At 34.1% G+C, this 142,891-nt stretch overlaps 9 protein-coding genes, 2 long non-coding RNA genes and 1 pseudogene across 21 annotated transcripts; 5 read left to right on the forward strand and 7 right to left on the reverse strand.

Moving 5' to 3' along the window:
* The first annotated feature begins 950 nt into the window (after positions 1-950).
* Positions 951-4,479, forward strand: LOC105171174 (citrate-binding protein). The gene is made up of 2 exons (XM_011092201.3): positions 951-1,386; positions 3,830-4,479. Exons 1-2 carry the CDS (start codon positions 1,117-1,119, stop codon positions 4,223-4,225), a joined length of 666 nt encoding a protein of 221 aa, XP_011090503.1. The 5' UTR covers positions 951-1,116; the 3' UTR covers positions 4,226-4,479.
* A 6,649-nt stretch (positions 4,480-11,128) lies between these two features.
* LOC105171175 (citrate-binding protein-like) lies at positions 11,129-12,850 on the forward strand. The gene is made up of 2 exons (XM_011092202.3): positions 11,129-11,577; positions 12,283-12,850. Exons 1-2 carry the CDS (start codon positions 11,308-11,310, stop codon positions 12,676-12,678), a joined length of 666 nt encoding a protein of 221 aa, XP_011090504.1. The 5' UTR covers positions 11,129-11,307; the 3' UTR covers positions 12,679-12,850.
* Positions 12,851-16,952: 4,102 nt separating this feature from the next.
* LOC148786855 (uncharacterized) lies at positions 16,953-20,104 on the reverse strand. Its single transcript, XM_088884668.1, has 2 exons — positions 19,387-20,104; positions 16,953-17,506 (listed from the first exon to the last, which is right to left on the reverse strand). The coding sequence occupies exons 1-2, from the start codon at positions 20,102-20,104 to the stop codon at positions 16,953-16,955; spliced, it is 1,272 nt and encodes a 423-aa protein (XP_088740794.1).
* A 2,964-nt stretch (positions 20,105-23,068) lies between these two features.
* LOC148786856 (eIF-2-alpha kinase GCN2-like) lies at positions 23,069-28,416 on the reverse strand. The gene is made up of 4 exons (XM_088884669.1): positions 28,396-28,416; positions 28,195-28,259; positions 27,998-28,100; positions 23,069-23,942 (listed from the first exon to the last, which is right to left on the reverse strand). The coding sequence occupies exons 1-4, from the start codon at positions 28,414-28,416 to the stop codon at positions 23,925-23,927; spliced, it is 207 nt and encodes a 68-aa protein (XP_088740795.1). The 3' UTR covers positions 23,069-23,924.
* Positions 27,998-44,740, reverse strand: LOC105171117 (eIF-2-alpha kinase GCN2-like). 10 transcript variants are annotated; one of them, XM_088884878.1, is made up of 11 exons: positions 44,092-44,740; positions 43,540-43,632; positions 41,954-42,333; positions 40,589-40,661; positions 39,846-39,979; positions 38,602-38,673; positions 38,408-38,473; positions 38,206-38,328; positions 32,047-32,442; positions 30,680-30,805; positions 29,776-30,606 (listed from the first exon to the last, which is right to left on the reverse strand). In XM_088884878.1, exons 5-11 carry the CDS (start codon positions 39,885-39,887, stop codon positions 30,490-30,492), a joined length of 942 nt encoding a protein of 313 aa, XP_088741004.1. In that variant the 5' UTR covers positions 39,888-39,979; positions 40,589-40,661; positions 41,954-42,333; positions 43,540-43,632; positions 44,092-44,740; the 3' UTR covers positions 29,776-30,489. The 10 variants fall into 10 exon arrangements, 9 of the variants coding, with proteins under 9 accessions (XP_088741004.1, XP_088741007.1, XP_088741002.1 ...); XR_016067342.1 differs by adding an exon at positions 27,998-28,064 and having other exon boundaries at positions 29,948-30,081; positions 39,846-42,333; positions 44,092-44,735; XM_088884881.1 differs by lacking the exon at positions 40,589-40,661.
* A 429-nt stretch (positions 44,741-45,169) lies between these two features.
* LOC105171118 (uncharacterized) lies at positions 45,170-49,898 on the reverse strand. Of its 2 annotated transcripts, XM_088884884.1 has the most exons (9): positions 49,740-49,898; positions 49,237-49,446; positions 48,824-49,055; positions 48,642-48,734; positions 48,011-48,155; positions 47,666-47,776; positions 47,498-47,580; positions 47,357-47,414; positions 45,170-45,501 (listed from the first exon to the last, which is right to left on the reverse strand). In XM_088884884.1, the coding sequence occupies exons 3-9, from the start codon at positions 49,007-49,009 to the stop codon at positions 45,422-45,424; spliced, it is 756 nt and encodes a 251-aa protein (XP_088741010.1). In that variant the 5' UTR covers positions 49,010-49,055; positions 49,237-49,446; positions 49,740-49,898; the 3' UTR covers positions 45,170-45,421. The 2 variants fall into 2 exon arrangements, with proteins under 2 accessions (XP_088741010.1, XP_011090443.2); XM_011092141.3 differs by lacking the exon at positions 49,237-49,446 and having other exon boundaries at positions 49,740-49,896.
* A 3,666-nt stretch (positions 49,899-53,564) lies between these two features.
* LOC148786857 (uncharacterized) lies at positions 53,565-58,513 on the forward strand (annotated as a pseudogene).
* Positions 58,514-66,435: 7,922 nt separating this feature from the next.
* LOC148786858 (uncharacterized) lies at positions 66,436-68,216 on the reverse strand. The gene is made up of 2 exons (XR_016067462.1): positions 68,047-68,216; positions 66,436-66,605 (listed from the first exon to the last, which is right to left on the reverse strand). It is a non-coding gene; the product is annotated as an uncharacterized LOC148786858 (long non-coding RNA).
* A 3,148-nt stretch (positions 68,217-71,364) lies between these two features.
* LOC105171176 (egg cell-secreted protein 1.4) lies at positions 71,365-71,757 on the reverse strand. The gene has a single exon (XM_011092203.1). It carries the CDS (start codon positions 71,755-71,757, stop codon positions 71,365-71,367), a length of 393 nt encoding a protein of 130 aa, XP_011090505.1.
* Positions 71,758-83,538: 11,781 nt separating this feature from the next.
* On the forward strand, positions 83,539-84,396 carry LOC148786859 (uncharacterized). Its single transcript, XR_016067502.1, has 2 exons — positions 83,539-83,761; positions 83,976-84,396. It is a non-coding gene; the product is annotated as an uncharacterized LOC148786859 (long non-coding RNA).
* Positions 84,397-89,747: 5,351 nt separating this feature from the next.
* LOC105171119 (cellulose synthase A catalytic subunit 2 [UDP-forming]) lies at positions 89,748-98,337 on the forward strand. The gene is made up of 14 exons (XM_011092143.3): positions 89,748-90,511; positions 91,372-91,567; positions 91,697-91,908; positions 92,007-92,106; positions 92,199-92,382; positions 93,130-93,396; positions 93,692-94,037; positions 94,213-94,350; positions 94,974-95,099; positions 95,228-95,440; positions 95,524-95,794; positions 96,162-96,358; positions 96,434-96,784; positions 97,386-98,337. The coding sequence occupies exons 1-14, from the start codon at positions 90,425-90,427 to the stop codon at positions 97,968-97,970; spliced, it is 3,273 nt and encodes a 1,090-aa protein (XP_011090445.1). The 5' UTR covers positions 89,748-90,424; the 3' UTR covers positions 97,971-98,337.
* Positions 98,338-131,765: 33,428 nt separating this feature from the next.
* On the reverse strand, positions 131,766-139,439 carry LOC105171120 (protein LIKE COV 2). The gene is made up of 7 exons (XM_011092144.3): positions 139,078-139,439; positions 136,775-136,827; positions 136,567-136,676; positions 135,810-135,977; positions 134,729-134,826; positions 132,848-132,974; positions 131,766-132,184 (listed from the first exon to the last, which is right to left on the reverse strand). The coding sequence occupies exons 1-7, from the start codon at positions 139,201-139,203 to the stop codon at positions 132,075-132,077; spliced, it is 792 nt and encodes a 263-aa protein (XP_011090446.1). The 5' UTR covers positions 139,204-139,439; the 3' UTR covers positions 131,766-132,074.
* Between the last annotated feature and the right edge of the window lie 3,452 nt (positions 139,440-142,891).

The following is a 142,891-nucleotide window of genomic DNA, read 5'->3' on the forward strand; positions in this document are numbered from 1 at the left end:
TTTATTCGTAAAACTTCACTTTTAACCTTAACCACTAGACTAAAACATCGTTGATATAACCTTCGTTTCATTGGAGACAACATATTTAGACTTTTTTACAGTGTAAATTTCCTTTTTATTTTCAAAGAAAAATCGGAAGAGATTAAGATGATGTAAATAATATGGTCTGTCCTCTTACATACCTAATGCCCAACTTGCCAATGTTAATAATTAACTAAATCAGACATGAAACACAGGACAAAGGACTCTCAAACATAAAATACCAAACATTTTTGTTAGCTGGGCATCACTTTTATCTTACAAGCATAAGAACACAATGTAAAAAATGTCGGGCCCACCAAATTTTATATTGATCCCATCTTCAAACATAAATGATAAATGATCTTTTATCATCCATTCGTGTTACATACTGATGTCATACACACCTAAGTATTTTACATGGGCCGCCTCATTTTTACATTATAATCTAATTTAATGATGTCTTTTAATTATTAAAAAAATAAGCGCATGTAAATCACTCATTGATGTGACACCAATATATCATATAAAAGTGTGATAAAAGATCTGCACTAAATATAAATATAGCTCAGTAAAGTTCCATATCAACGTCATAATCAGAACCCAACCACCCAAAACTAAAAGAATATATGAACGGCGTAGTAGGTAGCAATCAAGAAATCACACACTTCCCCTCAATCCGGTCGAGAAAAGTTGTGCAGAACTATAATATAAACGTATATATTAAATGAAATAGAAGATGTACCTCAATTACATCGAGCCTCACTTGGCTCAAAACCAACTGTCTCAATCAGACAACGCACACCAAGAAAATTCCATGGAACACATTGTTCAACTTCACATGCTGGCACCTTTTGGCTTCAAAGGAATAACCACATCTATAAAAGAAAAAAGATGAGCGAAAATTGGACCCTACCACAATTATTGCCAAAGCTGCAGAATACCATTTCCTATCACCATCTACCTCAGCAGTTCGCCAATGACGGTAAACGGGTTGATCTCTATAAATCAATGCATGGACATACAACCTCAATCCCAACATTATTACATGCCAACAACATTCGATAGGAAGCAGCTTCATCTGTTGTAATCAAGAAAATGTCTTCTCCCAGCATTTGGAGCTCCATTTTTGTTCTTCTAATTACAGTAGTGTACAAGGTTGTGGGGAGGGGACCTATTGATCCCACCAAAGGGTTCATCTCTCAGCATCTGAACCGTTCAAATCTCGTGATCCAACGGCCATACGACGTGCCCGAAGATGAGAGGTACAGCTTCAAGAGAGGGGTTCACAAACTGTGGATTTTCAAGACAGATAAACCTCACACTCCCACCTCTAAAACCAATCCTCGTACTGAGATTCGTGTTCGGGTAATAACCTTCATTTCCCCAAACACTTCTTTTTTGTGTTTTTTTGGTCCAGTCGTGTTATTGACTTCTTTAGATTTTAAACTATATGTTTATGTGTTGTCGCACGGCAATTGAACCACAGGGGGATGTTAATTTTATTTTGAAAATTTATACAGATCAATAAAGCATGAAAAAGTACTCCATAAAAGTATAAATTTTCTACTTTCGGACACGTGAATTTTTTTTTTATAAGCGGCTGGCAATAAAATTCGAATTGAGGTCCTACTTATTTGGGGGAATTTATTTAAAAAATGCAGGAAAAAAAAAATTAGAAAAGTAACATGCTTTGAAAAGATTTAGAAAAATAAGTGGCACCGCGGTGCCACAATTTTTATTTAAAAAGAAAAAATTTCTCTATGTCACCACGATGGTTAACCGTAGTGACATTGTTTTTTTTAAAAAAAAAATTTAATTTAAAAAAAATTATTTTATTTCACGACGAATTGCTGCCAACTTCTCGTTAAAATTTTGGCACCATCACGGCGAGTTGTCAACCATCAAATATACCGTTCGACTCCCCTTTATGAGATAAACATTTCCCCATAAACAATTTCAAGTTTTATTAATCGTAAATAATGAATTTTTAGCACGACCGCCGTACCTTTCGGCCGTCGATTCGCCGCCACCGGAGCGACCCACGATCACGGACCACCACCACTGGATTCGTCTCGATCTAACGGTTCTAACGAGACCAATCTAGTTCAATTTTATTAAATATTTGTTGAGATATGAAAATTTGAAGATTTTTCCGTCGAAAATTTGCGCTGAAGCTGTTTGCTGCCATTTCTCCACCGTCAGGACGAATCACAGATTAAGACCATAGCCGTTCGAATCCTGTTGTCCAGACGATTCCAACAAGACTAGTCTTGCTCAATTTCATCAAGTATTTATTTGTTCAATTAAAATACATATGTTTTAAAATAGTTATAATTTTATTAAATTCTATTTATTAATTAATAATACTATTTATAATTAATTAATAATTAATAATTAATAATACTATTTAGACGAGTCTTCCTCAATTTTATCAAGTATTTATTGAGAATTGAAAATTTGGAGATTTTTCCAGCAAAAATTAACTGAAACTGTTTGCCAAATTCATTTTTTTTTTGTTCAATTAAAATACATATATTTTAAAATATTTATAATTTTATTAAATTCTATTTAATTAATTATAAATATTATTATTAATGAATTATAAATAATATTATTAATTAATTGTAAATAGTATTATTAATTAATTGAATAGAATTTAATAAAATTATAACTATTTTAAAACATATGTATTTTAATTGAACAAACAAATACTTGATGAAATTGAGCAAGACTGTCTTGTTGGAATCGTCTGGACGACATGATTCGAACGGCTATAGTCTCAATGTGTGATTCGTCCTGACGGTGGATAAATGGCAGCAAACAGCTTTAGCGCGAATTTTCGGTGGAAAAATCTTCAAATTTTCATATCTCAACAAATATTTAATAAAATTGAACTAGGTTGGTCTCGTTAGAACCGTTAGGTTGAGGCGAGTCCAGTGGTGATGGTTCGTGATCGTGGGTCGCTCCAGTGGCAGCGAATCGACGGCCGAAAGGTGCGGTGGTCGTGCTAAAAAGTCATTATTTACGATTGATAAAACTTGAAATTGTTTGTGGGGAAATATTCTTCTCATCAAGGAGAGTCGAACAGTATATTTGATGGTTGCCAACTCGCCATGATGGTGTCAAAATTTTAACGAGAAGTTGACAGCAATTCATCGTAGAATAAAATAATTTTTTTTTGAAAAAAAAATTGTCGCCGCGGTTTTGAACCGCGGTGACACATTAAATGTTTTTTTTAAATAAAAATTATGGCACCGCGGTGAGTAACCACGGTGCCACTTACTTTTCTAAATCTTTCCAAAATATGTTACTTTTCTAATTTTTTTTTCCTTGTATTTTTTAAATAAATTCTCCCTTATTTGGTCTATCTTGAATATCATGCTAAACGACCACCTCATTAAAATTTAAACTATTAAAAAGATAAATTATTTAATATTCAATAGGGGGAGCTTGCGTACCTTATTTATGAATTTTTTTATATCACATTTTTCAACTACTCTAATAATTTTAATAGTTTTGATAGTGACAATAATTATATAAAAATTGTTGCTAGCAATACCTAATGACTGAAAAATTTGGGCAGGTGAGTTTGTCAGGTGTGTGCGTGTAAATATATATATATATGTATGTATAGGTCTATATTAGCACTATAGATGTCACTAATTATTAACAATGACAATTGAAACAGAACTTTTGTTTATATTGTCATTATACCACGTTTTTCTATTTCCGGCCAAATATTTTATCCCATCAAAACTGCGATATAAGATCTGGATCATTAATTAACGTCCGAACGTCGTTTCTACAGGGAAACGACTACTCCTCTGGAGTGTGGCAATTCGAAGCATACATGTATGTGCCATATGGCACTTCCGGTGTATGCATTATGCAGGTTTTCGGGTCCAGCCCACACGCCACGACCCTAATGCTCAGAGTGTACAACGGGACACTGTCGTACTATCGAGCGCCTGTCATCGTACCAAACATATATGGGAGATGGTTGAAGTTGAATGTGGTTCATGATGTTGAGGGAAGGAGAGTGGAAGTGTACATTGATGGAGTGCTGAAATATGAAGCAACTGGTAGAGGTGGACCTGAGGGAACCTCTCATTACTTCAAGTGTGGGGTTTATGCTCAGAATGATGCTTCTTACTATATGGAATCACGTTGGAAGAAGATTAGGGTTCTTAAGAAATGTCAATAATGATATATAAGTAACATTTCTTTCTTGTATGAATGCTTAGGGTTATTGTAGTTGAATGATCATTGCAGCAACAATATTTCTTGCATATGTGGAATCTTGAGTGATGCTCTCTTGTTCCTCACCTTTTGTTGATTATGCATGCATGGTCCCAGGGGGTGAGATGTTTGTGTTACAAATTGGTGTTATCGTTAGCAAAGCTCTAGGTTTATATGTAGCAAGCATTAATTTATGCAGCTTGATGCATGTCATGACTATCCCCATGCTTCACGTTGTTGATTCTTAGCCATTTCTAACAGTGCAATAAATAACTGACCAAGCAGCTGAAGTTGTTGAGGATGCTCCAAGAAATCTGGGATAGACATATCATTGAATATTAGTTAAGTATAACTATTCATTCAGGTCAATGGAGTATAGTGAGTGAAATACACAGGTTTCTATCAGTGGAGCTAGAGGTTTGCAAACTTTGTTAACACTTATTTCATTAAAGTAAAATGACCCAAATGCAAAAACATGAGAAATAAAATTTGTGTCATTCAAAGTTAAAATGCATGAATAGTGATATTAAGTTGTGATAGGAGGCCTTATACTTTTTAAATAATGATTCACTTTTATTACAGAATCTACCAATCAACAACCCATAGTTCCAGTTTCTTTAAGAATATTTGGGAAAAATATTTTTTTAGTCCGTTAAGTATGTCCAATTTTAGTTTTAGTCTTTTAAGTATGCCCATTTTTTATTAACTCCAGTAACTTGCAAAATTGATTAGTTTTAGTCCTCCGATCGATTGGATTTATAATTTGCATCGAAAAAGTGACATGGCATGCCACCTATATGCGTTTTTATTGATTTATAATCCTATGTGGCTAAAATTATGATGTGGAAGACAAGTTGGTCATCTTTTGGAGGGAAGAAAGGTGACTTTTCTTCTCTCCAAACTTGCACAAAAGATGGCCAACTTGTCTTCCACATCATAATTTTAGCCACATAGGATTATAAATCAACAAAACGCATCTAGGTGTCATGCCATGTCACTTTTCCGGCGCAAATTATAAATCCAATCGACCGGAGGACTAAAACTAATCAATTTTGCAAGTTACTGGAGTTAATAAAAAATGGTCATACTTATAGGACTAAAATTAAAATTGGGCATACTTAATGAACTAAAAAAATATTTTTCCCAGAATATCTTAATATATATCTCCATTGGGAATTCGGCTACCTTTAAACAGTGATCTTATTAGACTAGGTTTTTGATAACACACTAATATTGTGGTACCATTTTAGTGAAAATTGAGATGTCAATCTCTTACCCGAGTATCTTAGTTAGCCTAAACCAATCAACTACAAGGGATGACCAGCAAGAAAATAACTTGCCATATTGAGTGAATTTGGAGTATGAAGCCTGCTTGGACAAATCTAAGCCACTTTTTCTGAGACAGTAATTTCATTTTTTAATAGCTCCAATGATCTCACGGATATGTTCCCAAGTGAAGTGTGCAAGAATTGATGGAATTTAAAGCGTGCAAACTCTATAGTCTCATTCAATACCTACAACTGCTCAACATTGACTAACTCTGAAGTTTAGTGTGTTGGATATCAGAGATGGAAATTTCCGTCTCTGAAACTAGGATTTCCGTCTCTACAATAAATTAGCGATGGAAAACGCCGCAATCCGTGGCTGAAAGATCTGTGGCTAAATATTAGCGACGGAAATAATATTCCGTCTCTAATTCCGAGATCGAACATTTTCGTCGCTGAGTCTGTCGACAAACAAGAAGAAAGTTTAAGCGTAATCCGTCTCTGTTTTCCGTAGGCAATCCGTCTCTGAATCCGTCGATAAAAAAAGAACTTTACGTCTCTGAATCCGTCTCTAAAGGTAAAGTATTTGTTTGTTAATGCCGTCTCTAATTTCATCTCTGAAACGTAGAAAATGTTCCGTCTCTAATCCGTCTCTAAAGCCTTACAAATTTCTGTCTCTAATTCGTCTCTGATTCAGACTCTAAACTTTCAAAATTTTCTGTCTTTAATTATTTTTGGTTTTTTTTATACCATCAAATACATTCCATCAATACCAAAATCTGAATTTGCCAAATAAGAACAATAAATATTAACAAAAAAGATACTCATAATACAACAACACTAATGAAATTGATGTCATTGTATCATCCAAATACTACCAAATAATATCAATGGTTGCGCTCCCAAGTCAACAAACATAAGTCAAAGTACAACCCAAATCAACATAAACTAAGTCATAAACAACCAACAGAAAAAATAAACTAATTATCTTTCCTGGAATGTTGTTGCTCCTGTTGTCCAGACCCACCAGCAAATTGATGGTTTGTGTATCCCACATCTTGAAGTAATTTTCGAACTAATTCTCGTAGGTCTGCCTCCCTCTTCCGAGCCTTACCTCCCTCTTTCGAGCTTCTTCAAGAGCAATTTCAAACAATTTTCTATTTTCTTCTTCTCGTCTTGAAAATTCTTCTTCCATCTTTGTAGCATTAGAGCTCATATCCTCCACAGCTTTTGTTAACTCATTAATCTTCTCATCAGATGCTTTAAGAGTAGAACTGACTGAACTTGAACTTGTAGATGAGGAGCTACATCCAAATCCATATAAGCGTCCTTCAGAAGGACCTCCAGTGATATCATACCAAGTTGAGATATCGAATGAAGACTGTGAACAAACATCAGTACAACCCGTTTTTGCAAGGTATTCTTCTTGTGCAAGTACATTAGATACAAAGGAATATTTATGTAATAAAAGTCTAACAAAATCTCTCAACATATATACTAACCAATATTTAAATCCAATGACAAATTATACTTACACTAATTCTTTTGGATTTGTTGTCGATGAACTCCCCAATTCCTTTGTTCTTTCTATGGCATCTTTGAAATAGCTCAAGATCAGTCACTTCTCTACCAAGTTCTTTTTTCTATAGTTTACAAAACAATATTAATTCACATGTCGATAAATTGCATAAAAGATATCTAAAAACTTTATACTTAAAATTTACCATTTTTTGCCTATGTGCCACTACAGGAATAGAACCACTAGTGTGTTTTGTTATCGAACCATCTTTTTCAGTCAAACGATTTTTTCTGGCAGTTCGACATTTTCCTAAATAATCTTTTGAGGCCCAATACTTCTAACCTAGATCATTCCATAATTGATTATTCAACCAATAAGGACCTCTATCAATCATATCACTCATCTCTGGTTCTCTACCTAACTGTTTGTGAGCATAATTCAGTGCCTTTTGCTTAGCTTTGTATGCCATGTCATGTGCTCATAGGTTTAGTTAGATGCATATAGTCTTTTGAGCCTAGGTATCAAAGGCAAATAACGCAACACCTTGAAAAGTACTTTTTTTCCGTGATCCTGCCTTGAATGCTTATATCGAGGATGATAACATTTGAAGGCCCTTGTTCTCTTTGTAATACAATACACAATTGTTTACACAAGAATCAATTTTTTCATAACCTAGACCAAGTTTACCTAGGTGTTTTTTGGTCGTGTAGAAGTTATCTGGCAACTTTTCATTTTCAGGCAACATGCTTTTGATTGTTGACACAAGTCGATCATAGCAAGCTTCAGGTAAATTGTACTCTGATTTGATACTTAATAGTTGGGCCACAACAGAGAGTTTTGTGTGATTTTTGCAGCCATCCCATAATGGTTTGTGAGCATCTTTTTAATAAGTTAAAAAACTTTTGTGCTTCTGGATTAGGCAGTTGTTCATCACACGTGAAGTTTGAGCTCAACTCACGGCCTATTATATCTATCACCATTGTTTTATAACGAGACATTTCTACCCGAGGAGCGGTTAAAGAACCCCCCACATCATCTCTTATGTTTAAGGATTCACCATGTGCGTATCAAATGTTATAACCTCAAGTAAATTCATTTTTTACTATGTGTAAATGCGCATCACTCTGATTCAAGAATCTTGTGCTGCCGCATTTAGAGCATGGACATTTGATTTGTCCATAATTAAAAAATCGTGGGGTATCAAAGGCAAAGTTCAAGAACTCCTGATCAACCCTTGTTATGAATTCATCTAAAAGAAACCCATTATCATCCAAGCGCCTCCACATCCAACTACGGTCAATATTCATTATTCTGCAATTTTTAACGATTTTAGATATACTTGATAGAGAAAGGAGGCTAGATGAATTAACCATTATTTTGAAAACCAAGGTTTTTTATCTACTGATATAAAAAAAGAGAAATTAACATTTAATCAAATTTGATGTAATGATAACTCAAGTTACTTAAGAAAATTCAAAACAAATTTCAAAACTTCTTGTTCTGAGCTATCATATCAAATAACATAATTGCAGTATCATCCTGATGTTAACAAGAAAGGAGGAGCAATATGTTGATCTGCAGAGGGGTATCAGTTGAAAACAACCTAAGAAACACTAATAAAGAACGAAAATAAGCATTGCATTTCTTGAATATATCAATGCAACTAGCATGGAAAACCAAATATTCCTCATCACCACAACACATGCAGGACTAAGCGCATAGCTAAGGTATAGCACCCCCTACTCGCTACATCTAATTATCACTGTTTCATATTTTCTTTAATTAGAACTCGTTCTATAAGTAATTTCCTTTCATCCCGTAAAATAAACTCAAATTTATCAATATAATGTATATCACAAAAGATAATATATACAACCAAAAGTTTATATTATCCTTACTAGATGTTCTCATGTATATAACCTCAAAGAAAATAGTATCACAATTTTAACCACAACCCGATAAATTTTATTTTAATTTTCAATGAAAAATCGGAAGAGATTAAAATGATGTAAATAATATGGGGGAATTTATTTAAAAAATACAAAAAAAAATTAAAAAATTAATGTGTTTTAAAAAAAATTAGAAAAGTAAGTGGCACCACGGTTACTTACCGTGGTGCCACAATTTTTTATTTAAAAAAAAAAAAATTCTATGTCACCGCAGTAGTCAACCGCGGTGACATTGTTTTAAAAAAAAAAAAAAAATTTTTTTAATGTGTCACTGCGGTGCAAAACCGCGGTGACAATTTTTTTTTTAAAAAAAAAAAATTATTTTATTTTACGACGAATTGCTGCCAACTTCTTGTTAAAATTTCGGCACCATTATGACGAGTTGTCAACCATCAAATATACCGTTCGACTCTCCTTAATGAGACGAACATTTCCCCACAAATAATTTCAAGTTTTATCAATCGTAAATAATGAATTTTTAGCACGAACACCGCACCTTTCGGCCGTCGATTCGCCGCCACCGGAGTGACCCACGATCACGAACCACCACCACTGGACTCGCCTCGACCTAACGGTTCTAACGAGACCAACCTAGTTCAATTTTATTAAATATTTGTTAAAATATGAAAATTTGAAGATTTTTCCGCCGAAAATTCGCGCTGAAGCTGTTTGCTGCCATTTCTCCACCGTCAGGACGAATTATAGATTACGACCATAGCCGTTCGAGTCCTGCCGTCTAGACGATTCCAACAAGACCAATCTTGCTCAATTTCATCAAGTATTTGTTTGTTCAATTAAAATTTATATGTTTTAAATAGTTATAATATTATTAAATTCTATTTAATTAATTAATAATATTATTTATAATTAATTAATAATTAATAATACTATTTAGTATTAATAATATTATTAATTATTAATTAATTATAAATAATATTATTAATTAATTAAATAAAATTTAATAAAATTATAACTATTTTAAAATATATAAATTTTAATTGAACAAACAAATACTTGATGAAATTGAGCAAGATTGGTCTTGTTGGAATTGTCTGGATGACAGGATTCGAACGGCTATGGTCTTAATCTGTGATTCGTCCTGACGATGGAGAAATGACAGCAAACAATTTCAGCGCGAATTATCGACGGAAAAATCTTCAAATTTTCATATCTTAACAAATATTTAATAAAATTGAACTAGGTTGGTTTCGTTAGAACCGTTAGGTCGAGGTGAGTCCAGTGGTGGTGGTTCGTGATCGTGGATCGCTCCGGTGGCGACGAATCGACGGCCGAAAGGTGCGGTGTTCGTGCTAAAGATTCATTATTTGCGATTGATAAAATTTGAAATTGTTTGTGAGGAAATGTTCGTCTCATCAAGGGGAGTCGAACGGTATATTTGATGGTTGACAACTCGCCACGATGGTGCCGAAATTTTAACGAGAAGTTGGCAGCAATTCATCGTAAAATAAAATATATTGTTTTTTTAAAAAAAAATATTTGTCACCGCATGACACATTAAAATTTTTTTTTTCTAAAAACAATGTCACCGCGGTGACATAAATTTTTTTTTTTTTAAATAAAAAATTGTGACACCACAGTGTGTAACCGCAATGCCACTTTTCTAAATTTTTCCAAAACACATCACTTTTCTTATTTTTCTTTTTTCCTGCATTTTTTAAATAAATTCCCCAATAATATGGTCTGTCCTTCTCTTACATACCTAATGCCCAACTTGCCAATGTTAATAATTAACTAAATCAGACATGAATCATAGGACAAAGGACTCTCAAACATAAATTACCAAACATTTTTGTTTGCTGGGCATCACTTCTATCTTACAAGCGTAAGAACACCATGTCAAAAATGTCGGGCCCACCAAATTTTATATTGATCCCAACTTCAAACATAAATGATAAATGATCTTTTATCATCCTTTCGTTTTACACACTGATGTTATATACATGTGTGCATTTTAGATTGGCCGCCCCACTTTTACATTATAATCTAATTTAATGATGTATTTTAATTATTAAAAAAGATAAGCGCATGTAAAATCAGTCATTGATGTGACACCAATTTGTCATATAAAAATGTGATAAAAGATCAGCACCAAATATAAATATAGCACATTAAAGTTCTATATCAACGTCAATAAAAAATACTGGAATTCAGAACCCAACCACCCAAAACTAAAAGAATATATGAACGACGTAGTAGCTAGCAATCAAGCAATCACACACTTCCCCTCAATCCCAACATTATTACATGCCAACAAATTCGATAGGAAGCAGCTTCATCTGTTGTAATCAAGAAAATGTCTTCTCCCAGCATTTGGAGCTCCATTTTTGTTCTTCTAATTACAGTAGTGTACAAGGTTGTGGGGTGGGGACCTATTGATCCCACCAAAGGGTTCATCTCTCAGCATCTGAACCGTTCAAATCTCGTGATCCAATGGCCATACGACGTGCCCGAAGATGAGAGGTACAGCTTCAAGAGAGGGGTTCACAAATTGTGGGTTTTCAAGACAGATAAACCTCACACTCCCACCTCTAAAACCAAGCCTCGTACTGAGATTCGTGTTCAGGTAATTAACTTCATTTCCCCAAACACGTTTTTTGTGTTTTTTTGGTCGAGTCGTGTTACTTTACGACTTTAGATTGTAAAGTATATGTTTATGTGTTGTCGCACGGCAATTGAACCACAGGGGGAGAGAATGTTAATTTTATTTTTGAAAATTTATACAGATCAATAAAGCATGAAAAAGTACTCCATAAAAGTATAAATTTTCTACTTTCAGACGCGTGAAATTTTTTTTTATAAGCGACTGACAATAAAATTTGAATTCAGATTCTACTTATTTGGTCTATCTTGAATATCATGCCAAACGACCACCTCATTAAAATTTAAACTATTAAAAAAATAAATTATTTAATATTCAATAGGGGGAGCTCACGTACCTTATTTATAAAATTTTTATAACACATTTTTCAACTACTCTAATAATTTTAATAGTTTTCACAGTGACAATAGTTATATAAAAATTGTTGCTAGCAATACCTAATGACTGAAAAATTTGGGCAGGTGAGTTTGTCAGGTGTGTGCATGTAAATATATATATATATATGTATGTATAGGTCTATATTAGCACTATAGATGTCACTAATTATTAACAATGACAATTCAAACAAAACTTTTGTTTATATTGTCATTATACGACGTTTTTCTATTTCCGGCCAAATATTTTATCCCATCAAGATCGTTAATTAATGTCCGAACGTTGTTTCTACAGGGAAACGACTACTCCTCTGGAGTATGGCAATTCGAAGGGTACGTGTATGTGCCATATGGCACTTCCGGTGTATGCATCATGCAGGTTTTCGGGTCCATCCCACCTCAGGCCTCGACCCTAATGCTAAGAGTGTACAACGGGACGCTCTCGTACTATCGAACGCCAGTCGTGCCAAACATATATGGGAGATGGTTGAAGTTGAATGTTGTTCATGATGTTGAGGGAAGGAGAGTGGAAGTGTACATTGATGGAGTGCTGAAATATGAAGCAACTGGTAGAGGTGGACCTGAGGGAACCTCTCATTACTTCAAGTGTGGGGTTTATGCTCAGAATGATGCTTCTTACTATATGGAGTCACGTTGGAAGAAGATTAGGGTTCTTAAGAAATGTCAATAATGATATATATGATGGATTTGCTCTTTTTAATTTGAATAAATTGGCATAATTAATGTTTAATTTTATGTATTCTCAATTTTGGTACTTCATCAGTGTGAAGTGTAAGTTTAATTCGTCCAATTGAGACACAAAATGGAGCATATTTTATGATATAAAAAATTAATTTAATATATGTCGTTGTCCTCTGGATAAGCAAACCTATAAACAGAAAAATGTCAAGTGATTGTTTGATGTACAACATCTTGAAGAAGTGAACAGATAATCGAAATCTAGTTAGAGACCTTTATCGGAAAATTGTGAAATTCCTCTGTTGCATACACCATTGTTTCATTTAATTTCATGTTTTATGTTCTGGTGGTTAGTTTTAGCTGATTTAGCAAATTTTCGAATTTAAAAAAAAAAAAGAAGAAGAATGACATGGCATATTTTAATCCACGTCACACAGTGACATGGAAAAAGAGGGGAAAACACTCAGCAGCAGCAACATATCGTACGCTTTTTATAAGAGAATGCAGAAGCCCCATTTCCCAAATGAAGAACCCTAATCGATTTCACTCTTCTCGCCACTTCTCTCGCTAAAATTCCTTCAATGTCCGCTGTTATAAGTTCGAACGAGTGTCATTGTGGAAGGCCCACGGTGGTGCGTACGGCGTGGACGAACGAGAACCCGGGAAGAAGGTTTCACTCCTGTTGGCAGTACAAGGTAAGAAAACCCACCTTGGTTTGGAATTTCTCTAAAAATATTTTTTTTTGCTGTGTTGAAAGGCTGATTTTTGTGGTTTTTGGCAGAGAGGAGGGTGTAGATTTTTTACATGGGAGGATCCCGCAATGTGCCAAAGGACTAGGGCCATTATTCCAGGTTTGCTAAGGAGAATAAATGGCTTGGAAGCAGAGGTTGAAGTGTTGAGAAAGAGAAACAAGAAAAATAAATTTTTTTTAGTTGGCTTAGCTTTGCTTTGGATGATTTTGTGTTGGTTGTTGAAATAGGTAGGTAAATTTTGTAAAGTTTGTGTTGTTGCTGTTGTAGTAGAAGGAAAATATTCCTTTGCAATTATCAAATGTACAAGTGTATTTGATTTTGATTCAAAATGATATTTGATAATATACAAGTGTAATTGGTTTTATCTTTATTTGTTGTTTATGGGATCATTAGATTTTTGGTTTATGGAACTAAATATGAGCATCTACAAAACAGAAATAAACAGGCTGGAATTGAGCCACGGCAAAAACTTGAGACTAATAGCCTGGAATTGAGCATCTGCAAAAACTGAAATGTAGAATCTGGAAAAACTAAAAAATTGGAATTAAACATCTAAAAAAATGAAAAATTGGAATTAAACATCTGCAACACTGGAATTGAACATCTGTAAAAGAGCAACTTTTTATTGACTTCACAATGACACAAGGTTCACAATGATGAGAATTGAGTAACTTTTCATTGTTTCTACAAACATATGTGCAGAAATTAGAGCAAAAACAAAATGAGCTGTGAACTTGAGTTTGCATCCAACTTTACATAAAAAACAGCAAAAACAACAAAATACAATTCTCAACCTAATGAACTAAGAATCTGATGAACTAATCTGACTTAAATCTAAAAACTTTTGTCCTCCATCTCTTATTATTGCAGCACGATTTCCTTGTGGTGCTCTTGATGTGTTGGAAAAAACTGGTAATCCTTGGCTGCCAATCATAGGTGGAGGTGCTCGAATTTGGACTCTAGGTTGTAAGGTTAAGTGCTGGTTTGATTGTTACAATTGTTGATACATTGATGGACCTTTCTTGTATACTAGAGCTGCTGCAACTTGAGACTCCTGTTGTGTGATACATTGATCAACACTTGGTTCATCCATGGGATCTTCTTCAGGGGGCAAAGGTGGAACAATGGTAGAACCTTGTGTTTCCTGTGAAAAAGCTTATCCATCTGTTTGCCAACTTGAGTTTGGAAAAACTTCAAAAAATTGTAGAAATTTAAACTTACAGTTGAGTTTGCCGTCTGTTTGCCAACTTGAGTTTCCTGTGGTGCTTTCTTCTTTCTCTTGGCAGCCTATTCCATCAATTCAAAAGGTATTAAAATAGACATTCAATGTTGTTATAAGTATATTTTCAAATATTGTTTCTTACTCTAACATTGGTGCCTTCTGTATTAACTGCTGCTTCAGGAGCTTTCTTCTTTCTCTTGGAACCCTATTAAAATAGAAAAGCAATCCAAAATGCAGGAGTTATTAAATGGAAAAGCAACCCAAAATGCATGCATTCTAATCATGTTTTCTTACTCTAGTATTAGCATTTGTGCTTTCTGTATTAGTACTTGGGCCTTCTGTGTTGATTCTTGCTTCAGGCATCTGCAAAAGTGAAGGTTAAAACTGAATTAGAAGATAAATATTATATTTGCAAAACAGGGAAAAAAAAACTGCAAGTTTTTTTAACCTCTTGTGTCGGAAATGGTACTCTTTCTGGACACTCGGCTGTATTATGCCCAGGTTCCCCACATGTTCTGTAGTGAACTGTGGTCTGATGCCTTCTGAGCTTCTGCACTTATTTTTTCTTACTTTTCTTTTTGTTCTTCAATGTAGGTTCATCACTTTCTCTTTTTCTTGCCTTTGGAGGCCTCCCTGCACCCCTTCCAAAGTTGGGTGGTAGAGGAGGAATTATGCAAGACTCGAACCACAAGGCCACATGACTTATTAGTTGTATGGCAGAGTTATACACTCTCCTATAAGTCTCAACTGTGTAACCATCTGCCACATAATCTGAAGGGTCCTTTTTTTGGTGATAAATGGCAACAAGCATCCTTACAGGCTATGCCTGACAGTTGCCACTTCATACAGCTACAACTCCTTAACCCAAGATCCACACAATGTTGACTACCATCAAACAAGATACTTGGTAATGGAGATCATCAACTTTGATGGGCATACAATCAGACATCTTATTTGCATGTTTCTGTAAGGTTTGTTCAATTTTAGGACACAATCTGTTCTTCCACTTTGTTGCGCTCCTATCTCTATTTTCTTGCATCCTTCTCATAAGATATTCTCTAATCCATTCAAACATGGTAAGAATTGGTTTGTCTCTTGCATCCAAAATGCAAGCATTGAATGTGTCACACATTATTCAATAGCATATCACATGTAGATGACTCACTGAAATGAGACCTAGTCCACTGAACTGCAGGTTTATCATTAAACCAGTCAAAAGCTTGTTGTAACTGATTTTTCATTTTTTGCATCCTCATTTTCCACTCACCCACAATACATGCTTTGGCAGCATTCCACAGTGCATTCTTGAATGCTAAACCCCTAAATACAGCTTGTTCAAAGTTATTGTGTAAGTGCCTCACACAAATTCTGTGATCACACCCCGAGAAAACTTCTTCAAATGCTTGCATTAAGCCTTTTTGTTTATCAGACATGAATGAATATTCATATTCCCTAGTTATATTAAGATCATGCTTCGACACAATTAGAAACTACTCCTAAGTCTCTCTGCATTCTTTATTCAGTACAACATATGCAATAGGGAATAAACAATTGTTTGGATCTACACCTATTGCGGTGAGAAGAATAACACCATTAGGCCCCTTCAAGTGACACCCATCAACCCCAATTATAGGCCTACATCTAGCTTTAAACCCAGTCTTCAATGCCCCAAAACACACATAAAATCTACTGAATCTTTCCTCCCCATCTATCTATTCAGTTTCCACAATCACAATAGACATAGGATTAGTCTTTCTTATCTCCTTTGAATAGTTCGAAAGTTTGTTGTACTGCCATTGAGGACTGCCTTCAAGTTCCTTTAATGCTGCTTTTTGGGCTCTATAAGCCTGATGCATAGACACATTCACCCTCAACTCATTTATTATGTCCACTCTAAATCCCTTCACACATCTCTTCGAATCAAACTTAAACTTTTGTAAGTACTTATCTTTTATCCAATTTGTCTTCACATTTTTTACTTCAAAAATTTGAGAACATGAATGCTGGTCCCTAAAGAGGTTTATTTGGAAAGTTTCTTCACCTTTTACCTTAATTGCATGCATTGTCCATTCATAGTCAGGATTTCCACATTTTGCATATAGCCTCACTTTGTCATTTTTGATGAATTTTAGTGTTCTCTTGGTCTTAATTGCATAAGACTGCAGTGCCTTCTTAAATTCAGCTTTATTGCTGAACGTCATCCCCAATTCAAAGGTGTGGTCATAAGTTTCTTCAAGGTTAAATACATGGTAAGAAGGTCCAATTCCCTCCCATCTGAGTCCCTATGTTCATCTATGTCCCTATCATTGTCAACAATATCTTTTTCTTCATTTTCAGATTCACCAGATTCACTACATTCTCCCCCTCCAGATTCACTACATCACTATCAGCTAAGTCGTCATCCCCCTCACCCTCACCAAAATCAGCCCCCTCACCACCCTCACCATCACCAACCTCAACACCCTCAAGCCCCTCACCCCCTTCACCACACTGAATGCCCTCACCCAAAAACTGGTAACCCTCACCCAATTCAGAAACATCACCACCCTCACCATCAGCAACTTCAGCACCGTCAGTCCCCTCACCCACTTCATCCCCCTCACCCACATCCACACATACTGACATCTCTCTATCTTTTTTGAACCTCTTATATTGCCTTTTGAAATCATTGTTATCAAGCAACAATTTAAACCCTTTGTTAACAAGTACATAAAATCTTCTACACCTCATTATCCCAACACTATCACATATAATATTCAATGTCTCCATACAATACTCTTTAGGAAAAATATAGTCAAATTTACAAACACTAACCTCCATGTACACGCCTTCGAGAACATGCATGGCTACACCATCATATTGCACAGAAAGTGTAATAGAATCACTTTTAGGGTCTGTACAATTTTTAAAAAAAATAAATAAAATATGTCATTGAACAGTAACAGTACGTACAAACAGAGTATTAAAAAAATATATAAATCATAAAAGATATGGGACTACAAGCAATAAACAATATCTGAAAAGTGACAACACATACCAACCATACACTAAACAAAAAACATTCTAGGACCACACGCAATAAACAACACAAGCAATAAACAACAAAAAGGAAAAGGCAAAACAACAAATAACTCACAAAAAAACAAAAAAGAAAAAAAAACTTTAAAACATAAAATACTTACGGTACATAGGCAAAGATAAGCCCAAGTGGCGCTCAGGCCGTTTCATCACCATCGTGCACCAGGTGAAAGTGAAAACCTATCATTTTCGTCTAATTTTTGGGGATTGTGAAGGCAATTTGGGGGAGAAAGAATCGGGTTTCTTTTAGGGCTGCTGAGTTCGTCTTTTAGGGATTTAGGAATCTGGGGACTTCTGTCTAATGAATCACGTGCGTGCGTGCAGCTGCGGAGTGTTTTCCCTCTTTTTCCATGTCACTGTGTGATGTGGATTAATATGCCATGTCATTTTTTTTAAATTCAAAAATTTGCCAAGTCAGCTAAAACTAACCAATTATGTCTCAACCCTAATTTAAAGGTCCACATGGGCTCCACGTGGAAATTTTCGGCGGGCTGGGTAATTTTCCTGTGAAAAAAAGTCCCAAAATTGAGCAATTAAAATACATAGAGGACCAGATCCAAACCCTAACAAGTTAAAGGACTAAAACGGGATTTGGTTATAGTTAGAGGACCAAAATTGCATTTAATCCTGTGTGGAATCTCTAGCGATGCTCTCTTGTTCCTTACCTTTTGTTGATTATGCATGGTCCCAGGGGGTGAGATGTTTGTGTGCAAATTGGTGTTATCGCTAGCAAAGCTCTAGGTTTATATGTAGCAAATTTATGCAGCTTGATGCATGTTGTGACTATCCCCATGCTTCACGTTGTTGATTCTTAGCCATTTCTAACAGTGCAATAAATAGCATCCAAAAATATATGAGCTGCAAAGGTGCCTGTTAGTCAAGCTTTGGAGCTGACCAACTAGCTGAAGTTGTTGAGGATGCTCCAAAAAATCTGATACAGTTGCTACTTTTTGTTCAGTAGAACAAGCCGGGAAGACATATAATTGAATATTGGTGAAGTATAACTATTCATTCAGGTCAATGGACTATAGTGAGTAGGGGTGGGTGTTGGATCGTGTTTTTTGGATTCGGGTTATTCGGGTCGGGTACCCGACATGCCCGACTGAATCGGTTACCCGACTAATCGGGTACCCGACAGTCGGGTTTGAGTTTTGACTGCTTGCAAAAATGTAGATAGATCATTTTTTCATAATGAAAGTAATTCACTAAAATATATCCATGTAACTCTAAAATATAATTTATGGACACAAATACTTAAAGCTTTACATAAATATAAAAAAAAAAAGGAGTTCAAACACATCCATAAATTATCAGAAGGCCTCCGAAATCCTAATGCCTACAGACTGAAAAAGCTCATATCACATTTTCATCCTCGAGTCCTCGACCTGTCAAACATTAAACATACAAAGTGGAAGAACTATTAGAGAAAGTCAACCAAATAAAAAATGTAACGTTATACAAATGAGGTTTTACCGTTCTAGTACCTTGTCAAAAATTTACAAGTAGCAGTTAGCACAATTAAATGTCAATAATTATTGAATCAACCCCCAACTTAGTCAACTCTACAATAAAATAGAAAATAGTTAGACAAGTAGAATACATAGAATTGAACAATAAGAGAAATACAAGAAAAAAAATAAATAAGTACCTTTCTCAACTACTTCAAGTTCACTCAGATCCTCCTCAATGCTAATTGGTTTGGAGTCTTTTTGTATCCAATTTTGAGTACAAATAAGTGCTTGTACAATTTTAGGAGACAAAGAGCTCCTAAAAGTGTCAAGAACACGACCACCGGTACTAAATGCGGATTCTGATTCAACAGTTGAGACCGGTACTGCCAATACATCCCGAGCCATTTTGGAAAGAATGGGAAACCTTTGGATGTTTACTTTCCACCAATTTAGTATGTCAAATTTATCTTTGTGAATTTCAACATCCTCACCAAGATATTTCTCTAATTCTGATTTCACTCGATCTCCTCTCCCACCTGATTTGTACATACTGAACTCTTGTTCTATGGTAAATGTACGAGTCGCCTCATAGTCAGTATATTGCATAGATGTCCCTACTGAAGAGGAAGATGATGAAGAAACACGACTAAATGATGATCCCGGGCATCCTGGCGTTCCTTGAATAGTATGGCCGTATCTCAACTTATAATCATTAAATAATTCGTAAAGTCCACCTCTCACTTGTTTTTTAATCACATCACTTTTTTCGATACCACCATACAATTTATCAAAACTGAATTCAATGAACTCCAATTTATGACGTAGATCAAGGATCACGGCATAATATAAAATCATATTCATCTTTTCAATTGATCCCCAATATTTGTCATACTTTTCCTTCATCTTTCTTGCCATCTCATTTAATTCAAAATCATTACTACTTAACCAATGTCTGAGAAGCAAGTTAACTTCACATATTTCACGAAATACAAGATTAGATCTGACGTACAAGGCACCAAAAATGCGCAAAGTGAGACCAATACCTTTGCCCTCTCTCAATCATAGTCAGTCGGTATCCCATCAAATGGTTGTCTTGAAAGATCAGTTTTATAGGCAATATCCACATCTTCATAAGCATCAAATGCGATCTTAAGGCTTATAGCCGTCTCCAACATCAAGTAGGTGGAGTTCCATCTAGTAGGTACATCAAGAGATAACAATTTTTTCGTTTCCAATTTTTCAAATTCAACACACTCTTGAAATTTCTTGTACCTAGCTGGAGAATTCCTAATATACCTGATGGCTCCTCTAATACGGGAGATAGTTTCATGCTCACCCTTTAAACCATCCTGCATAACAAGATTAACTATATGTGTCATACACCTCTTGTGCACATATCTCCCACCTAAGATGTTTTGCCCCCAATTTTCAAACTTCTTTTTCAAGTAAACGATAGCCCCACCATTTGAAGACGCATTATCAACAGTGATAGAGAAAACCCTGTCAATACCCCAATCAAGCAAGCATTTTTCAACATCTTTACCTATTTCTTCACTTTTATGCCCGATAATTGGACAAAAGTTCAAAATTCTTTTGTGCAAGTTCCAATCATCATCAATAAAGTGAGCAGTCAGACACATATAAATGACTTTTTGAATAGATGTCCAAGTGTCTATAGTGATGCAAACCTGTTGAGCATGATGTTTAATAAACGACTTCAATCTTACTCTTTCACGTACATATATATTGAAAATATCTTTTGTTATTGTTCTTCTTGATGGAATGGCAAACATCGGGCATGTAACAGACAAAAAATGCCTAAATCCAGGATGTTCGACTAACTTAAATGGAAGTTCATCCACAACCAGCATGTAACACAAATCTTCTCTAGTTTTGTCTTGCTCAAATCTCCAATTAACAAGAGGGGCGTCACTATCACCAATGCGAGTTGGTTGGAAAGACAATCTATTTTAATTTCTGGTGATTTCTTGGGATTTTTTCTTGCAAGATTCATAATGATTTTTCAAAGGTCTAGTTCCATGTGCTTTTGGATCGGCTTTGATCTCTCTACTACAATATTTGCACCTAGCCTTTTGGACATTATCCTTTTTACAATGAAATTTAACGAAATGATCCCAATACGGTGATCTAGAAGCCACTACCCTCTTTTTCCTTTTTTTAAAATCACCTAAAACATCTTCCTCCTCATCCTCTCCCTCCAACTCCTTATCAATATTATCATCAAAATAATGCTCAACATTCTCAAGATGATCACCACTAACCTGATTTTCCAATCCATCTATATTTATGGTTTGGGCATTCGGTGACGAGTTAGACTGAGACTGAGAGTGACTTCCAATTCCATTCATATTTATGAAAGATATATTGAGAAGCCAATGTTTCCAATCTGCAAAGTACAAGAACAAAAAAAATATATTAAGAGTTGCTTCTCTCATAACTTTGCATTGAATAAATATACAAATATTAGCATGTAAAATTAGAGTTTTGACTTTTGACTTGATACTATAGTAGCTACCATCAAAATGGTCTTGTGCTTATAACAACCTAGCCTCCTACATGTTTCCTTACATAACAGTTTTTATTCTTCTATATGCAGATGCCTCAGTGCTTATTATATGGTTATATATACTATTAAAGTGATAAATTACAGCGAAATTTCATACTTACTGCTCTTAATTTAAATAGACCATAGCTCTGATAAAAAAAATGACAATTCATGTTACTATCATATACAATAAATAGTCGCATCAAAGCTTTGAAACATGGTAATGGTGTTTGCTTGTTCAATTAATATTACACACGACTACATATTGCATCTAGTTAGATTTGAAAGAGAAAATAACAGACCGGGATTAGAGTGAAGAAAGCTATATATAGTATATACTGGCAGTTGAATTGACCAATTTGTTCATCATCCTAAAACTTCCCATAGGAATCTTTCCCTTTTGTTTGTTTAAAGGACAAATAGAAGCAGTTATAAGTATGATTGAATAAGGACACAATCTGATTGACCAAATAGAATCACGACACTTTTTCTAAGACAGTAATTTCATTTTTTAATAGCTCCAATGATCTCACTGATACGTTCCCGAGTGAAGTGTGCAAGAATTGATGGAATTTACAGCGTGCAAACTCTATACTCTATTTCAATACCTACAACTGCTCAACATTGTACTGCTGCTTATGTAAGCTGGGATGCCCATATCCAACATCAATTGACCTTTCATATCCATAAAGAGTACATAGATTACCTATTTTCTATGGGATTTAGACAACGTTGTGATGTCTTGAGCCAAATGTTTTCTGTTAATCTTGGTTTCTCCACATACATGAGTAGCAATAGAATTTAAGAGTATGCTTCAAACATGGAGAACCTCAGTTGTCTGAATTAATACGATCCCCCATACAGTGGCATGTGAATTTCACCTCAACATATCTGGAATGCGTTCCACTTTCCAGAATAATGGGAATATATGTCGTCTCATGCTTTTACATCCCTTGTTTTCTGTTTTGGTTATTGAATAGTTGTGACACTTATACAGTGCTTGCTTGTACACAAGATCACAGTCTTCACTTTCTTGCGATGGCTCACACAGGCATACCAACAAGGAGGCTTTGTCCATGTGCATAAAAGGTTAATGCTCAGTTTATTCTCTTTTGAAGTTTGAAAAAAATAAAAAAAAAAAGGAAGTATTGGATTATAATTTGAAAAATACCGCAAAATGAGAGAAAATAGCAATTTTTTTTCACTTTAAATAAAATTTCCATTAAGTTTATCAGAAAAGTTAAGGAAAGGACCGAAAATGCCAAAAAAATTAAAGTTTGAGGATCAATTGCAACCTTAAATTGTTTGAGGACCAAAATCACATTAATGACTATGTTCGAGAACCAAAAATACATTTATCCCGGCAACTTGCTGTTACCCAGCAGAGAGATTTCTTATGCTTAATTTGCAGATTCTTCAGTTGAGGAAATTCCTTCTTCAATGGTGTTCCATTTGCAATGTTCAGAAGAGCAGCTTGTGAGTTTCATAACTTCAATATTTTGCAATGAACCAATGGTCAGCCATATCTTGCCAGCAAACAAAGCAACCACTCAAGGTTAACTTTTCCGACATACCAGGAAATGCAAGCTTTGACATCAGAGGTCAGATTTTCAATTTTTTAAGTTGATGCAGGTGGACAAGATTATCAAGGTGATTTAATTGCCAGGGTACTCCATCTCCTCCGTAAAGGACTCCCTACTATTTATATGTTTGGAATACAATTAGCATAATTATAAGACTTGGAAAAATAAGTATTGAAACTTTGGAGAAATTCTATTAGAACAATTTTGGTAAGCAAAATTCTAACAAATATATCGTCTAACGTGCTTCATTCCTCAACCTTTCTAATTCTTTTCCTCTTCTCACCATAATCAGGCCCAAACACAGCACAACAGAATACTAGAAGGAAGCAATCATGTTCTCATCTGCCAGTTGAAAGTGGTAGATGATTCAATCAAATTGAAGTATGTAAACGGCATCCATAGATTGCCAGATTGAAGACAAGTGTGATGGATATGTGTGCAGTGGTAACATCCATGCAAACTAGCCAGAACTTATACTAACATGCTCGTAGAAACTGGCCTGAACTTATTTTCCAGTAAAGCCGACTCCCGATGTTCCATTTGTGTGCCACAGCATTCACAATGTCTACCAAACAAGTAGCAGCAGTCAACTCATATTCAGACACTGCAAATACATGAAACATATGCATCAGTGCTTAATAATTTTGTTACCTCATATAATGATGATTAAGTGGAGACTTTTTCTTAGTGGTTTGAAGATATGATAGTTAGGAATCTGCTTTGTGAGTCAGCAAGCATGTGTTGTTCTAATATGCATATCAATGAATGAAAGCTGGGTATGTGCACTGAAAAAACCAATTCCATTCCTTCCTTTGCTATGTTTCTGATACTCAAAATTTCACATGCCAAAACAAAGTATTTACATGGTATCAAAGCGTTAATGATCTTAAAGGGCCTGTGGTAGAAACATAAAGATGACGAATGAATACCAGCAAAGCTTTCTCTCTGACGATCCACAAAACTCAAACTTTAAATCCTCATACTTCTAAAAATATGTTAACTCTTTCACCGCCAGTTTTCAATGGTTAAAATAATCAAGTATGTGAAGTCGAGATGAAAGCTCATCTGAGAGGTCTTGGTTTATGAGAATGGGTTGAAGATGAAAGGGAAATAACACCTTTGGGAAATAATCGAGCCCTGGACAAATCAGAGACCATAAAGAAGACGAAGCTAAAGCTCGTCAGCTTTATCATTCATTCATGCTGCTGTCTCAAAATCGATTTTCACAAGAATTATGGCTTGAGAAACATCAAAATAGCCTTGGGACAAACTCAAGGAAATGCATTTGGAAAGTGAAGAACTAGGCAAATGCAGAGTCTGAATTCAAAGAGGAAATTTGAAGTTTTGACAATTAAAGATAATGAGTCCATCAAAGAATACGAGGACAGGATCATGGCGGTCATTGATAAAAAACCGGCATCCTGCTGAGGATTTAACAGACCGAAGGGTTATTGATAGAGTTCCAGTAATTTGAGTCTAACATTTCTTCTCTCGAGAACTCAGAGGATTTAATCAAAATTTCCTTGGTGAGCTTGTTCATGCTTGTCAAGCTGAAGAAAAAAGAGATCAATGACACAAAAATACAAATGAAGAGTCTATCCTTAAAAAGCAAAAGCTCTTCAAGGGGGAGAGAATAATCAAGCTAATGAGAAGAAAGATAAGGAAAACTATGATGGCCATGGAAGTTAAAAAATGGAGGCAAAAGGAGATATCTTCTGTGTCCTCGTTGCAAAAGGAAGAGCCCTTCAGCAAAATTTTGCTAGTTTAGGCCAGATGTAAAAATGCAGATCATGCAAGCAAATTGGACATGAGGAAAAGGTATGCAAATATAAACATGATCTGCAATGACAACAAGGGCAAATGGTTGAGAATCAGCAACAACACGACTTCAGCTATTTGTTGCCACAAATCATGTGACAAGCAGTTGTAGGAAAACTTGGCTTACAGACGGTGACAGTACAAACCAAACGAAACCTGAACTGAGTGATTTCAGGGAGTTGGATTGGTCATGTAAGTCAGAAGTAAAGATTGGGAACTGAGACTTGATTGATGTCAAAGGCAAAGGAGATAATGCTGTTGAAACTCCAACATTATCAACTTCAGATGTGTTATTTGTGCCTGAAATTAGTAAAGTTTTATTAAGTATGGGAGAAATGCTAGAGAAGGATTACTCTTTGTATTCTCAAAATAATTGGGGTAAAATGCATAAAACTCCCCTATGATTTTGCGAAGTTGCAGAAACCTCTCGTTAACAAAATAGCCTGAAGGCCCCCCTTGTGTTGTATTTAAATCAGCACGGCTCCCCTATTGACATCTAACGTAATGCCATTAATAGTTTCGTTAAGTGTTCGTTATACCCTTACTTGTTATTTGTTTCCTCTGATTGTTATGACCGTTAGATATTTGTTAATTCAAAATGAGAGCCGTTGGGATGTGAGCAACTATTGACAACCATTGTATCTCAAACACTTTAGTGATTGATCATTTGGATAGGTTATAGCTTTACCTCCAAAGGCTATAGAGTTGTAAATTTGAAAACCAAAAAACAATGACTAATAGTTAGAAGTGACATGGCATCAAATTTGATGAACCAACATTGTGGAATTGGGAGAAACATGAAACAGAAGCTGTAGATGTTGATCAAACTTGGGTAACCATACCAATTCCTAACATAACTTTCTCACGGACAATATAAACTTACTCAAAATCGTCAAATCAAACATTTAACTGACCACTTTTGTACCCAACTCCAGAAAGGGACCAAAAAAAAAATAAAGGAATTGCATTAACCACTCAAAATCTAGAGGTATATGAATGGTAAGAAAGTCATTGAACAGGACTTAGTAACATTTATGCCTTGGTTTCCCATAATTACCAATGATGGTATTGAAACTTATCAGTAGCCTGATGAAAACCTTAGTCAGGATAATAAATTTATTGGACTTCCTTTATAAGCACTATAGGAAGATGAGTTACTCAGTTGAATTGAGTAATTTAGTTATTTTTTATAATTCAACATATAATGTCCACATTTTCCCTATGTCATAGTAAAATTGATGCTTAGTGTATCATCCAATCCATATCAACCAATTTTCATATAAACATACTGAGCTATTGCATGCTAATTATTTGAGTGACTCTAGTGTGCTTACAGTTAAAACCAAATCAAAGTGGAGGATGCGAGTGCAACTATACCCAAGACTTCATCGATCCTTAATGGTCTGATATCTCTCATACTTTGAGATGTACACAACCTTCCCTTTCGTAACTTCTACAACCCATATCTTACCATCAGGCGTTAGCGTTAGAGATGCATGTCATGCAAAAGGTTGCCCTAGAGCAACCACAAAACTAGCGATCGTGAAGGTAAGTTTGATAGACGAACAAACCAACCAACTAATACTTGAGATAGGTTGATGCTAAAAGCTCTATAAAGCTCGCCATGAGTCAAGTTTGAACATGTATTTTTGTTCTTCAAGATTTGAATCTCAGCTTGAGCTTGACTCCGTTAGTAAAAAGCTAATCAAGTATAAAAGTTCAAACTACTACTACTACTCAAATTGAATAAGTATATCTCAGCTCGACTGAATTAATAATAAATTAGTTCAAACATCATTGTTGAAGCTCGATAAAAATTCATATAAGCTTGGATAGTGTGTGTTCAACGTCACTTAATATATCTGTACTTGGAGGATCATTCAGAGAAGTAGTAGACATGCATATCATGCAAGATATTGTGGTGACAGATTTAGACACCTAGCAGCCTATGGCATGCCATTTGACAAGTCAAAGACCAGCATTTTCACGCAAAATATTTCTATGGCAGGTCTCTTGAAAAGAGGTAGCCACGTTTCATTGACTTAATAGGGCTGATAACACCTGCAGCAGTACTAATTAAGGTAAAAAGAACGTAACAGATAGAACAGATGTTTCGCTAAATTGTGAAGACATTTCCAGCAAGGTAACAAGACTTCCTAATCATAGGAAACGATTAGCCCAAGAGGTATTCGATCACATCTCCTATACTTGACGCTTCAAGAGTGTAGGATATGTCTTAACTTACCACTTTTCACGCCTTGATAATCATCTCTTATTTGTTCGTTTTGAATGCAGCTTCAGGTTTCCCTTAAACTATGTTACAGAATACTATGCGTAGCTACCATATCATATAGAAGCTTGTGTGTTTTATGACACTAAGGCGGAAGAAGCAGATACCTTTTGGAAGACAGTGGAGTGTCAAAAGCCAAAAAGAAGGTGCTTTTGCCAGAAAATTTCAGACAGCCATAATTTCTTAATGCAGGAGTTATCAGATGATATGAAAATGCATAGAAAAGTCTTCTCAAGGTCTATATTAGTGTTTTCTTTAGCATAGGCCCAGAAGAGGTCCACTTAAGAGCCAAATTTCATTAGTTTCAGCCACTGTCCAGTCAGTGTTCTATCTTCAGTTATATTGTATAACCTTTACTCCAAATAAATCTGAGTTCTCATGTAAGATTCCAAATAAATCCGACTGCACATGTATGAATGCTTCAAGCAATAGTTTTATCTCTCAATGGCCAGTTTTCCAAATGAGATTCTGCCTGTATGCATTGCTTCCAGTAAGTCTGGAATGAGCTACAGATATCACATAACAGTCTTGAAGCAGATCAAGTTACTGACCTTAATATTCTCCTCCCACGGTTCAGCCACTAGTTCCATGCGCTCGACTAATAAGCCACCCCCTCCTCTTGAACAGACAAGCACATTAATGCCAATGTCATTTCTATTGATGTTACACATAATTACATGAATTTAGCAGATGCAGCGCATGAAAACATCCTGGCAAATCATGTCAGACTTTAATAGGCAAGAACTGCCTGTAAGATTTACTATCAACAGAAGAATGTAACAAAATAGTCTCCAGAGCAATACTAGTCCCAACCTAACATTGTCACTGATAAACATTCTCTTCTAAGTGAAAGAAACTTACAAGAGAGTCACCACATACTCCAGCTGCAAATCCTGTTCTATGTACAGGCCTATTTATTATATTCTTTATCTTTTTCTTATTATGAAACTCTCCCAAAGTTGTCAGTCATTTAGGAAACTTTTAGTGAAAATTGATTTCTAATTCACCAAGTATGTATATAATATCTCACCAAATAATAAATATATGCAGAATGGTTGACTATCCCAAGGACAAATGAAGGAAAGGTACGAACAACTTATATACCATATAAGTATTGACATTGATGCAAAAAGTTGCTCCTTGCAGCCGGATATGGATTAGTCAAGCAATCATGGATTAGGTCTATGAAATGTATACCTGACCTCTTCAGAAAATGATACATATAGGAACCTATTTCCTCTAATGACTTAAAAAGTTTCCGAAGATGAAGTAGCAGAACATCCCCACATATTACGAAGGGAAATATTATAGGGTTGAAAGAGCTCGCCTACGAGGAAAGATATCCCAGATGTTGATTTGCACCAAAATGAAATTAACCTTATTATTCATTTGCAATAAAGGATTTTCTTGCTAGAGACTAAAATGGAAAGTAATACTGTTGACAGAGAAAAGGGTTAGATACAAGCAATCAACATATATTCTTATTCGTTAGCTTTGAAGGCATTTTGGCACTTCACCACTATTTTATATGATGATGAATCTGAGACACTTTCAAACACTTAAGAAGGAATTCTTATAAATATGGGTTTCTTATACGTATATTTAACACACCAGACCATTTCTGAACTTGATACTTGCAGACTTTCCATGCTTTTAATTGGAACTGTTGCATATTTTATTTCAGTCAACAACGACAGTGCTATCTAATAGTGGACTGTGAATATGAAACAGACCTAGAAACTGGTAATCTTAGTCAAAGATTAGCTAAGGAAGGATATCCTTGGTGTTCATCCCATTCGCAAAGTGGAGAAATATCAGGGTGTCAAAGATTTCAGCCATACTTGGAAAGAAATAAAGTAGGAAAATATCTACAGAGCAGCTAACATCTAGGAAAAGGAAATGGAGACATAGAATGAAACTAGATTAGCGAAGCTATAACCTGTTGGAGTAATCTTGAATCATTCTGCATGCATGAGAATGGTACACTGAATCCTTTTGATATACTTGATATTTGTCTGAATCTGATTGTCTATATGCACAGAAGCACATGATCGGCTTCTGAAATGGTTGTCTTACTAAAGCAAGGTCATGCAACCCATTCTTTGGATATTGAGGGTAGCTTGTTTCCGGTTGAGAGAGGTAGACATGGATTCATTATATAATATTAAGATTAAAATTTTGTTTTGAAACCTTGAGATCCTGTTAGCGATCATAATTTCAGAGCATTATGCAAACTCTGGTTTGATGTGAAGCATTAGGGATGCACATTGTTATGGTGGAGGAAGCATAAGTTGCTTCCAATAGAGGGCATCTGAGGCTTAAGATCCTGTACAAAGAACTAAAAGATATCTGGATTATTGACAGAAAATAATCCACACATTTTAGCTGCAATACGAATGACAGATAATCGTAATATTTCCTGTCATCTGCACAGGTGTTTGAGTTCATTAACAAGTCCACATCTGAAGGAATATGTTAGCATGAGAACTTGGTTCTGATACCTGGAAATACAAGTTCCTGTGATAAAATTCAGTTGGTGGCATAAGTGCATCAAGAAAGACATGTCTATCAATCTTCCAAACTCTTAAGTTGAAAAGCTCCGCCAACTCATCAAGTGCCTTGCGTGTGGATTTATCTGCAATAGGAGATTATGAACAATGCAAAGAAATGTTTTCAGTTTCGTTACAGGTTTGCAGTTGGTAACATCCTTCAACAACTATAGGAGAACAAGGGAGTAGTCTCATGCACATCTCTGTAGGAAAAGGTATTTTTCAGATCTATTAAATAATAAATTCATAACTAAAGAACACCAGTCTGGCAAAGGAACATATAGTTGAATCCTAGTTGTATTACATTATTAATTAAATGGACATCCACATTTGAGACAAAAAAATGCACAGTTGACTAACAATATGTTTCCTGAAATGTCTTGTCAAAGGATGATGATGGTTTCATAGCCATATCCCGCACACCTTCGGAAAGAATCTGAGGAGTAAATTTAGAGCCAGGTACATAACACATATCCCCAAAGAAAATAAAGACTTTAACTAAATAAAACATGACAAATAGATATCCCCAGATTGAGGAGCTCTGATGTTATTTGGGGCAAAGCATCACCAAGCGGTCCTTTAGCAGCACAAGTAAGACGAAGCAAGTGGGCCTAAGGGAAGAGAATTTCTTAGTCTAAATATGAAGAATTAAAAGTAAGAAGCACAACGAGATGGAAAATTCACCAGGAGTAAATCTCTCTTCACAGTCTGTGGTTGATCGTAAGTAGCAGAGTCAGAGGATGAGGACTCTGAATCACTATCCAAATCACCAAAATCAGTTTCTGTTAAATTTCCTTCCACAAAAATATCCTGTAAAAAGGATGAAAATCTCACGTACCCCGGAGAAGAAAAGCATTACAATTATCAAAACTCAGAAGCAACATAGACCAACTTAAAGCTAAAAGGAGAGGGAGGTGAAAAGATAGAGTAGTATGTCTCTTTGGATATGGGATCTTTTATGCAAGGGATATCAGTTACGAAGATTCTAGCACATATAAACAAAGTTTAATAACATAAGCTGGAGAAACATCTTGGCATAGCACGAAATACGGTTTTGCATTTCAAGAGTTTCCAGTAAATAAATGTATGCATCCATGGGAAGAGAAACAGCTGTCAAACATGGTGAAGTTCCAACCGTACCGTTTGTGTGACCTCATGTATTGACTATGTGTTCAAAATTATAATAAGCCTAATAGGCCTTAAACGTAAGTACTAGTTTACAGTTTCAGCTCATGTACTAGTTTACATGCACCGTCTATGAAGACACAAGTACAAATATGCATGAAGAAGTGACATGGTTTACCAGTTCAATGACATAGGCCTTAGACTTATTTTAGGCCTAATATCACCAATTCATCATGGCAAGAGATGACAACGCTAGCACCTTGCATCATGACCAACCTTCAATTATATCCAGCTTGGTGACACACCACAGCCACAGAGACAACATATTTTTAACCAGAGAACCTAACAAGGTTCCAGTTATAAGAGTTTGTCTAATCAATTTGGAATTCTCAAGGTCATACCTCTATTTTCAGAATTTCCTCTAAGAAAGTTGGATATCATGCATGTCTTTTTCCATGAACATTGACTTCACCACAGAGCACAAAATCAGCATTATACAAATCAGGTTCAATCTAATTCCTGCTCGAGCTATTTGATGGCTTTCAACCATATCCAGCTTATATTCTATAAGCAACAACATTCTTACAATCTCTTTCACTGGATTAGCTTGTTATGATTTAGTTCTATATGCGATGCAAGGTACGGTTTGCATTTTACTTTTTCTGTAGACATTATACCTTACAATCTGGGTGTTAATACTCTCGTAACTTCAGGTGATACAGTACACCAAATTTAATGGCAGTATGGTCTTTACTAATACCAACGCCACATCCCCAGGAAAACAGATAAAAGAAATGATAGAAAAGAAAGGAGAAAAAACAAGCCTTTGACCTGGGTCGAACATTAACTAACTCACTCATCCCTTAACAGGCAAGTTCTACTGAAGATTGCATATTACTTCAGGAAAAAGGCAAAACCAACATTACCTTTGCATAGCCAACAGTACCATTTCCAACTGATTCACCATTCCTTGAGTCACTTTTTGTTTCATCTTCACTCTCTTCTTCAAGCGGTCCTAATCTTAATGAAGGGCCATATGCATGCCCTGCCTTATCACTTTCCACCACTGACGGTTTCATATGCTTGTCCATTTGATATTGCAAAGTGACATTTTCAGTTTTCAAACTGTCAAATATCTGAGAAGGAACAATCTTGCTGTTCTCTTCCATTCCCAGGATCCACTGCCCCAACTCCCCAGAACCACTGAAAAGATCTAAATGACCATAGACAAAATGTCCTCCAGAGAAACAGATCTTGCCACTTGAGGTAGTAGCATCCTTCTGAGCGAGCTGGTTACTCTTATCAGTATCATGGCATACAACCTAAACAGGAAACCATTTAGAGATATGAGTAATCTTTTGATTCTAGTTTGATGAAGTAGTTCTTGATCTATTAATGTGAAATTTGGCAAGCAGTATGTCTGTGCTACCACTAAGCTATTCAACAGTGAGTTTTCCAATCATTGATCCAGTCAAGAGTCATATTAGGGTTAAACTTACGTCAAAGGTTACCTAACACTGGAAGTAAAATAAACTCGAACAGTAGTTTTAATACTAGTGGAACTCAAGAGTGTAGTCCTTGACTACAGCATTAATGGTAATTTTTGTTAATTTAGTATCAATTTACATGTAAGCTGTGGAATTCTTATCCTTGAACCCCCCCCCCCCCCCGGGGTTGTTTCACAGAAATAAGCAAGTTTGGACTTTCATCTTTACACTGCTAGTGGAGAAGTTATATACCATATATCTCCATTTTCTATGTAATGCTGCAGCTTCTCCACTAACTTTCAAAAACGAAGCTCCTTCTTATTACTTCTGCCAAATGACCTTTGCTGCTGTGAAGGATAAGATTATCATTTTCATCCACAATGGACTTAGAGTCTTCACAGCCTCCAACTTTAATCAGTTCACTCTTGTATGCTTAAAACATTGAAACCGAAAGCTATTTTGCAGAACACGTATGAGAACATAATAAAGTTATCCTATCATGTCAAGAATTCACAAGAATAGCATCATGCCATTAGCGAAAGATAGACGTGAATTCATAGTCGCCTTGCCAAGAGCATGAGTTCAGGTCTTTCAGGAATTTACATTGTTTGTTTTCTGGAAAAGTTCCTCAAGTACCATGACAGATAGTTCATAGGAAAATATAGTTGATAATAGTTGATGATCATGTATAATTGTTTTTATCTGATGAAGAAACTGAACGCAGACCCATTTGAGGGGAAAAAGTATCAGGAAACCTCGTCAGAGTTATAAGATGCTATTCAGCTTGGCTTGCAACTGAGCAATCATTTTAGTCAACCCCCAAATTAAGTTTCACAGAATCACATCTCAACAAATTTTGGATCTAAACCAACAAGAGTGGACGGTGCTGCAACTCATATAATTAAAATAAAGACACTAGACTTAGAACTCCTTTCAGATTCCCCTTCCTATTAAATCAACCCACAAGCTTACTGCATTTAGCCACCAGACACAATCATCCGCAGATATGATATATGCAATTGTCATTCAAGGGAAACCATTGATTTTACAACTAAGGAAACTCAGGTGTTATCTTTCCTTAAAAAACCTGATAAAAAGACAAACCATATTCAGATAGCATCGTCTCACAGTCCATACTTCTCAACATGTACCCATCCAGAACTAACTTCAGCTGTCCATTGAAGAATGTGCCGATGTCTGTTATACAATTAAACCTTAATCTGAATAATGTTATAACAAGGTAGCGCCTATTTCTCTAAGAATATTCAGATTGGAAAGTCACATGAAGAAAACTATAGAATTCTGTTATACATTATAGATATTAAAATGATTGTCCTTTATAATTGTTCAAGATTTTAGATGGCATGGGTCAAGCCAGGCAAAACTAGAGGTCCTGTGTTTGAATCTCACCCCCACGCATTCTTTCAAATAGCTTAAGTTTTTAGATCAGTTGAACCATGCAAAATGTAAAGAAGGCCCGAACTTGATATGCCAAATGTTCATAAGCATAATTATAAGACTTGGAAAAATAAGTATTGAAACTTTGGAGAAATTCTATTAGAACAATTTTGGTAAGCAAAATTCTAACAGATATACCATCTAACGTGCTTCATTTCTCAACCTTTCTTATTCTTTTCCCCTTCTCACCATACTCAGGCCCAAACACAGCTCAACAGAATACTAGAAGGAAGCAACCATGCTCTCATCAGCCAGTTGAAAATGTACCTATGCCATGCAATATCACAAATTCCTCATCCATGGGAACAACATAGAAAGTGGCAGATGATTCAATCTATGTAAACGGCATCCATAGACTGCCAGATTGAGGACAAGTGTGATGGATATGTGTGCAGTGGTAACATCCATGCAAACTAGCCAGAACTTATACTAACATGCTCGTAGAAACTGGCCTGAACTTATTTTCCAGTAAAGCCGACTACCGGATGTTCCATTTGTGTGCCACAGCATTCACAATGTCTACCAAACAAGTAGCAGCAGTCAACTCATATTCAGAGACTGCAAATACATGAAACATATGCATCAGTGCTTAATAATTTTGTTACCTCATATAATGATGATTAAGTGGATACTTTTTCTTAGTGGTTTGAAGATATGATAGTTAGGAATCTGCTTTGTGAGTCAGCAAGCATGTGTTGTTCTATTCCAGCAAAGCATATCAATGAATGAAAGCTGGGTATGTGCACTGAAAAAACCAATTCCATTCCTTCCTTTGCTATGTTTCTGATACTCAAAATTTCACATGCCAAAACAAAATATTTTTACATGGTATCAGAGCGTTAATGATCTTAAAGGGCCTGTGGTAGAAACATAAAGATGACGAATGAATACCAGCAAAGCTTTCTCTCTGACGATCCACAAAACTCAAACTTTAAATCCTCATACTTCTAAAAATATGTTAACTCTTTCACCTCCAGTTTTCAATGGTTAAAATTATCAAGTATGTGAAGTCGAGATGAAAGCTCATCTGAGAGGTCTTGGTTTATGAGAATGGGTTGAAGATGAAAGGGAAATAACACCTTTGGGAAATAATCGAACCCTGGACAAATCAGAGCCCATAAAGAAGACGAAGCTAAAGCTCGTCAGCTTTATCATTCATTCATGCTGCTGTCTCAAAATCGATTTTCACAAGAATTATGGCTTGAGAAACATCAAAATAGCCTTGGGACAAACTCAAGGAAATGCATTTGGAAAGTGAAGAAGTAGGCAAATGCAGAGTCTGAATTCAAAGAGGAAATTTGAAGTTTTCACAATTAAAGATAAGTATGAGGACAGGCTCATGGCACTCATTGATAAAAAACCGGCTTCCTGCTGAGGATTTAACAGACCGAAGGTTATTGATAGAGTTCCAGTAATTTGAGTCTAACATTTCTTCTCTCGAAAACTCAGAGGATTTAATCAAAATTTCCTTGGTGAGCTTGTTCATGCTTGTCAAACTGAAGAAAAAAGAGATCAATGAGACAAAAAATACAAATGAAGAGTCTATCCTTAAAAAGCAAAAGCTCTTCAAGGGGGAGAGAATAATCAAGCTAATGAGAAGAAAGATAAGAAAAACTATGATGGCCATGGAAGTTAAAATGGAGGCTAAAGGAGATATCTTCTTGTCCTCGTTGCAAAAGGAAGAGATAGCTAGTTTAGGCCAGATGTGAAAATGCAGATCATGCAAGCAAATTGGACATGAGGAAAAGGTATGCAAATATAAACATGATCTGCAATGACAACAAGGGCAAATGGTTGAGAATCAGCAACAACACGACTTCAGCTATTTGTTGCCACAAATCATGTGACAAGCAGTTGTAGGAAAACTTGGCTTACAGACGGTGACAGTACAAACCAAATGAAACCTGAACTGAGTGATTTCAGGGAGTTGGATTGATCATGTAAGTCAGAAGTAAAGATTGGGAACTAAGACTTGATTGATGTCAAAGGCAAAGGAGATAATGCTGTTGAAACTCCAACATTATCAACTTCAGATGTGTTATTTGTGCCTGAAATTAGTAAAGTTTTATTAAGTATGGGAGAAATGCTAGAGAAGGATTACTCTTTGTATTCTCAAAATAATTAGGGTAAAATGCATAAAACTCCCCTATGATTTTGCGAAGTTGCAGAAACCTCTCGTTAACAAAATAGCCTAAAGGGCCCCCTTGTGTTGTATTTAAATCAGCACGGCTCCCCTATTGACATCTAACGTAATGCCATTAATAGTTTTGTTAAATGTTCGTTATACCCTTATTTGTTATTTGTTTGCTCTGATTGTTATGACTGTTGGATATTTCTTAATTCAAAATGAGAGCCGTTGGGATGTGAGCAACTATTGACAACCATTGTATCTCAAACACTTTAGTGATTGATCATTTGGATAGGTTTTAGCTTTACCTCCAAAGGCTATAGAGTTGTAAATTTGAAAACCAAAAAACAATGACTAATAGTTAGAAGTGACATGGCATCAAATTTGATGAACCAACATTGTGGAATTGGGAGAAATATGAAACAGAAGCTGTAGATGTTGATCAAACTTGGGTAACCATACCAATTCCTAACATAACTTCCTCACGGACAACATAAACTTACTCAAAATCGTCAAACCAAACATTTAACTGACCACTTTTGTACCCAACTTCAGAAAGGGACAAAAAAAAAAGGGAATTGCATTAACCACTCAAAATCTAGAGGTATATGAATGGTTAAGAAAGTCATTTAAGAATTTTAAATGCACTAGAATTGAACAGGACTTAATAACATTTATACCCTGGTTTCCCATAATTACCAATGATGGTATTGAAACTTATCAGTAGCCTGATGAAAACCTTAGTCAGGATAATAAATTTATTGGACTTCCTTTATAAGCACTATAGGAAGATGAGTTACTCAGTTGAATTGAGTAATTTAGTTACTTTTTATAATTCAACATATAATGTCCACATTTTCCCTATGTCATAGTAAAATTGATGCTGAGTGTATCATCCAATCCATATCAACCAATTTTCATATAAACATACTGAGCTATTGCATGCTAATTATTTGAGTGACTCTAGTGTGCTTACAGTTAAAACCAAATCAAAGTGGAGGATGCGAGTGCAACTATACCCAAGACTTCATCGATCCTTAATGGTCTGATATCTCTCATACTTTGAGATGTACACAACCTTCCCTTTCGTAACTTCTACAACCCATATCTTACCATCAGGCGTTAGAGATGCATATCATGCAAAAGGTTGCCCTAGAGCAACCACAAAACTAGTAGATCGTGAAGGTAAGTTTGATAGACGAACAAACCAACCAACCAATACTTGAGATAGGTTGATGCTAAAAGCTCTTTAAAGCTCGCCATGAGTCAAGTTTGAACATGTATTTTTGTTCTTCAAGATTTGAATCTCAGCTTGAGCTTGACTCCGTTAGAAAAAAGCTAATGAAGTATAAAAGTTCAAACTACTACTACTACTACTCAAATTGAATAAATATGTCTCAACTCGATTGAATTAATAATAAATTAGCTCAAACATAATTGTTGAAGCTCGATAAAAATACATATAAGCTTGGATGGTGTGTGTTCAACGTCACTTAATTCATCTGTACTTGGAGGATCATTCAGAGTAGTAGACATGCATATCATGCAAGATATTGTGGTGACAGATTTAGACACCTAGCAGCCTATGGCATGCCATTTGACAAGTCAAAGACCATCATTTTCACGCAAAATATTTCTATGGCAGGTCTCTTGAAAAGAGGTAGCCAAGTTTCATTGACTTAATAGGGCTGATAACACCTGCAGCAGTAGTAATTAAGGTAAAAAGAACGTAACAGATAGGACAGATGTTTCGCTAAATTGTGAAGACATTTCCAGCAAGGTAATAAGACTTCCTAATCATAGGAAACGAATAGCCCAAGAGGTATACGATCACATCTCCTATACTTGACGCTTCAAGAGTGTAGGATATGTCTTAACTTACCACTTTTCACGCCTTGATAATCATCTCTTATTTGTTCGTTTTGAATGCAGCTTCAGGTTTCCCTTAAACTTGTTACAGAATACTATGCCTAGCTTTAAACTTGTAGAACCAATCAGAAGAGAAGTCCAACCTTTACTGAACTTTTCTGTGAAACACCAGAGTCAGTGATGACAATAAGACATTTGATATCATGCTCGCTTGCACATTCATATTGTTCAGTGAGGCTTGGATCATGCAAGGGGACAAATTCTGCCTGCATGTATTGCTTCCAGTAAGTCTGGATTGAGCTACAGATATCACATAACAGTCTTGAAGCAGATCAAGTTACTGACCTTAATATTCTCCTCCCACGGTTCAGCCACTAGTTCCATGCGCTCGACTAATAAGCCACCACCTCCCTTGAACAGACAAGCACATTAATGCCAATGTCATTTCTGTTGATGTTACAACATAATTACATGAATTTAGCAGATGCAGCGCATGAACACATCCTGGCAAATAATGTCTCCAGATCAACAGGATTTACCATCAACAGAAGAATGTAACAAAATAGTCTCAGAGCAATACTAGTCCCAACTGCACCAGGAGGACTTGATTTCTGCAAAGAGAAATATAATCACAAGCACATTAGCTACTACTATAAACGTGTAATGACTTATGTTAGATGAGAAGAAAAAAGATTAGAGATTCTTCTGATACAGACAACCTATGTGTTAACCTTGTTTTACCACCAGAAATCCAGCAAAACTTACATAAATAGGCCATCAATGTGCCGAAGCCATCATCACTCAATGGTTTATGCTGTCATAACCTTACATCTTCCCTCGAAACAAATAAAGTATCTTCTTAGCTATTGCAAGGCACATACCATACCATTTCTGAACTTGATACTTGCAGACTTTCCATACTTCCCTATACTTTTAATTGGAACTGTTGCATATTTTATTTCAGTCAACAACGACAGTGCTATCTAATGGTGGACTGTGAATATGAAACAGACCTAGAAACTGGTAATCTTAGTCGAAGATTAGCTAAGGAAGGATATCCTTGGTGTTCATCCCATTCGCAAAGTGGAGAAATATCGGGGTGTCAAAGATTTCAGCCATACTTGGAAAGAAATAAAGTAGGAAAATATCTACAGAGCAGCTAACAATCTAGGGAAAAGGAAATGGAGACATAGGATGAAACTAGATTAGCGAAGCTATAACCTGTTGGAGTAATCTTGAATCATTCTGCATGCATGAGAATGGTACACTGAATCCTTTAGATATACTTGATATTTGTCTGAATCTGATTGTCTATATGCACAGAAGCACATGATCGGCTTCTGATATGGTTGTCTTACTAAAGCAAGGTCATGCAACCCATTCTTTGGATATTGAGGGTAGCTTGTTTCCGGTTGAGAGAGGTAGACATGGATTCATTATATAGTATTAAGATTAAAATTTTGTTTTGAAACCTTGAGATCCTGTTAGCAATCATAATTTCAGAGCATTATGCTAACTCTGGTTTGTTGTGAAGCATTAGGGATGCATATTGTTATGGTGGAGGAAGCATAAGTTGCTTCCAATAGAGGGCATCTGAGGCTTAAGATCCTGTACAAAGAACTAAAAGAGATCTGGATTATTGACAGAAAATAATCCACACATTTTAGCTGCAATACGAATGACAGATAATCGTAATATTTCCTGTCATCTGCACAGGTGTTTGAGTTCATTAACAAGTCCACATCTGAAGGAATATGTTAGCATGAGAACTTGGTTCTGATACCTGGAAATACAAGTTCCTGTGATAAAATTCAGTTGGTGGCATAAGTGCATCAAGAAAGACATGTCTATCAATCTTCCAAACTCTTAAGTTGAAAAGCTCCGCCAACTCATCAAGTGCCTTGCGTGTGGATTTATCTGCAATAGGAGATTATGAACAATGCAAAGAAATGTTTTCAGTTTCGTTACAGGTTTGCAGTTGGTAACATCCTTCAACAACTATAGGAGAACAAGGGAGTAGTCTCATGCACATCTCTGTAGGAAAAGGTATTTTTCAGATCTATTAAATAATAAATTCATAACTAAAGAACACCAGTCTGGCAAAGGAACATATAGTTGAATCCTAGTTGTATTACATTATTAATTAAATGGACATCCACATTTGAGACAAAGAAATGCACAGTTGACTAACAATATGTTTCCTGAATACACGACGAAATGTCTTGTCAAAGGATGATGATGGTTTCATAGCCATATCCCGCACACCTTCGGAAAGAATCTGAGGAGTAAATTTAGAGCCAGGTACATAACACATATCCCCAAAGAAAATAAAGACTTTAACTAAATAAACCATGACAAATAGATATCCCCAGATTGAGGAGCTCTGATGTTATTTGGGGCAAAGCATCACCAAGCGGTCCTTTAGCAGCACAAGTAAGACGAAGTAAGTGGGCCTAAGGGAAGAGAATTTCTTAGTCTAAATATGAAGAGTTAAAAGTAAGAAGCGCAACGAGATGGAAAATTCACCAGGAGTAAATCTCTCTTCACAGTCTGTGGTTGACCGTAAGCAGCAGAGTCAGAGGATGAGGACTCTAAATCACTATCCAAATCACCAAAATCAGTTTCTGTTAAATTTCCTTCCACAAAAATATCCTGTAAAAGGATGAAAATCGTACGTACCCCGGAGAAGAAAAGCATTACAATTATCAAAACTCAGAAGCAACATAGACCAACTTAAAGCTAAAAGGAGAGGGAGGTGAAAAGATAGAATAGTATGTCTCTTTGGATATGGGATCTTTTATGCAAGGGATATCAGTTACGAAGATTCTAGCACATATAAACAAAGGTTAATAACATAAGCTGGAGAAACATCTTGGCATACCACAAAATACGGTTTTGCATTTCAAGAGTTTCCAGTAAATAAATTTATGCATCCATGGGAAGAGAAACAGCTGTCAAACATGGTGAAGTTCCAACCGTACCGTTTGTGTGACCTCATGTATTGACTATGTGTTCAAAATCATAATAAGCCTAATAGGCCTTAAACGTAAGTACTAGTTTACAGTTTCAGCTCATGTACTAGTTTACATGCACCGGCTATGAAGACACAAGTACAAATATGCATGAAGAAGTGACATGGTTTACCAATTCAATGACATAGGCCTTAGACTTATTTTAGGCCTAATATCACCAATTCATCATGGCAAGAGATGACAATGCTAGCACCTTGCATCATGACCAACCCTCAATTATATCCAGCTTGGTGACACACCACAGCCACAGAGACAACATATTTTTAACCGGAGAACCTAACAAGGTTCCAGTTATAAGAGTTTGTCTAATCAATTTGGAATTCTCAAGGTCATACCTCTATTTTCAGAATTTCCTCTAAGAAAGTTGGATATCATGCATGTCTTTTTCCATGAACATTGACTTCATCACAGAGCACAAAATCAGCATTATACAAATCAGGTTCAATCTAATTCCTGCTCGAGCTATTTGATGGCTTTCAACCATATCCAGCTTATATTCTATAAGCAACAACATTCTTACAATCTCCTTCACTGGATTAGCTTGTAATGATTTAGTTCTATATGCGATGCGAGGTACGGTTTGCATTTTACTTTTTCTGTAGACATTATACCTTACAATCTGGGTGTTAGTACTCTCGTAACTTCAGGTGATACAGTACACCAAATTTAATGGCAGTATGGTCTTTACTAATACCAACGCCACATCCCCAGGAAAACAGATAAAAGAAATGATAGAAAGGAAAGGAGAAAAAACAAGCCTTTGAGCTGGGTTGAACATTAACTAACTCACTCATCCCTTAACAGGCAAGTTCTACTGAAGATGCATATTACTTCAGGAAAAAGGCAAAACCAACATTACCTTTGCATAGCCAACAGTACCATTTCCAACTGACTCACCATTCCTTGAGTCACTTTTTGTTTCATCTTCACTCTCTTCTTCAAGCGGTCCTAATCTTAATGAAGGGCCAAATCACTTTCCACCACTGACGGTTTCATATGCTTGTCCATTTGATATTGCAAAGTGACATTTTCAGTTTTCAAACTGTCAAATATCTGAGAAGGAACAATCTTTCTGTTCTCTTCCATTCCCAGGATCCACTGCCCCAACTCCCCAGAACCACTGAAAAGATCTAAATGACCATAGACAAAATGTCCTCCAGAGAAACAGATCTTGCCACTTGAGGTAGTAGCATCCTTCTGAGCGAGCTGGTTACTCTTATTAGTATCATGGCATACAACCTAAACAGGAAACCATTTAGATATATGAGTAATCTTTTGATTCTAGTTTGATGAAGTAGTTCTTGTTCTATTAATGTGAAATTTGGCAAGCAGTATGCCTGTGCTACCACTAAGCTATTCAAAGTGAGTTTTCTGATCATTGATCCAGTCAAGAGTCATATTAGGGTTAAACTTACGTCAAAGATTACCTGACAGTGGAAGTAAAATAAACTTGAACAGAAGTTTTAATACTAGTGGAACTCAAGAGTGTAGTCCTTGACTGCAGCATTAATGGTAATTTTTGTTAATTTAGTATCAATTTACATGTAAGCTGTGGAATTCTTATCCTTGAACGCCCCCCCCCCTGGGTTGTTTCACAGAAATAAGCAAGTTTGAACTTTCATCTTTGCACTGCTAGTGGAGAAGTTATATACCATATATCTCCATTTTCTATGTAACGCTGCAGCTTCTCCACTAACTTTCAAAAACGAAGCTCCTTCTTATTACTTCTGCCAAATGACCTTTGCTGCTGTGAAGGATAAGATTATCATTTTCATCCACAATGGACTTAGAGTCTTCACAGGCTCCAACTTTAATCAGTTCACTCTTGTATGCTTAAAACATTGAAACTGAAAGCTATTTTACAGAACACATATGAGAACATAATAAAGTTATCCTATCATGTCAAGAATTCATAAGAATAGCATCATGCCATTAGCGAAAGATAGACGTGAATTCATAGTCGCCTTGCCAAGAGCATGAGTTCAGGTCTTTCAGGAATTTACATTGTTTGTTTTCCGGAAAAGTCCCTCAAGTACCATGAGAGATAGTTCATAGGAAGATATAGTTGATAATAGTTGATGATCATGTATTATTGAAGAAACTGAACACAGACCCATTTGAGGGGAAAAAGTATCAGGAAACCTCGTCACAGTTATAAGATGCTATTCAGCTTGGCTTGCAACTGAGCAATCATTTTAGTCAACCCCCAAATTAAGTTTCACAGAATCACATCTCAACAAATTTTGGATCTAAACCAACATGCTTACTGCATTTGGCCGGGTCCAAATTATAATTCAGGGAAACACCACCACTAAACTTTAGCCACCAGACACAATCATCCGCAGATATGATATATGCAATTGTCATTCAAGGGAAACCATTGATTTTACAACTAACGAAACTCAGGTGTTATATTTCCTTAAAAAACCTGATAAAAAGACGAACCATATTCAGATAGCATCGTCTCACAGTCCATACTTCTCAACATGTACCCATCCAGAACTAGCTTCAGCTGTCCATTGAAGAATGTGCCGATGTCTGTTATACAATTAAACCTTAATCTGAATAATGTTATAACAAGGTAGCGCCTATTTCTCTATGAATATTCAGATTGGAAAGTCACATGAAGAAAACTATAGAATTTTGTTATACATTATAGATATTAAAATGATTCTGTTATACACAAGAGAATTAATTTAGATGAATTAATTGAAACATCATTAATGACACTAATTCACCATCTTTCATCAAAACAGTACACAACATCTTCAGTTTGGGCATCTCAATCAGTAGCTTGAAAGCAGACACTAGTGTCCCAATCTGGATCCTATTTGAGAACAAAAATTGCTAATAATATCTCTTAAACTGTATCTTCAAACATATTGCACCCCAAAGTTCACGAACTAAAACTTGAGAGATGAACAAGTTTATTCTCATCATCTTAATATGTTGATAATCGAAGTTAATTCTTTGGAAACTGCAAAACTAAAATAATACCTGTCCAATTGACTGTAGTGATATTTTTATTTGATCCTGAAATGATTTCCTCCACTTGCTATTTCTTCATATGTGTAATTCACCTACACAATGAAGTGCTTATTACAATCACGAATTAAGAGAAAATGGAAGTTTTCTAATCCTTTGGTCCGTGGCTCCTTGATGCTGCCCAAATGGCCTAATTTTTTGTTTCTTCTTCTCCCTTCACCAGTATCAATATATTTAAAATTCAACATAGTGCCAACACAGGTTTAACACTGCTTCATCTTTGCTTCTCCTTTTTCATGGGACAATGTTCATACAGTGCAAATTATTCTTGATTACTCTCTAATAATAGTATTCCTGCCTAACTCGATATTATAGTGCCCAATGTGTCACTCTGACGTTCCTCGCATCATGGATCTTCAACCACACAATTAGAGTGTATTAAAGATTTTCTTGCAGTCCCTAATTTTGTTTCAAGTTGAAATAGCCTTTTCATGTTCAAATCGAGGGAGTGTTGAGAATCAAACTTTGTTCATAATTGCAAATTAAAATACATATTTTACTGATTGTTGTGATATATTTTTAAGTTGGTTTTGGTTTCCTCCACTTGCTACTTATGCATAGAAGTAATTTACCTACATAAAGAGGTATTTATTGTAATTTCAAATTAGGATAGAAAGAATGCTTTCTATCCCTTGTTTGTTCATCTCATTCTTCAATAGCGGATCACTTATTGCTTTCACAAATTATACCATGTTGTGGTGCCAAAATAAAGAATATAATGCCATGGTCAATCTATCTTGATGCTGGAACATAAATATTGTTTCCTTGCAATGTTTCATTTGTTTTTCTTTGCTTTAGAGCGGTTATCCCATGTACATGTCCTGTGGAGTTCAAATAACTTAAATGAGAGAAAAATGTTGACAAGCTACCCAAAAGACCATTACTGATTCTCGAGGATATCTTGGATAGTCAGCTTTAAATTGGGAAGTATGTTGTAGATTTCTAGTGAAGAGGGTACGTAAGCCAACTACCGAGAGTACAGGGACCTGACGGAGAAAAGCATGCTAATTGATCAATATGCTCATCAGAATGTTTCAACTGCTCAACTATTGATAAAAATAAGACAATAGTACCCCCACATATTACCTTCAACTCTCAAGTCTGTCTATGCTCCGCCTATTTTATATAGGAATAACTAAAAGCATAATGCTTAACCTCATATTCTTCTGTAGTGACTGTGAAGTCTGTTGTTGGCATATTGTTATAACAGAGTACGGACCATTAATTTACTCAAATGCATAAACCAATAACTATTAACTAAATGATAAGTTTGCAAGCAACATCAGAAGCACTTCCATCTTTCTTCACATGCACCACATATCAGATCGATGGAAGCTGTGGCGTCAACTGGCAAATCTGTAACTGCAGTGAGGAATACAAGATACAGTGAGTAGGGATGATTGCGACCACAATAAGCTACTAAATGATCATAAGAATATATCCAAATAGCGGTAGCCTACTAGCTAAAATCTTTGCAGTAGCCAACAGTTAAATAGGTAAAAAACATTTGCATCATCGAGAACAGATGTCTGCTTGGAAGAAACCAACCTTATTTTAGTTGTTTTACTTAATTTTAGCTCTGATATGTTCATCCAATTGCCTTCATTATAGATTTATGAGTTCAAGGGGTGAGAAAACTCAACATTAAGTATGTCAAAGGAAAAGATAATAAGCTCATTTCTTACACTAACAGTGATTGGTGTCACCTCATGAACACACAAGTACACCTAACTATGTATTTTTCTCAGGTACAAAAGTAAGTTCACGGGCATAGAAAAGAAAAAGAGCATACCACTATTATTAGAAAAAACAAAATATATTTCTGCCACTAAAGCCACTCGAGGAGTTGTTTTGCTGAGAAAAATATCCATAGAAGTTAAAAGGCAGTACACTCCTGGCTCCCACAATGATTTTCTCCGACAATAGGCCAACTATAAAAACCTAGTTTACCCCACTAAAAAATAAAAACCACCTACTTTACCATGCCAGGTCAACAGCATATTGAACTTTGGCATCATTTCAAAGAAGTCTTGCTAATGATCATGAAATCTAACTGGAGAGCTTGAAAGCAAAAAAACATTTAGCACTATAACTTAACTAAAGTAGTCATGGTCCAAAAAACATTTAGCAATTCCACAGTGACACTTGAGCTACAAATGAAGAGAGAATGCTAGAGGTAATTTGTAATTCAAAATTTTACAGCATAATACATGACGCAAGCAAAATTATCCAATTAAAATGAATCACTTGAACGTGATGAGAATGTTGTTGTCATGTGTGGAAGTGTTGAGAAATGAGCTTGTTAAATATTCTTTGCCAATCAAATTCCCAGACACTCCACCTATAAGGCACAATTTCATGCCTCCAAGCCAATTGAAGATGCGCATCTTGCCAAGATTTCCATAATGCATTAGCTTTAACCAAGAGGGATACACATAGAAATAGTTACTTGCACACTAGGATATGTTTCTATATAATGGTTTTAAATCATTCAGTAGTATCAACCACACCGAGAAGAAACAATGCTCAGTGAAAGAAATATTTCGTTTAGCATCTCAGAGAAATTTTTCAAAGTTGCACTGAAACCTCTATTAAAAAATATGTCATATGATTTTGATTAACATGTTCTACCCTCCTATTTATCCAATCTCCCTTTCAACTATATTACTATATATTTGAACCCAAAAGCCCCAACCATTTTGAATTACTCATTACTACATCTATGTCGCTATTTAATCATATCAATCAGTTTGAGATGCCATTCATCATGTTTCATACAAGCAACTAACAGAGCCTAACCTTTGATCGCAAATCAGATCTCCACCTTCTATGACACAGACAATTAGGGTTTTTAGTTCTGCTTTGACTTAACTTCTTGCTGGCTTAGTTTTTGGATCTTTTGTTACTATAAGTTTGTTAGGTATTAAATCTGCTTATATTAATTTGTTTTGAAAAATTATGATGCAATACGTACAAGGTTGACAGGTGAATGCAGTGATAGAATAAGAGTATGGTATTTAATTAATAATCATGATTGCAAGAATACCAAAGTAGATCTATATTTCATTTCAAATGTTTACATGAAGGGATTCTATGTCAACTCCCTCAAAAATGAGGCAGGAGATAAATGACTAAAATTGATGGCCAAAGCATTATCTAGTTAGTAGATGCATGCATTCAATCTGAGCACAAGCACACTGAGCTAATTAAAGTGTACCTGATATAGTATCATCTAATTGCTGCTGGTTAATTTCCTTGCTTGTTGAAATTCCAACCTAAATATAAAAGTAGCAATGTTTTGTTATATACAAAGCGGGAATTGCTTTCCCGATGTTGTAGGTGGTTGAAAACAACATACCACAAAAACAAGGTGCACGTCCTCTCTTGCAGCATTAACATAGTCCAACATATCTACTAACTTGCGAGAATTCCTTGAAATGCCTAGAATCATGATTGCAGGAACTTTAATCATATGCTGGTACTTGCATGCAATGGAATGAATAATTCAATTACTTCAAAAGCACACCTATTATACGAGAATTGGCAGGTAAATGTCGAGTGACGGGTTCCTGAATAACACTCATCAAAGTTTCATTCGTGTCATTTGTACGTATGCGAGACTTCTGGAGTAACTCCACTACATCAATTCCATAAACCAAGCTCATGTGAAGGACTATTTAACCAATAAAGGAGAAAACAAAGAGGAAATGAACTAACATTTTCATGATTTTTAATAAATAGTGAAGAAAAATCAACAATTAGAGAGAGAGAAAAAATAAATAAATAGATAAGATACATAGTATGATAAGATTATGTCACTATGTTGGCTCACACATTAGTATGATAAGATTATGTCACTATGTTGACTCACACATGAGGCCACTAAAGCGAGGCAACGTTCTTGGAATTCGAACGTGTGGTTTAACTTCAAATAGCGCTCCATCTGCAATTTTCACATAAATAGCCCCTATCAAGCCATACTTGTTAAGTGGGCTATCTAGAATTGCTTTTAGAGCCTGCATATCAGATTTGGAATGAATTAATCTTATAATAATTATAGGAGGAAAAAGATAAAAAAATATAATATATATATAACACTATTGCCATGATCTTGAATAATTCGACAGTTGCTCTATTTTTCTACTATATAGCATTAGTTTAATTGACACAACTTCAGCACTCCCCACTCCCCAGTACTGCAAAAATAACTTTTCTGGTAGTATCTCTAAAGTGCACTATTTAACCCTTTTTCAAATTGTTTAAAGAGAATCACTGTTGTATCTGCAGGTCTCCAGTCAAGCTTGTTATAATATTGATTGATAAGCCAACTAGATCTTTCCCACATCTCCATACTCAAAATATAACACCAAGCTACCAACGAGAAAGTAACCCTGCCAAAATATGAATGGCAGATAAAGATAACAGGTTTAGAAAAGTTCTAATAGAAAACAAAAACTTGGTCATTGTGCATCTCATTAAATAGAAAAGAGAGAAAGACAAACCACGTGTGCAATCTGAGACATGTAATCATTGGGATTTTTATTCTGTCGTAGAAGAGCTTCTTCATCGTCAATCCCATTCGCAACTACCCACCTCTTCAATAATATAGAAATTCAGGGCAATTTCATATTTAAGAAGCTGATATATTAAACAATCAAATATTTTAGTAAAATAACAAAAATACCTTTTTAATGAAAGCTTTTCTGATGGCAGCATTGTCAAGGATGAAGGAAATCCTGGGTTTCTGATTATGGGACTCAACAAGGGCTTGACGTGTGAGGTGCTCTCTCACTTCTTCATGTGAAGTTTCTTCTATTTTTCTCTTCTTCCCTACACACAGGCGAGATGAACCAGCCCTTAAACCCTCCATCTTTCTCAACTCTCTGCTGCCGCCAAGATGTGGACTTCTTCTCAACCTGAAAGCATTTAATGATTGGAAGTGAGATGAAAAAACAGAAGCTGGAAACTATTTTGCAGTTAAAAAGTGAAAAGAGAGTTTCAGGGTAGCAATTCAGAGGAGAAATTATTTAAAAAATGTTAAAAAAAAAAATTGCAGAATTGGGGTGAATTTCAATTTGTTATAGATATGGGCAGCACCGTGTTCTCAAAACACGGTGCTAGGGGTGGCAATGAGTCGAGCTCGACCATTTTTGTCGAGCTCGAACTGTCAATGTGCCCCTGAATCCGATTCACTTGATCAATGTGCCCCTGAATCCGATTCACTTGATCAATGTGCCCCTGAATCCGATTATCCAGGATAAGGGAGACTAATAACTCCTCAACGTCCTTCTCTGGCACATTAAGCTCCTGCAAGTTGCAAATGCCATTAGTATGATAATAGATCTTTACTCTTACATATAAACTGCTACAACAGTCATGAACTGAGGCACAAAGGGTTACTACGTTAACTCTCGATTTTCTCTTTTTGGGGGGTTACTTTAGGTAACACATCTTCGGGCCCTCAAATGAAACTCAGAAGTCAGAAGGGTACAATCTTTACCAGACCACCACAACTTTCATCCTTTCTTCAACTAGTTTTGGTTATAGAAAACAGAAGATACTAAAAACACACCCAAACCCAAGAAAAAGAAGAAGAATACCTGGAAGCCGTACTCGTTGCCGTACTCGTCGTCGTCCTCGTTGCCGTCCTTGTTGCCGTGAATTTGGGGCTAGGGTTCTAAGAGTTGGGTTTGGGGAAGAAACGAGAGAGGAGAATGGAGATAGAAAGAGAAAGAAAAAGGAAGAAGAAACGAAAAAGAGATCGGTTTTTTATTTTAGTTGTATTATTATTATTATTATTATTATTATTATTATTATTATTATTATTATTATTACTATTATTTTAAATCATAGGATGGAATCATCAAATTTTTGCATATATATGGTTGAAATTAATATATATTCACAATTTACAAAATTTATATATTTATAAATGTTAGTATAACATTGATGTAGCTATCATCTTATATTGTTGAACAACATGGATTAGTCGAGTCATCAAAATTCAGATCAAATCATTAGATATGATCAAACTTACAGAAAAATGCATTTGGTAAGTTTTAGACTTATTAGATATACGGATGTCGAGATATCGTACTCGAAACATAAGATAATCATTCAATACGATGTATTGTTGAATCAAGCCATATGATTTTAAATGATATCGTCTTATATGATCTAATGTACACAATCGTGTATATACTTAAAATTTCATAAGAATCGGATGCTCGAATTTTAAGATATTGTAATTATTGATTAAACTTTTTAATTTTATTATATATATATATATAATAAAATAATAATTAGAATTCTTCAATCATCATCATCATCATCATAATCATCATCATTATTATTATTATTGTTATTATTATTATTATTATTAGATTAATTTATAGAAATTACTAAATTTTAACATAAATTTATAAATAATAAAAAATCATAAATGAATTACTTGTCAATTTCATCATCATCATCATCATAATCATCATCATTATTTATTATTATTGTTATTATTATTATTATTATTATTATTATTATTATTAGATTAATTTATAGGAATTACTAAATTTTAACATAAATATATAAATAATAAAAAATCATAAATGAATTACTTGTCAATTTAAAAAAAGTATAATGTAATACAAAAATATATTAAAATATAACATAAAATTTATATATATCATATTAAGTAATAATTTTAATTACATAAAATATTATAACTTACTAAGTTGTTGATTAAATTTATTTTTATATAAAGATTAAATGTATATATATAAAAGTACCATAAAATATTATCCAAAATAAAATTGATTAATAATTATAATATATGGTCAATTTTGATTGTAAAATTGATCAAATATTAAATATAAAATAAATATATAAAAAATTTAAAAATAAAAAAGGCTCCCGAGCCAAAAACAATTGAGCTCGAGCTCGAGCTGGCTCGACTCGTGCTCGAATTTTTCGAGCTCGAGTCGAGCTCAAAATCGAGCCAACTCGACTCATTTGCCACCCTACATGGTGCTGACCATCTTTTAAAAAAATAATTTAAATTTCATGTCACCGTGATCATAGATTGTGGTGACACTTTTGTAATTTAAAAAAACAAATAAGCTAAGAACCGCGATTTGAAATCACAGTTCTTAACAGAAATAAAAATAAAATGTGGTCAAAGCAGGAAAAAATCAAAAATTTAGATCTCGGTTAATCGTTGATGAAAATGAGGCAAATTTGGTCTTGTTGGAATCGTCTGAATGAGAGGATTCGACGCCGGTGGTCCCAAGCGATTCATCCTAACCTGCGAACAAATGACGGCAAACAACTACAGCGCGAATGTTCACGACGGAAAAGCTCCAAATTTTTCGATCTCAACAAATACTTGATGAAATTGAGCAAGGCTAGTCTCGTTGGAATTGTCTGGACGAAGGGATTCGAACGATGGTACTCCCAGGCCATGATTCATCCTAAAGGTGGGGAAACGACGGCAAATAGCTTCAAAGCGAATGTTTTCGGTGGAAAAATCTTCAAATTTTCAGATCTCAACAAATACTTGATAAAAATTGTGCAAGGCTGGTCTTGTTAGAACCCTTAGGCCGAGGCAAGTCCAGTAGTGGTGGTCCGCAATCGTGGGTCGCTCCAGTGGCGGCGAATCGACGACGGAAAGGTGCGGTGGTCGTGTTAAAAGCCCATTGTCTACAGTTGATAAAATTTGAAATTGTTTGAGGAAAAATATTTGTCTCATCAAGGAGAGTCGAACGGTATGTTTGGCGGCCGACAACTCGCCGTGATGGCGCCGGAATTTTAAAGAGAAGGTGGCGGCGATTTTGAGGGCTACACAACAGTTGTTTTTTTTTTTAAATTACAAAAGTGTGATTTCAGTTATCTATAATAAATTAAAATTCACCCTAATTTTGAAAAAAAGATTCACATTTTTTAAATAATTTCTCCCAATTCGGACTATGTATTGCTAGAGAAGTAATTAAACAGAGAGAGTTCCAACAAGTATTCCTTTGGTAGAAATCAAAGGTTCGAATTCTTTTTTAGGAATTCAAAGATGGATTTTAGATCAAAAGGTAATAAAAACAAAAAAGCAGCATTTGCGGAACCTAAGAATAAAGAGTCCAACATCGAAAAATGTTAGAAAAAGAGAGAAGATAACAAAAATACAAAGTGCTTAGAGAAGAGGTTTAAGAAACTCACTCATACTTGAGAGGTAGCCATCTAGAGTGGGGTCGAGCTAGCTGGTGTCGGAACCCTCTACAATGCCCTTCAGCTTTTAGACTTGTGAGGTACAATGATCAAAGCCTTGCAACAGGTAGTCGATAGATTTGATCTCGACAGCGACCTAAAATGCAGAGGACTTCGAGAAGTCTCTGGCACCCTGTATTCGAGTATCCGATAGAAGTTTCTTGTGATCGTTGGATGCCAGATATCTATCGTGACCCTGGTTGCGAGCAACTTCCAGTTGGTGCTTGTGATCTTCTGAAGTGAGGTACTCCTCGCGACCTTCAGCTCGGCTTTCCTTCAACCCCTCTTCTCGGCCAGGCATGTGACCTGCAGAGAAGCCTTCAACCTTAGTCGATTCTTCAGCAACAGTGATTGCAAATTGGAATTTTAGTGCTTGTGCTCGTAGTTGTGCCTCGAGTTCAGCCATCTCTTTTTCATAGGTCGCTAACTCGGCTCTCTCCTCTTCAAGTAGCTTCTTAGTGGCAAGCTTCTTGTGTCGCCAGTATGTACACTTCAATGACAATTGATGGCTGAAAGCAGAAGCCTACATGCATCCGGTAGGAAAATTTAGTTTGTCGATCAATAAAGGACAGTACACGACCTATGTTTATAAAAAAGGTTACTTGAGATATGGAATGAGCCAGGTTTTGCTCGACTCATATATGCGACAGAGGTGTCAGGAGAGCCTAGTCTCGAGGCTGAAGTGTGGACTTATATAATTCCCACGAATCGTGGCCTGTGTGGGTCTTCAACATGGAGCTCTAAGTATTAGATAGCCCATTCGGTTATCATTTTCTCACCCTCCATCTCAGCAGATCTATAGGAGGGAGATCGAAATTCTACATGGGTTTCCTTTTACCATGCAACGAACTCGTTGACTACCTTCAAATTACAGTATCGAACTTGAGCTCGACCAGATTACAGAATTGAGCTCGAGCTCGACTCCTTGCCACCCCTAGCATCGTGTTTTGACAACACATTACTGCCCATATCTATAACAAATTGAAAATCACCCCAATTTTGAATTTTTTTTTTATATTTTTGAAATAATTTCTCCTCCGAATTGCTACTCTGAAACTCTCTTTTTCACTTTTTAACTGCAAAATAAATTCCAGGTTTTGTTTTTTCATCTCACTTCCAATCATTATTTTAGGTTGAGAAGAAGTCCACATTTTAGCCGCAATAGAGAGTTGAGAAGGATGAAGAGTTTAAGAGCTTGTTCATCTCGCCTGTGTGTAGCAAAGAAGATAAAAATAGAAGAAACTTCACATGAAGAAGTGAGGGAGCACCTCACACGTCAAACCCTTGTTGAGTTCCATAATCAGAAACCCAGGATTTCCTTCATCCTTGACAATGCTGCCATCATAAAAGCTTTTATTAAAAAGGTATTTTTGTTATTTTACTAAAATATTTGATTGTTTAATATATCAACTTCTTAAATATGAAATTGCCCTGAATTTCTATATTATTGAAGAGGTGGGTAGTTGCAAATGGGATTGATGATGAAGAAGCTCTTCTACGAAAGAATAAAAATCCCAATGGTTACATGTCTCAGATCGCACACGTGGTTTGTGTCTTTCTCTCTTTTCTATTTAATGAGATGCACAATGACCAAATTTTTGTTTTCTATTAGAACTTTTCTAAATTTGTTATCTTTATCTGCCATTCATATTCTGGCAGGGTTACTTTCTCGTTGGTAACTTGGTGTTATATTTTGAGAATGCAGATGTGGGAAAGATCTAGTTGGCTTATAAATCAATATTATAACAAGCTTGACTGGAGACCTGCAGATACAACAGTAATTCTCTTTAAACAACTTGAAAAAAGGACTAAATAGTGCACTTTAGAGATACTACCATAAAAGTTATTTTTGTAGTACTGGGGAGTGGGGAGTCTGAAGTTGTGTCAATTAAACTAATGCTATATAGTAGAAAAGTAGAGCAACTGTCGAATTATTCAAGATCATGGCAATAGTGTTATATATATTATCTTTTTCCTCCTATAATTATTATAAGATTAATTCATTCCAAATCTGATATGTAAGCTCTAAAAGCAATTCTAGATAGCCCATTTAACAAGTATGCTTGATAGGGGCTATTTATGTGAAAATGCAGATGGAGCTCTATTTGAAGTTAAACCACAAGTTCGAATTCCAAGAACGTTACCTTACTTTAGTGGCCTCATGTGTGAGTCAACCTAGTGACATAAGCTTATCAGACTATGAATTTAATCTATTTATTTATTTTTTCTCTCTCTCTAATTGTTTGATTTTTCTTCACTGTTTATGAAAAATCATGAAATGTTAATTCATTTCCTCTTTGTTTTCTCCTTGATTGGTTAAATAGTCCTTCGCATGAGCTTGGTTTATGGAATTGATGTAGTAGAGTTACTCCAGAAGTCTCGTATACGTACAAATGACATGAAAGAAACATTGATGAATGTCATTTATGAACCCATCACTCGACATTTACCTGCCAATTCTCGTATAATAGGTTGTGCTTTTGAAGTAATTGGGTTATTCATTCCATTGCGTGCAATTACCAGCATATGATTAAAGTTCCTGCAATTGTGATTCTAGGCATTTCAAGGAATTCTCGCAAGTTAGTAGATATGTAGGACTATGTTAATACTGGAAGAGAGGACGTCCACCATGTTTTTGTGGTATGTTGTTTTCAACCACCTACAACATCGAGAAAGCAATTCCTGCTTTGTATATAACGACACATTACTACTTTTATGTTTAGGTTGGAATTTCAACAAACGAGGAAACTAACCAGCAGCAATTATATGATACTACATCAGGTACACATTAATTAGCTCAGTGTGCTTGTGCTCAAATTGAATGCATGCATCTGCTAACTAGATAATGCTTTGGCCATCAGTTTTAGTCATTTATCTCCTGCCTTATTCTTTAGGGAGTTAACATAGAATCCTGTCATGTAAATATTTAAAATGAAAGGTAGATCTACTTTCGTATTCTTGCAATCATGATTATTAAGTAAATACCACACTCTCATTCTATCACTACGTTGACCTATCAACCTTGTACATATTGCATCATAATTTTTCAAAACGTATTAATATAAGCAGATTTAATACCTAACAAACTTATAGTAACAAAAGATCCAAAAACTAATTAAATTTTAGCAAGCAAGAAGTTAAGTTTAATCATGTACCATAGTCGCTTTTTTAAATACAACAGATAATCTTATCTGCATCACAGCAGAACTAAAAATCCTAATTGTTTGTGTCATAGAAAGTGGAGATCTTATTTGCAATCAAAGGTTAGGCTCTGTTAGTTACTTGTATGAAACATGATGAATGGCATCTCAAACTGATTGATATGATTAAATAGTGACATAGATATAGTAATGAGTAATTGAAAATGGTTGGGGCTTTTGGGTTCAAATATATAGTTGAAAGGGAGATTGGATAAGTAGGAGGGCAAAACATGTTAATCAAAATTATATGACACGTTTTTTAATAGCGGTTTCAGTGCAACTTAGAAGAATTTCTCTGAGGTGCTAAAAGAAATATTTCTTTCACTGAGCATTGTTTCTTCTCGGTGTGGTTGATACTACAGAATGATTTAAAACCATTACATAGAAACATATCCTAGTGTGCGAGTAAATAATTCCATGCGTATCCCTCTTGGTTAAAAGCTAATGCATTGTGGAAATCTTGACAAGATGCGCATCTTCAAATTGGCTTTGGAGGCACGAAAAACATGCCTTATAGGTGGAGTGTCTAGGAATTTGATTGGCGAAGAATATTTAACAAGCTCATTTCTCAGCACTTCCACACATGACGAAAACATTCTTATCACATTCAAGTGATTCATTTTAATTGGATTTGCTTGCTCAATGTATTATACTGGAAAATTTTGAATTACAAATTACCTTTAGCATTCTCTCTTTATTTGTAGCTCAAGTGTCACTGCGGAGTTGTTGAATGTTTATAGACCATGACTACTTTAGTTAAGCTATTGTGCTAAATATTGTTTTGCTTTCAAGCTCTCCAATTAGATTTCGTGATCATTAACAAGACCCAAATTATACTCCTCCATTGTGGTTTTTCAAATTTCTTGCACTATCATTAGATTCTTCCTGGAGAAAATCTTGAGTACCTTCTTTCTTCACATACAGTGATAGCTCCTTTTAACTTCTTTCAAATCCTTTCCTTTGGAAATGACTATCAATCTTGTTATCCTAGGTTCCTAGTGCTTATTTTAACTTTTAAACAATGTAAAGCTTTAGACAATAGACTTTCTCGTCTTTGTCCACAATTTGTGGTTGTCGCTACTTGGGTCGGGCAATTTAATATTGTCTTCATCTCACTAACTACTCAAAACTGGATTTATCCTTTTCCAACTAAATGTTCTTCTAATTGTGAATGCAACCACTTCTTTATTGGTCCTTAATGGTAGGAGATCTACCGGGGTGGTAGTGGTGGTTGGTTTGCAACAGTTCAATCCTTTAAACTAAGTCTTATGTGAGAATATCTGATGAATGTTGTGTTCTTTCTTTTGTTTTTGCATCAACTCTTCTCCAAATTCCTAAAGGAATCCGTTGAAGTGTTGATTTCATACTCATTGTTTCATAACACTTTACAATTCATACTTACATGTTTCTTCTCTCTCAAATAGGAACTTGAGTATAAACAACTCAGCTGATCATAAACAATTTAACAGTTTTCAAAATGTATTGAAATATTTATGAAGACTTCCATCTGTCTTAATGCATTTTTCAGTTCTTAATAAGATCACTTCTCTATTTTTCATATTTATCCAAGCTTTGATCTCCCATTGCTCTGTTATGTTGAGATAATTCCTTTATTCTTGCCTCTTAACAAATCCATTACGCCATGATTAAAACCAGTTGACTCTAGCAACATCCCTCTTTTATACAAGGGTAAATTATAATGACGCTCATTTAACTTTGGTGCATATACATGACACCCCCTGCCCTTTGCAAAATTACAGCTATACACCCCCTTAAGGAGTGTTAGTGTAATATATTTCTTGGGTATTTGTGTAAGCTTTTGCCTTTGAATAGGGAGTGTAATGTAATTATAAATGCCCAGTTTAATGTGCAGATGAATGATAAGGAATTTGCTAACATTCCGACCCAATCTTAACCCTTGTTGGTAGTGATGTGATTGCCGCAAATTTGCTTCAATTGCTGGAACTCTTCATCTCCAGCAACTCTTACTTGTTTATGTCTTGAACCATTTTCGCCGAATTTGTGTGTCACTGTCACTACCAAAAAAGCTATATTTCCTTTCTTTATTTAGCTAGGGAGTTCGTGTTCATATTGTCAATTAAATAATAAAATAAGAGTCAAGTTATTTTTTTGTTTGAATGGGATCAGGTCGTGAGAGGACTTTCAAAGAATATTGCAGCAAAATATTTCTAAGAATTTTTTCTATATATCTTCATCTAGGGTGTTCATCCTTTTATAGACAATAAAGATGTAAGACCTGTGTGTTAGCCATGTTATATTAAAATTTCCTAATTAAATCTTATTGGTGGATGCGTGTCAGCTTAATTCGTTTGGCTAAGAATGTTTAATTATGACGGCGCATTTCTTAAGCGTTCCATGCATGATGACATCCTCCACATCATACTCAAATAACCCATTTTGATTGGATAATTTTGGTTGCAATATCTATTAAATCCTCTATTTTGAATTGCAAATTATCCTAACAGGAAAAAGGGAGGTGTAGCTTCTCTATCCCCATGAAGTAGTAAGCAGAAAGTTATTGGGTGTTCAACAATACCCTAATGTTTCTTATGTAGCAGATAAGAGATTTTAGTCCTCTCTCTATGTAGAAGTAACTTTACATATTCTTTCCCCTGGATTCATCATAACAACTAAAATAAGGTTGGTTTCTTTCAAGCAGAACATCTATTCTTGATGATGCAATGTTTTTTACCTATTTAACTGCTGGCTACTTCGAAGATTTTAGCTAGTAGGCTACCGCTATTTGGATATATTCTTATGATCATTTAGTAGCTTATTGTGGTCGCAATCATCCCTACTCACCATATCTTGTATTCCTCACTGCAGTTACAGATTTGCCAATTGACACCACAACTTCCATCGATCTGATATGTGGTGCATGTGAAGAAAGATGGAAGTGCTTCTGATGTTGCTCGCAATTATCATTTAGTTAATAGTTATTGGTTTATGCATTTGAGTACATTAATGGTCCGTACTCTGTTATAACAATATGCCAACAACAGACTTCAAAGTCACTGCAGAAGAATATGAGGTTAAGCATTATGTTTTTAGTTATTCCTATATAAAATAGGTGGAGCATAGACAGACTTGAGAGTTGAAGGTAATATGTGGGGTTACTATTGTCTTATTTTTATCAATAGTTGAGCAGTTGAAACATTCTGAAGAGCATATTGATCAATTAGCATGCGCTTCTCTGTCAGACCTTGTGCTCTTGATAGTTGGCTTACCTAGCCTCTTCACTAGAAATCTATAACATAGTTCCCCATCTAAAGCTGACTATCCAAGATATCCTCGATAATCAGTAATGGTCTTTTAGGTACCTAGTCAATATTTTTCTCATTTAAGTTATTTGATGAAATTTTAAAACAACATTCACATAGAACACCACAAGTCATATATGTGGGATAACTGCTCTACAGCAAAATAAAACAACTGAAATAGAGCAAGGAAACAATATTTATGTTCCAGCATCAAGATAGACAAACCATGGGCATTAGCACTACTTGTAGAATAGAATTGATTAACACCACACGGCCGATTCGAGAAGTTTCTTAGTAGCCCATCCATTAAGCTTCTGCCAGAAATTGTCCTTAATACCTTTGAAGACCTCATTATTTGACCTACCTACTATCGAGGGAAGTCCTAGATACTTTTCATGTTTTACTTTGACTGCCACTCCAAGAATTGTACCTAACTCCTCTCTTTGGGTGCTAAGGATATTTCCGGTAAGGACTAAAGTAGATTTCTCCAGATTGATTTTAAGTCCAAAAGCTACTTAAAAATTTGCAAAATATTCTTGATAACAAATATGGCCTTGTGAGAAGCCTCGCAAAAAAATCAACGTGTCATCTGCAAATAGGAGGTGGGAAACTCGCGGGGCTTGCAACGAAATGGGGACTCCATCAATACCGCCTTTGATTTTTGCTTGCTGAATAAGGTGCTGAAGGCCTTTGCACATAACAAAAAAAGATACGGTGACCAAGGATCACCCTGGCGGATGCCCCATTCAGAGCAAAGGAAACCAAATTGATCATTATTCAAAAGAAAAAAAAAAAGAAACTGTGGTGACACACATCACGATTAAATAGACAAATGTCGAATGAAAGTAATTAAACAACTCATAATAAATGCAAATTGGGAAGCAAAAATGACAGAATCAAGAAACGGTATAATCTTATTCACCTGAACTTTAGATATTAGCTTATAGATCACATTACCAAACTAATTGGTTTAAATTGGGTTACATTCTCAAGGTTAGGGCATTTAGGTAGAACCACGATATGAGTAAGTTAAGTAAATGATCCAAAAATCAATTATGAAGAACATCCAATGTGCAATTAGAAACCGATAGACCAACAATATGCCAATACTTTTGATAAAAATAAGGGAATACCATCAGGTTCTGGCGATTTTAGGGGATGCATTTGTTTCAAAGATAAGGTGATCTTGTCCTCAACAAATGGCGGAATCAATGTTCCATTCATAGCTTCAGTCACTTAAATTTCCACCGAATCTACTGCTTCACATATCACTGACTCTGGGGTCGTGTGGAATGGAAATGTCTGTAAAATAACACTGCACTATCTCTTTAATACTCCTTGGATCCATAACCAGAATCCCCCTTCATTCCTTAGTGCTATGACTTCCTTCTGTACTCTCCTCTCATTAGCCTTTGCATGAAAGAACATCGTATTCTTGTCTCCCTTGTTTAATCACAATGCTTTGGCCTTTTACTTCCAAAGAAGTTCCTCCTTGCTTGAGATGTCCTCCAATTCAACCCTCAAATTTGATAATTTTTTCCTCGAGCTTGCTGTCAGCTCCCACTATTTCAGATTGTGAATCCGAGCAATTAGGTAACTGTATCAATCAAGAACATTACCAAAAACCTCCTTGTTCCACCGCAGAAAGCCTACACAACAACCTCTCAATTTTTCGATAAAACTTTGTTGCTTACCACTTAGAAACTCTCTCTCCCAGCACTGCTTAATCACATCCATACAACTTCCTGATTTTGTCCATATTGCCTCGAACCAAAATCTATTTTTCCATCCTCGAATACCACTGTCGGCTCACAGGTCAAGGTCCACCCAAATGGAGGAGTGGTCTGAGCTTGACTGAAATGAACCTGGGCTCTAGGAAATAGTTGCGACCACTTTGAACAGCAGCACGTACGGTCAAGCCGTTCTCAGCTCGTATGCAGGGCATCCCTCCCATTGCACCAAGTGTACGAAAAGCCACTAAAGGCCATATCCTAAAACCTGAAATCTACCAATAAGCTTGAAGCGCCATGCCTTTGTTTTTATGTTGGGGTAAGATTTCGTTGAAATCTTATACACATAACCATAGATGAATACAACTCTGACCCAAGTAATATAATAGTTTCCACGTTTCTTTACATTTGCACACCTCTGGATGCCCATAAACACCACTAAACCTCCACAGTTCAGATTCTTATCTACTTTAATCGAGGCATTTGTATGATTTTGAGAATATATTGTATCCACACCACAATATCTTTATCGCCAAAGCAATAGAAGACCACCAGATTAACCTTGGGAGTCTACCCCCACTCCATAGTAATTCAATCTTTCCTTCAGCTTGTCATGTCTCCTCTTCTAGTACTTGGTTTTGGAGAGGAAAATCAAGCCGAGGCTGTGGAGCTTTAATAGTTCGACAAGGTTTTGAACTATCCCAGGGGGCTCCAGACTCTGACAATTCAGCTAAGGATTTTCATAACTCCCAGTGAGACTCTTTGCAGTCTCCGCCAATAAAAAATCAGAATCCTCATTGATCAACTAAGCTCGTTTTTTGACCACGTGACTCGCCCATGCACCCAATCAATTATAGTAATGCCTCGTTCCCTTTTCCGAATGGCCATCATGGCGATGGAGCCAATACGCCTCCCTCTTTTCTAGTAGTGCCACTCCTATCACTGCCTCTTGCAACAAATGCGAGAGGAATATTGATAAGATTCAATTCTGATAGTGCCAACAGAGCATGATAAGCCACCATATTCTCGATTTTCTATTGTAGAAGTATCGTATAGTTTTCATCCAAATTGGTCCTTTCCATTAGATTTTATGGTCAAATTAAGGGAGAGTACTAAAATTATTATAGTTAACAAACGTATGTGACCAAAATTGATGAGGCTAATCATATATAATGCTAAAATTGATATAATAGCATAGTTAAAGTATGAAAAATGAAATTATCCTCCATAGTAGAAAGTAAAAGCACGTGTCTTTGCATTATTTTCTCCACGCTTTCTGCAAGTTCTGTCTTATATATTTATATATATATATATATATATAATATCCATTACGTTCTACCTAATTTTTTAGTTAATATAATTTGCTCTTAAATATTATAATAAACTCCAAGTTTTAGTTCAAATTTTTCAACCTATAATTTATTTATAAATAAATTTAAAAATTTTTAATAGTTATCAATTAATCTTTCAATAACGTACAAAAATCTATCAGCGTCATGACCCATTATCTTCTCTTCATATTCCGCAAGCCGGGGTCTTTTCTTCATACTTTGCAAGTCTAGTCTTCCCATTATCTCTCTTCATATTCCACAAGTCTAGTCCTGTTCTTATCCTCTCTCATATTCTACAAGTGCGAGTCTTCCCATTATCTCTCTTCATATTCCACAAGTCTGGTCATGTCCTTGTCCTCTCTCATATTCTACGTGTTGAATCTTTGGTTGGTTCTATGGATTCATGATCTAATATGCATGTATATAAAAGTGATACGATTATAACTTCATTAGAATAAAATATAAAGATTAATATTAATTTTTGTGCAAAATTTAGAGATTGTAGATTTATTCACCATTTTATTTATGTCAATTAATGATGAAAATCGATAATTACTTAATATTCTCGCGATTTGGACAATGTCAATTAACGGTGGATCAAGTAAAATTTGTGCTTTGTTGTTTAAGTTGCAAACTAGAAAATATGATTAGAGAGTTGTGAAGCTTTGTTTTTAAATATGAGCTCTCTCATTCTTAAGTTGTTAATTAAGCTGACTTATGGACATCTGTTTTTGTCTTCAACTAAAGAAAATGCCACATATATGGTTGATTTTTTAAAGTTGAAACACAAAAATTGATGCACTTGCTACTTATGTTGAACCAACTAAAGTATTGTTGGATTAAATAAAGAGTAATATGAGAAGTGCAAATTGATGCACGAAATTATAATTGTACCACTTTTGTATACAAATGAAACTAACAAATGCCAAAATACTGTGAGAAATGGTTCACCTCACTCGTAATTGGACTGAGAGGAAGTTTGACTAAGTAAAAGCTTACTTATTTGTTTCGCTAGAGTCTTCATATCTCTTCATAGATGGATGACAGATGTGGTAAGACCGAGCACATAATTAGAGATTGAGCAAAAATGACTATTATTAGTATTGTGCGCTAATAAAGAAAGTTATGGCATAGCGCAGAAGTGGAAGCATTTAATGTCAGCCCATGCTCATTAATCGATATGAGCTCTACTCTTTAAGAGTCATGTAAAAAGCAAGGGAGCTACACTAAAGAGTTGTACAAAAGGCACTAGTAACGTGATATTGTCTAATTGAGTTGAAAGCACTTTTTAAAATAATTGTTGTGTGTTTTGGCTTATCCATCCTAAATGTATTTTTGTACTTGACATGCATTTATATTTCTTCTTTCATTTTATATGTGATGGCATATGAAGTTTTGGGAATAACCATATTAGCTAGAACAAACCACTAGGTTAACTTAGCTACAAGAGGCCACTTGGTTCACTTGCTAAAATATTATTCTCACTTGAGAATGACTATGTTAGCTAGAGGAAGCCACTTGGTGCATCACTCGTTAACTCGCTAAAGTCAACCTCCACGAGGAAGATTATGTTAGCTAGAAAAGAAACCATAAGCTAGTGAGGGAATGCTACAATATAGCAGCAAGCACTCGAATGATGATTGAGAGGAAAGTAACTGTCGGCTTGGATGCATGACCCCTAGAGAGAGAGGAACTAAAAATAGGACCAAGTGACCATAAGAAGATACAAATGGTTGAAGGAGACACGAGTAAGACCACTAAAATCGGGACTAATTTGACAGTGGAAGCATAGAGGGACATGGTAATGATCTTGAAACAAAACGTAGATGTGTTCGCTTAGAATCCTGTAGGATTTCGGGGGGATTAGCATGAATGTGATTGTTTATTAGCTAAATGTAAACCCAGGCTGCAAACCCGTAAAACAAAAGAAGAGGAGTTTCGAGAATGAACGAAACAAAATTATAGAACAAGAAGTTTTGAAGTTGTTAGCAGCTGGATATGTAGCGGAGGTCCAGTACACGAACTGGCTATCTAATGCTGTGGTGGTACCTAAAGGAGGAGGAAATGGAGAATGTGTACTGATTTCATGGTCTTAAACAAAGCCTGCTTGAAAATTCCATACCCATTACCAAGAATATACAGGTTGGTTGATGAGACAGTAGGGTGTGACTTACTAAGTATAATGGACGCCTTCCAAGACTACCAGTAAAATTTTTATAGCAGAAGAAGACCAAGAGAAAACTTCCTTAATTACAAAGAAGGGGTTATAATCCTACCGAGTTATGCCCTTCGGCTTAAAAAATGTAGGAGCCACCTACCAAAGGATTAATAGGATGTTCGAGGAACTCATTGGCAAGACGATGTAGGTTTACGTGGACGACATGGTAGTAAAAGGTGTCAAAGAAGCGGATCACCTGGCACATCTTACGAAATGCTTTGGAGTAGTACGAAAGTATGTTATGAAACTCAACCCCACTAAATGCACATTTGGGGTAAAGAGCGGAAAGGGATCAATCGGACGAAGTTTGTCATTCTTCCAGACACTAAGGAAAATCAAGAACCTCTAGTGGACCCCCAAATACGAGAAAGCATTCCAACGGTCCTGCACAAATCATTCCTAATATTTAGGGACACCGTCTATAACGACAGAACGTGATGCAAAATCCATTTCAAATTAACTCATTCAATTTCCAACCGTTCCAAAAAATAAATAAATCGTTCCTAAATCTGCCAAAAATCCCACATTTTTTGTAATGAGTTCCCAAAGTCTTTGAATAAAATAAGATGTTAAAACTTATAAGATCTAGAAATATCTTATAAGATGTTAGGGTGTTTGGTATAATAAGGTCTTTTATGGGTATAATGACTAAAATTGACATGATACTTTTAGAATCAAATAAGTTGTTATTTCTTGATATATTTTGGTTGAAACTGTTAGAATCAAGTAAGTTGGTACTTTTTAATATATTTTGGTTTACTTTTTTCTTGTTTAGGTAAAGGTAATTTGCATTAGTGAAATTAAAAGCTAATGTACAACTACCGAGCTAGTTCCTCGCGTCCATGGGATCCTCCAAAGTTTGTACAGGACTAAAAACTGCAAACTAAAATGTTCTTAGCTGTTTCACATGTTCGAATACAAGTTCAGCAACTTGCATAGGTGTCTGTGATTTTTGTTGGAACCTTCACATATTCCATTTTCTCCAAACGTGATGAACTATAGCCGCCAGTAGAGCCTCATAAGCAGCATTAATGTAGTGTTTCCCTCTCTATCTCGTTGCAGCCGAAAGAATCCCCCTACTCCAGTCATTGAATTGCCATTGCAATTTGACCTTTCTCCTTAGAATCTGCAAGCACTTGGAGGAAAATGCGCATTGAAAAAATAAGTGGTCATGGGTTTCCAAGTGATGCGCATCACAAAGGATGCAATTTTAGTGGACTCCCTGCAATCTAGGCTTGTCCATAGTGGTTAGCCGTCCAAGAATAACATCGCGGGGTATTGAAGCGCTCTTGTAGTAGAGCACTCCATGCTACCTTTGGCATCTGTGATGTAAAAAGCTTGTATGCATTTGATGTGATTAAATTGCCCCTGTTGTTCCTCCATGGAATCTGGTTATCGTGTTGGTGAATAGGTGGTATGCATCCAATATAGTTCATTAGTTCGGCTTTGTGCCTTCTAACTGATGGCCAGTGCCATTCTCCAGACCTTATAATCATGTCTAATGGGGCGTCAGTGAACAAGGATGCTCGAGGGAATTGGTGAAGTAGGGGACCCTTTGGGGACCAAGGGTCATACAACTATAGGAACCTATTTCCGTTAACTACTTTGTATTCAATCAATTGGAGCAAGAACATTCTAAGCTTAACAATCTTCCTCCAACTCCAAGTCTTTGTTGTCATACTCATTGTCCAAAGTTCCAATGCGCCCAAATAGAAGAGGGGTTGACCATCAGTTCACAGAGATGCTTACACATGAGGGCACGATTCGTAGCAGCAATATCAGGAATTCCCAAGCCACCCTCCTCGAGAGGTCTGCAAAGGTGTACCCAATATATTTTAACAAGTCCCATATTGTTAGAGAAATTGTTTAAGTCTTGATTTAATAGCCTTCACAACACCTTTAGGTAATAAAAACGCTGAAACCCATTGTGGAATACTATTAGGCACGGTTTATTATTTATTTAGGACGCTCTCTTGTAACGGTTTTAGGAGTATTTCTTAGAACACATTGTGGTGTATGCATTAGTTTGAGTTAGGATATATTTAGGAGCGGTTATTCCTGTTTGGGAATATTTTTTTAGAACTATTTTAGTAATAATTTTTGAAACGGTGTTGTTTTTTAAATTTGTAACATTTTGTTTGCAATTACTAAATTCTTCCTGATTTTTTTAATTATATAATTTTAATAATAATTTATAATTTATAATTGATTATTAAATTTAATTATATGTATGAGTTTAAACAATTGAATAAATATTAAATAATGAAATGCAATAAATATTATGAAATATGAATAATTAGCGGAGAAATATTATATTAAAATAAAAATTATCTAATTACAAATGTAAAAATAAAATCTAATTTAAACCCTCCTTATTAGCGACGTCCATACCTTCCTTGATCTGGGTAGGGGGTCCTCACACCACTGCATTGATGCGCTCGTCGAATTTGCGATTAGACCTGAAAGGACATGTTAATTAATAATTTTTAAAATAAAATAATATTAAGATAAAAGGACACTTGTGATTCTTGTACTAAATATATTCTAAATTACATAAATAATTACACAAATTTCCGAATGTTATCGAATAATTATAAAATTGACACAGTAATTACAGAAAAATACCAAATAGTTACAGTAGATTACAAAAATAATTTCAAAAAATTACACTCAAACTATATATAGAGAATTACACAATAATTACATAAAATTACAGAAAATAACACACTAATTACATAAAATTACAAAAAATGTTAAAATATTAAAAAATTAAATTATACGATAATTAAGCATTTAAAAAAATTACTTTTAAGCTCTCGAACCACATCTTGGAGGATGCGTGTTACCACTGGAGATAATCTATAAAATTATAGTAAATATTAATTTTTTTGAATTACAAAATATTCATAAAATTATATAATTTACATAAATATTTATAAAATTACAGAATTTACACAAATATTCAGAAAATTACACAAATTACAAAAATTACACAAAATTACAAAAAAATAAAAAAAGTAGAAAAATAATGTAATAAATTACATAAATACTTTTATTAATAAACAGTTTTATTAATAAAGAGAAAAAAAAAGAATAAGTTTTTAATAAATAGAAAAAATACATAAAATTTCAAAAAAAAAATATTCAGAAAATTGCATCAAATAAAACTTACATAATTAAGCAAAATATAATTGACATAATAATTATGATTGTTTACATTATAACATATATTTATACATTTGTAAAATGTGTATTAAGTCCAAATAAACTTGCTAAAATGTGTACTTAATATTTTATAAAAAAATTATATTTGAAAAATTTAATATTTTAAAAAAATTTATAGTACAAAATGCATATTTAAATACAGAAAAATCAGAAAATTTAGAAAAATTGCACATTCTAAAAATCTGAAAAATCCAAAAATTTTAATTATAGCAAAATATGAAAAATGATAAAAATGGCATACATACGTAGATTCTAAACTTTTAATTACAGAAATATCTGAAAATTTTACTCAAAAATTAGTAAAGATCAGATCATTTTTGAAAAAAATTATACAATAATTCGCCAAAAAAATTATATATTTTACATTCAATAATTTGCCCAAAAAATAAAATAAAATTAGTAAACATTCATTTTACATATTTTACATACAATAATTCGCCCAAAAAATGCACATTTTACATACAAAAATTACACAAAGATTTCGTGCAAAAAAATTACACATTTTACATACAAAAATTACACATATTGCATACATAAATAAAATTGCTAATCTTGTTTTGGGCAAAATAAGAAAAAAAAAATAACAAATGCATGTTAACGTATATTTTCACATCTATTATCACAAATATTTTCCCAAAAATATCCAAAAATAAAAAAAATAACAAGAAAACTAACCTTTAAAAATGACGGGGCTGATAATGGCAGGGGATAATGACGTTGGAGGCTGGCGGTTGACGGCGACTGGCAGACGAAGAGAGAAAAAGAGATGTAGAGAGAGCGAGCGAGCGAGAGAGAGAGAGAGAGAGAGAGGTGGAGGCTCATGGTGGAGAAAGGAGAAAAGAGGAAAAGTGAGAAAAAAATATGTTAAGGGTTAACTTATATATTAAAATTTTGGAACGGTCTTGGAACAATCAGATATTAAAAAATTATTTCAAATATCGTTCCTAAGTAAGCAATACGACATCATTTTATGTAGTGTGGACTGTTCACATTTTGGACTTATTTTGGAACATTCATATATTAAAATAATAGTTCCTAAATCGTTGGCACAAATACAAAATGGTTTCGTTTTGTCTAAGGCGAAGTCGTTTATAGAGGGCATTTAAATGACCTTTCCTTTATTAAATAAACCGTTCCAATTTAAATGCTAAATAATTTTTTTCAACTGAAAAAATTAATAATAAAGAAAAAATCATTCTGGACATATTAATGATCAAAGAAAAGTAAACCATAAATTATTAAAACCTGGAAACATATAATTTATTTCGTGAAATTGATACATGTTCATAAGGCCAAGTATATTTGTATATCTGAAATTGTTAGTCTTACATAGGTGTAACTAGCATCTTAGATTGTTACACTGCGTCGTCTAATTAGACTGTTAAAATTTTAAAAAAAGAACATTAGATATGATTAAATCGACAAAAGACTACATTTGATGAAGTTTTGGACATTTTTCTTATATGAATACTGAGATAAAGTATCTGACTCATAATCAGCAAGGTTCAAAATAGTGCAACATTCAATCAAGCTATATGATTTCAAATCAGACCTTCAGATATATTCAAACAGATAGAATCTTATACGTATTTAAGTTTGGAATTAATCCAGCTAGTGGATGTTGAGATATCATAATCGAAACATACACTAGATATTTTCTATACACATTTTGGAACAATTAATGATAATTTATAATTAGGAACAGTAACTGAATATAATTAGGAAGGGTTTTTAAATATAATTAGGAATGGTTATTTAATATATAATTGTTCCAAGTTTTATTTTTTTTGCCTTTTTTTGCAAAGAGGCGTCAAATGTAATTATGTTGGAACTCATCTTGGAACGGTCAAATTTAAAAAATTGTTCCAACGTATGAATTTTTCTCCTTTTTTGGACAGGAGTGGAACAGGTATTAGAATGGTAAAATTGAAACTAACCTTAACAAATTAAAATTTCACCAATGTACCATACAGATTAGAACTGTTTGTGGTGGAAAAGTAATTTTAAAAAAAAAATTGTTTCTCATGGAAATAAATACAAAATTTTATAAAGCTAAATGAAATGAAAGTAATATATATATATATATATATATGAAAATTTGAAACGGACATCGGAATGGTGTTTGGAACTCCAAAAATAAGCTTTATAATATAGTCGTTGCAACACATTTAGGAACGGATCCTAGAACACGTGTAGGAACGACAAAGTTGTAACGTTGTTGGAACAGTTATTGTAATACCATATTTTCTATCCATCAAGGCCTTGCCGAATTGTGACCCACTTTGGAACGGTTCTTAGAACACATACAATTTTTCACAAATACTATACTTGGGAACGGGCATTGTAATACAAGTTTTTATAAGCACTAAAACCGTCTCAAATTGTACCTTATTTTGAAATGATTTTTTCAACTGTCTATTTTTCAATGGATGTTGGACCTCATTTTGGAACATTAACTATATGCAATTGGTGGGTTGTCCAAAATGTGTTACAATATGTTACCATTCTAAAGTTGGTATGGCCATAGGAACACAACTTGTAACACTAAATTTGGAACGATTCCAGTAACGATCTGCCATTCCAAAAATAAACGATGGAATTTAATAAGATCCCGACGTCAACGAACTAATTCCGTTCCTCAAGAGTTTTAATGATCGTTCCAATTAGGAACGGTTTTTGGAACGATCGCGTTATCCTCCCCAAATCCCGTATTTTTTTGTAATGTTAAAATAAAATTCAAAATCTTATAAACTTTTAAAACATCTTATAAAATATAGAAATTTATAAGATGTTTTAAAAAGATTTAGCCAAACACCCTCTTATTAGTGGCTGCAAATAATTATCGTCACTATATAACTTTGTGTCACTATTTATGCATGTTACCAATAATTGTAATGTGAGAAAATCAAAATATTATTACTTATAGGAAAATTTTGAAATTTTAATTCTGTAAGTATGTGGGTGCAAGAGTGGTCATTTTCGTACTATAACTTTGAAAATTTTGCACATTAAAATTAAAATCGGCAAATTTGCTAAATTGACCAAAAAAATTAGTTAATTATTTCGATTATGTGCAATTCACATGCACTTTTCAATCATTTTAATAAATTTGAATTTTTTTATTCTCAATATGCCACCTCCGTATTTACAGATTTAAAATTATAATTTTTTCTATATAGAACTTTAGTGACAACTTTAAATTATCAGTACTCTATATATATATATATATATTATTTCATTGTAATGTATTTGTCGATCCTATTCTATTTATATGTTAATATAATATTTATATGGTAGAATATTAATTAGCCAAAACAATAAATTGTATCCTGGAAATCAATTATATATAACTCCACACTCATGATAAGTCCTGTTTTTGTTTATATAAGAAAATGGTATCCAAATCTTTGTTTTTCATTTAATGTTCCAACGTTCTGAGTAAATATTATTTATCATATAAATTAAAAAAATTAATTATCATAATTAAAAATAAACATTTGTGGACAGTAAATAATAATTGACTACGATCTTATAATGATTTTTAACTATTAATTTGTGAATTAGTCCTAATTTATTTTTGTAAGTATGCTTAAAATATTTATTATAACTAAAAAAATATTTATTGTAGCTCATAGCTAAGATAAAAATAATTTAAATTATTAAATAATTTAAATTTTTACATCAATTTTGTTTACCCATAGACTAAATCTATGTAATCCCACATCATATAAACAATTTTAGAAATAGGAAAAACCCAAATTAAATCCAGTAAAATCCGATAAACCAGAACAAGGAAAACAGGTAAACAATGCAAGAACTACATCGCTAAAAACATCAATAACAACACAATTTTAGTACGTAGTATTACGTGGTAACGATTCATACTCGACTCCGAAACCGTGCATCAATATTCATAATACATGCAAATCTTGAAACTGATCATGGAACAACCTACTACATATATATATATATACTCTCAGGTACTCATCCATCTCACAAAGGCTGTCCTAACGGGCTCGGAACGGGCCCGAATTGGGCAACCTCAGAGGCGACGGCGTCGCAGTAGCCCCTCAAAATGCTGGCCTGGTCGGGGCTGTAGCCGAGGATGCTCAGGACAGCGGGCCAGCAGCTGTGCGTTATCAGAGTGATGGCCTGGCAACATGGTGGAGTTATGTCGATGGTCCCGTTGGAGAAGTAAGCAATGATCTCGTTGGAGCAAGACCTGATTTTGTAGAGTGCAGTCAAGCAATCCAGGGCCGAGCCTTGGAGTTCAGGCGTGGGATTGTGATCAGGCGCCTGTGGGAATGGGAGTTCCCTGGCCTGGAAACTGGACATGAGGAGAGCAGTGGTGATTGTGAGCAAGAACAAGAAACCCTTTGCAGCCATTTTTAGGGTTGAGTGATTGATGATGAAGTGGAGGAGAATTGAGGGCGGGATTTATAGGTGGAGGGAGTGGAAAGGGCATTGCATTGATGTGGGATTACTGCAGAAATCAAAAGACAATAGGAAGGGGAATGGGAATGGGAATGGAATGAAATAAATGGATTATTAATTTGAGTAGTACTCTTTTTGGCATTGATGAAGATTGATATGGGGATGAATGCCCTGAAAATCATGTCATTTTTACGGCATTGAATTTTCTATGACAAACTTTATTATAGTTTGTAATCCATTCAATAGATACACAGTATCACTCTATAAAAAAAAAAAAAATAGAATTTGGCACAGATAACATAACTATTCCAAAGTTCGTTCCTCATTGAAACAGTTTTTGTCACTCATAAGGAACGATAAGTGGACGAGAAGTAATGATCCTCAATTTTATGTGTGATTTTTTTGGCAAGGTCAAATCGTTACTGGATGTGTTGTAAAAAAAACTGTTACAAATTCCATCCAAAAATCAGTCCAACTTTAGAACAGTAAAATATCGTAACTCTATTTAGAACACTATATTAAAATTAGTAACGTCCTTGAGACGATCGTTCCTAATTGTGATACAAAGAATATAAAAATATGACAGTTAGTAAATGTATTCCAAAATGAGGTGTAATTTGGAAAGGTTTTGTACTAGTGTTGTAGGGATCGATCCTAAGTATGATTTCTACTAAAAAAAATTATTGTATTACAACATGACTAAATTAGTTCCAAGTTGGAATGTTTTTCTGTAATTTCAAAAATCTATTTCTTAGGTTGTTTCAAAAAAAACAAAAAAAATAGATATATTACAACGGTTAGAAAATCGTTCCAAAATGAGGTCCTAAGACCGTTCCAAATATACAGTACAGATTGGAAGTTATAAACAACTAGTATTTAACAGCTACATTTGTGTTCCATAAATCGTTCTAAAGAACCGTTCCAGTTTTTCTATTCATCTTTTCTCATTTAATTTCACTATCTTCTTCCATTCTTTATATATTCTCTTTATTGTGTCAATCCCTCTTGAATTTTCTTGATCTTTCACTATTCCACTAATATTTTATACTCTTGTTCATCAATCTGTCTCAAATTTTTTTTTATATTTGAGGTTATTTTGGTCAGGTAACGACTTCAATCCTTTATTCATCAGTTGATTATATATTTTATATTTTTGTCAATTAAATTTAATATTATAATCATATATATATATATATGTGTGTGTGTGTGTAGGACTCATCGTACTAATACAGTTGAGGAGATGGATGTATGAGAAGAACCTATCGAGGAGGGCAAGTCTTGCTCTGGAGTTTGAGGCTAGTGTTACTACATTTATAGAATGGGCCAAGTCTCAACATGCATATCTGGATGGGTGGTAAGAAAATTAATTATCCTTGTCGGAAGTGTAAAAATAAAATTTTTAAAATCTCGGACGAGGTAAATTTTGACTTGTATATGAAAGATTTTATATCGGAGTATTATAATTGGACTTCATATGGCGAGGAAAGGGTGCAGAGTACTTTGAGGCCATCACTGCACCCACTTTGCAGGAGGATATCAATATGCACTGTGTTGATGCAGCACAGATAGATTGGGTATAGAGGATGGTTTCCGATACCGCCCCACCGACTTTCTGATTTCTAATTATAACCAGAATGGTGTGCCTAATGATGGTATGAGATCCTGTCCTACTGATGTCGGACTCAGTTTATATTACGGCCCGGGGGCCCTATTATTATGTGTCTGGGCTGGCAGATCAGTTTCATGATTTAGTGCATGTTACCAAGCAGCTGTTATGAGACGGTTGTACCTAATCTCAATTGGGAGTTGTTACTGAGTTTGTGAATATCAAAGCCGAGGGCTATTTATCTAAGCGAACATATGATCGCATATCACGGTGGAGTGATTATATATTGCCCCACGACCACACCCTGCCCCTAGATTACTATAGTACGAAAAAGTTGATAAGAGACTTGGATTTACCTATTGAAAAGATTGATGCGTGTAAGCATGGTTGCATGTTGTATTAGAATGACGATGTTGATCTGGACTACTGCAAGTTTTGTGCACAAGCTAAATACAAGCCGACCAGGGAATGAAATCCTAATCGCAAAAAGAGCCCGTATACCATTCTTAGGTACATGCTGATTACTCCTCGCCTGCAAAGGTTGTATGCTTCAGACGCGACTCTCAAGCATATGACAAGGCATGCCAATCATTAAACTGAGGAGGGATCCATGTGTCATCCATCTGATGTAGAGGCATGGAGGCATTTTGATCGAATATATCCTGATTTTACAATAGAGCCCCGTAATGTTAGACTTGGTTTGTGCAAGGATATGTTCGCACCACACGAGTAGTACGATCATACATATTCATGTTAGTGTTATACTTACATCTACAATCTCCCACCAGGAATGTGCATGAGTTCTAAGTATATGTTCCTGGCGATGGTGATACCTAGCCCTTCGAATCTGAAACATCTCATCGATGTTTACCTGCAATCGCTGATCGAGGGCAGAACTTGTGGCATGTGGGTGTACTGACACACGACAATGCGAAGAATGAGAAATTCACAATGCGTCGCTTTGATGTGTACCATGAATGACCTACCACTTATAGGATGATATTTAAATGGAGCACCGTTGGTGTTATGAGGTATCCAGTCTGTACGAAAAATACACGTGCATTTTATATGCAGAACGGTAGGAAGGCATGCTACTTTGACTGCCATAGACAATTCCTCTCCTCGAACCATTCGTACCATGGGAACAATAAGGTTGCACGTCCAAAATTGATTGGAGAAGAGATTCGTCATTGGCTTGAAGAGTTTAGTCCTATGGTTGAAGTGTCGTTGTCGCTCCTAGACGACTACGGTACCGAGCATAAGTGAACAAAGAAAAGCATCTTCTCGGAACTCGAGTGCTGGTCGACGCATTTGATACAACACAATCTTGATGTCATGCACTTTGTGAAGAATGTGTTTAACAATATATTCAATACCGTGATGGATATAAAGAGAAAAACAAAGGACAATCTGAATACATGGAAGGACCTGAAGGTTATATGTAATCTTTCGGAGCTTGAGGTTGACGAAAGGAGGCCGAACGTGACGCCCAAAGTCGTATATACCCTAATCGAGGAGCAGAAGAGGATGATATGTGAATGGATTTATCATCTGAAGTTTCCTGATGGTTACGCATTTAATTTTGCCCGTTGTGTCGATATGAAGGAGTTGAGGCTTCAGGACATGAAGAGTCATAATTATCACGTATTCATATAAAAATTGATCCCAATTGCCTTCCACGATAAATGATACTTCGGACTCTATATCTGCAGTCCTGTCGGACGCCATGAAAATTCTAAGCTGAAACTATAAGGGGATAGGCCACCCTTGGACAATTTGAACCTTAACAGAGCTCATTAAGCTCCATCGGCCTGGCTTGGTTTTCCTCTCTAAAACCAAGTGCAAAGCTAGGAGAGTGGATAGAATAAAGAATTTAGTCTCTTACAATGGTATAGAGGTTGACTCGGTTAGAAGAAGAAGTCTTTTCTCTTGCCGCGGAAAGATTTACATGTCTAGCTCCAATCCTTCTCTATACACCATATTGACGCCATGGTTCAATCTGATTCGTGTACGGATCGCTAGCATTTCATAGGATTCTATGGATATTCGGAGCTCGCTAATAGGAAATAGGGGTGGAATCTTTTGAGGAGGTTGTCCCAGTGCTCTGTTGGATAGTGATATGGTCTTACATTTAGAAAGTTATGCCAGTACTATCTTTTAAATTTTTAAAAAAATCGATCGAGTCTACTAGAACCAATCGATGGATTCCAGGTCCAAATCTGGGTTCAAAATTTTCCTAGTAGGAGGGGTCTTGAATTTTGACAAACCTACCGCATTGTCATCCTTAATTAAAAATCATCACTCGTCACATAAATTAAATTATTGAACTTTTATTTTATGAATATAATAATTTTAACAGTGATAATACTTGAGTAAAAATTCTCACTAGAAATAATTAATTTATAAAAAAATTATATATAAAATTATTACTATAAACAATTAAATAATTATCACAATACATTCTTCATTAATAGTATATAATGATAATTTTATATATAATTTTTAAATCATATATATTTCATCTAACAATTGCTTCTTCTTCTTTTTTTTTAATACATATTTTGTGTTAGACGTTCACAATCTGATCAAAAATCAATCTTAAATAGATACAAAGAAAAGTTGTTGTTGGAGATCCAGACGAGGCCCAAACTCAAGAGTCCCTATAGCCGAAAATTCGTATAGACTCCGACGCTTACTTACACCTACCGCGCACAATAGTGTTCCCTCAGTAGACAGACCTAGCCATAAATTAATAATAGTAAAATATATAGTTTGAATTTTGACCTTTTTCTTTTTAAGAATTATTAGTAATTATTTTATTATTCTCAAACATCCAAACATTAAAATCTACCCATTACATCCCATCATAAATGAAAGAGACATCCCAACTATCTCCAAAAATTAATTAAATTTTAGAATAAATTACAACAATTTTTCTGAATTTTATCATAATTATAAATATTTTTTATAATTAAAAATAATAATAAATACTCCTAAAATTAATGGGCACTTAATAAATACCCCTTATAACGGATTGTGATCTTTGTTAAACGATCTTTAATTTTAGGGGGTATTTGTATTTTTCAAACTACGATGGAGTATCTGTAAGGAATTACACTTTTCTCCCCGTGAAATTTGGTGTAATCACACGTAAATTTCCTGTGGTTTGAAAAATATATATAGTACCCCTAAGGTTTGCTTCCACTAAACAAATAGGTTCATCCGTTAGTCAAAATGTAGCACCCCCTTCGCTACGAGGGCTATATCTACCCTAAACGTCATACTTATCCCTGTATTAATATATATAATGTATATATATTAATACAGGGATAAGTATGACGTTTAGGATAGATATAGCCCTCGTAGCGAAGGGGGTGCTACACAAAACTCACTAAATTTATCAATATTAACAAAAAAAAATTGAATAGAAATTAATATTTGACCTAGATTAACTTAATGCAGGTCAAACAATTTTTTGCCCATTAAACTATCCTTATAACAATGAAGATGGACCTCCTCACATGCATTAATACGTGAAAATATATGAGGGTAATCTGAACGTAAAAGATTTATTTGACCTGCAATAAATCAGTAATAAGTTAATCAGGGGTAAGTATATATTTTATTCAATTTTTGTTAATATCAACATATTTGGTGAATTTTGACAAAGGGATGAACTTATTTGTTATACGGATGAAAACCTTAATGGTGCTGAATATAATTTTTCAAACTAAAAGCGGTTTACGTGTAATTATACCAAATCTTAAGAAATGAAAGGATAATTTTCTGTATTTGAAATTATATAAAATTTTAGGAGAGTCTGTTATAATTTATGGTAGATTATAATGATAAATCAAAAATTATTAAACAAAAAAAAAAGATAGAAAACACAACGTTGGACATCCAAATATAATTTTCAAATTCTTTTTATTATTATGCCAAGTAATATATTTTTCTATAAAAAAAATATTACTTGGCACAATTATCTTGATTTTTTTAACTAAAAAATAATCAAGAAATAATTATAAATTAGGGATAATTATACTCTCATCTCTTGATGTTTGGTATAATTACACTTAAACTCCTTTTGATTTGAAAAATTATATTCAACATTCTTGAGGTTTATTTCCGTCTAATAAACGAAACCCTCCGTTAGTAAAATCCATCGAATTTGCTGATATTTAACAAAAATATTGAAAAAAAATAATCTTCGGCCGATTAACTTATTACAGGTCAAATAAATTTTTTATGATTAAATTACCCTCATATGTGTTCATGCATTAATGCATTTGAGGAGGTATATCTTTACTGTTATGAGGGTAGTTTAGTTCGAAAAAAAATTACTTGACCTGCAATAAATCTATTGAGGGAAAATATCAATTTTTATTTAGTTATTTTGTTAATATCAACAAATTCAGTGAATTTTGACTAACATAGGGACTTGTTAAATGCAATCAAACCTTGTGTGTGCTAGATATAATTTTTCAAATCACATAGAACCTACGTATAATTATACCAAATCTCAGAAAAAAAGAGTGTAATTATCCCTAAATTATACTCAGATATCGTCCGTTGTTTTCGAATTTTTTATAATTAAAAAAGACCTATTGGTTTTTCAAAATATGTCATGTATACATCATCACAGTTTATAACGGTCTTTGTTGACCAGTATATATGAAATTATAAAGTTGGGGCGAAAAGATGGAATCTTTATGTGTTTTGTGGTGGCAAATGGCAATGCAACAAAACAAACAACACAAAATTGTTGCTTTATGTAATTAAAATGAGTTATTAATCTCACAAGCACATGGGCTGTGGTCAATTTGGCACATGGAATGAGGAATCCTTTGAACAATTTGCCTAAGAAAATGGGCCCTTGTGGAATTTGCCAAAACTTTTTAACAATTTTATTTTAATCTTGTTGCCCTACAAAAATAGATTGATCAAAACATTCCTTAGCTGTTTGATAAATTTTCACTATAATGAATGATGGGGTTGAGTTGGTAGAGAAAAATATTATATCGAATTCTGGTAAACAGATTAGAAAATGAAGGGTTTAATTAATTGTTTTGTTATGAGTTGAATGCGTATCAGATAGTTAATCGTGTTCAAGTTGCAGTTAATTATATTTTACATATGTTGCTCACTTTGTCTTGTTTGAAAGTATACTTAATGTACATATATAGGTGATGTTGGTTGTTTACTTACTGAGTTACAAGCCCATTCCTCTGCTAATATTTTTCAAAAATAGATCACGACCCACCGCGAGGACTAGGTCCAAATCTTACATTTCAATCAGGTCGGGCCAGAATGCAGCTCCTTTCTCACCTGTTACTAAAGATAGAAATTACCTTGTGGGATTGTGCAAATATGAATTAGAAATGAGGATGGTGTGTGAACTAATTACAATAGTTGTATTTTACAGTATTTGGTAGACATATGTATAATCTCGTGATTCAAATAATAAATTCGCTAGTATTGATTATGAAATTACGTGTATATATATTTCGTGGGGACTGTACTATGTTGGTATTTAACTGTATAAACAAGGTATACTTTAAGTATAATATTTAAGGAAGATATAATCATAGTGTCGTTAGAGGTTGCTACAATTAATTACCGTCCAGCACAGATCTCACAACACAAGAATTTGTTTCAGTATCGGTACCTGTAGCCACTGCAGATATAATATTTAATTGTAGTTAATTATCATGATTAAAAATAATTAGCTGTAGTAAATAGACTAGGGCGACCCAACATTTGTTACTCGTGATTTTTACGAGTATGGCTAAAACATTTAACATAATGGATAAAGTAAGTTTTTGCATTAATTTTATTTAATAACGGTTAATAATAATTATTTATTATGATTTTTAATCTGTACCCATTAAAATATAGACAATAGTAATTTTTAATATAAAACTTGAAAATCAAAATCAAGATGAAGGATTTTGCCATCTTCTCAAGATTTTCATAAAATAATTTATAAAGTCCAATACTTGGACCAATAGGAGTGAAGGGTTTTATTTTTTATTATGTGAATAATAATTAATCATTTTTGCTTGTACTAAAAGTTGTTATTTTGATTGATCCTTCACTATTACGATTTTAGGAGGTATATCTATATACAATTGGAGTGCATGACATGTTGTCAAAGCCAATCATGTTGCACCACGTGTGATTGATTAATCATTTAATTAATTTTAATTTTGACTAAAGTACAAGCACATTAATTATAATTATAGTTGGATTTGGTCTTTTCAAGAATGATTATTATTATTAGCCTCTTTGCCACTTGTCACAAGGGACAATAACCCTAACAAGAACCCACCAACCATAATAATTAATACAATACTTTATTATTATTATTATTATTATTATTATTATTATTATTATATATGAAAATCATAATTAACACTACACAAAAAAAGAAGATTAATTAGCATAAAAAAATATAATTAATTATATTTTGCTATCCAAACTATAACCATTATTGCACTCCAGCATTTAAATTTTTTTTTGTGTCAACTTACCATCTCAATTTTGCAAAATTTTGCACTTTGCTATTTATAACTATTTTTTATCAAAAATTTTTGTCAAAAAAATATTATGCAGTGCGCATATGATATTTAAGTATTATGTGATGTGATATTTTTCGTATATGCACAGCATGTGATATCTTTTTGCAGAAAATCAACAAAAAAATAATGGTCATATATGGTAAAGTACAAATTTCACAAAATTGAGATGGTAAGTCGACGAAAGAAAAATCAGATGCTAAAGTGTAAAAACGGGAATACTTCAAATGACAAAATATAATTTACCCAAAAAAATAAAACAAGTGATAATTTTAGTACTATCACTAATTAATTATATATATTTAGCGATTAAAAGAACTATGTTTTATCAGATAAATCAAAATTTGTAGTTTTCAATAATAGTTATGAAATTATTAACAAGAATGGGTGATAAAAAATTATGTATATACCATTAAAGATAATTACTGATACATATACGGTGACGACTTAATTGTCATCACTATAATGTTGCTACTGGAAATGTATCATTAATTATTTATAATGAAAATTTTATATATAATTATTGTCATTATTAATATATATAATAACAAAATCAAAATTATTGATATTTAATAAACGTTTATAGTGACAATAAATGATAGTTTGTTATTATCATTTTTTGTTGTAGTGGCACTGCAATAAATTATAATATTAACGCATATTAAATAATCATATTATAATTGTCATTTAAAAATATAGGGAAAAATATTATTTTAGTCCGTTAAGTATGCCTAATTTTAATTTTAGTCCAATAATTATGTTCATTTTTATTTAGGTCCAGTAACTTACGGAATTGCTTACTTTTAGTCCTCTGGCAGATTTTCGGACAATTTTACCCCTATACAACTTTTGAAAGGCAATTTTAGTCCATATGCACTCATAGGGGTAAAATTATTCGAAAATCTGCCAAAGGACTAAAAGTAAGCAATTTCGTAAGTTACTGGACCTAAAAAACTGAACATAGTTATTGGATTAAAATTAAAATTAGATATAGTTAGCGGACTAAAATAATACTTTTTCCAAAATATACAATAAATGATAATAATCTTAATATTGTTATATTATAAAATGATCAATGTATTGTAATTAAACATATGTCGATAATTGTTTATGATAATAATTTTATGCATCATTTTTTTTGGGCAGTAAAATTACTACTAATGATATTTTTACACAAATGTTATCACTATTAAAACTATAAAAAAATATAATAACAAAATAAACATTTTTATCACTTAATCACTAGAAAAAAATTTATTATTGGCTATAATATTGATGGTTATGGCTAAAAACTGTAGTAAATAACTGTTATAATAAAAGCAACGCCAAATATTTTAGGCACCTTTGCAAAAACCACGGTCAACAACTGTTGCATGCTTTTAATTAATAATTATTCATTACAGCTATTTATTATTAATCATGATGATTAAACATAATTAAATATTATATTTATTGTTGTGAATAAATATAGATAGTGACAATTCTGGTATTTTTATTTAATTTTTTTTATCACTAATAATACGTTCATATCTATACTTTTTATTGAATATTAAAAGCTCAAAATTAGCAATATCACATAATTATTTAAAATATTGAAAAATAAAAAATAATAATTTTGAGATGTATAAAATATTATTGTAAGTATAATAATTACTTTCACATAGTCCTCTTCTTTTGTAATATATTACCAAGCTCATATATAGCACCTTATGCAATCATGAACATAAAGCAAAAAGGTAGTGAAGATTTTTAATCATGAATAGTTAGACCAATTTTATTATTATTTAATAAAAAAAAGTATATAAGCTCTATTTTTCCCTCAATTATGTACTATGATTAAGATCGAACATTGCACACTCGAAATATGGAGTTTGAATTTTTGTTAACGCGTTTGATGGAATTAAAATATATATCCTAACTTATGTGATGATTCTCACGTGGTTAAATTCCGATTCTTGATGATAATAAGTCAGTTATAGGGATTCTGACTGACACGCCTGGCGTATGTGGAATCATCCACGACCGGTCCATACGGTGTCATCTCTACTTTTTCATTTTGTCACCTAAAAGTATATCACCAAAAAAAATATGACGTTTCACTATTGTTATTACCATGTTTGAAGGTAAAAAATCGTGGGCGGATACTAATTAACCAACTGCGCAACGCTATTAGCCGTTGTTTCTGGAAGCGGCGCTAAAATATTTTTATTAAGGCTTTTGATGGAACTAAATATATGTCCTAACTTATGTGATGATTCTCACGTGGTTAAATTCCGATTCTTGATGATAATAAGTTAGTTATAGGGATTCTGACCGACACGCCTGGCGTATGTGGAATCCTCCATGACAGGTCTATAGAGTGTCATCTCTACTTTTTGATTTTGTCACCTAAAAATATATCAGTAAAAGAAATATGACTTTTCACTATCGTTATTACCATGTTTGAAGGTAAAAAATCATGGCGGATACTAATTAACCAACCGCGCAATGCTATTAGCCGTTGTTTCTGGAAGCGGCGCTAAAATATTTTTGTTATGAGTAACACCATAACGAATATCGATTAACGATAACTTAAGTTTTCACACCGCTTTTTTATTAACGTGATAAATAATATTGATTTATTATGAGTTGTAAACCTTATAAATTTGTAGCACAAGGAATAATCAAATTTTTATAATGTGTGTGTATATATATACTCAACTATTTATTTGCATTAACATATTTACATTAGCTATTGTTATTACAAATAAACATACTGCCGTCCAAATTATACCTCAAGATTATTATTTTTTTTTTTTGGTAAACTATAACAATTTTGTTTAAAATTTAGCATAATTATAAATATTTTTTTATTATTTAAAAAATTATAAATACTTCCTGAAATTAACAACTGTTTCTAACAAACACCTCCTCATGACAATTCATCATAGTGGGTATTCGTTAGACGATCATTAATTCTAATAGGATATTTATAATTTTTTAAATAATTATAATAAATTTTAAAAAATTTCTTTGTAATTTATTTTTTTTGGTAGTAAAAAAGGAGCAGCACATTTAATGTGAATATCTAAATAAAGGCCCTCCCAATGAAAGAACTGAGCTTTAGTCAACTCTGCAAATTGATAGTGTCATGTCACTTTCAATTTAATATGAACACAATAATTTCTTTTCTTATCTATTTACTTAAAAAAAATAAAAGAAAATATTTTATGTGGTAATGTATATATTTTCAATTTTAAAATTAGTCTTATCATCATAGTGAGATAATTTTAGGGCACATTGAATTTTCTTTTTCCAATATTTAATTATTTCATGTTTTTCACTAATAACCTCATTTTATTGTCAGTTTATTACGGTATTTATTATAAGACAGTTGGGCTTTTAATATTCATTTTATAACCGACTTATGGTGATTTATGATTTGTTTTAATCATATTTATTCTCAATTTACAATATGTTTTAATAGCGTCATATTCAATACAACTGTCATATTTTTTCATCTATATAAAGAGGTCGTCTGAGATGATTTGAAAGGTAGAAGTTGCGAAATATTTTACACTCCCACAAGTATTTTAGTATTTCAGCAACGTGAAAAAAGATTGGTTCCTAGTCTCCTTGTGGCCGTGCACATGGGATGAGACACTGTTGGGAACTAATGGGATTTTATCCTGGAGTTATGGTTAGTAGCTGAAACCTGCACGTAGGGAGGCAATCATGACTTTAGGACAATGACAAGTATCGTGACTCTCCATCAGTGCAGCTTTTCTAGTTTGTAAGTTTATTTCATTTATTTTCTTGGTATATATAATTGTGATATTATATATATATATAATGATATTTGATTACTGAAACCGAATCCAAGAACTCTTTTTAAATTCGGTATGTGATGAGAGAGATTATTTAATTATCAAAATACCCCTGCCTTTTAAGGCATTTTTATATGTATAGTTGACTGTATTTGACCAAGTTTGACCCATCTTGACCAGGTTGAAAGTCAATTCTAGTGGTTGCCTTTGGATCAAGTGACGTGGCAGCATCCCACTAGAGCCACGTGTCACTCGCCCATACTCTACTGCTATAAATAGTTTCATTTATGATTATTCAAACACGCATTTATTACTGTTTACAGCCCTTTTCTGGTCTCCTTCGATCTCACTTTATTTTCGACCTCATATTTTTCGACCCCACATTTCTAACTTAGGTATCGGAGGGCCATCGCCGAGGACTACTCGGCTAGTCTTACGTTTGCTTTGTTCTCAGGATCCACTAACAGGTAGCTCGAAAGAAGAATCTAGCGACCCGACCTTGGAATTCCTTTCTTTGACCCGATTCTGCGACCCGATCCAAATTTTGTGCAACCTACATCAGTATGGAATTTCGGAATATCAAATTTTTGATTTATTGAAAGTTTAGTCAGTTAAATTCAATTTTGTGGAAGGAAGACCCCAAATTCTAATTTAAATGGCAAGTATGGTTATTTTACAATTTTGCCCCCACCATTCTCATTAAATTGGAACCATATTTTCAATGGACTTCAATAGAATAATAATTATCCACCATCCATAATTAATTTAAATGTGAGCTGATTTTAGCTACATCAATCACAATTACTACCTCAACTTTCATGACTTTATTATGTATATGTGATAGGGGGTATATTGTGAGTACACAATAAAAGGACGTTAATACCCCTCTACTTAAGGAAAAATACCATATGTGCATCAGGATCCGCACTCATCGGTTTGGGTCGGGTTAACCCGCTCCTGTAACCTGCAATCGAGCCCGTGGATGGCTTGACTATACTTAGCTAGAAATTATGCCACGTGGACCAGACAAGTGGATACATTTGATCTTATAAGTAAATTCATTATACTTCATTTACGATTGGACACATTTTATTGCAATTCGCCATCATTAAATATCTCAAATTTGATTATACTTTCTCGATTTTGAACTAACTTAAGTTTCGAAAGATCTTAGTTGACAACCTTCCAGCAAGCCTAACGTTTCATTCTTTTCTCAGGTTCCGTACTTTATTTGGGATACCATTGGGGCGATCTTGTCATTCAATCTGAATTAATATAATATATATGACATTTTATTTTAGAATTATAGAAAATCAAGATCATTAATATTGACATGTATGCTAAATGAAAATAAATGTAATTAAATTATTAGGAAACGAGCCTTTATCAACTTATAGTTGAAATATATATATATTTTTAAAAAAAGTATTTTTTATTTATTTTAATTTTTGAACTATTTATATTAAATTAATTTTAAGCCAAAAATTATAAACAGTCGCCAACTTTTACAACTTATTAACAAATTGTGAATTTTAACCTTCTTTTTCAAAATTATATCAAAATTATATAAAAATTATGGGGACTGACACATTTCCTAATACTTTATGTTATATTTCTAACACAAATTTTGTTTGTACGTGAAAATTTATACATATCCACAAAATATAGCAATATTTACTTTATATTTCTTAAAATAGTATGTATTGATTGAGTCGATATATTACATAATTATTTAATTTAATAAAATATTAATATAATTATGATATATGTATATTTTGAAAAGTTTATTTTATATTTGTATTAAATGAATGGTATGATTATTCTTTACTAAATTAAAGACAAAAAAGTTCTGTATAATCAGTCATGTGTTCACTTATACGTATTATCGAAATAGGATATATTCTATTAAGTATTTACTTTGATGTATCCACGTATTTTTTATAGGAAAATTATTTTTAAGCCCTTGTTTATAAAATTTAATAGACAAAATAATAATAATAATAATAATAATAATAATAATAATAATTATAATAACAATTATCATCATTATCACTAATATTATTATTGTTATTATAACTATTATTATTTATTATTATTCTATTATAATTATAATTATAATTATAATAATAATTATTATTATTTTTTTATTATTAAGTTAAATTTCAAGGGTAAAATGATCATTTATATTTGGTGCAGTCTTGGGACTAATTTTATATCACCTCCTAAGGTGGTATTAGTTATTCAAGTGGAACAATAATTAATACAAGACTTTGATTTTATACCGGGCCCTCATAGAACAACCGCAATTGCATAATTAGTTATGAAAGAATTGATTTGTATAAAAATAATAATAATGAGGTTTGAATTCGCAGTTTTATAATATTACAGAAGAATTATAATATTTAACTATAGTAAATTGTTATGGTTAATAATAAATGATTGTAGCAAATAGTTATTGATCACGACCATACAACGATTGTTGGCCTTTTTGCAAGAGTGAAAAAGTCATGACAAATATTTTGACTATGGCTTTCAGCCACGGCGAATAATTTTTTTATGGTGGAAAAGTTAGTCTTTTACTCGGTTTTATTTAATTATAATTAATAGTGGTAATTTATCATGATTTTTAGTCATAGCCACTAATATTAATAGTAGTTTTTGAAAAGCTTATAAGATCCTAAAATAAAATATTTTTCATATTATAAAGTCTTTAATTAGAAAGAAGTTACCTTCACCGATAAAAAAGCACACTCGTATTTTTGTTATCACTTTTATCCTTCACATAATTGATGTTTTTTTGCAAAATAAAATTATCTTTTCATTTTATTTTAAATTCTACTATTTTTATGATATTTTTTTTGTCATTATTGCAGTACGGAGTGCTTATTATACAAACACTCCACATCTTACAATCTCTGATATTTTATTTATTCTCAATATTTTAAGAGCTTATTTTAGAGTAAAACTCAATATATTTAAGTTTTTATAACATCTTATAAGATGTAGGAATTTATACTATATTTTAAATAAGGCTGGCAGATGCTCTAACCTTTATTTTTCAGTCCACGCCACTTGAAATTTTAAAAAATAAATCAAATTATCAGATACTTGACTTGATATCAATCGCTTTAAAATTCGTTAAACTAGGATTATTAAGTATAAAAATTATCGAGCATCTATTAATTGGCAAAATCGTCAGTAAACAAAAAGTATAAAAAAATAAATTTAATTGTTTTTCAATTAAATTAGCTTGATTTTGGTTCAAACAAATTAGTTAAAATAATAGAGTAATTAACAAAAAAATAGTTCTTTGAATTTAACCCATTAAGTTAAAATATGACCACATTTAACTTGAATATCTATACTATTTATTAAGTACGAGAAAATTAATGTAACCATCTTTGTTCGACAAAGCGTACATTAACTAAAATACCCTTCGAACATATTTTCCTAAACAAAAAATATTTTTTTTTAATTTTTTCTATCGAACCATTCATGCACATTTAAAAAAATTAAGAAAAATATTTAAGAAAATATAAGTTTGGTAAATTATTTATTTACTTTTGTTTGTGTTGGGAATTTATCGCCACAGTGAGTGCACAAAGAAATATAATTATTAAAGTGGAATACAAATCAATATAACAATGATTACAGACAGTGAGAAAAACAACAATGATATGTGATTTTGGCTCAGGGAGCTAGATTCGGTGAGAAAGTCTACAGTTACAAAGGCCGGCAACCCAACTGCCAGTTGCTGAAACCCACTAAGAAAAAACAACCACCAAGACTAACCCATACCACCAAAGCACATATCGCTACCAAAACACCATCGAACCACTCAGGTTTACCTCTATCTTTTCTACAGATTATTTCTCTTGTTTTTCTCTCATCTTCTCTTCCTCGTTTTCTTCCCCAAGGAAGTAAATAAATAAAGGGAAGTCATGGATCATGACACAAGAAACCGAGAAAGAGGGAAGAAGACGAGGAGGGTGAATATCGGCTGAGAAAAAAAAATAAGAAGGGAAGGGTTTCAGCCAATTTAAAATGGGAGCCAGGTTGGGTGTTGGGTGGATCGTGTCGGGTGAGGCCAAGTCGGGCCTTTCAGGTGGTGGTTTGGGGTTGTGGGCTTGAGCCTACCAAATTTGGTCATGGGCCAATTTTCCAACAGTCTCTCTTTTAAATAAGAATAATAAGTATTCAGATTATTTACAAGCATCAATCGTGGTTTTGCTAACTAATAAAAATAAGGGTAAATTACAATGAGTTTTCATTATATTTAATATAATTATCAATAATATTTTATTGTTTGAAAAATTATTAATACCTGAAATGATATAATCTTTTAACAGAAGTATAAAATTACCAAATTTTCCCTTACGATTATAATCAGGGTATTAATAATTTTTTAAATAATAATAAAATATTTATAATTATACCAAATATTAGAGGAACTCGTTATAATTTATCTTAAAAATAAATCCTTGCTACATAATAGTATTTCTAGTATATACATATTAACATAAAAAAAAAAAAAAGACCCGCAATACTCACAAACAACAGTCGATAGCGTCGGCGTACTATTTTTTGTATATGACCATTGAACTCCAAATTAGATGATTTAAAAAATCAATACTATTATACCAATTATTTTGTTGTGTTGATAATATTTTAAATTAGTTTTTTTTATAATTTATTAATTTATATATTTTATTTTTATTTATAATATATTTTAAAATATAAAAAATTATTTATTATATACCCACAACAAGAATGTGCGACCAGACTTAATAATACGTATATATGCGTACACTCTACACGTGACATTCCGTAGTCTCAACGTTTTCACTTTTTGCACACAGACACACACTCACTAACCCAGTGATGTAGGACCTCTTCACGCGGTTTCCTTTGCCCATCTCTCTCTCTCATCCTACGCGTTTTCTTTTCTCCCTTTCTCTCTCTATATCTCACTTTGTATGTATATATATTTATGTAATTAAATTTAAATAAAATTTGCCGTATTTCTCGACAAAAATTACGCAGAAAATTTTGTTAATTGAAAGTGGAAAAAACAGTAGAAAATCAGAGTAAGTGCCCTCAGACAACTCAATCAAATTCAATTTTACAAGAAACAGACAATTATACCTTAATTTATAAAAATGAAATGAACTGTTTGTTTATCGACAAATCATGTCTTTAAATTTGTTCCCGTTGGTGTAAGAATTATATTTGTCCAGATTCATGATGATGTTCAGGATCGATTAATGTTTTTAAATTTTTTAAAATTTTTTATTCATCCGATCGACTTTTTTTTTAATTTTCTTAAGAAAAATATAATAGGGGTGGGATTGATAATTTCAAATTTTTATTTAATAATTATATAATTTTATTACATATCATAAAATGTTTTTAATTTTTTTATAGTAAAAAATATTCATAAATATATTAAATTTTTGAGAGGATTTGTTAGAATTTATTATATTAAGAAAAACAAAGAAATAGAGTGTGAGAGGAGCAGAGATAGAGGAGATATACGGCACAAAGACATGCCTTAGCTGGATTTGTCAAGTCGAAGGACCATCATCCTTTGTTCTTTCCGTCTCTCTCTCTTTCTCTCTTTCTCTCTTTCTCTCTTTCTCTCTCTACATATACATACAGAATAGTTATAATTAATGTGTGTGGTATATATATATATATATACATACAGCTTTTATTACTATACCAACTCCGGGGTGGGGTGGGGACAGCTCAAAGCTAGCAGCCACCACCTCCTCCACCACTACATTTTGGGCCCCATTATTCACACACACACAACACACACTCTACTTTTTTCCTCATTAATTTAGAGAGAGAGAGGGAGGGAGAGAGGGAGGGAGAGAGAGAGAGTGATTTGTTTGTTTTTTGGTTTAGCCATCTTACAGAGAATCCAAGTCCCACCCACCACTGCCTTTTCTCTCTCCTCATATCTCTATCTCTCTCTCTCTATCAAGACAACAACTTCAAAAAGTCCATCAGTCCTGTCCAGCCATATTCCAGTGCAGAGTTAGCTTGTAAAGAAAACTATATATATATATATTTCTTTAATTATTATTATATTTATCACATTGACATTTTTCAAGAAACACACACTATCTATAAACCTTTCCAGAGTATTATATTTTAGTTTCTTTTTCGTTTTTTTTTTAATTTCTTTTTCGCCAATGTTCTGCTTTTTTACAAATGCTTTTCCCAATGTGGGGATTTGGGGTCGCTGGTTTCTTCTAACGGGGTTTACATTCGGTGCTCCAACCCTCAATTTTTAGGGCAAAAGTTTCTTTTTCTCAGGCATTGTGTTTTAAGGTTGAATCTTGAGGTGGGATTTTGTGTATCTCAACTCAAATTTTGGGCAACAAAAAGCTGGATTTTTTCCAGCTGTTTTATGGGCATTGAGAGCTAAATCTTGAGTGGGTTTTTAAGTGTGATTGCAAGATTTGTTCATTTTTCTGCAAAGAATTTTGTTTGCTGTTTGGAACTGAACCAAGAAGTGTGGCTTTCCGAAGCAATCCCCAGTTGGGTTTCTTCATTGAGGAGGGATTGAGTACTAAGGTGGATAATTTGGGGTATTTCTTGTGGAGTTTTTCTTAGTGGGAATGGCGATGAATACAGGAGGGAGGCTTGTTGCTGGTTCTCACAATAGAAATGAGTTTGTGCTTATTAATGCTGATGAAATTGGAAGGGTGAGTCTCTTGATAAACCTCATTTTTGTTTCTAGTTTCATTCGTTTGGATGCTCATTATCACTTTCCGGATTTCTTGAAACCCTTTGTTTAGATTCCATTGTTAGCCTTGTAGATTGATAGGTGCGGAATTTGGTTGTGATTTTCTGAAATGGTGTATTGCTGCTTGTAGTTTAATTTTATGACTTTGAGAGATGGGCATGGATATTTGTTCTTCTTTTCAACCTTAAACTTAGTTTTTGACATACTTTAGCTCGAGATTTATGTAAGAAGGTTGTTATTTGTTCATTGGCGAATGGATGAAATTAGAATATTTTGACCCTCTGCACTTCATTCCAAATTCAGTGCTTCATCTCAGCCTGTGGATGCTTTATGAGATTTATTTGAGACTAATATGGCCGAGCAATTTCTCTCATTATGATTGCTAGATGCCTCTGAAAATGATCCTTTCTTGGGCACTAGTATCTTTTAAATTCTTCTACAGAGGTTAAGAACTTGATGCTGGGAGCTTTTGTGGACTTTTGATGCGCTGATTACTCTTGCACCTTTACATGAAAGCAAAAAAGAAAAATTTCATGATGTTTTGGTTACATATCTGCATATATGAGAACAAATGGTAAATCCAACTTGGTAGTGCGGATGAAGTTTAAGAATTCAAACTAAATAATTAATTGGTTTTTAGGAACTATATGATATGTGGGTTTGTTACGTTATTTGGGAGCAATGTTTTCACTTAGTTGTTCTTTTGAAGTTTTTGTCCTACGAATGGATAAAGAAAAGCTATATGATTTGCTTTATGCCAGCCTCGTAGCATTAGAAAAGCTAATGGATATTGAACTCCTATTTTTTGTTACTTTATAGATCAAGTCCGTACATGAACTAAGTGGGCAGACGTGCCAAATCTGCGGGGATGAAGTGGAGATAACTGTAGATGGGGAACTCTTTGTTGCGTGCAATGAATGTGCTTTCCCTGTCTGTAGAACTTGCTATGAGTATGAGAGGAAAGAGGGCACTCAGTGCTGTCCTCAGTGCAAAACCAGATACAAACGCATCAAAGGTCAGTGTCTCAGTGTTGTTATATTTGCGCATGGTCATTGTTAACTAGCTGCAACCTTGCTGTGTCGGCTTATATGAGTGTTTCTCGGTTGAGTTAAAATATGATTGACAAGTTTATTCTGTGCTCTAGGTAGCCCTAGAGTTGAGGGTGATGAGGACGAAGATGATGTTGATGATTTGGAACATGAGTTTGATTATGGGGACATTGAGGCTTCAGGCTTCACACAAAGTGCAGGTGCTGTAACATCTGGCCACGGTGGTTTGGCTGGATCAGCAAAAACGTCAAAACAGGATCCATCTGCCCAGGGTCTTGAGATCCCTCTTTTGACATATGGTGAAGAGGTAATGGAAGAGTTTCTCTCTCTCTCTTGTTGTATGTATGTGTGTGTGCTACATTGCATAGGTTTTCTGTGGCTTAATTGTCTTCTAATCACTTCTAGGATGCTGAGATTGCGTATAATCAGAATGCTATCATAGTACCCCCATTTGCCAGTCATGGGAATGGAACTCATCCAACTCCGCCTGGTACAACAGCACCTTGTAAGTTGTTTCTTCTGAACAGATTTTTGAACTAAAATAGTATTTTCAAGCTTGCTTATAATTTTTATTGGGTAAAACTTTGGTTGCACTAGTGCATCCACGACCTATGGTTCCGGAGAAAGACATTGCATTATATGGCTATGGAAGTGTTGCATGGAAGGATCGTATGGAGGAGTGGAAAAAGAGGCAAAATGACAAACTTCAAGTGGTTAAACATCAAGGGAATAATGATGGTGGGGAATTTGACGGGAGTGAGCTGGACACGGATTTGCCTATGTAAGTAATAGCTTGGCCTCAAGGGGCAAATGGTTAACTCTTCTTTGCTTTCTTATTATCTTTTTGTGAAGCCTAATCCCGTTTTCTAGTTAAATCATACATCTCCATGGGACAACTGTTTCCTATAAGATGACTTGGAATGAGGAAAAAGATAGTACACTTGCTAATATATCTGCTTTTTAGCTACTCTCTTCTAGCCTTCCTCTAACAGATTCAATGGCATCGCTTATTCTTTTTCTTTCAAGCATGAGTGACCAGTCGATTCTCTAATTAAGATATAGCAGTCAACCATCAAGAAATCATAAACTATTTAATCGGGGATGAGCTCTATGGCTAACTCGTTCAGCTATTCTATGTTGTAAGGATCGACTTAAGCTTAAGCTAGAGCAACTCCTTCTATCACAGCGGCTGGTAGTGAAAGGAACTGACGACTACTGATTTTCAATGTTAAGCAAGGGATAGTTCTAAACAACATTAGTGAAAATGATGAAACTATAATTTGTCAGAAATACACACTTAATCTTGAGATTTGATCCTGTTAGCGAATACTTAAAACTTTGAACACTGTTTCATCAATAAATAAATAAATAAATTTTTAATTTCTGTGTCCTGTCATTTATCCAGTTTGAAATAAGTTTGCTAGGGTGTGGCGTTTGTATCTTACATTCTACGCATAGGATGTTAAGATAAACGGTAAGTGCACTAATTTTTTGATCTGATGTCTCTGTCTTTGAACTATCCCTGTAGGATGGATGAGGGGAGGCAGCCACTGTCAAGGAAATTACCCATTGCTTCAAGCAAGATAAACCCCTACAGAATGATAATTTTGCTGCGACTTGTGGTTCTCGGATTATTTTTTCACTATAGGATTCTCAATCCAGTTCCTGATGCATATGGCTTGTGGATGACATCAGTTATTTGTGAAATATGGTTTGCTGTATCATGGATACTGGATCAGTTTCCAAAGTGGTACCCAATTGAGCGGGAGACATACCTTGATCGACTATCGCTTAGGTATGTAACCTTTGTAATGAACTCAACAGTTCATTTGACATTCCAAATTTGTCGAATTACTAAAGGGTGACTAGGTGTGAATTTTGATAAGTACCATCTCTCTCTCTCTCTCTCCCCCAAACTCTTTTGAAGCTGTCCTAACAGACACCATTCCACTTCATAGAGTTTCTGCTTAGTCTTATTTAACTTTTGCTTCAATTCTTGGTGTTCTCTGATTATTATAGTCATTATAATTGAAGCAGCACCATAGTTCTCTTTGCTGTTGATGTCTCTGACGTTGCTTTAACTCTTTTAGGTATGAAAAGGAAGGGAAGCCCTCAGAATTAGCGGATATAGACGTCTTCGTCAGCACAGTCGATCCCATGAAAGAACCTCCACTGATTACTGCAAACACAGTTCTCTCCATCCTTGCAGTGGATTATCCAGTCGACAAAGTAGCATGCTATGTTTCAGATGATGGTGCAGCCATGCTTACTTTTGAAGCACTTTCTGAGACATCCGAATTTGCTCGAAAATGGGTTCCCTTCTGTAAGAAGTTTAACATTGAACCACGAGCCCCAGAATGGTACTTTTCCCAGAAGATGGACTATTTGAAAAACAAAGTACATCCTGCATTTGTGAGAGAAAGGCGTGAAATGAAGGTTTGTATCTATAATATACTCTTGTTTCTTGATTGAGTTATATAAACACACAACAACAAAGGAAAAGACAATATATGAGTTCCTGCTTGCATGTGTGAATTAGCCTCCCTCTTAGACTGGCTAATGATTGTCCTTGTCTAATGAATTTGGCGACATACTTGTTTACCAACTACAGAGAGAATACGAGGAGTTCAAAGTTCGTATCAATCGTTTGGTGGCCATGGCTGAAAAGGTTCCCGAGGATGGTTGGACAATGCAAGATGGGACGCCCTGGCCTGGTAACAATGTCAGGGACCATCCTGGTATGATCCAGGTACGCTACTGATCGATAAAGTCTTACTTCAATCTGTGAATTTTCTGATGTAATGTGGTGAGTGTTATGTCTGTTATACAAGGATTGGCTTGCACTCTGAGTGCACCTATTTGAATCTGCCGGCAAAAGTTTGGAACTGATGATTCTTGTCCTGTTCCATTGCACTGTGTTTCTTATGCAATGTGTGAACATCATGCCTGTACTATGAATGTCTATGGAATTGGTTTGACAATGTTTAAACGTAACTGAAGTTTAGGACTTATACGATTTGAATAGTTTGTGGTGCTGACAGCCTTACATTTGGACTAAAGGGTTCTGTAAATGTTTAACTCAGATTGTTCTACTTCTTGTAATAACAATTACAATGTGGGGCCACAGGTGTGTGAAACATGCACTAAACAAATTCAATATGTATAGCATGGTCCATTCCTTGCCATCTCCTACCCTGATGCACAACGACACTTTTATTTATTTTTTCTACACTCCTTGTGTTGCTTGCGCTTATCTATGTTGCAACTAGGTTTCACTGTGGTGGTTCCGCATAGGTAACATTTATTTCATGCAATCTTCTTTTGTTAGTAGAGTGTTCGTAGGTTTGATTTTTTAAATTGCTCTCTCAACAGGTATTCCTTGGTCATGATGGTGTTCGTGATATTGAAGGCAATGAGCTGCCTCGGCTGGTTTATGTTTCCCGTGAAAAAAGACCTGGCTTTGAGCATCATAAGAAAGCTGGTGCTATGAATGCGCTGGTAAATAATGATTACGCATCTCAATATATTACCAAACCTAACTGCCAGTCTGCCACTACAACAAAAACAAAAAAAGAATTTTTAAAGCCTCAATTTGTAATTTATTAATTTTCTTGTATCTTCTTCAGATTCGGGTTTCGGCTGTTTTGTCCAACGCTCCTTATCTTCTGAATGTTGACTGCGATCACTACATAAACAACAGCAAAGCTCTGAGAGAGGCTATGTGTTTTATGATGGATCCAACTTCAGGAAAGAAAGTATGTTACGTGCAGTTTCCGCAAAGATTTGATGGGATTGATCGTCATGATAGATATTCCAACCGTAATGTCGTATTCTTTGATGTATGTACCTTCTTTCATCCTGTATTTGCTTGATCTATTACACGTATCATCATGCAAATGCTGACTCTTCAACTTTTATACAGATCAACATGAAGGGTTTGGATGGTTTGCAAGGGCCTATATATGTTGGAACTGGGTGTGTCTTCAGAAGGCAAGCACTGTATGGATATGATGCTCCCGCTAAGAAGAAACCACCCAGCAAGACGTGCAACTGCTGGCCAAAATGGTGCTGTTTGTGTTGTGGTTCTAGAAAGAACAAGAGAAGCAAAACAAAGAAAGATAAAAAGAAGTCAAAGCACAGAGAAGCATCAAAGCAAATACATGCTCTTGAAACTATAGAAGAAGGGATTGAAGGTAAAACTTCTGCTTTGATTAAATCAGTACATATTTTTGCTTGCATTTTTGGCATAAGTACATAGACAGCACCTAAGTTTGGACGTATTACTAAAAAATCCCTGATTTTGAAAAATTACATTGTAAACCATGTGTTAAATTTCTACATTACAGATTCCCTTGGTCATCGGTGGTCTTTATGAGTAAATATGTTATGTATAAAAGAGGACTGTTAGTTCTTTTCGTAATATATCTGAACCTCAAGATTTGTTGGTGTGTTCATCCCTTCATTTTTATACTAAATTTCCTGATCTTACGCCAAAGAACGAAACAAGAAAAGCGGAACTGCCTTATACATTCAACTAAATTTTTGTTTATTTCATTACAGAAACAAATATTGTCGCTCGACCTCCTCTGTCCCAGGAGAAACTTGAGAAGAAGTTCGGGCAATCACCAGTATTTGTGTCCTCAACGTTGCTAGAAAATGGTGGTATTCCTAAGACTGTTAGTTCACCATCCCTCTTAAAGGAGGCCATTCATGTTATCAGCTGTGGTTATGAAGATAAAACCGAATGGGGGAAGGAGGTAAGTTATTTGATCTTTAGCTTTCTGTTACGTCACATGGCTTGTTTCCTTCTAAACATTTGAATGTTAAACCAGGTTGGCTGGATTTACGGCTCCGTCACAGAAGATATCCTGACGGGGTTCAAGATGCATTGTCATGGCTGGCGTTCTGTTTACTGCATGCCTAAGAGGCCTGCGTTTAAGGGATCTGCTCCCATCAATCTTTCCGATCGTCTTCACCAGGTTCTTCGATGGGCTCTTGGATCGGTCGAGATTTTTCTGAGCAAACACTGCCCTATTTGGTATGGGTATGGAGGTGGATTGAAGTGGTTGGAACGATTTTCCTATATAAACTCTGTTGTATATCCCTGGACTTCTCTTCCATTGCTTGTCTACTGTACATTACCAGCCATCTGCCTTCTTACAGGGAAATTTATTGTCCCTGAGGTACGTACGCTTTCACATCATCTTGATTCAGTGTATTCAGTATTGTGGAAACTTTTGCGTTTGTTTGGAGTGTTTTCTGAAGGAACCATTTCTTCTTTGCCTAGATGAAAATGTATTTACCTATAGAAATGGAATTTTTTTGTTCTTCCAAGTATTCCTTACAAAAACCTCAAGTGTCTAATTATCGCTCAAATTATCACATATTTTCACAACTGTTTTTATACATACTTTAGTCTTCCAATAGTTTTCTTCAAGTACAATAGAAACGTTTAATTTGACGCCACTACCAAAAAATTCTGGCAAGTCATTATCAACACGTTTTCATTCGCTACACATTTTCAATCCCAGTACCAAAATACCAGTCCCCTCAATATAAAACTCCCACAAAGTTCAAAGAACAACTCCAAACAAAGCTTGGTTTTGAGATTTTTTTTCCGGTGTTCCTTGCATCCTGAGATGACATAGAAGATACAACAGCATTCTTGAATTTATTTGTTTTATTTGAGCACCAGAACATTATCTGCCTCGTGCTTTGTCAATCACTCAACAGTTTTTCCTTGTTTGTTCAAGAACGTTAGCTAATGCATCACTCTATTTACAGATCAGTAATTATGCCAGCATCATATTCATGGCCCTCTTCATCTCCATTGCCGCAACCGGTGTCCTTGAAATGCAATGGGGCGGCGTTCCTATCGACGACTGGTGGAGAAACGAGCAGTTCTGGGTTATCGGAGGAGTTTCGTCTCACCTCTTTGCCCTCTTCCAAGGTTTGCTCAAGGTTTTGGCTGGTGTAAGCACAAATTTCACCGTCACCTCAAAAGGAGGCGATGATGGAGAATTTGCCGAGCTATATATCTTCAAGTGGACATCATTGTTGATCCCGCCCACGACTTTGTTGATCATAAACATAGTCGGGGTCGTGGTCGGCATTGCTGATGCCGTGAATAACGGGTACGATTCTTGGGGGCCGTTGTTCGGTAAACTATTCTTCGCCATTTGGGTTATCATGCACCTCTACCCATTCCTCAAGGGGTTGACAGGCAAACAAGACAGAGTTCCTACCGTAATCGTGATATGGTCAATTCTCCTTGCATCAATACTAACCCTCGTGTGGGTTCGGGTGAACCCGTTCATTTCAAGAGAGGGGCCGATACTGGAAATTTGCGGGCTTAACTGTGATGACTAAGGAGTCATTCAGCAGCTCAAATTACACTCTTCTGCAAATCACAAGTTGTTGGAGTAGGAATCTCCTTGTGCAGCCCAGACATTCTGGAACGGTTTTGTCCGATTCGATTTGCCTAAGGTAGAATAAAAGTGTTTGTGTTGATCAAAAGTTGTGTAGATATGAGGAGGTGGGAACTGACTGATTGATATTTGTTTTTGAGATGGTTCCATTGATTCTTTTGTTGGATATACATATGTATGTGGTTGTTGTCATGGTGTCTAGTGTTTATCAGGGGATATATATACTGTAAGTTATGGCCCTCAAAGGGTTGAAATATGTAAACTGCAGAAAGGTCATATACTTGTTCAATATCATTCTTTGTTCTCTCCTTGTGTTGTGGACTTGAATTTGCTTCTATTTCAACTCTTTTAGTACTCACTTGGAAGAGAATTCTTGATTGGAAAATTTATGGTAAATTGCCCTCAGACCCCTAAAGTTTGTCTTAATTAGAATCATTATCTCCTTGTTTAGAAAAATTATTAATTTTCCATGATACAGTACCAGTTTTGTACGTCTCAAGTTGAGTTTGGGGCTTACATGATGATATCTTGATATCTAGATTAGTTGGGGAGCTAAAATTCAAGATTTAAACTTTAATCTTAAATTTTAAGGGCATTTAAGGTGTTTGGATGAGTTTATAAGCACTTTCAATTATTTTATAATTTTAGATCTCATAAGATATAATTATTTTTAATCCTTTATGTTTGTAAAAATCAAATTATTTTCCTAGAATTTTTGATAAATCACATGTGGTCCGTTCATCAAAAAAATTGATGGAAATAGACGACCATTAAAATTAGGGAGTATTTGTAATTTCTCAAATAATGAGAGGTTGTTCGTAATTATGCAAACCTCATTGTAGGTCGGTGTAATTTAAACGGTTATAGATGTTATAATTTACACAAAATAAAACATCTATGCTTTTTCTACAAAAACATCTTAAAATTGTACTCACTTAGGCTTTTTTTTTTATTATTATATTTTCATATTAGATATGTTCTCTTTTACAAATATTAATCAATAGTGATACTTTTTAATTTTTTTGTAACTTCCTAAAATGAATAAAAAAAGATATTATTTTAAGTTAAGCAATATGTAATTATATTCACAAGAAGTCAAAGTTTTCATTATTCATATAAGATAATTATGTCATATTAAAAAAAATAGAAAGTATTCTCCCCCCCAAAAAAAGGACTAATTTAACAATTTTACAAACTTAAGATCGATTTACATTGAGTATTCGACTAAATGAATAATAGGATAAATTTAAATTAAATGTGAAATAAAAAAAATCCAAGATTAATTATAGAGTGTTTTTTGAAATATTATTTCACCACGATAAAATATATTTACTTTGTTTGATAATCTATTTTTGAATGAAAAATTACATGTATGTCCTCATAATATCAATTCTTTCATACGCCAATAAGTGATATGGTGGTGGAAGAGCAATGTATGATACCCTTGGACCATTGTGGAGAGATGCCCATGTAATGGTTAGGGTGGAAGTGGGAGAGGAAGTAACTGAAAATCAGTACGGCCCGAGAACGTAGCAGAAGTGTCGATTGCAAACTCTTTGAAAGTTTTAGCGTTTGGTGTTTGTCAACAAGTATAACAATAAAATAAACATACTGGACATGTAACTCGAGGATGAAAATAAAAAGTACAGAAACTTAAATGAAACTCTATATTTTCGTTTCTTAAGTCGAACAACAACAAGTGTTGTTCCCTTTATGTTCTCTAATTCCGTTCACTTGAGAATTCAATATAAAATTCTTCTAAATTGTCCACACCACAAAATAAAATCAAAGTTCTAATCCATATCTAGATAGAAAAGAACAAGAAAATAATTCTAAACAAACACTATTATTTAGTACTTAGGGATTGTTCAAGTTCTAAACTTGAATCCAATTCAAAATAAAACACAAAGGAGCAATTTGGGAGAGCTTTTGGGACTGCAAATTTTGTGGCTTATCGTGAGAGTGAGAGCAAGAAAAATGCATTGAAGTTATATGTGTAATTTTGTACAATACACACAATAGAATTTCAAATTCAAACCACCAAATTTGCCTCCAAGACAACTTATATACACACATTCACATAACCTCCAATTATGATGAGAAAAACCACTCCATATCTCTCATCATGGCTGATCATATGCTTACATGGTATGGAGGAGTTGAAGCTCCTCCTAACTTGGTTCAACCTCTCCCAAATGGGCTTGCGCTTCAAGTTGTGGACAATTTTTGAAGTCGCCATACATTCGACTTCCGTGATGAAACCCGTTGTGGTATCCTGTTTGAAATCTTTCCAAGCCACCAAACCACCATTAAGTTGGAACATACATTTACATTGAGACTAAATATTATTCACATGAATCTCAAAGCTAGTATCACATTAGTCATCTAGAATCGACTCTTCAAAATATGCATTAAGAATACTTCTTTAATCCTTATTCAAGTATTAAAGACTGTTCTCAATAATTGTCATATGCCTCCTTGATACACACCCAATTCCCATTGTTATGCTCAAAGCCTACAACATCAGGTCTAATGCATTGAACAACATATCTATGCTTTCCACGATAAAGACGTAGGGGATGTCAAACATTTAAGCTTTCTCATTAGTTTACTGTGACTGATTATGAATAGCTTAACCCTCTATATATGAATCCAATTCTTTTCATGGAGAAATTCGTGAACAATGTTTGTATTTGAGTGCTTCCTAACAATTTAAATTCATTCCAAATAAATAAGATATTACACACTAAAAACTTGGAACACAATCAAACTCCCACTGACCTTAGAGCCTGTTGTTGACCGAGTCATACTCCGTACGAGCTTGTCAAAATGAATATTTCAATTACACGAAATTTCAAACCTAGTATGAAATTCATGATAGATCCAAGGCTCCAAGCCACTTTTCGATCTCGACGTCCAACATTGCTTCTCCTTTTACCTTTAGGATTATAATTCAATTGACTGGTTAGACGCATAAGCCTGTACCTCTTAGGTATTTAAGGTATTCTGGTCGTCTCTCGGAAAATTGAAATATAGCCAGTGGAATTAAGTAGATTTCGAATGATGTCTGCATTAAACCTGCACAAGTCAAACACCAAGTTTAATTTGTTTCCCAATAGTCTCTTGAAGTATGTAGGATTTTTCCACATGCTCAGAATTTTATAAGACACAGGCTTGTCAAGACAACACCCGATACTAGATCACGACTATCAGAAAATGTCATGAATGACAAGGGTTAAGCTAATTTAGTGAAACCCCGACCGAACTGAGTCCAACAAGATTCAATTTTTTCTTTACGAAAGATCGTTAATGATCCTTTTCAAGAAGAATTCCAGCGAGTTAGAATTCCATTCCCAACTGGATATAAAATATTACCACTAAATGCATACCCTTTCGAACTTATCGTAAAGATTTAATTTTGGAATCAGTTTGGTTCACCACTTCATGTCTAATTCTCCGAACCCACCTAAGGTTCTTAGACTTATGATTCCTCTTATGGTCCTATGTATTTAATAACCTACAATTTTTTGATTGGATCCAATTCAATAGATTATTTGACAAGCCCACTTTGTCCAACAAAGAGCTTCACTATATTTCCTTCTTCGAAGAGACTTGCAAACTACACAAATTATCTATGGCTAAACTCTTTGAGTCTTCCAACTTTCTTATCTTTACTTAGAGGGAAATTGCCTTGGCTTATGGGTCAAATCCGTAAGTTTAGCTTGATTATTCATTTTTAATCATTTGATTTTGAGCATTCACAATTCAATTATGGGATAATATTTAAGAAAAGTTATTTTGTTATCCCAGCAGACAAGAATAATCTTTATTAAATAAAATAATTTTTCTGATTAAACAATTATAATTCCAAAATTGTCTACAACAAATGAAGAACATATTTTGATCATGCTAGATTAAATAATTTTGTGTCAAACTCTATTCTAACATGATTACTACTGTGATAAGCCTAACTAGTCCTTAGTCTTTTCAACATTTGAGCTACCATTGCTAAGCCTTTAAGACCCTTCATCTTAACTTCTACTTCTTATTACTACCTGCAAACCATTCAAAGATATGAATTATTGGTATCCAATACCAAAGTAGAATAATAATCGTGTTAATACTCAATTTCAAATATACTTTCATTTAAGAGGATTTTGGGACATTCCCTCTTCTAATGCCCCTTTTCACGGCAGTTAATGCATACATCATTCAGAATATTTGACTGCCAACCCTCTGCCTATTTTTTTTACCCCCGCCTTGCCGTGTAACCGAAACAACACTCGAAGTGCTAGCAGTAATTGATTTTGTCTTTGTCTTCTTCCTCTTTCGGCGTTTGGCTTCCTTACCTTTCACTCCCATGGTCGAAGCCTCTCCCACTGGTACGGTCAACATGAATTTTCAATCGTTACTTTGTACTAGACCGTTACTTTGAATTAGACCAGCATATTTATCAACTTATGAAGGTCTTTTTCAAGTCCATTCATATTATAGTTGATAATAAATGGGTCGAATGAGGGAGGAAGAGACGGAAGGACCACGTCGATGTATGCCTTCTTTTTAAGATCTACTTGAAGATCTTTGAACTTCTCCCCAAGAGATAGCATCACCATTCCACGACTTTGTACAAACGATCCTTTTGTCATCTTAGCTTCGAAGAATACCTTTGTTGCAGCATATCTTACATGCTAGCTCGGGACAACATAGATTTGTTGCATTTGGAGCATAATTGAGACAATATCATGCAACCTTTCGTACTGCTTCTGGATCTTGTTAGTTATCGAGGCCAGGCGACGTTGCGGACCTGCTGGTGGTCAGTGTGCAACTTCTCGTAAACCCCTCCGGCAAGGTCTTAGGAAGATCCTTATCCAGAGTGTAAGTTTGGTTTTTGAATCTAAGACTATCTTGAGACTTTGCAGCCAGTCATTGTAGTTTGTTCCGTTAAATTTATTAGCCTCAAGAATTAGAGTAAGTGGACTCATAGACATCTACATCAACATATAAAGTAGAAAACAATAAGTAGATTATCTGTAATATTAAATTCACGTTAAGACTTGGTCTTTAGTTATCAACTCCTCTTACTATTACTTCAAAAACCTACCATTCTCAAGTGGAGTTTCGAAAAATTATTTTCTAGTGGATTTGGAGTCCACAAACGCAATTCTCCATGCCTTATCACACGAAAAAAAAGCTTTGTGGGAGGTAACCTTTATCATTTTCATCCAATGAGATCTCCATTTTATTTTGACTTGCTTCTTCACGTGATCCCGAGGACTGCAATGAACAATGTTACTCAGCAATAGGCCCCATCCATCAACCAAAAGAATATCTCAACTGTCGCCCTCCACAACTTGTGAGATAAAAACGAGAGCATATTCCATTCATTCACAATAATAGTGTAGCTTTCTCCCATTCCAAATGTGCCACGACTCGTGAGACCACGAATGGATAGAAATAACATCCACGCTACATTATCATGGATGGAAGGCTTGTAATTAGCAATCCATTTGATTTAATTTCATTTTAGGCATAATATTTATTTGGATCAAGTGAGTGTTTAAGTTTGTTGTGATCGAGACCTCATCATTATAATATTTTTCATCCTAAAGTTTTAATGATAGAGTATAAATGTATTCCAATACATCATACATAAAAGCTTATATTTCTAACTACACTCATAAAATTGAAAGCTTATATTTATTCAAAATAAATAAAATTTTACATTTTTAACTACACTCATTATAATTGAAATTAGAAACCAGAATCAAAACATTGGGGGAGTATATTAAGAGAGGGACAAATCAGGCCTTATTACTTCAAGACTAAAAACAAAAAAAAGAATTAAAACAAAGAGGCACGCAGTCCTCCTCTAACATAAAATTGAACCATTCATCGGTCAATGGACTTTGTGATCATCCATTGTTTATTCAATAAATAATAATTAATACATTTATATCAAATATAAACATATTAAGCAAATAAACATTCCATGTGTCTAGCAATTGATATTTGATATCAAATACCATAAACATAATTAAATGTAGAAAATATGATATTAATAATGCAATTAAAAAAATGAATATCTGCTATACATCCAATGCATCAAAATATTTTTTTGTTTGGAAATCGTTAAGGCACAATTCAAGTTAGACAAATCAAATTTAACTAAAATTAAAATTTATCAAAATTAATAATTTCAAAAAATTAGAAAAAATAAAAAAAAATCAAATTTCTCAAGAAAAATGGTTAAAACGACCCCTGTCTGGCATGCCAACCATAGTGCATTAGGATAACCTAAATCAATAAGCAAAACAAAAACTGAAAAATAGGACCATCTTTCAGGATTGATGTGCGACTAGGGCTTAATTAGGACAACAATAGAAGTGGCGTGCAACGAATTTGTAAGAGAGCTCCCCTAGCCCTAATAAAGATTACATGTCTATTTGGAGGTCTTTATTTCAATATATTCATGTTAAGAGAGATGCAAATACTATTAATCATGTAACTCCAAATTTGACTTGGGGAAGATAAAAAGGAAAGACCAAACTATTTTGGTTTTGGCCTTGGATGAAAAGTTCACCAGATGAATAGGAAAAGAAGTATAGTTCTAGACAAATTTTCATAAATCTATTGTTGAATTCAAAAGGGTTAAAAATAGGAACTAACTTATCAAAACTATCCAACTATTGGGACCAATACATTGTTCACGAAACAATGCTGGACTAGTGGATATATATTTCTTTTAAGCATGCCAGAAAGATACTTTAGATAATAAATTGTGTTCAATAAAAAAAGAAGATCTAATTTTTCTAAATGACCAAAGTAATTTCACAAATTAAATTAGTAAAGATTGAACATTAGTTTCGACAAGGACATTCTTTTTGGATCTATACCATTCGCCATTGTATTGTCAGTATTGTTGTCCACCTACCAGTCATAGGATTTGATATGCATTGTATCAAAGAGAAGCTTAATGAAAACTGTCATTCCAAGATGGTTATGAAGTGGAATGACAACACTGCGAAAGCGTGAAAATTAAAGAATTTAAAATCGATTTCAAAGGGGTGTTTTTTTTGAAATTCTTGGGCATTTGATGTTTGTCAACTAGCAAATATAAAATAAAATAAACATGTTCGACATGTGACTAGAGGATGAAAATGAAAAGTACAAGAATTTACATGAAACTCTATCTTTTCATTTCTTAAGCGAACAACAATATGTATTGTTTCCTTTACGTTCTCCCGTTCTATTCACTTAAGAATTCAATATAGAATTTCTCTAAATTTTCCACGCCATAAAATGAAATCAAAATTCTAATCTATTGCTAGATAGTAAAGAAAAAGAAGAAAACAATTCCAAACAAACACTGTAGGAGAAGCTTGGGAGAGCTTTTGGGGCTACAAATTTCGTGACTTATGGTGAGAGTGAGATCAAGAATAACACATAGAAGTTGTGTGTTTATTTTTGTATAATAACTACTGATCTTGCTCGAAATCAGCGACTTGAATGAGAGACTCACTTCGGTTAGCTAATTCCACCAAGATCAAGTGTTGGGTTCTTGAGAATAAGACAAGTAAAGTTAGCTCGACGACCCTCCGACGCTCAAGTTAGGTTGATCGAGATAAAAGTGTGCGATTAAAGGCGTGGATAAAAAAGACTTAGCATTAATGATCTCAAAATATAGCGTCTTGGGGTATTTATAGGGCTTAGCTGGATACTATTGAATGGGCCACGTGGCCTTATCTGCTAGCTTACGTCCGCGATCGGACGGTTGTCGTTGTCTGGGTCTTCAAGTGGATAATTGGGTCCGGGCCAAGTCCATTCCAACCCGACCGATAGAAAAGACGCGGATCCAGGGTGAAAAGACTGAAATGCCCTTCATTAAGGGTATTATAGGCATTTTTCATGTATACCTATCAACTACAATTGAATTCTAAATTCAAATCACAAAGTTTGCTTCCAAGGTAACCTATACTCCCACATTCAGATAACCTCCAACCATGATGAGAAACACCACTCCATATCCCTCATCATGACTTGCATCAACCTCTCTCAAATGGGTTTCAACTTGAAGTTGTGGATTGGTCTTGCTTTAATCAAATTAAATCAAGCCCAATCAAAATCATTGGATATTATATCAATATAATTATTTTTAACCCTACTAAGTCCAATAGTTTAATCCAATTAAATAAATCTAAGCCCATACACTAATTAATTAATTGATCCAATCAATTAATTAACTAAGCTAAATTCAATAAATTAGTCTAATGAATTTAAAGATGCTAATCCCAAAATCAAGTAATTCAATTAACTAATTATTGAGCTATCCATCAATTGAATTTTCCAATAAAAGATCAAATCATTTGTATTCTCCTTGAATTAATTAAATTTAATTAATTCATTTATTCTGGAATTAAATTCAAAAATAATTCCACCAATTTCATAGTGATTTATGTGTGACTCTTTAGGTTCACCCTCAGCTAGACTTGGGCAAGTATCCAATATAATAATTAATTAAATTAAATTAAATAAATTATTTTTAATTAATCATTAATTGAAAATTTTCGTCTTCATGGGTGGCCGCCTAACAACGGTTTATAGCACTAGAGACTAGGTCAATATTGGCGTGAACGTTTCAGCTCTCAAGTCCTATACGGGTACGATCCTTCCATCTTTCATCTCTCGATCTACGTGTAGGGTATGAAATTGGGCGTTGGTTCTCATCCTGGAGTAGAAAACTATGCTCAATAATTCGAGATGTGTTTGCTTTATTTGTCAACATAGAAAATCATTCCCTACTCGACCAATCGCTATGGCCACTGACTCTAAGAGCTCAAACTATCTGAGAGCGCACAGGAGATTCGACTCTCATATACTGACAGGTGACAGATTCTATTTTGAAACCCACCATTCACCCTATGTATTTTCTAACCCACTATTCACCTTATGTATTTTGTTTACACTAGACAAGACTTATATTAACCACATCTAAGATAAGGTCGTCTTTCGCCAGATCTAAGATACAACCATCACATGCATATGACTGCCATAGTTTTTCAAATATGAGGACTATTAGAGCCGAGGATTCCAGCCATACCGACCAAACTTGCCAGGCTTCCATATGATGATTCCCACGAGCCAGTTCAGTTAGTTGACAACATTGTTAACTGACCCACTAAAGTTGCATAGACGTCCCACATATATTTTCGATGAAACACAACAGTCATCCAATGAATGCAATACTTAAAGCAAGTATCTATAGGACTTTCGATACCCATCTCGAGGTCCTCCACTTGGAATATTTCAGACCAACCCTTAGAAGTTGGTTTAATAGCTGTCATTTAGTAGACAACCCAACTACATGAATTATCCAATTGGTGTGTGGGTATTTATTGTGATGTCAAAACACCATTTAACATAATCAGTAAGCAAACAAATACATAGCGCCACATATGAACGCCTAATACATTCATCACGTTAATATCACATTAATAAAGATTGCTAAATAGTTCCCAAAACTATCAATCCAATTGACTTTTTGATCACCTATTTTAACAATTTTCGACTTGACCTAAAGCCAATCACCCATGTCCCTCAGATCTATTTGAGCATGAGCAATCTGCGATACCAGCTCGATCTCATGGGTCTACCATATTTTCTATCAAAGTAACATGGTCCAACTGCCTGTCACCTCTTCCTACCATCGCTGAAAGCAGATGGCTGTGTTTATGATTTTTTTCTAAATCTATAATGAGATCTCGGCTCGTTTGTTCGCGCCACAACCTGTTATTATCCTCCAAAGTAACTACTGACTCGGCTGTACTAGACACCACATCCATCTAATAAATGCAATTTTCAATCCAAACCACTTCTCATACACGACTTCTAAAGTCGTCATACATTCAACTTTTGTGGTAAAATCCCTTGTGGTATTTTGCTTGAAACCTTCCTAAGCCACCATCCACTATTATATCCGAACGTACGTTACATTGAGGCTAAAGATTGCTCACGTGAATCTGAAAGCTAGTATAGCATTAGTCATTGAGATAAACTCTCCATAAAAACGTGCATTAAGAATACTTCTTTAATTCTTATCCAGGTATTAAAGATTGTTCTCAACAGTTGTCATCTGCCGCATCGCTACACACCTGACTCTTATTGTTATGCTCACAGCTTATACAACATCATGTCCAATGCATCAAACAACATATTTATGTTGTCTACAAAGATGTAGAGGATGTCAAAAATCTAAACTTTCTCATCAGTTTACCATGATTGATTTGGGAATATCTTAACCTTCTATGTAGGATTCCAATTCCTTTCATGAAGAATTGAGTGAACAACACTTGTATTTGAGTGTTTCCTAACATCTTAAATTCAATCTAAATAAATAAACCCTAGTTGTCCAGCCGTAGTCCATTAGGATAACCTGAATCAATAAATAAAATAAAAATTGAGAAATAGGACCACCTTTCAGGATTGATAGACAACCAGGGCTTGTTAGGAAAGTAGTAGAAGTGGCATGAAATTGTGAGAGAGGCTTAGCATAGCCCAATAAAGATTACATGTCCATCTAGGTCTTTAATTGAATATAGTTATGTTAAGAAAGATTCAAATACTATTAATTATGTGACCCAAATTTGAATTGGCGAAGATAAAATGAAAAAGACCAAACAATTTTGGTCTTAGCCTTGGATGAAAGACCACGAAATGAGGATATTATGGTAAAAAAGGTAGTTCTGGACTAATGAATATATATTTCTGCTAGGCATGCTAGAACGATATTTTAGATAATAAATTATGTTTGATAAAAAAATAAGACCTAATTTTTCCACATAGCCAAAGTGATTTCACAAATTAAATTAGTAAAGGTAGAATATCAATTTCGACCAGAAACATACTTTTTGGGTCTTTATCATTTGCCATTGTTCCGTTAGTGTTCCTATCCACCTCATTTGACCAGTCATAGGACTTGATATGCATTGTACCAATGAAAAGCTTACTGAAAACTATGATTCTAGGATGGTTATGAGGTGAATTTGACACGTGTTGGGGGCAAGTAGAAGATTTCAATCTGTAATGATTCAAGAGATAAAGATCATCATCAATATAAAGATCACGAATGGGCGTTTGGGATTGGAGAGAGTGGTTGGGTTGTCATTGGAAGAAGAAAGCAAACTATGCCAATGGGGGCACGCCAAGTAGCGCATGGGCAGTGCCTGCGCATGCCCGGCTGCACACCCTGCTGGCCAGTGATCGACCGATGGGAAGTGCTGCTGCATTTTTCAATCTTTTTTGCTAAATTTTTGCTATTAAAAACTGAAATAAGACCATGCATTTGTAGAAAATTCAATTTAAAAAAATACATATATATATATATATATGCATAGTTTAAAAGCAAAATGAATACATATTTTCTATGCACATAATCATGCTTCAAAGACATAAAATATGCTTTAAAAATTAAATTAAACATGTTGTTCATACCCAATATATAAAAGTATGTTAATCCTAAATCCATAACACCGAACCAGACTCTGTTATTAGAACCAGTGCGGCCCGAGAACACGGCGAAAACGTGAAAGTTAAAAAGTGTAAGATCAGTTTCAAATAGGTGTTTCCTTTGAAATTTTCAAACGTTTGGTGTTTGTCAACAAACATAAAAATAAAATTAACATGTTGGCATATGGCAAGGGGATGAAAATTAAAAGTAGAGAAATTTAAATGAAACTCTTCCTTTTCATTTTTTAAGTCAAACGGCAACGTGCATTTTTTCCTTTACATTCTCCCATTTTGTTCATTTGAGAATTCAATATAGAATTCCTCTAAATTGTCCATACCACAAATGGAATTGAAATTCTAATCTTTTACTAGATAGAAAAAATAAGAAGAAAACAAGTTCAAACAAATATTATTCTTTAGTGCTTCTGAATTGTTTAAATTCTAAACTTGAATCCAATTCTCGATGGAACATAACTGAGAAGTTTGGTAGAGCTTTTGGGGTGCAAATTTCGTGGCGTATGGTGAGAGTGAGAGTAAGAATAATGCATTGAAGTTGTGTGTGTAATTTTGTATAATATATACAATTGAATTCCAAGTTTAAACCACAAAATTTGCCTCCAAAGCAGCCTATACATACACATTTACATAACCTCCAACTATGGTGAGAAAAACCACTCCATATCCCTCATCATGACTGCTCATATGCTTACATGGTGTGGAGGAGTTGAAACTCCTCCTAACTTACTTCAACCTAAATCTCAAATGCGCTTGGACTTCAATTTGCGGATCGATCTTGATTTAATTAAATTAAGTCAAGTCCAACCAAGGTCCATTGCGCATTATATTAATATAATAAATTTTAACCCAACTAAGTCCAATAGTTCATTCAATCCAATTAAATAAATCTAAACCCGAATACTAATTGATTGATCCAATAAATCAACTAAGCCAAACCCAATAAATTAATTAAATTAATTTAAAGATGCTAAGCAAATCTAGTCCAATTAATTAATTTTTCAGCTATCCGTCGAATTGATTTTTCGATAAATGATCCCATCATTTATATTCTCATTGAATGAATTAAATTCAATTCAATTAAATCGTTTATTCTAAAATTAAATCCAAATTAATTCCACAAATTTCATAGTGATTTGTGTGTGACTCTTTAGGTTCCTCAATTAGACTTAGGCTTATATCCAATATAGTAATTAATTAAATAAAATATACTTAATTATTTTTTATTAACCATTAATCAAAGTTTGCGTCACCATGGGTGGCCGTCTAGCAATAGTCCATGACACTAGAGATTGTGTGAATATTGGCGTGAAAATTTAGGTTTTTCGAGTTCTATACGGGTGCAGTCCTTCCATCATCCATCTTCAAATCTAAGTCTAGGCATTAAATTGGATGTCGGTTTCCATCCTGGACTAGACAATTATGCTCAATAACTCTGGATGTGTTTGTTCGATTCGTTGATATAGGAAACCATTCCTTACTTGACCAATCGCTGTGACCATAGACTTTAAAAGCTCAAACCATCTCAGAGCACATATGAAACTCGACTATCATATACTGACAGGTGACGGTTTCTATCTTGGTATCCACCATCCTTACTACATATTCTGATTGCATTGAACAAGATACGATCATCTTTCGCTAGATCCAAGATACAACCATCATATGCATGTAACTTCCATGGTTCCTCAATATGAGGCCTAATCTTGTACTATTGGAGTCGAAAATTCTAGTCAATTAACAACCTTGTCAATGAACCCACAAAATTTGCTTAGACTTTCCACGTCTTTCGCCAATGAAACACAATGATATGTATAAAAATAGGCGGACCAAAAGAGGCCCAAGCAACCCAAAAAGAAAGAAAGGAACGGAGGCCCAGGACATCCCCCAACTCAAACCATGATCAAAACCCGCCAAAACATTCGACCAAAAAGGTCCACACACGTGCACCCCACTCTCCCATGTGGTACCTCATCAACCCAAGTGTCAGCAGCCACCTTGCTCTAGCAAGGAGGACATTCCTGATGGCTAGGACTCCTTGCAGGCGGGGGGTCAACCTAGACTGAAGATAACTCCAACTAAAGTAAACCTAGCTGCGGATAAGGACAACTTGCCCCTTATCCCAACCATTCAACCACATCCTTCAAGAATCTCAGGAGTGGGATACACCCCGACAGATGGGGCCACTCACTTTATAAATACAGGTTTACTCCTCCATACTGGGAATACCTTTCTCACTCTCTGGACGACACCCCTCACGCCCCTCACACCTCTCTTACTCTCTAAACTATCTCTTTTGCTCTCTAGATATTCTCTAAGCACTTTACAAACACATTATCATGTGCTCTTGTACTTCTTCACGCATACTTTTCATCATTTCTCGAATTTCAATCATATTTGTTTACTTTTATGGCTTTATTCAATCACATTTATTCGACTTTCCCATCTATTCGACCCGTACATTTTTTGAACGTATCGCACAATACTCATCCAATGAATGCAATACTTAGACTAAGCCTCTATAGGACTCTCGATGTCCAGTCTCGGCCAATGATTTGAAACGTTTCAGACAAACCCTCAAAATCTCTTTCATAGTTTCCATCCAATGCGCAATCCAACTATATGGATTATCTAACTAGTCTATGTGCATTTGTTGTGAAGTCAAAATGCCATTTGACATAATTAGTAAGTACAACAAACACCAAAGATGAAAGCTTACTATATTTATCAAGTTAATATCACATTAATAAAGATTATTAGTTCCCAAAATTGTCAATTCAATTGACTTTCTGATCACCTATTCTAACAATCTACCACTTGATCCAAAGACAATCACTCATGTCCCCCAGACCATCTGAGTATGAGCAATCTGTCATACCAGCTCAATCTCATGAGTCTGCCACAATTTTCTGCCAAAGTAACATGGTCCAACCGCCCGTCACCTCTTCTTACCATCGCTCCAAGCAAGTGGTTGTGTCTAAGAAATTTTCCGAGATCTATGATGAGATCTCGACTTGTTTGTTCGTGCAACAGCCTGTTGTTATCCTTCAAGATAACTACCAGTTTGACCGTGCTAGGCACCATATCCATCTAGTGGACGAGATTTTCAATCTAAACAACTTTTCATAGTCACTTCTAAAGTCGCCATACACTCGACTTTCGTGGTGAAACTCGTTATGTTATCCTGATTGAAACCTTTCCAAGCATTAAATCCAAATGTTTGTTTGCATTGAGACTAAATATTATGCATATGAACCTAAAAAACTTGTATTGTATTAACCATCCAGAATCAACTCTCCACAAAATGTGTATTAAGAGTACTTCTTTATTCCATATTTAGGTATTTAAGATTGTTCTCAATAGCTGTCATATGCCTCACCGGTATACTCCCGATTCCCATTGTTATGCTCAAAGTCTATACAACATCAGATTCAATGCATCAAACAACATATCTATAATGTCTATTAACAAGAAGTAGGGAATGTCAAACATCTAAACTTTTCATCAGTGTGACTGAGTCATGAATAGCTTAACCTTCTATATAGAAATCCAATTCCTTTCATGGAGAATTGCGTGACAACGCTTGAATTTGAGTATTTCCTAACATCTTAAATTCATTCCAAATGAAGTGAGGAAAAGAAGAAGACAGAGGGGATCACTGGTGAGGGAAAGAAAAAGGTAGAGGAGGAGGCAGGGGAAGGAAGAAAACACAGGTTGGGTGGTGAAGATAATGGACAATTTTATGATTTTACCCTTTGTCCAGTTTTACTATTTCGGGCAAGTTGAGTTATTTAGGTTGCACAATGTTTAGTATTGAGCTTTATCCCCTAATGTAAATGGTCTACTAACTTGTATAATTAATCTTATTCAACTTAATTAGCCCAAGTAAATGGGACTGTAAGGGGCTACAACGAGAAACAAATCTAAATTGACTTTTCTACCCTCTAAAAAGTTAAAATAATCTATATTTTCATCGAAAAATGATTAGAGAGACCAATTTAAGAAAAATTAAAGTTTATGGACACTAAAATCAAAACATGAACTTAAGGAACTAAAGTGATTCTAAATCTAAACTTAAGGGACCGACTATACTATTTAACCAAATTCGTAATGTAAATAGCGTCGCAAATAATGTAAATTTTGGAAATTGAAAGCAATTTTTTTTGTAATATATTTAAATTTTGTGGGTGTTAGTGTAATTATCTTTAGATTAAAGAAAAGAAATGATTTTCCTTAGTCTTTTTTTTGCTCAAGATGGGAAATTTGTGAAGTTCTCAATACCTTTCTACCAAATTGTGTGGATTATGGTTTCTTGTTTTTCTTGGCATAGGCTACATTTCGAATTTACAAGTCTTCTACTCCTTAAACAGAAAAGTCCAAAAATTGGACCAAATCTAATTAGCACGAAAAGACAAACAAAGCCTATTTATATACCAAGTCAATATTACTCAACCCAATGCAAAGTCTAAATTTTTTGGTCTACTTTAAAGTATTTTTTATTTTTAAAAATATTGAGAGAAAAATAAAAATAATGTGTGTTTTTTTTATAAAGTTATGAATATGTCCTGTTTGCATTCTACATTAATATAAAATAAATAAATATAAATTAAAATGCACTTAACAATGTGGTTTATAAAAAAATAAGCAAATATTCGAAATATATTTTTGGTTACTTTATAAGAGAGGAAAAACATGAAAACAAACAAAGCCATTGATTCTTGTCCATGAAAACATCCCCAAGCAATTTTTTAAAATAAAAATGTTATTTATCACTAAAAAGTTTTTGTATTTCGTTATACTTTGAAAAGTATTCTTCAATAAAGTTCGTTTATTTTGCCATTCGAACTGTGGTCGTTTTTATATATTTTGGCATTTACACTTTTTTCTTGTATCAATTTAATCATCATCTCAACTTTACAAATTTTGCACTTTACCATTTATAACTATTTTTTAACAAAGTTTTTCATCAAAAAAACATCACATACAGTGCACATGTGATATTTAAAGGTTATATAATATGATATTTTCACGTATGCACAACATGTGATATTTTTCCGACAGAAAAGTCAACAAAAAGACAATCATAAATGGCAAAGTCAAAATTTGTAAAGTTTAGATAGTAAGTTGACACAAAAAATGTATCGATGATAAAATGTAAAAATGGGTATATTTCGAATGATAAAATATAGTTTATCCTTGAATGGGTATGAATTTGGATATTGGTGTAATGTAAAAGTACTGCAATCATATTTGAGTAACTATTATAATTCGGGGGTGATAAAATAAAATTCAAATAGCCCAAAATCGTTCAAACCAAATCGAATCGAACTATTTTTTATGATTTATTTTTCAAATTATAATTTTAAATTTAGAGTAAAATCGCACCATATTATTAGTTTGGTTTTAATTTAAGCTTAAAAAAATCGCCAAATCGAACTGTATAGCTAAATATACAATTAATTTTTTAAATTATGTATATTTATATATATAATAATTTGATAAAATAATTAATTTTTTAAATATTTTCATATTCAAATTATATAAGCCCAAAATTCATATATTATCAAAAAATCATCTTACAAAGCCATTTTTGTAAAATTTATATTTGGATTTCATTCAAAAAAAAAAAAAAAAAGCTTAATTCTTTGAGCCCATTCAAATTTTAAACTCATTTCATGATTGTCCTAATTTTCATTCATTTTTCTCCCCTATTTTGTTTCTCCCCCTTTTCCACTTCTGTCTTTTCTCTCTTACCGTCTTCTATCTCTGTTATGTCTTTCTGTCTTTTATCTTTGTTATCACTCAACCTAGTACTAATTATCAAATATTGATTAACGATGCAATTAAATTTAATATGCTTTCTTAGTAATATATTTAATGTCCATAACCGACTATTGACCTTTGTTGAATTAAGTGTTTCCTTATTGGATTATTATATATGTTCTTATATTTTAATTTACTTAAAGTAGTGGAGAGTGTTGGTGGTCTATAGTGCATAATATTGGTCTTTCTTAATTGCTACATATCAGCACTTATTTTATTTTTTTATTTTTATTTATCTCAATGTCTCATTTTTGTTATAAGTATTAAAACTGCCAAACTGTCGAGACCGCATAATACCGAATTTTTTTCGGTATTTGATAAATATGAAAAGATATAGTACAACAATCATGAATCAGGTAGTCTTTCCCTCGACAGGCCAAGAGATACGCTACAATCTATAAAGTGCATGTATACTAACAGAGCTAGCTAAGGTAATGCTAAGTATACGCTGTCTAACATCCTCCACAATTAAGCTAGCTACAATATTCGGGTTACGCTCAGTATGCTCGAATCATCTATGATTTCTCTCTCTCCATATACAAGCACCCAGTAATGCGCAATAGGCCATATTGACGATATGTTTACCCCTCCACCTCCCGCAGCGCACTCAACATCCGTTGCCCAATCTCTGTTAGGCCAAAAGCGTACAACTCGTCTAATAGCATGAAGGGATCGGCGAATGTATTGATATTGAAAGAATAGGTGTGTGTATGTCTCCACAATATCAAATTTTTTATTTTGGTTTTAAAAATGATAATTTAAAAAATTATTTTATAAAATCACCGATGACTATTCAAATTTGATAATAATTTTAAAAAATAATAGACACCGGATCGTGAGCACCCTAATCATAATAAACTTAAATTTTCGGTGTTGCTCACTCATGGATAGCTCTAAACTCAACCAATGACATGTTATATGCCGATTGCAATTTTTTTTATCAATTTTGTACATAAAATATTTGAAATGCAATATGAATTTACAGAAAAGGGGTTTCGAAAAGATTAATTACACTACAAAAAATATTAATTATTTCTATTCTAAAATTAATTACGGCTTAAAATAATAATAAATCAATATCATTTACCACAATCGGATGAAAACTTAAATTTTGACTACGATTAATCAATTTTCGCTACGATTTATTTATGGATAAAATATTTTTCACAATTTTTTTAATTATAACAAATATTTTGACTTCATTTATAGAAATAACGAACCAATATAGTTGCGAGACCATTTTAATTAATTTCCACACAAATTTTTGTTTTTAATTATAGTAATTAGCTATAAATGCAATAAAAGTCATATTTCTTCTACTTTTATATATATATATAATTTATATATATATATATACAGTAAAACCTCTATAAATTAATATTCTATAAATTAATAAACTCTCTAAAATAAAAAAATCTTCCGGTTCCGACTTGGGCCTTTGTAAAAAATCATCAAATTCGATAAGATAATAAAATAATAATTTTTTGAAAAATTCCTTTATAAATATTAGGTTCCATTAAAACTCTAAATTAATAATTCATAAATATTGCAATTATAAATATTATTATAATTTACTAAAATGTGAAGTCTGTAATGCTTTACGCATTTGATCATTCATGGATGATTTTGCGATGCCTTTTAGATGATAAGACATGGTTGGGTGTTATGAATTATTTTATTATCATATTGAGATTTATGTAGTATATGTTTCATTCATCATGCATGAATATATTTAATTGGGTATAATAGTTATTTAAGTGCAACGAATTAATGTAAACATGTATATTTAAGTTATTCCAATGAATTGATACATGTGTCTATGAATATAATAGTTAATTGTAAATAATGAATTGATATTATACATGAATATATTTAATTAGTTATAAAAAATTAATTGATACATGAATATAATCAATGAAACATATATGAATTCATTTATTTTCAATACATATGTACTAAATTTGTTGAATTTAAAAAATCTCTCTTTTAATTAATAAAATATTAATTTATCGATAAATTAATATCTTTCTAAATTAATAAATTTTCATGGTCCCAAAGTTATTAATTTATAGAGGTTTTACTGTATTAGCTATTGATAAAGAAAAATATAGCTAGAACTACACTCGAAAATATGAAATTTCATGTCCTTTTTATATATAGCTTTTTTATCAAATTATTAAAAGATAGCGATGATGGGCTTTTAAATATTATATATAAGATATAACCTAAGTTTCGAATTAAAGCATTAATTAAATTAGAAGATGTAATTAAAGGTCAATATGAAACAGCTAATTAAAGTATAGAACAAAACTTTGGACTAAGATTTATTAATAGATTGAATGCTAAGGCATCAACAAATTAAGTCAATGACATATATTATTAATTAATTAGAATTTACGAAATTATCTTAATTGTGACATATAAAAGGATTGGTCAAATCATCATGCTATATATGTATGTCTGTCCAAATTTGACAAAGTTATACTTTTAGTCCCATATAATAGGGAGGATTAAAGGTAATTTTAGTCTCCTAACTTTAGGCTATTCTCGTTTTAATCCTGTAACTTACTAGGGTTCCATTTTAATCCCCTAAAATTGAAAAAATCTCAATTTTAGTACAAATTTTGTCGAAAAATTGCCTCACTCGCCGGAAAAAAGTCACATGCTACTCATGTGACTTTTTAAATTGAGGACTGCATTTTTATTGATTGAAAGGAATGATGTGGCAACTATCTGGCGCTAATGTGGCGACGATGTGAAAATAAAAAAAATAGGCACGACGTGGTTATGTTATCAAAATTAAAAAAAAAAACCCCACAAAACAGACGGCTACTCTCTTATGATTGCATTTTCAACAGATTATCTAAACACAAACACACATACACATAGACACCATTTTACTACTTACCATCATCCACTTACCACTCCTCTCAGACATCAGTGTCTCGTTTTCACCCACAAAAATTTAAACAAATGAAGCTTCTGTTCCTGTCTTCTTAGATTAAAGAGAAGATTATTGCACATCTCCAACTAACAGTTCAGGGCCTCAGGCCCCTAAGCACTCCCCAAACATGCTTCCAACTACAGTATTCAACAACCAACAGACCTATTTTCACAAAAACAGCACATTTCAGACTCGCAGTTCAAGAACCCAGAATTTTACCCCACCAAGAAAAGAGGGAGAAGGAAAGAATGTGAGTGGGGGATGGAAGATTAGGGCAAGGAAAAGTGCCCTTCAAGAAATAGGGTTCGTAATTTGGCCAAGAAAACCCTGATTTTTTTTCCCTCTTTGCAGAAAAGAAACCCACTCTCCATCCTCCAGAAGGGCATCAAGAACAGATGTTTAAAGGTGAAGATCCCAACTCCAACAACTGGAAAAAGTAAAAATTTATGTTTTTTTACCGTCGGGAAAGAAGTAAATTACAGAAGGGACCAGCGAGAGAGGAGAGATTTATGAATTTATTAACCGTAAATGGTGATGAGTTTCTTTCCTAAGCGCGGTGAATAGGACACGATGCGAATGGGGCCCCTCGGACGACAGCCCGTCTATTTTGTGGGGTTTTTTTTTTTTTTTTTTTTCTTAATTCTGATAACGTGGATTAAATATTCACGTCGTCGTCATGTCAGCGCTAGGTAGTCGCCACAGCATCCATTTCAATCAATAAAAATGCAACCCCCAATTTAAAAAATTACATAAATGAAATGCTATTTTTTCCGGCGAGTGAGACAATTTTTTCAGAAGAAATTTGTACCAAAATTGAGATTTTTTTCAGTTTTAGGGGACTAAAATGGAACCCTAGTAAGTTATGAGACTAAAATAAGAATGACCTGAAGTTAGGGGACTAAAATTGCCTTTAATCCTTATAGGGATGCAAAATTTTTCATCTGCTGCTTTGTGGAATTTTTAATATGGTATCAAAATTTAAAAAATTCAATGATTTTAGTTCTATATTTTACGAAATTTTTAAAATGGACCCAAAATTAAGAAAACTCGTCCCATTTATTCCTTTGTTTTATGAAATTTACTGAACTAAATGTATCGAGTTTTTTCAATTTGCAACCGTTTTGAAAATCCATAAAGTATAAGACTAAATGTGTCGAGTTATCACAATTTTGGAACCATTTTGAAAATCTCATAAAATAGATGACTAAAAATATTGAATTTTTTGTCCTATAACTTAAAAGTGTAATTTTGCCTTCCAAATTTATTAGATTATTTAATTACGATTTCATTTTTTACATTATAAAAACTATAAACACTAGAAGAAATATAATATATATAACCATGGTTGATTGTCATATGGTTAAAAAAAATAGCCATAACAAATAGTTGTTAACTATGGTTATGCAACAGTTACTGACCTTAGTTTTTACGAAGGTGGCTAAAACATTTGCAGTGGCTAAGAACCATGGCGGATGTTTTTGTAATAACTAAGAGCCACGATGAATACTTTTATCATGATGAAAAAAATAAATTTTTGTATCAATTTTATTTAATCATAATTAACAATAATCATTTATCAGCATTTTTATATATAATTTTTTTGTCTTTATATTATTACTAAAGGGTTAATTATTATAATTAAACCCATTTAAAAATGCTAAATTATATTTTTTTTATTTTTTTTTTGAAATTATACTTATATCCCTTTCGAAAACTCTCGATTTACACTTAACCTCATTTTGCTAAGATTTGGACAAAAATGTTGATGTTAGCGAAAGAACTACAAAAATTTATAATTTTATCCCTCATTAACGTTTTCATGATCATGTAATAAACTTTCACTTGTGAAGGAAAAAAAATACAATAATATTGTCCTCACTCCATATATATATTACATTTATTTCTTTATAAGTACAAAAATATATATATACATGTGAATGTTAAATGAAGAGCAAAATTACAAAATTTATATAATATCTTTTGCTTACATCAGTATCTTCCGTCCAATTCCTAACAAATAGGGCCAGGTGTAAATCGAGAATTTTCAAAGAGGGTGTAAGTATAATTTTAATTTTTTTTAAATAAAGTGTAATATAACCTTTTCAAAAGGGTCTAAATGTAATTAACCCTATTACTAAACAATTGTGTTATTATTTATCACTCTCTCTCTCTCTCTCTATATATATATATATATATATATATGTATACACACGCACGCATGCCTCGACAGCTTCCTATCATCTTCCTGGCAAGAACTCTGCTGTTTCTCCCCAAGAAAAAGACACACAAAACACACTCTAGGATAACGCGTTTCCCTCCAAACGATAGCCCATAAAGACTTCTCTATCTCTCTCTCTCTACATGTGTATATATATATATATATAAAAGCTAGCAGCATATACAAAGGTTCCAGCCAGAGTTGTTTCTTGTCGTACAGAGAAAGAATTAGACATTAATATTCATATATATATAAATGACATCTAGAAAGAGAGGTATTAATAAAAGCGAGCCTCATCTGAACATGGCGGCAGCAGAAGCTGTTCATGTTCAGCAGCTGATACGCGATCTATTCGGAGACATCGAGGATAATACTCATGATCATCATCATCAATGCGCCATCATCATCAAGAAAAGGAAACACAACATGCAAGAGATCAGACCCATGAATATCATCATCAAGAGACGAAGGTATCGTTCCATCCACAATCTCTACATGTCCACCCACCCAATCTGACTATGTTTGTGGATGACGTGGCTTGCCGTTCAATTGGTACCTTTTGCTTGAGGTATTATCTATTCTAGTTTTACAGAATCCTCACAAGATTGTTCTAAAAAGGTGTCTCGTCAGGAACACAAGAACTTTAGATAGATTACCCAAACTTCTCATTTACAACTAATATGAGATACTCGTCAACGTCTTCTCAAATTGATTCAAACACAAATTTGCTTGTGGTATTAGATTGAGACCTAATCATGGATCAATTCTGGGTTTTTTTTTTGTTGCATCGATGTATGTGCTCATCGTTTGAATTGTAACTATAACTCAAAAGCTAGCTAGGGTTGTTAGATGTCCGTCTCCCTTAGCTTTCTTGACCATATATTAAGGTTATATATATATATATATAGAGAGAGAGAGAGAGAGAGAGGATGTGTGATGTGCATGGTGATAATCAACGGTGATGAAGGCTTCAAATAGTCATGATATGATGTTCAAGAACATTCATTGTAGCAGCCAGAATGACGTGCCAGCCAAACTTATATATAATAAATGGAGGAAGAATTGCACTTTTGATTGCACTATTTTTTATTCCATAATTTATGGATTTTGTATATTTGATTATATAGGATAAAAAATTATTGTATTTTCCTGTCAGATGCTATAATTTTTTAACTTATAAAATTGAATATACTAAACTCATAAATTATAAGACCTCTACGTTACACAAACACCCTCTATTTTTTTGTAAAATTACAGCTACACCCCCTGAAGGGTGTTGGTTTGTTAGTGTAATATTTTTCTTTGTAATATTAGAGGGTGTTTGTGTAAACTGGCCTAACTTGAAGGGGTGTTACCATAATTTATCCAATCTGTTTAAAATATGTATTATGGTCAATTTTGATACATATATAGCCTCAAGTGAAAAGACACAAATGTGTGTGGAGTTGAGGAAAAAGAAGTCTATGAGAAGAAAAAATAATTGTAATTGTGGGTTTATTAAATATAGGGAAAAAAAAAATTGGTCCATTAACTTTGTCCGCGATTAATTTTAGTACACTAACTTTCGTTGTTATCACATTTTGACCAATAATTTATAGAAATTGGTCAATCAAATACAAATTAGGATTTTATTATCAACATAGTCTTTGCATTTATAATTACGGTACAAATAAAATTATATTTTATGTCAATCCACGATAAGTGTAAGTGTAGCCATGCCATGTTAATGATGGTTCTGAGTCTTATCCCCACCCGGTCCCCCTGTTAAGAATGTAATTTAAGAGACGTTAGGCATGACGCATTTTGCTAAGTTTGCCCTTCACTTGAACCCGCCTAAACATACAACCTTGACCTATTAGCAAGTTCATTTTCTCGGTTATACGAGTCTACACAGAGGGTGAAATGTTGATGATTGAAGTTGGTGACTGATGAACTCCTTGTGCATGAACTCGATGAACACTTGTTCAATCTGCATGTTCCATAAAACTATGCTTGAACATAGTCTTTGCATTTATAATTACGGTACAAATAAAATTATGTTTTATGTCAATCCACGATAAGTGTAAGTGTAACCATGCCATGTTAATGATGGTTCTGAGTCTTATCCCCACCCGGTCCCCCTGTTAAGAATGTAATTTAAGAGACGTTAGGCATGACGCATTTTGCTAAATCTGCCCTTCACTTGAACCCGCCTAAACATACAACCTTGACCTATTAGCAAGTTCATTTTCTCAGTTATACGAGTCTACACAGAGGGTGAAATGTTGATGATTGAAGTTAGTGACTGATGAACTCCTTGTGCATGAACTCGATGAACACTTGTTCAATCTGCATGTTCCATAAAACTATGCTTGAACATAGTCTTTGCATTTATAATTACGGTACAAATAAAATTATGTTTTATGTCAATCCACGATAAGTGTAAGTGTAGCCATGCCATGTTAATGATGGTTCTGAGTCTTATCCCCACTCGGTCCCCCTGTTAAGAATGTAATTTAAGAGACGTTAGGCATGACGCATTTTGCTAAGTTTGCCCTTCACTTGAACCCGCCTAAACATACAACCTTGACCTATTAGCAAGTTCATTTTCTCGGTTATACGAGTCTACACAGAGGGTGAAATGTTGATAATTGAAGTTGGTGACTGATGAACTCCTTGTGCATGAACTCGATGAACACTTGTTCAATCTGCATGTTCCATAAAACTATGCTTGAACATAGTCTTTGCATTTATAATTACGGTACAAATAAAATTATGTTTTATGTCAATCCACGATAAGTGTAAGTGTAGTCATGCCATGTTAATGATGGTTCTGAGTCTTATCCCCACCCGGTCCCCCTGTTAAGAATGTAATTTAAGAGACGTTAGGCATGACGCATTTTGCTAAATTTGCCCTTCACTTGAACCCGCCTAAACATACAACCTTGACCTATTAGCAAGTTCATTTTCTCGGTTATACGAGTCTACACAGAGGGTGAAATGTTGATGATTGAAGTTGGTGACTGATGAACTCCTTGTGCATGAACTCGATGAACACTTGTTCAATCTGCATGTTCCATAAAACTATGCTTGAACATAGTCTTTGCATTTATAATTACGGTACAAATAAAATTATGTTTTATGTCAATCCACGATAAGTGTAAGTGTAACCATGCCATGTTAATGATGGTTCTGAGTCTTATCCCCACCCGGTCCCCCTGTTAAGAATGTAATTTAAGAGACGTTAGGCATGACGCATTTTGCTAAATCTGCCCTTCACTTGAACCCGCCTAAACATACAACCTTGACCTATTAGCAAGTTCATTTTCTCAGTTATACGAGTCTACACAGAGGGTGAAATGTTGATGATTGAAGTTAGTGACTGATGAACTCCTTGTGCATGAACTCGATGAACACTTGTTCAATCTGCATGTTCCATAAAACTATGCTTGAACATAGTCTTTGCATTTATAATTACGGTACAAATAAAATTATGTTTTATGTCAATCCACGATAAGTGTAAGTGTAGCCATGCCATGTTAATGATGGTTCTGAGTCTTATCCCCACTCGGTCCCCCTGTTAAGAATGTAATTTAAGAGACGTTAGGCATGACGCATTTTGCTAAGTTTGCCCTTCACTTGAACCCGCCTAAACATACAACCTTGACCTATTAGCAAGTTCATTTTCTCGGTTATACGAGTCTACACAGAGGGTGAAATGTTGATAATTGAAGTTGGTGACTGATGAACTCCTTGTGCATGAACTCGATGAACACTTGTTCAATCTGCATGTTCCATAAAACTATGCTTGAACATAGTCTTTGCATTTATAATTACGGTACAAATAAAATTATGTTTTATGTCAATCCACGATAAGTGTAAGTGTAGTCATGCCATGTTAATGATGGTTCTGAGTCTTATCCCCACCCGGTCCCCCTGTTAAGAATGTAATTTAAGAGACGTTAGGCATGACGCATTTTGCTAAATTTGCCCTTCACTTGAACCCGCCTAAACATACAACCTTGACCTATTAGCAAGTTCATTTTCTCGGTTATACGAGTCTACACAGAGAGTGAAATGTTGATGATTGAAGTTGTTGACTGATGAACTCCTTGTGCATGAACTCGATGAACACTTGTTCAATCTGCATGTTCCATAAAACTATGCTTGAACATAGTCTTTGCATTTATAATTACGGTACAAATAAAATTATGTTTTATGTCAATCCACGATAAGTGTAAGTGTAGCCATGCCATGTTAATGATGGTCGTGTACCAAGCGATGCTTCCCAAAATGTAGTCCGAGGGTAATATTTTGTGTTGAACAACTGACTAACTAGAATATTTGGGAGCATGATCAACCTCCACCCTTACTTCACCAAAATACATGAGATGCTTTTAAATCACTAAATTTAAGCGCCCCTTTTTCCCTCAATTAATGTAGCTTTTGCCACTTCATCCAGTGCATTCGTCTCTCCCCATGGCTTCTCCACCAAAATTTGCCACCATTACCTCAAGCTTATGCCACACATAATCTGGTAACCGAAAGCAGGACGTAACGTATATGGGTATGGACTGCACGACTGCTTCAATGAGTATCCTTTTTCCAGCTTGTGATAACAACTTTGAGTTTCACCCTTATGTCCTCCCCCACATACAATCCCGAATTGCTTGGAACAGTTCCCTCTAGACTTACCTGCCACCACCAGCAGTCTTAAATATTTATCATGTTTACTCACCAACCGCACTCCCAAAAGTGAAGCAAACTGCTCCCGTTGAATCTCCCGGCATTCTGGTTGACTACCATACTATACTTATCTATATTAACGTTTTGACCTAAACTCAGGCCATAATCCCTCAGAATCCGCTTTTGCACTTCCATAGCTTCCTTCATCGCCTGGTTGAAGATGATGGTATTGTTTACAAAAAGCAAGTGAGAAATGTGAGGAGAATGTCTACAAATTGCTACCCTATCAAGCTCCCCTCAAAGTGTCACTGCATACAACATGCTACTCAACACCTCATCAATAAATAAAAACAAATAAGGTGATAGGGGATCAACTTGGGATGTCCCCTACTGAGGCATAAAGTAACCAAACTGGATGTCATTCAACATAAGAGAGTAAGACAGTGAAGTAATTTGACATAATAATATGCACAAACCGCTCATGTATCCTATTCTAAGTAACACCTACCTCAGAAACGTTACTCAGCTCGATCATATGCCTTTCTCATGTCCAGTTTGAGAACGGAACACTCGTCTACACCATGTCTATTTTTAATGAAGTGGCTAAGCTCAACTGCAACTAACATGTTGTCAGTGAGCAATCGATTTGGTACAAAAGCCTACTAAGCGGGGAAAATCACATGATCAAGAACAGGCTTAAGCCGATTAGCCATAAACTTATAGCGATTTTAACTATGGTTATTATAAAGAGTAATCAACCGAAATTAGGCTACAATTTTGGGTTACCATATTTTAGGATCAACATAATATGGGTAAAGTTCATTTTATACATCATGGAATCATTGTTGAGCATGCTGAAAATAGTACAAGTAACATCCGGGCTAACAATCTGCTAATATTTCTGAAAGAAAAGTGGTAGCATACCATTTGGTCTAGGGAATTTAAGGGGGAACATACCAAATAATGCAGTATGAACCTTTGTTGTTGTGAATAGTTGAACAAAGTGCTCGTTCATCTCAATCGTGATTTTGGGCTGCATACTGTTCAACGTTGTTTCGAAAACCTTACCCAATGGACTACTGCTTGCAAAGATACCTAAATAGAGCCTCCTAAATTTCTAATTCCCCACTCTGCCAAGCATCCTCGGTATCTTTAATCCTCCAAATTGCATTATGTCAGTGTCTAATACTCGCTTGCACATCGAAAAACTTAGTGTTGTGATCCCACACCAATGGACCTTACTTCGTTGGTGCCACATCATATCCTCTTATGAATGAAGCTCCTCCAACTTCCATTCAAGACCTCTCCATCCCCCTAATCCCTGTCTATGTGAATTCTTTGCTACAACTTTTCAATTTGTTGCTCGATCTACCAAATACTTCAGTTCTCTCCCATCGCAATAATGGACAACCTTTAATCTTCTCCCAAGCTGATGCACTCATCTCCAAATCTTATGACATATTTCTGTGCCTCCCGAGCAGACTTCGCACCAAGAGATCGCAACCATATAGCCTTGAAATGGAATCTTCACTTCTTCGATTGGTTGTCTGAGTCATCACTAGTACTAGGCTCTATCAGTAAAGGACAATGATCTAGGTGGACAAGCGATAAATGTGTGACTCGAGTGCCTGGAAACTTTATTTGCCACGCTGGATTACCCTAAGCCCAATTCACCTGTTCACGAATAGTATGAGGATGCTCCCGTTTATTCCACCATGTAAACTTCGAGCCAACATAACCAAGATCAGTTAAATTACTCAGGTGCAATACCTCTCTAGACGCCTGAATCTGTCACCTTAGCCAAATCGCCCCACCTAATTTGTCATGTTGGAACAACATCTCATTAAAGTCCCCAACATATACCCAAGGTGTAAAGCTGTTCCTACTCAACTAAACAAGCCATTCACACGAGTCCCACCACTGTTGCGCCACCGAATTACCATAAAACCATGTAAACCTCCATTAGTCAGAAATAGAATCCCCATAAATATCGAGATCAATGTGCTCAATAAAGAAAGATCGGAGTTGAACTATTGTCTCCGTTGTCCACAATAACATTAGTCTTCCAAACCTCCCCCTCGGGGGAACCTCTCACCCAAACATATCAAATTTATTTTTGATAAACTGAAATATTCTCCTACTATACTTCATCTTACTAAGACAAAACACCAAAGGCCTATACTGTCAGATATACTCTACGAGTTTCTGAACTGTCCAAGGGCCCCCCAACCCTTGGCAGTTCCAAGCAAAAGTACTTATGGTTCTTGGCTAGGTTGCACCATAACCTCCTCCGTTACTCAGACAAATTCATTTTTTTTTTTACGAATAGAAGCTAAGGAGACGCTAGCAATTTTTGTTTTTTGGAATTAAGAACTAATTAAGGAGAGAACCTACATGGTGGTTTGTATATGGACCCTAGTTGGGAATATCCTGGCTCAAAACTAATAGTACCCAAGGGGGAAACCGCATGGAGAGGATGGTGGGAGTTCATAGACGATGACTCAACAACAGGAAGAGACTCTGGTAATGACTTAGACGTCAAAGTTGGTTTAGTGACTCCAAGCAATTTAGGGAACCTATCTATTATGGACCTAAAAACCCACTAAAGAGTATAGGATGGATATTGGCCTGACTTGGCTTCATGGCAGAAGAAATTGGGCCCAGAAACACTATTGAGATTTATGCAATTGTGTTGTGCAAATTTACCATGGTTTAGTCTAACGAAAACACTTGATTTACCATATTTACGCCAAGCCCACTATCCATGTTGCAATGGTGAGAAGGGAACCCTAGAAGCTGAATTACCGGCCCAACTAACTCACAATCCAGCCCTTTCACATCTGACACCTGTTGTCTAGTTGGAACCTAAGATAACGTGGCTGAGGGTGACTCCTCAACATACGATTCATATCTAGAATGTGGTTAAAATTGAAAATCATCCATCCTTCCCCAATCTCAGTAATCTCCATACCCTTCACCGGGTTGATGGCTTCCATTAGAGTATTGAGAGCGAATTCAAACCAACAAACCCTAGATATGAGCACCAATCCAACCAAAAAGAGCCCCTGCCTTTCCACCCCCATCGAAGAACTCCCTTGCTCCACCATGACTCCCTCCCCCTCCTCCTCCATTAACACCCATGACTTTCCTAATCGTGCCAAAGCAGCCTCAATACCGCCAAGCCTACGAACAACGCTAACACTATACACTAAAAACTACAAGAGTAGCAAATACCTATTTCCCACCATCCTACAGAAAATCAAAGCCACTAGATTAAATATGTCACAGAAAAATGAAATATAGATTGATATATCTACGAGCGTATTCAATATCAAAAACACAAAACATATCAATGAATAAAACAATAAAGTCGCTTGTGGCACTCTGCTCTTTCCACTGAACTAGGTAGACAAAACATGGAGAGTCACGAAAAGAAACTAGTGGCTCACTGCACTCATACAACAAACCAATCACTCATGCAAGAGAACTGGGTTCCTAGAGGTACCTCCTCCTCTAATGTAGGGGATAATAAATACAATTAAATTTAATATATTATCTTATAAAATGCTAAATCTTATTTAATTAAAAAACATTATATTAAAGTGTTTAAATATACCAATCATGCAGTGTATAAATGTTATTTGATGACAAATTTATAATTAATTAAAAAAATGAATTGACTAATTAGATTTTAAAGATAAAAAGGTGTTTGGATAATTAAATTTATAATTTTTTCATAATATCTTACAAGATGTTAGTTAGAATTATCTTAATTGAATTTTATAAATTTATTTTCAAAAAATTATTAAACATTTTGTAAGGCTCTCAAACATCTTATAAACTCATCCAAAAAACCCTCTTACTCCAATTTTCTCAAAGTAACCTCAACAATGCCATCTTATAAGTCATTGAATTTTTCATTTTAAATATTATTGTATATATTTTTTATTCTATCAGCAAACCCAACACACTCGATATCTATATAATAGTACAATTTTTTTGTTTCTCATTATTGAAAAACACTCATATCCTTAATTAAATAATTTTTTAACAATAAATCGAATTATTTATATAAGAATAAAATTCTATAAAAATATAAGGCAATGATAAAATATATTCATTGCAAAAATTAAATGTGGAAATAATATTTCTACACGATTCATTTGTATAGAACAGACTTTTAAATACTTTAAGAAAAAATTAATTTACTAGGACATGATAAAATTTAAAATGAAATAGCGTCTGAGCAATATATGGAATACTAATCTAAATTTCCAAAAAAAAAAAAAGTATCATGAAATTTTAAGTAAAACTTATCAATCTATTATTAATTAGAAGTACTTTTGAAAAATTAATACGAGTAACTTCCAACTAAATGATTTATCTTAATATTAAGATTCAACAATTATTTCTAAGATTGTATTTGTAATGTACTTTTGTTTTTTACCATAATATAGTGGAGGTAAGGTAATATTAATAAGTGCAACTTATGATTATGACAAAATATATAACAGTGAGAACGTCTTAGGTATTTATTTCTATTCTGAAAAGACATACTTAAGCTTGAGTACTATTTTCAATGATATATAAGAATTAGTTATATAAAGGGTAAATATTATAATTGGTCCTTTAAATTTGTGACTAGAATCACTTTAGTCCCTAAAATTCATTTCTTGACGTTAGCATCCACCCATCTCTATATTTTAGTTTTTATTTCAAATCATCATCTGATCATTTTCTGACCAAAATGTAATTGGATGGTCATGTAACTAGCACATGACTTAACTGTAGTAGCGCGACGGTTGCTCAAAGTTCACCGTGCCGCAGTAGCCAGGTTAGGGGGCAACGTCGTCGCTCTCCTTTTTTTGACAATGATGTCCCCAACTACGTTGGGCGGCGAGAGGAAGGCGGGGTAGGTGGCAAGTGGAGGGGGAACTGGTGGCGGGGTGGGCATGGACAGCAGGACGGGGGAAGAGGGCCTAGTAGCGGGGGGGCTGGGGAGGTGGAGTATGGTTAATTTTATTATTTTTTACTTTTTATAGAGTAAATTATATTTTTTTCATCCGAACTATACTCGTTTTTATACATTAGCATCTAAATTTTTTTTGTGTCAACTTGTAATCTCAACTTTGCGAAATTTCTATTTTATCATATATAATCATTTTTTTGCTGATTTTTTTTTGTCGGAAAAACATCCAATGCTGTGCATATGACAAAAAATCACATCGCATAACCTTTAAATGTCACATGTGCATTGCATGTGATATTTTTTTACCAAAAAACTTGGTGAAAAAATAGTTATAAATGACAAAATGCAAAATTTTGTAAAGTTGAGATGGTAAATTCACAAAAAAAAAAGAAAAACAATAAAGTTTAGATGCTAAAGTGTAAAAACGGTCATAGTTTGGATGTCAAAATGTAATTAACCATTTTTTATGAATAATATTTTATAATTATAAATATAATATATATCAAAATTGATTAGACTTAACCCTTAATAATTTAGATCTAATGGTTGAGATGTATTGCTTAAATCTTACGGTTGTTATGCAATCAAAAAAATTCAACGGTCATGAAAAAAAATATATATAATTAATAAGGATATAGCAGTCTTTTGACAAAAAAAGTAACACAGTTAGTTTCAATTAAGGGTGAGGCGAGTGTGCTATATTTAAGAAAACAGATAAAGACTTTTGCCTATTTTCAAAATATAGGGAGATTTTTAGTCGATTTTTTAAAACACGGAGAGGTAATATAAAATTTAGCCTAATTTTTAATACATATGATGAATCGAATATTATCGATAAAAAAAATTAAAGAATGATCATTTTATTTTGAATAAGTATGTTTGATGCTATTTCAATCGATATACATTTTATCAATCACATATAGTTATTCTAATCGCCTCACACTTAAAAAAAAATAGTATAGATTTGACGTATACACTGTATATAAAATTACACCATCTATTTTATATAAAAATATATATATATATTTTACACATGACATGATATATTAAATGAAATAGTAGAAATTAGTTTTGAAATTTTATAAATTTAACCATCCACTAAATTAAAATATTCAAATCTGGGAGTTTGTTACCATGTATTAACAATTTGGTCCTTCAACTTCTATCAAATAAGTAAACTCGCACAACATAAGGGATTTATGATTAATTACTCACTGATAAGATACAGAAATTAAATCTTAAAACTTACTGCATTTGCCTGAAATCGGGCTATACAACTAACGACATGTTCGTCTTCTCAAATATTTGCTGTGGCTTAAAATTTATCATCAAATAATAATCCTTTTATACTAATTACATTTTTTGGTAAATTGAGAAGTAACATATGACAATTATTTGAATTTAGTAAAACAAATGCCACAGTTTGTCTGAATTTCAACCTATCTATCCCTTTGGTCCTTGAGTTTTAGTAAGGAGTAAAAAGAACTCCTCACTTCGAATAATAGCACTTTCTGCTTTATTCTTTGTACATCTAATTTTGTTCTCCTTTTCCTCATCAAAATCCGAGGTCCAAACAAAGCATTAAGGTATCAGAACAACGTTCAAAATCTAAAAACTAGCATAAAAGCTTTCAATTATAGCAACATATATATGATCTCAGTTCTCATCTCCGGCGTCGTCGCATCGAATACAGCGATATGACAAGATACAAGGTCGTCCATACAACAAAGGCATCATCAACCTTTTCTACCTAGTACAAAATGAATAATCGGTACCCTTACAAGTCCAATTCCACTATGGTTGTCTATCTCCCATTTTCTTATATAGCCTCGACCACCTTCAACTCCAAATAACGTCTAGTCTAGTCCACAAGGGTAATAAGCATACCTGAAATGGAAACTCCACATCTTTACACCAGTCTGCTCAGAGGAATTCTTTCACCTTGCCGAGCAACTCTTTCGATTGGGGAGATTGGAGTGATCTTTTGTGGCATTGTCATGCCTCCAGAAACGATAATCTCTGCAATTTCAACGGAAATTGTGACGCAGCATTCAAAATAGGAATAACACATCAAGTAACAAATGTATACATTCATGCACCAGAAATAACTCATAATCTGAAAGCATTGCGTCCGAGGTTCTTTACATGAACAAACACATTGGATAAAGTTGTAAACTTACTGCACCAATAATAACATCATGATTTAATGGACCTTATGTGGAGAAAGTTTGCCAGCCTAAAACCAAATAGAGGAAGTTTCTTTGTATTACCAACTTCATGCACTCACATGAGGACATTGCATAGTTGCCGGAAATATCCCTCTAGCAAAGGAGCTATTTTTGGCAACATATAAATCAATTTTGTTTTATAGCAAACCCCTCTCTCAATGTCCACCTTGCCCTGTTGATTATATTCACTGGTGAAGCCCAGCACTGATAAAGGGACAGCCTTAAGAGTTTCATCAGTCCATTGGTATGCTCAAAAAGATAAAGAGGAGTCTTTCGGTCACCCTCGAAACAAATAGTGAAATGGAGGAACATTCTAAACATGAGGCATCTAACAGTATCTTTTGGTGCAAAATTTCAAGTCATGGTATAATAATGTAGGTACTGAAAAATTCATAACTTAGGACATAACTGTTGCTAGTGTATATAGGAATTTAGACACAGCATAGTATCATACCTATCCCTTCACGAATGGACAGATTGGGTCTTATAATATCCTTGGAATTAACCAAGAATATGTCACCAATATATAAGTGGTTTGTTGGGACAAAAACGCTGCAGAGTTCTTCATCTCCATCGTCTCTCTGAATCAGAAGAAAAAATAAACAAACAAATGTAGAGAATATCACAATACGTGGCGAGCAGTCAACACATGGAAGCTATCATGTTAAATCCATCATACTTTCCCAGGGTAAGGATTATAGTGGATGATGTACATTATTCTAACCTCAGTCATGAATCCAACATCTTATGGCTCCTTAACACCAAAGTCAGTTCTAAATGAAAATAGTTATTGGAACATGAAGAATTTTTGTTATTTATTCAAAAACTACTTGTGTCATGGACTATAACAAGGATTATCAGCAAACACCTCTCGAAAGTTTTTGACTTTTGGTAATCTTACTCCCGTATCATTTGGATTATTGGAATGACCTCCCTGTGAGAGTCCATTAGATTTACTGAAATACTAATGTATCTCTAAGGTCATACATAAGAAAATTTGTTATTACAAACTTAATGAGTCCTTTTTACAATAAAAACAATTAGATTTCAGAAACCAAGATGAAAGTTGTAAACCCTCTCCAATGACCACACAACATATATAAACTTATAATTGGGAATGCCATTGAGAAAAGTTATACCATTAACTGGACATAAGAGAACATACAAGATGCATAAAGAGTTTTTTCAACAAGATATGATGCATAATGATTATATTCTAATTTTTATATATACCACAACAATGCATAATTTTCAGAATAACTGAACAGAAATTCGTTAATAATGAGGAGAAGAACCAAATTAAAGTATATGCCAAATTACAGCAGAGTCATATTTTAAAATGCTTACATGTGAGACCAAAACTGAAGCTATGAAATATAATTTCAATAATTTATAGAACGGAGATATGATTATCAATGAATCAATAAGACGTTTGGAAAATAACTCCAAATTTTGTGTTTTCTATAAAGTAATTATATTTTTGGTAATACCACGTATCGGATTATTAATGGTAGCCTTTGCAGTTAGGTCTCTGACACATTTAAAAATTAGATTAACTTTTACATATAAAAATTAATGACCGTAACATAAACTTGAAGGTGTTGGTACTATTGTTTTTAGTTGGATACTTGCTTATGGTCACAAATCTCAATTATTCCCAATAATTTTATCTTATTAACTAGGCATGGCAACAGACCTTCTGTAATTCCTAAATTGACAGAAGGGTCCCCCTTTAGCTCCCCTTATTCGATTTAGCTACAAGACTCCCAGGCCTTAGCTAACAACCAAAGCTCTACACCTTACACCAATAGCAACAAGACTAAAAGGCAACAGCTAGCTACTACTACTATATAGAGAGTTAGTCGCTCGTGCTCCTCACCCGAGGATCACTCACTCCCCTCGATTTTCTCTGGGAGAGTAACAGTATCATCTCAACTATGCCAGCTCCCCTCACGCTTTTTGGGCTTCCGGTTAGCTGGCTAGGGAGCGATGACACTGTTCCCCTCCCGTTACTGCCTCTATTGATTGTTGATTCGTTAATACCTCTCACCCGAGAGTCCGTCACTCGCTGCTGTAGCTCTAGTTACAACATGAAAAAACACTATTTGGTAAAGGTCCTAGCTGCCTAATATCTCTACCTAACTACCTAGCTCTTCGAAGCAGCCTAGCTTCATTAACTGCCTTCCCCTTCAGGTTTTTCACAGCGAATCAAGCTCCAAATAATTCATTTCTTCACAAATTTGATTAATTTTGGGCTTCATGTTACCTCAAAGTAGAATCTATTTGCCAATAAGCCCATGAAAGATGTTACCTATGTAATAAACTACCGTAATACCTGAAGGAGAACTGTTGAAGTGATAAATCCAAATGCATATTCACCCACGCGTGGATGACGAATAATTGCCACTTCCTTAAATGCAGTATTATTCTGATCTGCAGAGAACATGAAGTACAAAATTCAAACAGCAAATATGACCCCAAAAAAGGCACCATTTGAAAAATTAGGATAACCAAGATGTATATGGATCATTCTCAGACTCAAGGACCAAGTTAGCACCAAAATGCACCCAACCCCGTCTTGGTGGGATGGTGAATTCATAGTGTTATATCACGTTTCCCTTGGCTATAAATTCAATAGTATTCAACTGTGGAAATTACAATTGGGCTATAAGCTAAGACTAAAACTGAATTCCATCCATAAACAGTATATTGAGTAGAAGAAAGTTCCAAAAGCTTATAACATGAATCACTGGTTTCCCACAACTTTCAACTGGTCCAGAGTTTCGGGGCAGAACTAAAGGCGTCAGAAAAGAATGAATACATAGTTACACACTGGTGCATAGAAGGCTACTAGGTCATAAGTCCTTTCTCATGCTAGTTTGCAAGTTCAAATATTATAAACAAAAATAGTCATAGACAACAGACATGTGACTTTTTAAGAGAATTGAGAGGCAGCAAATATTTGTAAAATCCAAACACTTGCAAATACATATTTCCAGAAACAAAGTCAGAATATTGTTAATATACACAGGGTTATTCACAGCAGAGGAGTTTTTATCCAAAAGAGCCTCAACCAATATAGACTAACAAATCCATAGAAAAATTATTTTTCTGTGCAAGGTCAACAAGTATTTTTTGTTTGCAGTGATGAAGGTTAAAAAAATTAAAACAATTACAAAATCCCAATGTCAGAAGGACCTGAAGTGCCATGCATAACAAACTTAGTTTCTGAGTACAACTTTTCTCCACCACAGAAAGGGTGGAGACAGGTGCCAATAGAATGAAGCCCATAAAGGTATTTGAGGTGAGACAATCCCTAGCTTTTAGTGGAGTACAGCATGAAAAATATTAGCATTTTGAAACATCAAACATCTCAATACCTATAGAAAAGCTAGCACGGAAGGTTTATTATTTACCAGGAGAAATTGCAGAACTGATTTGCTTGGAGGCTGAGTAAATATGCCTGACAAATGGCATTCGCTTGATGAACCATTCTCCAATCCAGAAAACTGTAGCACCCAACCATGACGAAACAAAGACTCCAACAAGGAATACAAAAACTAATGATGTCACAAATCCAAGTCCTGCACCCAAAACAATCGACTAAGGAAGCATATCCCAGTACACTAAGGATGACAGTAGAACATAGATGAACATAAATTAAGATACAAAAGAATGAGCGAGGAATAAAACTACTACTGATAGATGAGATACTATTCATGAGACAGAAACACAGGGGGCTACAATAATCATTTCCAGTGGCATCATGAACAGAGAAGAAGACAAGATAAAATAAGAAGATATTAACTTGAAACAACCTCAAAACAACACAGGTACAGACCAATTCATAAAGGAAAGATTTGCATCAAAAACATTCATTGGGGCAAGCTGGAAAGTAATGCAATTTTTCAGAGAACAGACGTAGTACGGAAAACAACCATGCAACAATGACAATTTTCCGGTTATTTGAATTATATAACTGAAAGATATACTAACAGACACTGTCAACATAACAGGTGACCATGGTACTTCCTTTTCAGGAAGTTGCAAAATAAGCATAAGACGATTCTGATTTTGGTTTCTTGTACAGAGTGAATCATGAAATGAAAAAATTCTAAATTAGAGGAGGAAATTGCCCATTTACTAGGGAGAATTCATAGACTACAAACTCACCGAATATGTCAACACCAAGCTGAGCATATAGAGGACTAAAGAAACCATCAACAAACTGTATGAACCACCAAGTTACAAAGAATGTAACAGCAACCGGAAACAGAACAACACTGCAATTTAGATGTTTAATTACAATGTTAGTTTTAACCTGACAAATCTAGATAAACTTGAGCATTTTAAATAGCAACTTATAAAGACGGATAAGTACCATCCAGTCATGAACTTTTTTGAAACCCAACTTTGTAGTACAAAACAGCAAGCCTGGAACAGAAAATAGGATTACTTTAGACATCAAAAGAAACAGTATAACAATTCCACCAAAAAAGCATCTAGCACTATATTTAGACCAAAATAAGGTTTGAATCTGAGCATAAAACTGGGAGTTTGATATGTTGCAGTTGTTTAGTATGAATGTAAATGTTGTTTCAGTATATTGGTTCTTCAGAAATGCAATCAGATTATACGGAATTTCAGAGTCCAACAATAAAATATGTATATCAAACAGCACAAGTGAACATCTGAAAGTTAGACTGTTAAAATAGGTTATCCTTAGCATAGATACAGCGTAATGGAAACTCAAACAACCACGAAATAAGTTGAAGAGGCAATAACTTATATTTTAAGTTCAAGGTGAATATATCTGTGTTTCTATGTATACGTGTGTGTACATATATACATATAAATAAATATTTATAGGCATCTCCATCCATATGTAAAAAATATTACATATATGAATTACCACAGTATATATTACGTAACTGCACCATGTCCAATATTATTTTATATATTCAAATCAATGATCTCATAATCAAATCAAGTAAATGTGAATTTGTACTTGTATTAATGTGTATTTAATAATTAATTGACTATGTTTACATAAATACATATATATCTATATTTAGAAATTAGTCTTTATATTTATAAATAAATATAAATCTTCATAATTTTATTTTTACTCATGAGAGGTCACATTCATCCACATTGTATGTTTCTACTTCATCATACTTTTACCATGCACTTATGCATGTAAGTAATAAATACATTTATGCGCATTAAGTATAAAAATACCTGTTATATGTATACACATGCATAAGGAAATTTGTATATACATATGATATACGCCTATCATCACATCAATAAAACAACACCACATCAAATGAATGTATTTGCCCCACCCCACCCCGTCCCCAAATTTTGATACGTAAAATTATCTTCAGTCAACCACGCCAATTTCTCACAAGTTTGAAAATCAGAACTCTACACTCAACCACAATCACAATATAATCAAAATCTTGGAGAAAACAAACCAAATATTGCCCAACAGTTTCAGATCACAAGCCGGAAAAAGAAAATAAAACCATTGGCTGGATAAAGGCTGCATTTAGAGCTTTCCATACAAGGACATTCAGAGAGCTAAAAGAGAGTGACCTATATATTCAGCTCATAGAAATTTCTTAAGATACACGGACTACAACATGGGGTAAAAACACGTCGTTATCTAATACTACACATAATTTTTTCCCCTTTATTTACTTATGTGATCATCTATCCATTAGTTGTTTAGACACCAGGAGTTGCGTCATTTGCGGTAAAATTTTAGTAAGCATATGCAGCAAATGTATGAAAGTGAATCAAAATTTGAACTCTCCTTGAGTTCATGGTTGTGAAACAGGGAAACCAGTTCGGTTTATCATAAACAATCCAATTCTGTGAGGGTATCAGGCTGTTTGGTGCAAAGGCTATAACTAACATAAGGTAAAAAAAATTTGTGGGAGAAAAGGCATCACGAGATGACGATGTTCTCATTACACCTTGCCAGCACAATAAGAAAACAAAGACATCATAACCTCGCCACTGCATCATTATCTGCAGATAAGTGTTTTATGGATCAAATGTAATTTCATTTATGAGGAGTTGGCCATTGATAGGAAAAGATTAATTTTGCTACATATTAATCTCTTTTCTTTTTAACTATGCAAGATCGAATTCATGTTCTCTTTTCAACTGTAATGAATATAATGGGACCATCCTAATTTATATTGCCCATCTGGAAACAAATGAAATTCTTTGAATTTAGACCACAATTTTGACAAGCTTACAAACTCATTACAAAAAGCAAGCAATTAAGAGATAATTTACACTTGACATATTATTCAGATCCATTGCACCTCTAATTTACATCATTTTATTTCCTCAGAAGGGGACATCCAAAAATCATCACCATTTCGTTTATGGCATTGTTCAGGGCACGAATTCAGTTAACCAACACTTCATTAAGGACACATTTAATGATAATCACAACCCGTGATGCTCAATCAATTAGACCGCTTCCAAATCAACCCAAAAATTAAGCAACCCAGCAGAAATTCAACTATAAATAAGGTGCAACACCAATAATTAAATTTCAATTACATTTAAAACGTAAATATTTATATATATATATATATATGTATATGAAGAGTCTGTGCGGGCGCTTATGGAGAGAATAATTAAATGGGAAAATTCACCAACCCTACGAGTGGAAGAATCCGAAGAAGCAGGAGGAGATTTTAACGGGTCTTCGGGATCTCGCCCTTCTTCTTCTTCGCGAGCTCCTTGACTCAGCGGCACCGACGTGGGGTCCTTCTCCTCCGCCATTATAGAAATTTCACCGAATTTTCAACGTCTCTTCAATCGGGAAATTAGGGATTACAGTTGTTGAAGATTGAGGCAAGCAAGCCATTTGTTAGAACATAGGTACACTATGATTTGCCAGCAGGATGTTAGTTCACTGTAGAATTGGACAAATCGAGAAATCGAGTGAAGCTCCTTCTTTTTTAGTATTGTTGTCATGTGTGGAGTGCTGGTGAAGGAAGTACTACGAGTGAAGCAGAAGGTACTAACGCAACTAGTCATACTCTCAAACACTGATTATGATTTCTGAAAAAGATATTTGTTCCCAAGTGTTAATTTATCATGCTATATATAGTAAAATGAATAAATGCTTAAATATCTTTTTGTTTTATCCTATTTAATTATGTAAAAACTAAAAACTTTAAATTTCTTTTAAATGATTTGAGAATAATATTTCAAATTCTCTATTTGCATATGAAATTATATTAAATATTATTTACACAAATCACCCTACTTTTTGAGAAATTATACGTACATCCCCAAAAATGTCAACAACATTACCCTAATTATTTCCACTATCAGTAGTAGTATGTATAATTACACAAAAGACATAAATGATTTGACTATTTAGACCATAAACTAAAGGGTGTAAATATAGCTACCTCTTATGATTTTTATACTTGTACCGACTTAATAAATTGTCAGAGTGTGCATTTCTTTTTCTACTTTCAGTGAAATAATTATTTTTAATAGTAAAAGTTTTCTAGCTCCATTAATTTATTTATTCATATTAAATTGTAAAATAAGTTAATCTACAATACACTTCATTAGGCGCCCACAACATATTGGATTCAATCTTTCTTTGTACCCTCGAGAATGGGAATTTGCCAACTGACCTTCAGAGATGGGAATCAACTTGCCTGCTTCTCCGCGTTTGAATTAGGGCACGAAACAGAATTTTTTTTTATTACAAGCACAAAAGAAGACGAGGGCCTAAAGAGGGTTCTTAAAAGAGTTGCCTGAGAGAGCAAAGAATTCTCACCCAGGAAGGGACACGGGATACACTGGAAGGAAGTTTTCCGGGTTTGCTGCATAAAACTGGTTCTATTGAGGTGGAAACCCCGGATATCCCGACATTAAAAGGTTGGTAGTGGGGGGCCTAAAGGCAAGAGCATGGTCCAGCCATTGATCATGGGTCAACGACGGAACAAAGAGACACTTTAACAAATCACTTTATTCAGTGTCAGGCAACAAAACAACGCCGTGTGCCGACACACCTAGAACATGAGTCAGACACGACATTTCTAAAAATTAAAAAATAAAAAAAAGGAATATGGTGTGTCCGACGTGTATAAGAACACACTTCGGATTTGATTTGTGCAATTTCAAGAAGTAAGGTGTGTAGGGAGGAAAAAAAAGGGGGTGCGGGGTGATAATTGCATAAAAATCCCTTTGTAAAATTATTTATGTGCAAAAAACCCTTTATACAGTAAAACCTCTATAAATTAATACTCTATAAATTAATAAACTCTCTAAAATAATAAAATCTTCCGGTCCCGACTTGGGCCTTTGTAAAAAATCATCAAATTCGATAAGATAATAAGATAATAATTTTTCAGAAAATTCCTTTATAAATACTAGGTCCCATTAAAACTCTAAATTAATAATTTATATATATTACAATTATAAATATTATGGTAATTTACTAAAATATGAAGTCTTTAATGCTTTACGCATTTGATCATTCATGGATGATTTTGTGATGCCTTTTAAATGAGAAGACATGGTTGGGTGTTATGAATTATTTTATTTTCATATTGAGATTTATATAGTACATGTTTCATTCATCATGCATGAATATATTTAATTGACTATAATAGTTATTTAAGTGCAACGAATTAATGTATATGTGTATATTTAAGTAATTTCAATGAATTGATACATGCATCTATGAATATAATAATTAATTGTATACAATGAATTCATATTATACATAAATATATTAATTAGTTACAAAGAATTGATTGATGCATGAATATAATCATTGAAACATATATAAATTCATTTATTTTCAATACATATGTACTAAATTTGCTGAATTTAAAAAGTCTCTATTTTAATTAATAAAATATTAATTTATCGATAAATTAATATCTTTTTAAATTAATAAAATTTCATGGTCCCAAGATTATTAATTTATAGAGGTTTTACTGTATTTTCAAAATATCCACAAGAAAATTCCTATGTTACTATAAAATGAGTTCACTTCCCACTTTTGTTTGTCAACATTAACAATGTTAATTTTTTTAAAATTTTCTATTAATCGAGGTAGGTGGTTGGCTTGTAGGAAGCGAGGGGCGTGCCGAAGGTGGGGTGGGCCGCGGAGGGAGGGGAAAGAGAGAGCAGACGGCTTGGGCAGTTCAAGAAGTGGAGCAGGGGTTGCAAGGGAGGGGCTTTCGATAGGTTTGCTTTAATTATTTATTTTTTTATATTTAAATATAATTATATTAAAAATAAATAAATCTTATTTACTGTAATTTATATAAATAATACAATTTCAAAATATATCCAACACAAAACTATTAGCTAATAACATTTTAAATAAAATCATGTATTTTGAATTTAAAAACTTGTAAATAATATTAGAACAGTTCTAAAAAAATTGATATACGGTATCCTAAATTTTTTAGATTTTGTGGGTCACAGTATCCGTTTGCATGCATCATAGATCAAAATATTAGAAAATAATCAAATTAGAAAATAAAAAAATTACAAATTATAGAATAATTAAAAAGTGAAAATAAGGGTGGATCCTAAAACATCAACTTTTCCTCAAGCCCGCGATTAATCCGACACCAAATGAATATCCTATTAATCCAACACTTCAAACAAACACATCAATAGAAGACACATCAACAGGCAACTAGACAAATCAATAAAGATTCCATAAATGATGGTCTACTTGGCTGAAGCAACAAACCATTTTCCTCCTAAATAAGCGTCAACTCGTTGTTGATATTGAGATACAAGAACTCGGTCCTTCGATTTTATAGTACTGAACTCTAGTGAGTATCAAATGAGATAGTGAAACACATGTCTAATAATAACAGTGAGTCAGCTATTGATTAAATGAGTAAAGTCGTATTTACTAAGTTGCTTTTTGGCCATTTTACCCATTCAATCTGCTCAATGGCTTCTTTACTTAAAAAACCGCAAGCTCAAGATAGGTGGGTTGGGCTTGGTATAAACCAAGACTAATGCTAGTAATTCCGTCGAATGAGGTAGGATAAGAAGCTATGTTGTAGACCCCATGGACAAGTGACAATCTAGGTAGGAGGTTTTACACTTGTTTCTGGAGAGAAGCATAGGTGGATCTGGGTTTTTGGGGAAATAACATTTTTTGTCCCACAAGTTAGTTCGGTTTTACTTTTGGTCCCATTCGTTATGGGATTAGCACTTTTAGTCCCCTAACTTACACAAAAAATATCATTTTTTATCCTCATACACTTTTTTGTCTACAATTCAACGGTGTAGGCCACGTGCCTAGCATGCGATCATTAAGTATTTTTGGCTGAAGAGAAAATTGGTATGTTTTTCAATTTGAGACCATTTTGGGGAAAAATATTACTACATTTGAGGGAAAAAAATAAATTCTAAAAGAAATTAGGGCAAAAAATATAGCGATTTCTCTCATCTCTCACAAAAACTGAAT

Source organism: Sesamum indicum, linkage group LG9 (assembly GCF_026168435.1).
Source record: "Sesamum indicum cultivar Baizhima isolate 11 linkage group LG9, ASM2616843v1, whole genome shotgun sequence".
Classification (NCBI taxonomy): Eukaryota; Viridiplantae; Streptophyta; class Magnoliopsida; order Lamiales; family Pedaliaceae; genus Sesamum; species Sesamum indicum.

Coding starts and splice junctions, on each gene's coding strand:
- LOC105171117 (XM_088884881.1), bottom strand. CDS start 39,887: ATGCCACCAACTGAATTTTATCACAGGAACTTGTATTTCCAG. Junction 30,806..32,046: donor GTACTGTTGGCTATGCAAAG/GTAATGTTGGTT, acceptor TCCTTTTTACAG/GATATTTTTGTGGAAGGAAA. Junction 30,607..30,679: donor TGAAGAGAGATTTACTCCTG/GTGAATTTTCCA, acceptor CTCTTCCCTTAG/GCCCACTTGCTTCGTCTTAC.
- LOC105171176 (XM_011092203.1), bottom strand. CDS start 71,757: ATGGCTGCAAAGGGTTTCTTGTTCTTGCTCACAATCACCACTGCTCTC.
- LOC105171118 (XM_088884884.1), bottom strand. CDS start 49,009: ATGGAGGGTTTAAGGGCTGGTTCATCTCGCCTGTGTGTAGGGAAGAAG. Junction 48,735..48,823: donor GAAAAGCTTTCATTAAAAAG/GTATTTTTGTTA, acceptor ATATTATTGAAG/AGGTGGGTAGTTGCGAATGG. Junction 48,156..48,641: donor TGTCTCAGATTGCACACGTG/GTTTGTCTTTCT, acceptor TCTGATATGCAG/GCTCTAAAAGCAATTCTAGA.
- LOC105171120 (XM_011092144.3), bottom strand. CDS start 139,203: ATGGCGGAGGAGAAGGACCCCACGTCGGTGCCGCTGAGTCAAGGAGCT. Junction 136,677..136,774: donor AAAAAGTTCATGACTGGATG/GTACTTATCCGT, acceptor TCTAAATTGCAG/TGTTGTTCTGTTTCCGGTTG. Junction 135,978..136,566: donor GCTTGGTGTTGACATATTCG/GTGAGTTTGTAG, acceptor TTTTGGGTGCAG/GACTTGGATTTGTGACATCA.
- LOC148786856 (XM_088884669.1), bottom strand. CDS start 28,416: ATGACTGACAACTTTGGGAGA. Junction 28,260..28,395: donor TGACTGACAACTTTGGGAGA/GTTTCATAATAA, acceptor TGACAATGTTAG/GTTGGGACTAGTATTGCTCT. Junction 28,101..28,194: donor GTTGATAGTAAATCTTACAG/GCAGTTCTTGCC, acceptor TAACATCAATAG/AAATGACATTGGCATTAATG.
- LOC148786855 (XM_088884668.1), bottom strand. CDS start 20,104: ATGGCAAGAAAGATGAAGGAAAAGTATGACAAATATTGGGGATCAATT. Junction 17,507..19,386: donor ACTTGAAGTAGTTGAGAAAG/GTACTTATTTAT, acceptor ATGATGGTGTAG/CCATGCATGTTCTCGAAGGC.
- LOC105171175 (XM_011092202.3), top strand. CDS start 11,308: ATGTCTTCTCCCAGCATTTGGAGCTCCATTTTTGTTCTTCTAATTACA. Junction 11,578..12,282: donor GTACTGAGATTCGTGTTCAG/GTAATTAACTTC, acceptor TTGTTTCTACAG/GGAAACGACTACTCCTCTGG.
- LOC105171174 (XM_011092201.3), top strand. CDS start 1,117: ATGTCTTCTCCCAGCATTTGGAGCTCCATTTTTGTTCTTCTAATTACA. Junction 1,387..3,829: donor GTACTGAGATTCGTGTTCGG/GTAATAACCTTC, acceptor TCGTTTCTACAG/GGAAACGACTACTCCTCTGG.
- LOC105171119 (XM_011092143.3), top strand. CDS start 90,425: ATGGCGATGAATACAGGAGGGAGGCTTGTTGCTGGTTCTCACAATAGA. Junction 90,512..91,371: donor ATGCTGATGAAATTGGAAGG/GTGAGTCTCTTG, acceptor GTTACTTTATAG/ATCAAGTCCGTACATGAACT. Junction 91,568..91,696: donor CAGATACAAACGCATCAAAG/GTCAGTGTCTCA, acceptor TCTGTGCTCTAG/GTAGCCCTAGAGTTGAGGGT.